At 43.2% G+C, this 144179-nt stretch overlaps 2 protein-coding genes across 2 annotated transcripts in view; one reads left to right on the top strand and one right to left on the bottom strand.

The window, feature by feature from the left end:
- ZNF518B (zinc finger protein 518B) overlaps nt 1-6524 on the top strand; it is a 37299-nt gene extending 30775 nt beyond the window's left edge. The window contains exon 2 of the mRNA XM_066573274.1: nt 1967-6524. Coding sequence (XP_066429371.1) covers nt 2246-4450 — 2205 coding nt within the window. The 5' untranslated portion in view covers nt 1967-2245 and the 3' untranslated portion in view covers nt 4451-6524. The remainder of the gene's footprint in view (nt 1-1966) is intronic.
- Nucleotides 6525-48024: 41500 nt separating this feature from the next.
- On the bottom strand, nt 48025-138348 carry CLNK (cytokine dependent hematopoietic cell linker). Its single transcript, XM_066574796.1, has 15 exons — nt 138247-138348; nt 124042-124070; nt 107436-107461; nt 90429-90528; nt 88992-89098; nt 83419-83458; nt 78652-78740; nt 76921-76972; nt 73608-73661; nt 73226-73329; nt 57473-57592; nt 54902-55009; nt 50492-50569; nt 49080-49235; nt 48025-48177 (listed from the first exon to the last, which is right to left on the bottom strand). The coding sequence occupies exons 1-15, from the start codon at nt 138255-138257 to the stop codon at nt 48025-48027; spliced, it is 1227 nt and encodes a 408-aa protein (XP_066430893.1). The 5' UTR covers nt 138258-138348.
- Between the last annotated feature and the right edge of the window lie 5831 nt (nt 138349-144179).

Below are 144179 nucleotides of genomic sequence, written 5' to 3'. Positions count from 1 at the left end.
CCAACCACCTTCTCTGTCTCTGAGTCCACTGTAAAGCCCCATATACATGGGACAACTGTTGGGCAAACGATGCCCGACACTCATCCCTGCATGTTCTCGCTCCCGTGCTGTTGCTCAGGAGTGAGTATCGTTGGTTTGTAGTGGGGTGGCTGGAGGAGATTTCTCTCCTTGCTCTCCCCGCCCCTCTCCATTCACTTAACATAGCTGCTGTTCAGTACTGAACGGCTGCTGTTTACACTGAACGATCCTCATTCAGAATTTTAAGCTGCATAGAATCCTGAAAGATGATCAGTTAGTGTAAATAGCAGCCGTTCAGTACTGAACGGCCGCTGTGTAAAGTGAATGGAGAGGGACGGGTGGAGAGCGAGGAGAGCAACCCAGCTGCGAGCCAACTATACTTGCTCCTGTGCAAAAGCACTGGAGTGAGTACTTGCGGAGACGAGTGTCGGGCATCGTTTGCCTGACAGTCGCCCCTTGTAAATGGGGCTTAACAGAACAGGGGAATGACTTAGCGTTTGAAATGAGCTTGATGGACAGGCCACTTTTATACATGTCACCAACACTGGGAGCTGGAAGAAAGTGCTCTCTTGTGGCAAAACAAAGGCAGAAGTAGAACTGCCAAAACCAACACTGACAGCAGGAAACTGGTGAAGCTTTCCTTATAGAAATATGTAAGGTAGTATAGTAAAAAATGTATTTGCGATAGAAAGGTCTCCAGCACTTTGTTCCAATATTAAAGCAGTTGTCCGGGACTTTTACGGACTATCAATGACTTATCCTTAGGATAGATCATCGGCAGGAGATCATCGGGGGTCTGCTGCTATTGTATCATACTTACTGGTACAGGGGGTCACCCAGCATTTGTAAGCATTTTGATATAAAACACAGAAATTATTTTTCAAGATGCGTTTTTTCTGTTTCCTGTTTGAGACTGAACAGAAAAATTAAAAACAAGACCCAGATGTGAGCAAAGCTTTAAGAATCTAACTATTCTTTTGATTCCTAGACTTCCTGTTATCAGGTGTGTTAATTAATAGATTCCCTAGCGCTGAAGCTGGTGTACATATTGGGAAAACCCACATTAGAATGGCTGTATAATCCTATACAAAGGTTTTCCAGACTGATATTAAATGAGTCTTTAAATCCTTGGCTTTTATTTTAACTGATTTCTCAATATACAAATTAATTGTATTTTTTTTTTTTTCCAAAAACCCTTTCTAGAAGGATAAATAAAATGTTGTTTGTATAAACCATATTTGTCTTCCAGGTTTATGGCCTATGCATAGGATATACCATTACTGTGTGATCAGTGGGGTTTGACCCTTAGAGACTCCCAACGATTAGCAAAGGCACTTGCAGAAGGCCAGGCACTTGCTGGTGTGTTGCAGTCGTTTTTTTCCAAGCTCTTCACCCCACTTGTACATTTAGCAGTGTCTTCCACTGCAGCCCGGTCTCATTCACCTTACTCCAGAAGAAAGAAGAGACAGTGAGGCATGCTGATCAGTAGGGTCCCCAAGGATTGGAATTTCCACTGATCATATATGGCACTCTGTGCATAGGTTAGCATTTGTATTCATAAGAAAGCCCCTTTTGAAGTCCATTACTGTGTTTTTGTTTTGTTTTTTCCTTTTTTTTTTATGTTAGACATTTTTGGGACTTCTGTGTTTATTATAGGAGTGATGCTTTAATTGGCTAACCAGAAAAATTATATTTGCAAGCTTTCAGAGCACTTGTCTGTTAATTTGTACGATGGAGGAGTCTTTGTACTTTTAAAAGCTTGCAAATATAATTTTTCTAGTAGGTCAACAAATCTGTCACTCCTGTAATACATTTCTCTTTATGTTACACAAATATTTAATCTCCTGTATTGTTTCTGGCTAACATTAGTAATATGACATTTTTGCTGTTTTATTTGGTGACCTATTCATCCAACTTACTTTGCATTGTTTTTATTTGTATGTTTTAGGTTTCCGAAAGACACTTGCGCAATGTAAGATGCAGTAAACCTTCGAACTATGAAATCAAAACTTTCTCACTTTCACTAACTTCATGAATTTGAAGCTTTGAAACAATCACCTAAATATCTCATCACCTAAAGAAGATCTCAGCGACAGTTGCTTGATAAGTTAATGTAGTCATCCTCAAATACAGCATCTCTCTCTGTAAAACCGTGCTGAAAAAGAATAAGTATGTAACCCAAAGGGTGTTTTTATGTGAACAAGTAAGAAACATTGGGATAAGAGCCATGATGAATAGTATGCTGCAGAAACAAATGCTAGCAAAGTTCAACTGTGAAAAATGCAGATTTTCCACAAAAGACCCAAACAAGTACAGAAACCATGTGTCTCTTCACAATGACATTAAGTATGCATGCTCACATTGTGACTTTGTGTCTTACACTAAAACAGAATTTCAAAGACACTTGGTGACACATACAGGAAAATTTCCTTATACCTGTGGGTACTGCGGATATGGGGCCATAAGAAATGATTACATTGTCAAACACATCAGAAGAATTCATGGTGATGGCAAGATTCAGTGTTCTGTGAGCACCCTTGAAAATGAGTCCAAAAAAGCATCGATTAACATAACACAAACACAACTGACAGCACCCAATATCTTACAGAACAGCGCGCTCTCCGAAGACATAATAGACCTAACAACAGAAATGGACAGTATTGGCTCGAGTAGCAATGTTTTCCCCCCCAATGGGAATAACATTGCGGGTCGTGTAGAGGTTGAAGTAATTTCACCAGTAGACCGACAGCTATATCCATGGATACCCCTAACTGTGGTTGCACCATCATCTTTTAGAGTGCCCCCCAATTGTATTGCTCAAGTTGTAGAAGTGAAACCAGTGAACAGTGCATGTCACTTGGTTTTAAATTGTTTAAATGTGGTTGAATCCACTTTGCCAAATCAACCTATTAATAGTGAACATATTTATGAGCAGAAGCCTTTAAAACCTGATATCTCATCTAAGAACATAACAGAAAACTCAGATGGACCTTCATTACGCGATTGTGCTGTATTACACGATGACTGCCAAACGAATATGTTATACCCATCAAATACTCTTTGTGGACCCGAAGATGATCTACACACTAATGTAAAGTGTCCAATTGATAATACCAATGAAATAACGAATGCTGTCAATGATGATGCCAATGAAATAACGAATGCCGTCAATGATGATGCCAATGAAATAATGAATGCTGTCAATGATGACGCCAATGAAATAACGAATGCTGTCAATGAAGACGCCAATGAAATAACGAATGCTGTCAATGAAGACGCCAATGAAATAACGAATGCTGTCAATGAAGACGCCAATGAAATAACGAATGCTGTCAATGATGACGCCAATGAAATAGCGAATGCTGTCAATGATGACGCCAATGAAATAGCGAATGCTGTCAATGATGACGCCAATGAAATAGCGAATGCTGTCAATGATGACGCCAATGAAATAACGAATGCTGTCAATGATGACGCCAATGAAATAACGAATGCTGTCAATGATGACGCCAATGAAATAACGAATGCTGTCGATGACGCCAATGAAATAACGAATGCTGTCAATGATGATTCCAATATTATGGTTGATGACCTTGAGGAGTTTTCTGGAGGACCAATAATTTCAGCTGTATTTTCTTTAAGTTCTGACTCCCAAAACACCATTGAAGGTATACAGTGGGACTGTCCATTCAGCAGTCCAAAAACAAGTCAATCAAATGATGATGTTGATGCTCCGCACTCCTCTTTGAATCCTCCTGCAAGTCAAGAAGAACCTACTGTATGTGACTCAGAATTAAACATGCAGATGGACATTGACAAATCTCAAGATGTGCTCAAAAGCAGTGTTTTGGAAAGTGAAAATAACATGGAGAAAGTTAAAGAATGCATTGATCCTGAAATCCAGTTGTCTACTACGTTAGAACCAACAGATGTCAAGAAGTCTGAAAGTCAGCCATGTGTTCCTCAGAAAAGCAGAAAAGGTGGGCGTATATCGGACCGTCTTGGTAAGCTAGAAACAAACAACTTCAGTAAGCCCCAGACTCTCTTTTTATCCTATGACAAAAGGATAGTCATGCAGCCACTTTCGTGCACAATGCAGAGTTATAATACAATGACTTCTCAGGTGGATAAAGTTACAGAACAACTGCAGTTCCCAGTTAAAATGAGAAAGGAGAGTGCCAAGGCAAAGGTTAAAAGACTTGCAGCTCCAGCTTTGAAAATCAGATACCAGCCAAACATGAGAACTCTCAGACTACATCCTTTTAAGGTGGATCAGATGGCACATACACCATGCTACAATCAACCTGTAGTTGTATTAAACCATCCAGATGTGGAGTCAATAGAAATATCTAATATTATGAAAGCAATCCGAGTGTTTGAGGGCAAAATCATAAAAATAAGTTTATCTAAGCAAATGTGCAAGTATGTATGATAAGAAAAACCTGTAAGGTGTTAAGTATTGGACAACATATGTAAAACCTTTTAAAACTTTTCTCGGTTAGATTCATTTAGAATTCAGAATGGTTTCCCACTTTACATATCATTTTTTACCTTATTAGATGTTTTTGGGGACGTTCAGTCTTTGGGGATGTTCAAAATGGGTCTAATATGTACATTTTATTGAGTTTATGGGTCTGCATTGACTGTGTTGTGAATTAGGGCTAATTCGTCAATAGGAACTCTTGATTTTGCATTTTAGTGGTAATAACACCTTCTGAGCCTTACCACTTCATGAAGGCCTGGGATAAAGTTGTGAAGATTTTTCTACGTTTATGGTATAGCAATAGGATCTTGTATTTGATTCACTAACTCCTTCTCCCCCATGGATTATAATGGTGAGTGGCCATTCATGCAGAGTCACCTCCCCTCTGTAAAAGATCACATGGGGCATTCTTTCTCAGGATCCTAGCAATATGCCTTATATTTGTGTGTCCCAAAGGGAGTTAGTTACTATGTAGCTTGGACCTTAAGAGATCTGTTGATGTTAGTGGCTGTGTGTAGGATCAATTGATGTAGGAACTTGAGTAAATGCTCCAAAAACTCAAGATTTTCTGGCCAAAAATTAATTGTTTAAATTGACTCACTTCAGGCATATAAAACACAAAGACCTTTTTGATGGTCTCATGTGTACCACTAAAAACCTACTTTATAAGTGTTCCTTGTACTGTAAATTGTGTCTGCTACATGTTGTACGATTCCGTTCTGGTAGCCGCACTTTTCCTGACTAGCCCAACCATTTTTCTAACATAAGCCAATAGATGTAGAGCACTGAATAAGAACACTGGCATTTTGGATGGTAGCAGCAATTGTCATAACCAGACCCAACCATGTGCAACAGAGGGTCTTATAAGGAGGAAATTTATGTGACAAGAAACATCTTATAAACATGCTTTTGGGAGAACATGCCTAGGTCCTCGTATGTTTATTTGACTTTGTGGGTCAATTTAAAGAAGTATGAAATAAGTTATACAGGATTAAATTACATTTTAGGAACGGTGCCATTTTTGTCTATGGGTTATGCCTGGTATTACACCTCATCCTAATTCAACGGAAAAGGGATGAGCTCCAGTAACAGAATGGCGCTCTTTATTGAAAAAATGCAGATGCTGTTTTTCTAATGCTGTACAGGTCCTTTGATTTTAGCCTGGAGTATAATTTAAAATATAAAATTTAGTAGCAGACAAACTTGCTATTCATTCACGGTGTTCTTAGGGTTTTTTAACTGCCAATTTACATAACTTTTGTCAAGCGGTAAAGATAACATATTAAACAACCAGTATTAGGAAAGTCTTATAAATTTATCTCACCGGTGTTAATTGCCTATGAAGAAATGTTGCATTGCAATGTTCCCTGCAGCTTAATGTTTGGTTAGGAAAACTAGTACTGAGAAAAAAAAAATATCCAGGCAATCAATGTCATTTAAGCTGCTTTTTCTGGTGTACCACTAACAAAATTCAAGAATATGCAAAGGGTGACTTTTCGAGATCAACGAGGGTCCCAGTAGTTAAACCTGCATGATCAGTAAGTTATCCCCTATCCTGTGGTTAAAGGGGTTGACTGAGTTAAAGACACCCCATCACTGGGTCCCCCATGCGTAAGCTAAAAAAATCAGTGGTTGATCCCCATTCATCCTTCATCACTATTTCCGGTCTCCATTGTGACATTACTTGGCATGCTAAGCCCATTTACAAACAAGCTGCAGCAGCCAATGATGGCACTTAATGCTGTTATTAGTTGCTACAGCAGGTTTATGGGATGCCACTGCTGCCTGTAAACAGACTGGAGCAGGCAACGGGGGACAAACAGGGGAGAGGTGAGTAAATGCTGAAGACCAGGTTGCTCTTCCTTTTGAAGAAGTCTCTGGTCTGGCTGCCAAGCTAATTTGCATATTTTTCTGATGGGGAATTGCCTGAAAATAAGTCTTTATACATACATCCCCCTGGGTCGGTTGAATGAGAAACACAAACCCTTTAGGGTAGAAGATGGATGGATGGTGTGTGTGTATGTGTGTGGGGGGGGGGGGGGGGAGAATGGGGTAAAGATCAGAAAGAGGTTTTTTTATTCCCTTAAATGGTGACTCTTACTCATGAGCTGTTACAAGTATTGCCCTGAATAAGACTGTATTATTTGATTGTTGTCCAAGCCTCATATGTGGTAACCCGCACACTAGTATTTCCATCAGTGTTCTCTAATATGATTGGCTTTTGCTAGCAATATATGCTTCCATATAACTGTTATGGCCTCCTTAAAAGGCAGCAGATGAATGTATTATTCCTGATGGTAAGCTTCATGAGTGAGCTGGTGGCGATATTGTTTATTTGTTGAGATTATTAATCCCAATGCCTAATTTTATTTGTTGACAAAATTTTCATTCAGGGGATTATTGAGGTTCTAGGAGCTAATGCTTTGCCCATATTACATATAGAAATGGCTAATGAGTTAATGCATTAGGATCAAAGGTCTCTATACTCAACTAATGTTTTTAGTGGTGACATTTCTCATGCCTACAACTGTCTTTTGGTTCTGTACTACACAGGTCGTGAATACAGTGGTAAGGCTTGTCAATGGCGCCATGCTTACACCCTATAGAACTATTCTGGTATACAGAGATCTTTAGTGCTCCATCTGATGCCAAATACACTGGATTTTTTCCTGCAATGAATTTGTTTTAGAGCTTCTTGGAAAAATCTCTTGCCCCACACAGAGTTGCACAGGTTATATATAATATGTAGTACTTGGTCATATGAATAAGGTCTAAACTCCATTAGGAATGATCAAGAGATTTTTCTTTTAATTTAGTCCTACGGATTGTCTATAAACACCAAATGTCGCATATTGATGCTCATTAGCACAACTTAAAGATGACTTCTGATCTCTCCAGGGATGCGTTTTTGTAAATACCTTTATTTCCAATGGAATAACCATTCTGGAACATCTTTTCCTAGACTCTGCATTGTCCGCTTCTCTTATTCCGCCTGTAAATGTATGACAATATTCATAACTCATTGTTACCATTCACCTTGTGAATATATATATTGGTTGAAGATCCTCTTTAAAGGGGTTGTCCCAAGATATAAACTTGTACAGCACTTGGCTATCTCCAGCAGTTCCTTAGAGATGAATGGAATGGCAGTGCAAATCCTTAACCACAACACCATACAGTAGGACCTGTGACCCTCCTTCTCGTTATTGTTGGGAATCTCAGTGGTCAGAACCCTGCTGATCAAACACTTATTCCTTATCCATAGTTACTATCTGGGGATAAACCCTTTAAGTATACACAGATTATGTGGAGTTCTGAGGTGAACTGATTCCATCTCCTACACCTTAGACTTGAGAAACTCTAACATGTATAGAATTTGGTCCAATTTATTTGTTTCATTGTGTTACAATATCACTAGATGATTAGTAGTATGAATAACTTATTTAAATAACTGTTTAATTAGTTTAGAAATTCTTCTAGAGACATCTTATGAACTACAGTTATAAAGATGCTGCTCAGAACCTCAGTTGATATGAAGGGGTCATCCAGTTGTTGTAGTTAATGTGCCATTTAAAAATACTAAACTTTTTGGCAAACTGGGAAAATTCCCCTATTGAGTTTTGTTTTACTTGTTCAAATTGAACGTTAAAATGGTTTTATTCATTCTTGGTTTTATTAAATTGATACTGGGATGAGCAAGTTTTCCTAATGTAGAGACAAAGACTTTGGGCCTAGTGCTTCAAAACTGGACTCTCTGCTCATAGCAACCAATGAAGGATAAACTTTCACGTCTTAAACTGCTTCAAAAGAATGAGCACTGCATTGTGATTGGTTACTGTGAACGATAAGTCCAATTTGTGTTAAGACAGCTTTGATAAATGAGGCCTATTGTATTCAACCAAATGAAATTTCCTTGAAATTCTATTGATATTTCTTTTTCATTCTGTGTTTTATTTATGATTAATGGTTTTGCACTAGTCATGTTAAATAGGTATTTTTTCATGAAAAATATTGCTTTGTAAAATAAAGTTGTTTTTTTTTAAAAAATTCTTGTTTTATTTCCAATTTTGAATTCCCTTTTTTTTCACTAAAGAGGACCTGTCATGAAATAAAGTCATCGAGGCTAGCTGCATGTTGCTGAAGATGCAGCCCCTCCGACTCTGCCATTGGTTTGCTTGGTTTTCCTCTATACTTGACATTTTTTACCTGGAAGGGCTCTTCATACGTGCGCTCTAGGTGTACTCAATGTGTCAACTGGGCGATCTCTACATTCATTCTTATCGGACTGTCAATGAAGTGTTGCTTATACTGAGCATGTGGCCAGACTTCCTACTTATTGATTGTACAGCAATGAATGCTAAAATGTTTTATACAACCACAAGAGGTTGTTTCATCCCAAAAGAGCACCTTTGAGAATGCAATAACCGTAGCGATCGGCTGATCACTGTTGGTATGGATTGCATCACCTCTGGTATACAGCTGATTAAATCTTGGCTGCTAATACTTGAGTCACATTTTCAGAGTGGCTTTCTGTTCTTGCTACAATAAAAAGATCATAGCATCACAGGAGTGGTTTTCATGAAAGTTTCACTGCTTTAGTCCAAAAAATCCAGACATATAAAGTGTAATGTTTCTACAGAGTGATCTGACATTTTCAAGCATGACTGTGCAAAAAAATGCGTATACATACCATTCCCCCGACACTCATTGGTTACAACACAGATGTGCATCATTGTTAAGCATAGATCCTGACTCCATGTATCAATATTGTATGTCACTTGGATGATATTTACAATGCATTCGGAAAGTCTTCAGACTAGAGATGAGTGAGCGTACTCGCTAAGGCAAAGTATTCGAGCGAGTAGTGTCTTATGTGAGTACCTGCCCACTCGTCTCTATAGGTTCGGGTGCCTGCAGGGAGCGGCGGGGAGAAAAGGGGGGGGGGGCGAGATCTCTCTCTCCCCCCTGCTCACTCCCGCAACTCACCGCTCTCCCCTGCTGGCACCCGAATCTTTAGAAACGAGCCGTCAGGTTCTCGCATAAGGCACTAGTCGCTCGAGTAGTTTGCCTTAGCGAGTATGCTCGCTCATCTCTACTTCAGACCCTTTCACAATTTAACATGTCATGTTGTGGCCTTGTGCCAATTAATAATAAATTCACGTTTTTCCCCATCATTCTGCACTCAATACCCCATAATGACAAAGTAAAAACAGAATGTTAGTTTTTTTTCTTTTTTTTTTTTTTTTTTTTTAATTTACAAAGATTTCTTATTTTTTACATTGACGTATATGTTCTGACCTTTTACTTAAAGCACATTTTGGCAGCGATTACAGCCTCCAATCTTCTTGGGTATGATGTCACAAAGTTTGCACACTTGTTATTTGGGGATTTTCTGCCATTCTTCTATGTAGATCCTCTCAAGCTCTGTCAGGTTGGATTAGGACTGTCTGTAGACAGCTATTTTCAGATCTCTCCAGAAAGGTTCGATTGGGTTCAAGTCAGGGCTCCGGCTGGGCACTCAACAACATTCCCAGAGTTGTTTTTAAGTCACTCCTCTGTTGCCTTTGCTGTGTGCTTAATGTCATTGCCTTGTTGGAAGGTGAAAACAGCCCAGTTTGTGATCCCTTGCACTCTGGATTAGATTTTAATTATGAATATCTCTGTACTTTACTTAATTCAGCTTTCCATCAACCGTAACTAGTTTAAATATGCACAGCATTATGCTTCCACAAGTATGCTTCACTGTAGGGATGGTATAGGGCAGGTGAACAGGGCCTGGTTTCCTCCTGACACAACTCTTAGAATTGAGGCCAAAATGTTCAATATTGGTTCGATTAGACCAGGGGAATCTTGCTTCTCACCGCCTAAGAGTCCTTTAGGTGCTTTTTGCAAAGTTTGTGTCTTTTTTACTAACTGGCTTCTTTCTGGCCACTCTGCCATAAAGCCCAGATTGATGGGGTGCTGCAGTGATGGTTGACCTTCTGAAAGTTTCTTGCATCTATACACAGGATCTTTGGAGCAAAGCCAGAGTTACCATTGGGTTCTTGGTCACCTCTTACCAAGGCCATCTCCCTCCAATTGCTTAGTTTTGTGGGTCAGCCAGCTCTAGGAAAAGCCCTGGTTGTTCCAAACTTCTTCAAATGTAAGTATGTAAATGTAAATATGGAAATATGGCTGTGCTCTTGGTAACTTTCAGTGCAGGAGAATTTTTTCAGATCTGTGTCTCTACACAATCCTGTCTCTTAACTCTGCAGACAGTTCCTTCCTCCTCAGGGAGACAGAGAGACTCATTGCCAAAGAGAGTAAAACTAATGTTAAACTGTTCTTCAACTATATAAATAGCTTAAATTGGAAAGTCTTAGCACTTTAACATAGTTGCTTTCTCCTCATCACTCTCTATTATTTTTCCCTCGTTAATTTTTAAATGTTTTTTTTTTTACCAGTGTATTCACTCAGGAAAATGAAATATCAGATGAGATGCAGTGTGATAAAGTGAATTCTCCATTAAATGTCACTAGTCTAATCCAGGAAGAAATGCAGAGCCGCCTTAAAAAGATTAAAATAGACAAATTGCTGGGTTCTAAGGGAATTAAGAAATGTCAGACTGTTTCTAATATTTACAGACTCTATAATGTTGGGGTGTGTTCTACTGGATTGGTACATAGCAAATGTGGTGCTTATATTCATAAAGGGATCAAAAAGCGAACCTGGAAACTACAGGCCGGTAAGTCTTACTTCTTCTATTGTGGGTAAAATATTTGAAGGGTTTGTAAGAGACGCTATCCTGGAGTACCTCAATGAAAATAGCTGTGTAACTTCATACCAGCATGGGTTCATGAGGCTTGTTCCTGTCAAACCAATTTGATTAGCTTCTGCGAGGAGGTAAGTTCTAGAATGGCTCAGGGAGGGCCACTAGATCTTGTATATCTTGATTTTTTTATTTTTTTTTTCCCCAAAAAAAAATGTTTGATACTGTGCCGCATAAAAGTTTGGTATATAAAGTGAGAATGTGGGTAACTGACTCAGTAATAGAATGCAGAGGGTGGTTATGAATGCTACATACTTTGATTGGGTCACTGTTACCAGTGGGGTACCACAGGGGGCAGTATTGGGCCCTATTCTTTTTAATATATTAACAGTATTGTGGAAAGATTGTGAGCCTGACTCTATACCGGGAAAAATCTTTGAACAAATTATTAAACAGAATCTATGCAAGTACTTGGATAAAAATGGAGTACTTAACCAGAGCCAGCATGGGTTTGTAGCAAACAATTCAGACGAATTTAATTTCCCTTTATGACAGAATCACTGACTGGGTTGATCAGGGAAATGTGGCGAATATAGTATACCTTGACTTTAGTAAAGCATTTGACAAAGTATTTCATGCCATACTTATTGAAAAAATGACCAAATATGGGATTGACAAGGCAACTGTTAGGTGGATTCAGAACTGGTTGACTGATTGTACTCAAAGAAAGGTCATAAATGGCTGCACGTTCAAGTGGAAGATTGTATCAAGTAGGGTACCAAAAGGCTCTGTTCTAGGCCCAGTGTTATTCAACATTTTTATAAATGATCTGGAGGAGGGAATTGATGGGGAAACTGATCAAATCTGCCAACGACACAAAGCTAGGAAGGATAGCTAACACTAAGGAAGAGCGAGAGAGAGGGGGTATTCAAAAACAAATCTAGAAAAGCTTGAACAGTGGGCAGCGACTAACAGAATGGTATTTAACAAGGAGAAATGCAAAGTCCTACATCTGGGTAAGAAAAATGAAAAAAGCACATACAGAATGGGAGGAATTGGGCTAAGCAGCACATGTGAAAGACTTTAATATAGAGTCTACATCACTGCAGGTAATTGTCCCTCTCTACTGTTCCTTAGTCAGACCTCATCTGAAATACTGTGTCCAGTTCTGGGCACCCCACTTTAAAAAAGACATAGACAAACTGGAGCAAGTTCAGAGAAGTTACCAAGATGGTGAGCGGTCTGCAAATCATGTCCTATGAGGAACGGTTAAAGGATCTGGGAATGTTTAGCTTGCAAAAAAGAAGGCTGAGAGGAGACGTAATAGCAGTCTACTGATATCTGAAGGGTTGTCACAGTGCAGCGAGACCAGCCCTATTCTCGTTTGCACAAAGAAAGATGAGAAGAAATGGGATGAAACTGAAAAGGAGGAGACACAGATTAGATATTGGAAAAAAAAAACATTGTGACAGTGTGATCAATGAGTGGAACAGGTTACCATGAGAGGTGGTGAGTTCTCCTTTGATGGAAGTGTTCAAACAAACTGGACGTATATCTGTCTGGGATGACTTGGTGAATCCTGTACTGAGCAGGGGGTTGGACCAGATGACCCTGGAGGTCACTTCCACCTCTACCATTTTATGATTGCATAGTAAAATTTAAATATGTGCAAATGATACAAAACTGTAGAGTACTTACAACAAGAGCACAGAGGAGATGGTCCACGTTTTTTTAAAAGAATGGTGGGACAACTGGAATCTACAGAAGAAAAAAGATTTCTGTGAGTATTTTTTCATTACTTTTCTTCTTAAATGTTATCTCACTGAAACATCTTTGGCAAGTTACAAGTTCAAGCAAGTGCATGTGCAATGCACACATTGTTTTATATGCATAGAATGGCAATCTTTGTGCCGCTTACTGTTAGTATGCTTTAATGACTTCACTGTACTTGTAAAACCTGTGTGCATTTTTTATGGTAACATTTATTGTGGTCACTTGAGCAGTACGATGAGGAATCATTATCGTTGGTATGATGAGGTCAAATCTTGTGAAGGACTGTCCAGGTAGGAAGCGATAATTTTGGTATGTCATTGGTGTAACTTTCCATATTTTTTTCTTTGGGTTATAGCTGTTGTGCACACTTACAGTAGGTATGAGGGTGGATCTTACATGTGTGCTACTGTCATGTCTAGAAGAGAACCAATTCTTCTCCAGGAAAGTTGTTATAAGCCACATCCAAGATTAGCCTTGAGAACTTCCATCATAAAGTTTCAGATGCTTCAACTGAAGTCTCGCATTAGGTCTTGTGTAGGTGTTTTCATAAACTGGTGAGGTAGCAAAACTTGTAGTTCACTTTACTCTTCAGATGAATATTGCAGGGAGTTTCTGATTAATATAAGAAGCTATGATTTATGGACTTGCAGCAGAGTTCCTCATGGGCAGAGCCATTGCTCCTACAGGCTGCCAGCATAACTACTCCTGAGTGATCTGGAGCACAGGTTCTTTGTCTGATGGTTTGCCTGGAATGAATGGCGGTGGAATTTTAAGAGCTTACAAAGCCTTCCAATTTATATTCTTGAAAAAGGGATGTTCTCTGATGTAGTCATTTATGCCCAGTCTTCTGCAAAAGTCCTCACAGAGTAGCTCTGGAGCTATGTAGCCCCATGTTCCTGCATGTCTGAATACTCCATCCATCTTATTGACAGCCAGGCCAAAGTCAGCAATTTTAAGATTCCCAGAGCTGTGAATCAGAATATTTGCTGGTTTTATATCACAATGTATGAACCCATTTGCCTGCAGGAACTGGAAGCCTGATATCTTGGCAGCATAGAAAATTCCGCTAGTGAAGGCAAGGCATCCATGATTTTTTTAGGTGGCTGCTCAGGTCTACTCCAGATGCATAATTCATTGCAAACAATTTGCCCAACGATCATTTTGTTTCGGGCTCAAATTTAGCGTATTCTTATGTATTTCCGTCTGCTGAATTCAAAAATCACCATAAAAATGACTGATTAGCTCTTGCTTTGGAGATACAGTGACATGTCTTTTTTCTGGGAATTTTTTTTTTTTTTTTGGGGGGGGGGGGGGGAGTTGTCACACCACTCAACTGACATAACACAATGTTCTCCATATGTTTTTAGGTTATAAACAAAAATGTTGCTATGACTGAGTTTCATATTGTTTCTGTTTTTTTCTTTTTTTTTAGAATTTATGGTTTTGGAGTGCTTTTTGAAGTGTAAAATTTGCACAAAAATGTGTAACTTTAGTGAATAATTTTAGTTACATTTGTGGTGAAATAACATTTTCATCACAGAAAAGCAATCTGACACCTCTTGTGAAGACTTCCCACCATCATTATTTTGGTATAAAGGTAGGGGACCAGGATAAGTCATAGGCTCCACATATATGTTGCAACTCTTGTTCAGTTAAACTACAAGAATGGCTGAAAAATAAAAAACGATCTATGACTTCTGCTGTGCCTATGATTTGGTGGGAGCCTACAAACCATACAGATGACTGCTATTTCTGTTTGATTCTGCCTATAAAGGCAGGATTGTCAATGAAGAAAACAGGAACCGTTCAATACCCGAATCTTCCATCTACTATTCGACCTATTCCACGTTCACATAGTTTACCAGTTCTTACTCCACCCCAACATTATAAGCTTGAAGTAGAAAACGAAGAAAGTGTGGAAAAAGAAGAACCCAACAAGCCTTCCACATCCCATGACCCTGACTTTGAGGTAAAAGATGATACACCTCACAGACTGAGTCAAGCGGAATTGAGTGATCTCATTCGAGAGCTTGACTTGTCAAAGGAGAAGGCGGAATTTCTAGGGTCAAGACTACAGCAATGGAATCTTCTGCAATGTGATGTCAGGGTCTCACAGTACAGAGAACATCAAAGGGATCTGCTTCCTTTTTTTGAGAAGAAAAGCAATCTGGTTGTTTTCTGAAACATTAACTGCTTGATCAAGCAAAGGAAAAAAGTAAAAAAAACCTCAGCGCTCTAGGATTCTGAGAAAAATCTCCAGACCCACGGGTCTAATGGTTAAAATAATTGTATTTATTAAATCACTTATGCAAAGAGTTTTGGCGCACATAGGTGCCTTTCTCAAGCATATAGTTGACATTATACATTTATATAATTTCATCTATTATGGAGACTTACAATCACAGTGCCCACTTCAGGCGCCTAGATGGTCACCATGACGTCATTATAATAGGATGGACTTTAGTTTTGTATGTGGCGTAAGTCACATGATTGGGCTGGGTGAAACGCAATGTGCGTCCCATCCCCTGTTCTCATTCATAAAAAGATATGAGAGTGTAGCATGCTTTATCATAGTAAAAATCATTAATCTCCTCCCCTTGAGCATATCTGATCCATGTCGGGACTATTCATCATTTGTTCAATATCAGAATTCTATATTGAAATTCATTACAACTATGATACAATATGTATTTAAAATGACATACATACAAGCTATTTTATACCTAATATAAAATCATGGGGTGAATCCTATTACTCTATATAGAAAAGAGGAACTTATATGTAAAATCTAAATAATACCATAAATTAATAAAAATTCAATTAATTAATAAAATAAATTAATCCAACTATAGCGACGTCATGATGACCATCTCATCGTCTAAAGCGGCCCTGTGATTGTAAGTAAGTCTCCATAATAGATATACTTAAATAAATATATAATGTGAACTATGTGCTTTAGAAAGGTGCCTAGGTGCACCGAAACGCGCTGTGTGGGTGATATAATAAATATGGTTATTTTAACCATTAGACTTGTGGGTCTGCAGATTTTTCTCATAGTCCTAGAGCGCGGAGTTTTTTTGAAAAAAACAAAAACTTTTTTCCTTTTTGTTTGGCTTACTGTAAGCCCCTGATTACCCAGAAAGCTTCCACCCTCTGAGATGCTTCTCCAGGATACCTGGATCCAAGAGCAAGAGATATACTGATATGCAAGCTTGGACACTAGGTACCGGTGGGATCTCTATCCAGGAGTCCTACCGTGTACCAGGTGAGTGAAATGGATTTGACTGATATTATAGGGTGCTACTATATCAAACTATTTTCTTTGTTAATGGCTTGATGAAATGTTTGAATTTGAACCATAATCCAACTGAATGGAAGCTATTCATAAACTCCTCCAAGCTTAGTTTGAAAGCTGTCATTGCTTCACAACGGCAACTGTCTTCCTTCTATTCCTGTTGGTCTTGCAGTTCACATGAAGGAGACTTATGCAAACATGACAGCCCTCCTCGACTCAATCAAATATGCTGAACACAAGTGGAAAATCTGTGGCAATCTAAGTCATCACTGTACTCTTAGGAATGCAACTGGGGTACACTAAATACTGTTGCTTGTTATGTGTGTGGGACAGTAGGGATAGGAAATCACATTACATTTTAGCTGACTGGCCTGCAAGAAATCTTAACTCTACCGAGAAAAGAGGAGTTGCCAAGCCTCTCGTGGACCGAAAATATGTTCTTCCACCCCTTCATATAAAGCTGGGTTTAATAAAAGATTTTGTCAAAGGTATGAACCAGGAAGGACAGGCATTTAAGTACTTAAGAGACAAATTTCCTAGATTGAGTGATGCAAAGGTTAAGGAAGGTATTTTTGTTGGGCCACAAATTTAACAACTTGGAAAGGATCCTGCGTTTGACCAGGTTTTGGAGGGTAAAGAAAAGGAAGCTTGGCAAGCCTTAAAGGGAGTTATTCATGGATTCTTGAACAACAAAAGAGATAACTACACTCAGTTGGTGACTGTACTTCTGGAAAAATACCATCAACTCGGATGCAACATATCCCTTAAAATCCATTTTCTCCACTCCCACCTAGACTTTTTCCCTACTAGTTGTGGAGCTGTCAGTGATGAACATGGAGAGAGATTCCACCAGGATATTTCTGTAATGGAACAAAGATATCAGGGCCGTTGGAATGAAGCCATGCTTGCGGATTACTGCTGGCCTGTGTGTAGGGATGCTCCAGAACTCGCTTACAAGAGGCAAGCCAAAAGAAAAGGATCTCATAAAGTCACCACATGATTCTCTTCACACCGAACCACCTGCCAGGAATTCTTCCATCCATTGAGAACTCTTAAGGCCCATTTACATTGGACGAATGTCGGGCAAACTATGCCCGACACTCGTCCCTGTATCTCCGCGCTCCCGCATATAAGCTAGCACAGCTGGCTCGCACATGGAGCAGCCAGCAAAGGGGCAGGGCAGTGCAGGAGATTTCTCTCCTCTCACTCCCCCGCCCCTCTCTATTCACATAACACAGGCGCCGTTTGCTATGGAACAACGGCTGTTTAAACTGCACCATGAGCAATGATCGTCATCACTCATCTTTTAGCAGCCCGAAAGATGAGCAATGACGATCATCGCTCATAGTGCAGTTTAAAAGCAAATTAAAAAAAAATTCAAGTCTTTCCCCATCATACTGTACTCAATATCCAATAATAATTAAAGGGGAAACAGATTACACTGGCCAACAAAAAAATCTTTTGGAATGTTTCCTTACTTTCATGAGTCAAATTTTACTAATTTTGGAGTGAGAAAAATGACAAAGATAAATTTTTATTAGCATAACAAAATAGTGAAAGAGTCTGAAGAGTTTCCGAATGCATTGTACAAGATATAGAATCATCAGTACATATCTTCTAACAGATGCATAACTCAAAACGTATTGAAAACCAGCAAAAATATGCCACTGCACCAGACTTAGAAAAAGGCCTCCATTCACACGAGTGAGTATTGGCACGTACATATGCGCGTGCAAAAACCGAGAGTCTATTAGAACCATTGGTTCCCTATAGTGTGTTCACAGGTGCGTGCAAAATTATGGTATACTGCAGGAGCACTTTAAACCATCCCAAGAAAATGTAATAAAAAGCGATAGTCATATGTACACAAAAATATTACCAATAGAAACTACAGGGCTTCCTGCCACAAAATGAGCTGTTAGAAAAAAGGTTATGGCTGTTAGAAGATGGTGGCAGAAAAGAATTTAATTAAAATTAAAAGATCTATTTTATTTTCTAAAAATAGTACAGCAAAAACTATATGGATTTTGTGTCATAGTAATCATATTTACCCCCAGATTAAAGTTAGCATGTCATCTTTTCTGCAGTGTACACTGTAGAAACAAGACTAGAGATGAGCGAGCACCCAAATGCTCGGGTCCGTGTTATTCGAGTTGAGCTTTTCGTAAAATTTGAGGGCTCTACTCGAGTAACGAACCCCATTGACTACAATGGAAGACTCAAGCATTTTTGTATGTGGGACACCGGGTGCCAAGCTTTTTTTTTTTCTTAGTTCGTGTGTTCCCTCTCTCCCTCTCTCCCCTGCCTGCCAGAGAAAAAATTTGCCAATAGCGCACTGCAGAGGGGCCAAAATAGGCACGTCACAGTGGGGAGGAGCCAAAAACTGGGGCAGGGTTGAACACGATTTGATACTCGTTCGAGTAACGAGCACCATCGAGTATGCTAATACGCAAACGAGCATCAAGCTCGACAGTTAAGGTTCGATCAACTCTAAACAAGACCCTTCTCCCACAAAGATTGTGAAATGTCATTTTTTTGGCATTTCACTCCACTTTTTTAACGTTTTTCAGTACATTATATGGTACATTAATTAGTATCATTGAAAAATACAACTCGTCCCGCAAAAAGCAAGCCTTCCAACAGCTACAGTGCTGGATAAATAAGAGTTATGATTTTTTTTTTTTTGAAAGTGGGATAGAAAAACTGAAAATGCGAAGAAAACAAAGCTGCGTCTTTGTGCTTCACACGGGCGAGCACGTAATGGGACTGTAACTCACGGCTAACTAGGATAAATAAAGACTAAAATTCATCGTGCAAAAACAAGCCCTCACACAGCTCTATTTCAGGAAGAATAAATTTTTTTTGGCTCTTGGAATGAAGCGCTGCAATAGCAAGCCTTAAAAAAAAAAAAAAAAAAAAATTTAAATTGTGTTTTTAGTGTACAAAAATAACATAATATAAAAAATCTGTATAAACTTGGCATCAATAGAATCATGCTGACCCTGAGAATGTTATCACATTATTTACTGTGCACGCTAACAACCGCAAAGTAATAAAAAAAAGTTTAATTTTTTTTGTACCTAAATTCACAACACCTTATATGTACCCAGAAATTATGCCATAAAAAAGTACAATTTTGTCCCACAAGAAACAAACCCTCATAGGCTATGTCGACTGAAAAATTAAAAAGGTTATGGCCAAAGGGATGCAATAACAAAAAATGGGAAAATGGTTAGTCGATGAGGCTTAAAATGGGGCCATCACTAAGGGATTAAAGGAAATCTGTCTTCATTTTCATACTGCCCTAACGACAGGCAGCATGAAAAGGTGACAGGCTCCCTCTTTACATCTTTTCTCTTTTTGTGTGTAGGGAGAGACCTGTCAAACAAGCTGAACAAAGTGGCAGAGGATGGGGAGAACAGGGACATGCCCCGCTCTTCTTTTAAATATGCTTTTACTGAAACATCGCAGCCTTTCAGAGTAAAACATAGTTCTTTGTTGCTGTTTCATGCTGGCAGTACTTAGGGCAACAGGAAACTGATGACAGGTTCCCTTTAAGTGCAGTGTTCTGGAAAAATGCTGTTCAGACTTAGCACAGATCGTACATTATAAAGACTTAGCAATAGTAGTAAACAGATCTCAGAGGATATCTTTGTTCCCCATAGGAAAAAAAAATATTTCTGCAATATTCTGAGACCCATAACCGTGAAGGGGCTTGTTTTTTGTGGTGCGAGCTGTACTTTTTATTGTTACCAATGTGCGGTACATAAGACTTTTTGATAGCTTTTTGTTCAATCTTTGACAAGCAGTGTAACCAAAAAACCCACAGACCAGGCATTGTGAATTTTTGTGTTTATCATCAGGAATAAATAATTGTGATATTTTAATAGTTTGGACTTTTATAAATGGGAAAATGCTAATTACTTTTAAGTTCTTTTTTCATGTGATTTTTTTTATTTTTTTTTTACATTTTTTTTTCTAATGCGAAAAGGTTTTTTATTTTTATTTTTTTATGGATAAATTCCTTTATTTATTGGTTTTAGGAAAGAAACAAGGTTTGGGGAGGGGGAATAAAGGAGGATAAAAATAGATATGGGGCAGATTTAGGGAATTATTGACCCCCTAGCGACCAGCCCGTAGTGCTTCTACGTCCTGCCTAAGTGGGCTTTAATCCCGGAGGACGTAAAAACATGCATCCGCTTGGAATTAAGACCTGCAGGGTCTGGACATGACGGCTCCATGCTGTCGGTTACCAGAGGTAGCCAACATCCTGAAGCTGTCATCCCAGGTCGCGTGATGGCTCCCCTGGTCACGCAATCACCGATATCCACCGGATACCGGCGATTTGCATTAAAGTCCATGTAAAGTTAAAGTTTCAGCTCCCCTTACAGATCGGATCCATATGGGGAGCTGAGAATAGTCACCTCCGTCCTCCACGCACCTGACACCGGCATCTGCACATGCGCATCAAACTCATTATGTCGCGTGCTTGCGCAGAAGGCCAAGAGGCTTGGGAAACTTTAAAACTCCCTGCCCCCGGCTAGTATGGAATAAGCCATATCCAATTATTGATATTCCCACTTAAGGAGAAAGTTCCAGAACAACTAATAATTTATGGTTAGAGGGATGAATTGGATCATTTATGCAATTGATATGTATTGTTTGAAATCTAGAAGACCAATTTCTCCTAATTTTTGGGGCTTAAGTAAAGTCTTGTATTTATCTTTTAATGTTCAATCAATTTTTTATTATCATAGAAAGTTAAGTAACACTCGTATAGATTCAGAATCATACAATCCATACAATGCTTAGGCAAAGATTAATAAGATAACATAGTAGGCAACATTAATATGGGATTAACACAACTTCCGTATGAGATAGTTGTTGTGTGTTATAATCTTGCAAACATGTAATAACGGTGGGGGGGTAAGGGGGGGTAGGAAGGGTAGGTGGGGGGGGTAAGGGGGGGTAGGAAGGGTAGGAGGGGGGGAAGAAAGCGGGGGGAGGGAGTCCATGATCGTGCATAAGTGGAGTCTTCCAAACTCTTGGAGTACCCAAAGGGTATGGACGTAAAGAAAAGTTCTCCTTCTGTTCCATCTGGTCCTTCTCTGTATATACATTGGTTCTTTGTGCCGGGTGTTCTGGATGGAGATATTATGGTTTTAAATTTAATAAAGTTTGGTGTGGATGGAAGCGTTTTATCCAAGGGTCCCATGTCTCCACGAATCCAGGGATTTTATTTTCTCTTATAGCGTATATTTTTTCCATGTTCATGTGTTCTGATACCAATTGTATGATATCACCTAGGGAAGGTATGTGGTGGGACCTCCAGTTTCTCACTATCAGGAGTTTGCATGTCAACAGACAATGGGTGATGATTTTCCTGGATTTTGGGGGCACCACCTCTATCCCCAAAAGTAGCAGAGGCAGATCCGGCTCTGGTGAGATGACAACTCCCGTTATTGATTTTATGAGTTGTAGGAGCTCTCTTCATACTTCGTTTATTTTTGGACAACTCCAGAACATGTGCAGAAGGGAGCCTCTTCTCCCACATTCTCTCCAGCACAAATCTGAGGATTCAGGAAAGAAATCTGCCAGTCTCACTGGGGATCTGTACCAACGGGTAGTTAGTTTGTAGTGAACTTCTATTAATGTAGCGCATAAGGATGATTTGTTTGCCCATTTGTAAGAATGGTTCCATTGTTCTATTGAATATGATCTGCCTATTTCTTTTTCCCAATTCAGGGTATGCGCTCTTTTCTTTTGGTTAGGCTGTGAGGTGGATTCTCCGCAAAATATCTCATAGATATCCTTCAGGGGAGTTTTGTGAGGCGAGGGGTTGAAGAGGAGATTTGTTAGTATTTTAGGTAAGGAGGTTCTTTGAGTTGCCAATGTAGGCCATCTGCTTTTAAGCTGAGAATATAGAAGGAAATCTCCGCCTTGTAGCCCATACTCGTTTTGGAGTTGGTGAAAGGTTTTCATTTTGTTTCCTTCAGCTAAATCCTCAATCGTTTCGATTCCTTTTAACTTCCATCTTCTGGTGTGTATAATGTTGGGTTCGAATTCTGTGCATCCCAATGGAAGGGGTATGGCTGTTCTGGGGAGGAAATCCCCCATGATCTGGAGAATGTGTTTCCATATTGCTAATGTGTTTGCTATTATCGGGTTTGTTATTGGAGTAGTTCTCCAGTTTAGGGAAGTTGCCAGTAATAGTTCTTTTAGAGTTCCTCCTCTCAGGCTGTTTTGTTCAATAGATAGCCAACTAATTCCTGTTTGGGAAGTTCCCCAAGGTCTTGTTTGTAGGATGGTGTTGGCTTCATAATAAGCAGCTATATTGGGAACTCCCAAGCCTCCCCTCCTTTTGGGGGTGTATAAGATAGTGGCTGCTACTCTTGGTCTTTTGTTGTTCCATATAAAGGACATTAGTTGCTTTTGAAGTTCCTTTAGTAGTTTGGGGCTACATCTTAGTGGGATAGTTCTAAAGATATATAAAATCTTAGGCAGTATCATCATTTTGTAAGTGACTATTCTGCCCATCCAAGTTAGTTCTGTTTTACTAAAATTGCTCAGATCTTGGTGGATAGTTTGTATAAGTTGGGTTATGTTATTATCCATTATATTTATTATGGGAGTGTTTATAGTCGTTCCCAAATATTGGACGCCTCCTGGGTCCCACTCAAATGGGAATTCTTCTTTAATTATTGTTTTTAAATTAGGATGTAGGTTAATGGGAAGAATCTTGGATTTGGTCGGATTAATTTTATAATATGACATTGTTCCGAAATTAACTAGTAGTTTGTATACCTCTCTCAGTGAGTTTAACGGAGATGAGAGCATCAATACGATGTCGTCGGCAAACAGTCCTATTTTTTGGTCTCTACCCGCCAGCGGGATCCCCTTTATCTTTCCGTTGAGTCTAATAGCTTCTGCTAGTGGTTCAATTGTTAATACAAATAGAGTGGGCGAAAGAGGGCAGCCCTGTCTAGTGCCGTTGGATATTAGGAATGTGTCAGACAGGACTCCATTCGTGAGGACTCTCGCCGACGGGGTTCTATATAGTGCTTGGATAGCTGATAATATATTTCCCTCAAGCCCAAACTTCTCCAAAGCCGAGAAGGCATACCCCCAGTGAATTCTGTCGAATGCCTTCTCCGCATCCAGAGTTAGGAGCAGAGAAGGCAAACGAGAGCCCTCCACCTCTCCAACCACGTCAATCAGCCGGCGGGTAGCATCTGATGCCTGTCTTCCCTTGACAAATCCTGCTTGGTCGGTGTGTATGAGGTAGGGTGTGACCTCTAATAATCTCAGGGAGAGGATTTTTGCATAAATTTTGGTGTCATTGTTAAGAAGAGAGAGAGGTCGAAAATTAGCAGGGGTAGTCGGGTCTTTCCCCGGTTTGGGGATAGTTACAATAGTAGCTTGTAACATCTCAGCAGGGAGATGTCCTGTGAGCATTGCTTTATTGTATATATCTGCCATGTGGGGGATTAGTAGCTCTTTGAAAATTTTAAAATACTCACATGAGAAACCGTCGGGCCCCGGTGCTTTATCTTTTTTTTGTTTTGTTTATGACTTGACCTATTTCTTGTTGTGTAATTTTGGAGTTAATTTTATTTAGTTGCTCTTCATTCAGTCTTGGTAGTTGTAGAGCCGAGAGGAATGAGTCTATAGCTTTATCTGAGGGCGGGTGGACTTCAGGGTTCTTATTTAAATTATATAGATCTTCATAGAATTTTCTGAACTGTTCTGCTATGTCTTTAGGGTGAAGTATTTTGTTTTTTGAGGCCTGGTCTATTACGAAGGGAATCTTAGACTTAACTCTTTTTAGTTTGATTTTGTTAGCCATCCATTTAGTATTCTTATTTACTTCTGTATAATATGTAGTTTTCATAAGTTTTGTGTTTTTTTCAAATTCGTCTATTAGGATGTTGCGAACTTTTAGTCTGGCCTCTCTTATAAGTTTACTATTTGAGGGGTTGTGAGCCGTCTGGGTATGGTTTTCTAGACCTTTCAGTTCTTCTATGGCTGTTTTCAGCAGGGAGTTTTTTCTTTTTTGTAAATGGACCCCTGTTGGATCATAGATCCTCTAATAACCGATTTGTGTGCATTCCACAGCGTGAAGCGGCACATATCTGGTGTGTCATTATATAGAAAGTATTCTTTTAATGCTTCTCTAATTTTTTGTTGGAATTTTGGAATTTTCATTAGAAAAGTGTTGTTTCTCCAAGTGTTGGAAACATTTACCGGGGGGCCCACTCTTAGTTTCAACGAGATCGGCGCATGGTCCGACCAGGTTGTGACTCCTATCTTGGCTTCTAGACTATTGTTTAATATATGGAAGTCTCCCAGAAACATATCGATTCTAGACGATGAGTCATGTCTAAAAGAGTAAAAGGTGAACTCCTTGGAGTTAAGATTCAACACTCTAAAAACGTCATATAGCTCATTACTTTGGATCCAAGATGACAGGCAAGTTCCTCTATTTCTGTCTGGGTGGGTGGAGTCCATTAAGCGGTCACTGATTGCGTTAAAATCTCCACATATCAACAGAGCGCCCCTCTGGACTCGCCTAATTTTCCTCGTCACCCTGTTCAAGAATCTAGTTTGCTGTGAGTTTGGAGCATATATGTTGGCCAGGGTGATGAGGAACCCCTCAATTTTACATATTAAAATTAGAAATCTACCTTCCGGGTCTTTGACTTCTTCCAGCATCTGAAAGTCCACCGAATCTTTAACGGCTATCATAACACCGGATCTTTTCTTGGATGCGTTGGCAAGGAAGCATCTGTTAAATTTAGGGTGTTCAATCTTTGGGTGATTTGAGGCTTTTAGGTGTGTTTCTTGAACACATAGGATGTCCGTTTGTGATGACATAGCTTCTCTCCATAAACAAGATCTCTTATATGGTGAGTTCAGTCCTCTAGTGTTCAAAGAAGTTATTTTCAGGTCCATCTTGTTTCCTGATTTGTTGCTTTAATTTTGGGTTGGATCTCTAGGTTAGGTTTTAAGGTTTCCAGAACATTTCCGGTCCAATGAAGTAAGTAGAAGGATTTAGGTTTTTGTGCGGAAGTTTTCCTCAGGTGTAGAGTCAGGTAGGGAGGTTGCATGGAGGAGGAGTTGGGGAGTAAAGTAACTTGGAGGGTCTGGTGAAAGTCGGTACGTGTAGCTGTTAAAAGCTTGAAGTTGAAATAAGCTTGGAGAGACCTGTCCTTCATTGGGTTTTAAAGCCCTAGGGGGGTCTAGTTTGGGGGTAAAGTTCAGCCTGTGCCCATGCTTTTTATGCTTTTGGTGCCCAGGGTAAAGACGCGATTTGGTCTTCTTGTTAGTTATTCAGCGAAGGGGTGTCTTGTTTTTGTTTGGCTTGTTGTATTGTTTACGAGACCAGTCTTTGGTTACGTAAGGTTGTTGTCTTTCTAGGGGTTCTAGAATGTTCCATTCTTTAAGGAGGCGCGAACCTTCTTCGTAGGTGAGGGCAGTGATGATTTTTCCGTCTTTATTAATGTGTAGTTTAGTGGGGAAACCCCATCTGTAAGTTATATTATTTTCCCTCAGAGCTCTTGTTATGTTTATGAATTTCTTCCTGGCCAACATTGTGGTCTGGGAAAAATCTGCGAAGATTTTGATGTTGCTGTAGGGGAGAGGAAGGTCTTTTGTATTTCTGGCTGCTCTCATCAAATTTTCTTTTGTCTGAAAAAAAATGCACTCTGGCTATAACATCTCTTGGAGCGTCTTCGGGGATGTTTTTGGGCTTTGGGAGCCTATGTATCCTATCCAGGATGCGTTCGTCTTTTTTTGAATTGGGGAGAAGAATTTTAATTAATTCTTGCACGAAATCGTTTAGTTCTTCCGTTTTCACTGTTTCAGTAATACCTCTAAGTTTTATGTTATTACGCCGACTTCGGTCTTCAAGATCGGCCATTTTGTTTTTCAAATAATTGACTTCCTCCTCTAGTTTGTAATGAGCGTCGATAAGCTCATTATGTGAGCTGGTTAATTCCCCGGTTTTATTTTCCAAGTGGTCGACTCTCTCTTCCAAGACATTGAGGTTTCTGTCTATTTTACTGTTGATGTTGGCAAGATCGCTTTTGATTGAGCTTTTTAAAGCGATGATCAGATCTTTTATAAAGCTCTGTGAAGCCATTTGGTCAGAGCATTCAATATTTAATAGTGGGTCTGTATTCTCTCCTGTCTCTGAACCTTCTTCTTCTGCATGGATTATATCTTTAGAGGGGGGATCTTTCTTTAGCCTTCTTTTTTCAGGGCTTTTGCTGGGGGAACTTATGGTTCTTTTATCTTTATTATATTTGGGGGCTGCCTGTGAGGAAGATGGCGCCTGCCCTCCCCCTTCCTCCTCTGTCTCAACGGCTGCCTGTGAGGAAGATGGCGCCTGCCCTCCCCCCTCCTCCTCTGTCTCGGCAGCTGCCTGTGCCTCCGGACTTTCTCTCGCTGCTGTGTTGAGATACACTGAAGTGTCGGCATGTGGGGAGTTTTCTGCTGTAGCAGAGCGCTGTGGAGCGGGCTGTCTAGTGATTTTGCTTACCGCTATATCCTGCGGTCCCTGCGCTCGCTTCCTCTCTTCTCCTCCGGCGCTGCTGCAGGTTGCCTCCGCCATCTTGTCCTCCTCTGTGCCGCGCGCCGGATAAAAATCTGTTAGGCGCTTCGGTCCTGTCTTCCCGGTTCTCCTCCGGGACGCCATCAGCTGGGGGTAAGTTGCGCTACCTCCTTGTAGCTTCTATTTGTATTTTTAATGCCCTGGGCAGGCTTTTGATTGCTGATTCTCGGGCTTGAGAGCGGAGCTGCTCAGAATGCGACTTGCATCGGCTCCGTCAGGCCACGCCCCCCCCGTCTTGTATTTATCTTTTGAAGTCTTTACCTTACCATATTTTTTTTAATACATTTAATGAAAAAGATCTGAGGAACTTCTACTGGCAAAGTTTGTAGCAAATAAAGTATTTTTGGAGGGATAATCTTAAGTTTATCCTACCAAGCCACATCACATGCACCTAAGTCTTTTTCTTTCCTTTCCAGCAGTGGTATAACATTTGGGTTATAGGGATCAGAGAATATGTTGGAAATTTTAGTTCCTAAGTAGGCTATATGTTTGCTAGTATTCTTTAAGAGAACTATTTTTCGTAAGTGTGGACCATACCATTGGATTAATGTTTATATTGAGACATTCTGAAAAATGTAAGTTTAAAGTTTGAGAGCTGTTCAAAGACTTCCAATTCTTGAATTAGGGCGTTCAGTGGGTTTTGGCAATGTGTAAGGATCAATAGGATGTCATCTGCAAAGGACGCTATTTTATAGTCTTTCTGACCACAAGTCCGACCATTGATGCATCTGTTTTGCCTTATGCTTTCTGAGAGAACTTCCATTGTTAACAACAAAGCAGTGGTGAAAGGGCATACCCTTCTCTAGTTTCATCTCTTATGTGAAAATAGGGAGAAAATTTATCACTCATAATTCTTGCAGGAGGATATGTATATGGTGCCATGATCTTATCTTCAAATAAATCAGGAAAATGATTTTTTCTGCACCAAGGGAAATTTGTGTGTTTAAGTGAATAATGTTTAAAATACTAAAGGCGTTGTGTATGGCTGCTCTAAAAAAACATGAAGCCAACCTGTTAAATTGGGAAGTAAGGTTTTAATTTAATTGACTAAGACTTTAGCATAGAGTTTTAATGTCATTGTTGATAAGTGAGATAGACCTATACCTACCATAAATAGTGATATTTTCCCCTCTTTGGAAATAAGGGTTATATGAACTGAAAGAGCTTCTGGTTATTTTTTATTGATATGGTTAAAATATTGCAGAAGATGTGAGGCTGGAATTGCCTTAAAGGTTTTATAATTAAGGGAGCTGAAGCCATCTGGGCCAGGCCTGTTAATCGTTTGGTACATTTTAATACTATCTTCAACTTCTTGAAGTGTAATCTGTTTGTTAAAAAATATTTTGGGGAATTCAGAAAGCTGAGGTAAATATACAGTCTAGAATTTTTGAATCTTTTTTGTGCTTTAGGCGTACATTTTTCTGGGGTGCTATTCATGTTGTACAGATCCACATAATACTAATGGAATATGCCTGCTATAGCCTCTATTTTATGATATAATTGATTGTTTTTATCTTTAAAGTAGTCATATTGACACCCAGGTATGTAATATAATGTTGTTCTTGTTGAAATTAATAGTTGAGGTCTATCAGTTTCTTAACATGTTCTGGGGTGTTGACATAAGCTAGTTCTTATTTATCTGTATTCACTCGGGAGGCCTGAGAGAGCTTCCTAAGTGTTTAGAATAGACATTAAGTTGGGCCGTTAAGGGTTGGGATAAGGTTATCAGGAGGTCATCTACAAATAACTTCTCCCCCTTTACTTTTGGGTTATTGTGAATGGCCTCTGCCAGCGGCTCAATAGCCAAGGCAAACAGGGCCGGGGACAGAGGGCATCCTTGTCTGGTTCCTAAATTGATTTGTGTAGGAGTAACTCTTGTGGAGGGTAGTTTAAGAAGCGTAGAAGGTGTATCTAACTCTAATACTAATGAGGTCACCTGCTCTTTTGTATTGCAAACATGGTCCATAATGTTTAACACTTTACGGATATTATCTGGGGCTTGTCTTAAAAGTATAAACCGCAGCTGATCTTTATGGACCAGGGTCGGGAGAAGGTGGTTCAGTTGTGTAGCTAGAATAGCCGTAAAAATCTTGTAATCCAGGTTAAGCAGTGAAATGGGTCTATGATTTTTTGGGGACAGATGGTCTTTATTTTCTTTAGGGATTACTGTGAGTTGGGAGTCCAGGAATTAATTCGGAGGAGTCTCTCCCTTCATAGAATCGTGGAATATTTTTCTCAATGGTTTGACTAGGATATCCTTACATTTTTTGTAATAAAGGGCAGTAAAACCGTCAGGTCCAAGGGCCTTACCTAGCTTAAGGTTTTTAATGGTGTTTAAGATTTCTTCCTCAGAAACATTGGCGTTCAGGGATTTTCTCTTAGCATCTGAAAGAGAGGGGAGTTTCAGAGCTCCCAGAAATGTGGTTTATGGGGGAAGCGCTTTACCCTCTTGGGCCTTATACAGTGTGTTGTAGTATTCATGGAAGGTATCATAAACCCAGTTAGGGTTGGATGCTGGTTTTCCTTGGAGAGTATTAATTTTGAAGATACATTTATAATAAGTCCCCCCCCATCCACTGAAGAGCTTGTTCCACCTTCTGTGAGAGAAGCATATTAATTTGTACTTTAATATCCTTAATTTCTTTTGTCATATCTAAGGAGGGATTTTGCTGACTTAATGTTTGTAGGAGGAAGAGCCTTCTTTCTAGGGCTAGGAGGGCTTGTCCTTTTTTCCAATTTTCTTTTGAATGCTATTTTGATCAAATGACCCTTTATGTCAGCTTTATGAGCCAGCCAGGTCCATATGGGTGTAGAGCCAGACCTGATGTTTGTTTCAAAATAGTCTTCAAGTTCTGTGATTTTGGGCAAGAAGTATTGGGTCTCTCAAAAGGGATTTATTTAGGCACCATCTGGATCTTAGGTGGGTGTTCGATGTCAATAGAATAGAGGTTAGTACCACGTTGTTTTCCAACCATGGGCAGGAGATGTGCCTAATCTGGGCCAGGACTGGTAAGAGAGTAGTCTAACCTTGAGTATGAATGGGCCATCAGGGAGTAATGTATAGCCTCTTTTGGTGCTATCCAGCAATCAGGCACTGAGAGAGATGCCAAGGAGTCTGTCCCTCTCCTTCCCCGGGCCGCGGAAAACCTATTGGGATTGAAAGCTGTTGTGTCCAGTCTCAGGGAGAATGGAAGGGTAAAGTCTCCTGCCCATATTAATTTGGCTGTTGATTGAGCGAGCTTGTGGCTCAGAAGTAGGAGAGTAGATAGGGGGTTCTCTGAAGGGGATATAAACATAAGCAAATACAACTTGTTGGTTATATAGTGTCCCTGCAATTATAGAAAACCATCCCTCATCTGTGTCTGCTTGTTTTATATGTAGGGGCAGGGAATTGTGAAAAAGTGTCAGCACGCCCTATGCAGAAGCAGCATAGAATCTGGAGTACTGTGGATGAAAGTAGCTGGGGGAGGAGGACTGTGAAAAGTGGGTTTCTTGGATCAATATTATGTCTGGGCAGTGTTTCCCATATGATAGAAGAGCCTGTTTTCTTTTCTGGTGTGAGTTAAAACCCTGTACATTATGTGAAACAATATGGACCATAAGGGCGGGATAGGAACAGCCTGCGGACACCTCTTAAGCCAGATCGCCATAATTCTGGGGAATTGTGTAGAGTTGGACTGATTTGACGACCTAGTGAAGGAAAAACAAAACGGTAACTTGCAGTTCTGACTTGGTAAAGTCCAGAACTGTAGAACAAGAAAGTGGATCCTAAGATCCACACAGGGATAACGGAGATCGTTCCCCAATAGCGGGTGTTCAACAGTCATCTAAATGTGTTACAACACAAAAAGCAGGGCTGGACCTGTACAAACTTTTATGAAATATAAGCATTTATAAGGCTTTATGCTTTTGAAGTCAGGGAGAGGGCTAAAAAAAACCAACTCCCACAGACATCCATCTTGCTCCAAAATGCATTCCGTGAGCCACCCCCATCCCAGTAAAGAGAAAAAAAAAGGGAAAAAACACTTTCCTGTGGTAGAGAAGAGTTGGTCAGAGTGCATACGGAGCAGGCAAGGAATAAGCTTAACTTGTTACACAAGCAACCTTTTAACTAAGCTCTAAATGGGCAGAAGGTCCTCTAAACCATGAGTATATCTAACACCGATCCTGCTCGACCCATGTCCTGCATGTCCATGCCTCTGCACCCTTTAGACTTTTTGCTCACGTGTCCATGTCCACTCAGGGCTGATCTGCGGTGGAGACCAGTCCAGTTGGTTATCTGAGTTGGACTGTCCAGGTCCAAGTATGTCTGGGGTGCAGTGGTAGACCTCCTGGAGCAGAAGTTGTCACCACTGGAATTCTTGCAGTCTCTGCAGCTTGATAGGCCTCCTCCAGTGTTCTGGCTAAGTGGGATATACCATGTTGTTGTAAGATGAGGGCAAAAGGGAAGCCCCATTTATATTTTATATTAGCTGTTTGTAGAGTCTGAGTCACTGGTTGAAGTGATCTGCATTTTGTGAGTGTAGTGGGAGCCATGTCCGCATAAAGTTGGACTGAGGTAGGGAATCCTGGGAGCTGTGATATCTGTTTTGCTGCTACCAGGAGCTGGTCCCGTACTTCACTGTAGTGTAATTTTATTGTGACATCTCTGGGTAGATCAGGTTTAGGAGGATGTGTCAGGGCCCGGTGGATCCTGTCCATCCATAGCAATTGTTGACCAGTGTTGGGCTAGAGTGCATCAAAAAGGGTGGTAGCTGTCACTGATTCTGAGAGCCCTCAAATCCGAATATTAGCATGCCTAGACCTATTTTCTAGGTCTTCTTGTTTGGATTTGGATTAATCTGGACTCGAGCTCCTCAATGTGTTAATCATCCTCAAGAGCTACCACTATTTCATTCGTTTTTTGTTCCAACTCCTTTGTTCGTTGTCCTAGATCTTTTATTTGTTCAGTAAAATCCTTAACTCCTGAGGCTAGTTCCTCTTTAAAGACCAACTTAATTTGGATCAGGAGAGCCGACTGTGGACCTGGAAGAGCTGGGGAATCTGCGTCAGGGTTTCCTTGCGGAATCAGGGTATTGTATAGCTGATCGGAAGTGGCCACGCTTTCTTTTCTCACTTTTAATTTCTCTCCCGTTTTCCTCTTCTGTTATCACTGAAGAATTTTCATCATTGTTTCAGAATGGTTAATCACTTGAGTGCATGTATCTTCTAGAGTTTGAACTATTGCATAAACTTGTTTGGCATCTTTCCTGAGCTCCGAGATTTCCTCTTTCACAGTTTGAGTGAATTCTATAAATAAATAAAAGAGGAAGTATGAGCTGTATTTTTATGCTCAAATAAAGCATTCTGCAGCTTATTGGTATGTGCATTTTTGAATGTCAAATTTTTAGACTGTTTATCAGAGAGAAGGGGAGCGCAAGAGAGAGAGGGAGGGCGAGCGAGAGAGATTTCTCCCTATTTACGTTTTTTTATCTAAGCAATTTATGTACAGTAGTAATATTTTAATTAATATCGGCTTTATGGGCCAGCCAGGTCCACATGGGTGTAGAGTCAAGCTATGTTATAAAATCTGTTAATTTTAATGTAAATAGTAACTGTTATGTACATATTTTTCTTATCCCCTTTAATAACAATATACACGTACATCATTCATCACTAAGGGGTGTATAAAATCACCTCAGGAAGCGAAAAATGCTCCTTACATGGCAGATACTGACTCTGTGAAACAGTTGACAGGCTACAATCAGAGTTTGCTCTGATTGGAACCATTTAACCAAGGCTGACTGTAGCATCTAAGCCATTTGCCCAAGGGTCTTCATCGCCCAATGCCTCTTCATGTTTGGTGCGGATGCGTTCCCATGGCAACTCAAGACCTGGCAAAAACTTCCAGGCATGCCATATATTCCAGCCTATTATGTCCTTCCGGTGTCGGGGCTTAAAAGGCATCAGTGCCAGGTACAATATACTGGAATGCGGAAGTATTGCAATGTATTGCAGAAACAATCAAGAGTTCACATTGTTCAAGTCCCATATTGCGGCTAAATAAACATAGAAATAAGGGCAATAACCTTTATAAAAATATAAAAGATTTATATGCAGACCCAGTGGGCCACATCATAATATTAGTGTGTGAGATTAATGCTTCTATCTATACTTTCGTAAATGTCTACTTTCCCCCCAAACACCAGGCCAGATTTTTTTAGGCACGTCCTATCAGAAGTGGCTAAAATCCAGGAAGGTAATTTAGAAATTGGAGAAGACTTTAATTTGGTGCTAGATCCCTCGCTGGATTTCTCCGCGAGCACTAGGGGCCCATCGCCTGTTGTTCCGACCCTGCATACGGAGGAACTATACGACGTTTGGAGGTGTCTACATGGATTGGAAAGAGATTATACATTTCTCTCCCTACCACATTCTTCTTACTCTAGAATTGATATGTTCCTGCTTCCGCGGAGGGGTCTAGCTGATGTTCTGCGGGCTGAGATCGGAACTATTACGTGGTCCGACCACGCTCCTATATCCTTGTCCCTTCAAGAGAAATTTATCCAATTCTCATCATTTCCGTGGAGACTGAACGAATACGTCCTCAACCACCCCAAATATGAGCAGCCCCTTAAGAGAGAGGGAGAGCGATTCTTTGAACAACAAAGGCTCTGTCCCGAACACCTTCACTGTGTGGAATGTGCATAAAGCCTTCAGGAGAGGCCTGTTTATAAAATTCAGCTCAAGAGCTAAGAGGAAAAAAAGAGGAGGAATTTAGTCACCTAATGGATCAAATTAAATCCCTAGACTTGTTAAACAAAAATGAACCATCTCCACAAAAAAACAGCAGACCTTTTTAAACTACGGGCAAAACTTCAAAACCTTTTAGCTATCAGACACATTACATTCCAGAATCTAAAAATGCAATTTTATGCACATGATAACAGAACAGGTGCACTTTCGGCAAAACAACTTAAAGGCCTTAAAGCCAAGGAGAGAATTAGATTCCTTCTAGACTCAAAAAGTAGAAAAATTATTCACCCCCAAAAGATTGCAAACGCATTCGCCACATACTATTCCTCTTTGTATAATTTAAAGGGCAACCCAAATATTGATCACCCTCAAAATGAAGAAATACAGAATTTCCTGCAGAGCATTAATCTCCGCAACCTAACTTCTGAACAAGTAGCCACACTCTCTGCACCAGTTACCTCGCATGAAGTTTTAGATACGATCAAACTATTGAAGCCTCATAAGGCGCCTGGTCGAGACGGCTTTTCAAATGGCTACTACAAAAAATTTGCCCCCTTGCTGGCCTCTCATTTGGCGTCTTTGTTCAATGGGGTAATGAAAAGCGGCTCCTTCCCATCTGAGATGTTGGAGGCCTTGATTGTTACGATTCCTAAATCGGGAAAAGAGAATATATGCCCGGGTAACTTCCGGCACATCTCCCTGTTGAACACGGATGTTAAAATTTATGTGAAACTCCTAAGCGTAAGGTTGTTTGCGGTCCTCCAGTCGCTGGTAGCAAGAGATCAAGTGGGATTCGTCCCTCAGAGCAGGCCCCAGATGGTACCCGTCAGATTCTGAACCTTGTCAGGGTGGCAGAAAGGAACGGAATATCTGCCTGCTTTTGGCATTAGACGCAGAGAAAGCATTTGATCGAATACATTGGGGATTCCTGGGGGCCACCCTGGAGAAGTTCAGTTTCTCAGGGCTTATTAAAACAACGATCATGTCCCTATACTCGGCACCTTCCGCGAAAGTCTTCTCAGGATATCTGTCCCCTTCATTCTTTATCTCTAATGGCACGAGGCAGGGGTGCCCTCTTTCGCCACTAATATTTGCTCTAGTGATGGAACCACTGGCAGAGCAGATCAGAAGCAACCAAAATATTCAAGGAATCAAAATAGCAGCACAGGAACACAAGATAGGGTTATATGCGGACGACGTTATATTGGTAATCACTAACCCGATCACCTCCTTCACTCAGGTCCAATCCACCCTAGTCCAATTTGGTGACGTTTCATACTGCAAGGTGAACAACACAAAATCCCAAATGTTAAATCTTGGTTTAGATGCTAAAACAACACAAGCTATAACAGACTCCTTCCCCTTCACTTGGTGCGAACAATCTATCCCATATTTAGGCATCAATATAGCGTACCTCAGTACCAAAAACTACTTACCACTGCTTAACCTGATTCCACGCTTTCTAAAGTAATTTTCACAAACCTTTTCATATCCTGGGCAGGCAGAATCGCAGCTGTTAAAATGATATTACCACGAATCCTGTATATCTTCAGAACAGTAGCGATCCCAATCACTGCACACTTTCTGTCTAAGCTCCAAGACATTATTAATCAATTTATTTTTTGGGGGGAGCGCACGCTAGAGTTAAATTTTTCACCCTGGCAAGACCATACAAATTAGGAGGCATGAAGGCTCCCAATATTAAACAATATTTTGCTGCAGTTATACTAGACCAAATCAAGCAGTGGTGGGTAACAGCATCATACAAAAAATGGACGGCGCCCCTGGGCGCCCCCCTGATTTCTGTCCTTGGAGTTAGGCCACCCTCTTTACCAACACACATGCTGCCAAGTCTCCAGGTTTCTGTCCAGATATGGAACCAACTAGCCTCTTTGACCTCGAAAAGGGTCTCGGCTACGGCCCTCTCTCTGAGGTTTATTTCCTCTATTCTTCCAGACTTCGAGTATGGAAGATGGGAGGCATTTGGCATTAAAAAAAAAATAGGAGACGTTTTGTGATGAGGAGGAGGCTGTACTGGACTTCCCTACATTTGAGCGAGGTATTTAACCTCCCTAGTAAACTTGGTTTTGCCCACTTGAGATTAAGATATGCTTTACAATCCTTAGACATTCATAAACCAATGTTCCCTAAGATGGCCTTCATTTTTTTTTCACTCCCTGCGGGCACTCCTGGAGGCATATCCACATTTTACGAAGACTCGTTTTCTCAGATGGCACAATCAAGGTCTGCACACATGATGCTCTGGGAACTTGATCTCAAGCAACAATTCAGCCTTGAAGAGTGGAATCGGGCTCTTGTCTGGACTAAAAAAAATATTGCATGGTATCACCCACTGGGAATCTTCTCAGAAGATATTCCTATGATGGTATTTTACCCCGGCAAGGCTATCAAGAATGAACAAGGAAGTTTCGGAGACATGTTGGAGAGAGTGCGACATGAAGGGCACTTACTTTCACATGTGGTGGTTGTGCCCGGTCATACGTTCCTTTTGGAACATAGAATTTGATTTTATTTACTCCGTGACACACCAGTTTGTGCCCGGACTTGGCACTGGCCCTCTGTTTCTTGAATACAAATAAACTGTCTCCCTTCTATTCGGCTCTCACCTCCCACATCATCCTCGCATCACGATTGACAATCGCTAGACACTGGAGATCAAAAGAATCTCCCTCTATTCTTGAAGTGAGAAATTCGGTGATTCAAACGTTTCACTTAGAGGAAGCTTTCTCACACAGATTTGTCACCAAGTTCCCACACATGTCCTTTTGGGCAACATGGCTAGAATACACTGTGGCCAACCCTCTGTGATTGAGGTCTGTAAGGGCTGGGGATGTGTGTTGGAGGAGATGCAGATGGACGGGTTGGTCCGGTACAGAAATGCCCCCTTTCACCAAACAACCTCTGCTAGAGGTGTCTGCATGGTTCCCCCTTCCCTCCATTCCCCCCCCCCCCCCGAGACTAATATTTTTGCCATAATTATTTTTTATTTTTATATTGATGTCTGACCTACAAGTAATTTGTTCAAGTCAGTTGTATATCCAGCAATGGGAATGTACCATTTCTTTGTTATATTATTCTCCGTTTTGTATGAAAAATTTTGTTAATAAAAATACAATTATAATATATATTAGTACAAAAAAACCCTTTTTTTCCATTTTTCAGATTAAAAAAACCTCTAATAAAAGAAAACTTAGTTAGTATTTCTGTGTCTGTCAGACTATTAAAATATCCCATGTTGTTAAATATTTATCTCACACAATAAATATAGTAAAAAAAAAAAAGATTAAAGTATCGTGCGCAAAATGGTACCAATAAATAACAACCGCTTATCTCACAAAAAAACAAGATCTCACTGACAGAAAAATAAAAAAGTTCTAAGTCTTAGAATCTGGCAACAGAGAACATATTTTTTTTAAGCTTTTTTTATTTTTCAAAAGTAGTAAAGCGTAGCATCTATATATATATGGTATCACTGTAACCATACTGACCTACAGAATAACATGAAAATGTAATTTTTTACCACACCTTGAATGGTCCAAAAATGAATCTCAAATAATGGTGCTATCTTTCCCTTTAATCCCACTTAAAAAATTTTAAAAGTTTTTCAATGCATTATATGGTACATATAAAACATTCGTACTGCTATGTTGATAGAAAAAGAAAAAAGTTATAGCTCTTGGAAGGTAGAGATTAAAAAATAAAATTTTCAACATATTACATTGTTTTTAGTCCCTTTAGGAGATCAGACAAGAGAAAATCCCAAATTTCTATGTGGAAAATTCTGAGGCATACGAAGGTAGAATAAGGCCCAATAAATGTCTATGGGCACATTAGGACTCTGTATAACTTGAAGGTTGTACAAAGACTTAATGTGGTAGTGTGTTTGAGGCACAATTTAGGTGGTTCAAGTGATTGTAGCATAAATACAAAAAAAATTGATTTGCAAAATTGTGTATGAATACCATATTCACTTAAAATTACGTGTACTGCACCGTATATATCACCTTGTTATTTATTACATTTTAAATCTCTGTAGATAAAACACAAATTATTTCTTACATAATTGTCTTTCGCTGTTCATTCAGTATATAGTTATTGGTAGAATGCTTGTCTAGCTTACAATTATTTTTCTCGACCTGCATAATGCATGTTTGTTTATTAGAGTTGAGCAAACGTACTCTGCCGAGCTTGATGCTCGTTCGAGTATTAGCATACTTGATGGTGCTCGCTACCCGAGCGAGTATCACGCCGTGTTCGACCCCCCCCCCGCCCCAGTTTTTGCCCCTCCCCACCGCTGACGTGTCAGATTTGACCCCTCCTCGCTGCCAGGCTGCGCACGTCAACGCTAGAAAGTGAGAGATAGAGAGAGGAGAAAAAAAAAAAAAAGCTCAGCAACCGGCGGGTCACATACAAAAATGCTCGAGTCTCCCATTAAAGTCAATGGGGTTCGTTACTTGAATAGAGCTCTTGAATTTTACGAAAAGCTCGACTTTAATAACGAGGACCCGAGCATTTTGGTGTTCGCTCATCTCTAATGTTTGTTTTAAAGGGGTCACATTCGAGTAAGGAGCTGCTAGTCACTGAAATTAAACACGCCCATCCTTCTTTTCTCCCATACACAAAATATTATTGGCTGATTCTGCCAAAATCAATGGGTGCGACCAACCTTTGCCGTATGCAGGTGGCTGGCTTAACTGTCCATGTTATACCTATGACATCTGTTTTCCAAGCTATAAATAATCCCAGTTTGTATTACCACAAGAAAAAAAAATTACTTGTTGTACTTTTTATGTCAGTAATGCTAGAATGAGACTTTTTGTACCTACAGTAGACTTTTTTTTCATGAGTTATAACAAACAGTCTTTTGTAAATCACATGTATAAGGCTGGTTTAACATGAGTAAAAATCAACTGAAATATCACTGCCAGCAGCCATACTTACCAATGTACTAATGCAAATATATACAAGGGCAGGTACAAACATCGCTTACTAGCAGAATACAGACAGGCAGACTGCTATATGGAGGAGCATTGATTAGCATGAGTGTAGTACAGCATACAATGTTGCTCTTTTGAGTCTTTACACTTTAGGGCACGGTCAGATGAGCATGTTTTACACGCTGCTACAGCAGCATGTAAAACCACGCTTCAGTAGCAACCAATAGGTTGCTATGGAAGCGCTCACACAGACCCTTTTTAGAAGTGCAGAATCTGCGTTTCTAAAAAAGAACGGACAGTGAGTGCCAACTCACCTATCAGCTACATGGTGTGCACTGTCCAAGTTGCTTACCATAGGCTCCAATGGGAGCCATGAATCAGTCTGCCCACTTAACGGACGTGTGAACAAGCTGCTCCGCGGAGCTAGGGGCCGCCCATTCATGTGTAGAATTTCCTGCATGTCAACACGTTGCTTAGTAGCATGTAAACCACACTCGTCTGACTGAGCCCTTAAGACCTCGGTCAGATAACTGTGTTTTTTAGCATGCCTATGTGCGCGAAAAAAATGCGCTGCACCCATTAGCAGAAAACGTGTGAATGGGCAAAGTTTCATATGCCCAATGCATGAGACTTTGCCTGTTTACTTGTGCAGCTGCATTTGGAGTAGCGCACCTGCTCCACAAAGGTTGCCTCAGCGCTGAATACTGTTCACAGTGTTCAATGATGAGGGGACTACCCACAGGGATGAGAGAGTCTCCTGTCACGGCTGTGGCGGAGGAGCACAATGCCATCCAATTGCTTTCCATGGGGCTGGCGTGTCTTCTCCCCGACACACTTCTGAATCAATGATTGAATGGCTATGATTGGTCCCTTCACTCAGCCAATCAGAGGCAGTGCTTCCAGGAGGTGGGGCTTTTTAAATCCCTGGCCAGAAGAAATGATTCAGAAGAGTGCCAGGGTAAAGACGCACCGGAGCCCTGACAACGCTGCTAGGTGATGTTTTTTTCGTTTTTTTTTCCAGCAGCTAGGGGTTATTTTCAGGAAAAGGCTTATATTTCAAGCTCTTCCTCAAAAATCCCTGCAGGGGTTGCCTTCATCTCATTGCCTTCAATGGGGGCGACAGCAGTGCTGGCCCCATTGAAAGCAGTGGGAAAGCATCATGCTGCTCTGCCACAGCTGTGGCAGGGGATTCTTTTGTCCCCACTGCAGTTCCCTCGTCACTGAACATTGTGACAGTGCTGTCACAGTCTTCAGTGATGAGGGGCTTCCCTTGGGGGGTACCCTCATCCCCGCAAGGACTAAGGGGTTAACAGTGTGACATTTAAAAGGTGCTTCTGCCCATAAAAACCTTTTTAAATGCCCAGCTGTAAGCAGCGGGGAAGCTATTCTGTGCACAGGACTTTCCATTAATTCCTCCTCCCATAGATGTCAATGGAAACTCTGGCAAAACGCGCACCTATGTCCTATCTTTTTTAGGTGCGGGCTGTTTCACACTGCTAATTCCATGCATATGAGCACTTCTATAAGAAACCATTAGTTCTTTTAGAAGCATGCATTATGCGCGTGCAAAACACACTTGTCTGACCGAGACCTTAGTCATGGTTGGGATTTACATCCATATCATTCTCATATTAAACTGGCCTAAAGCTGGCGGAGCCTGACCTCCGAGAGCAATGGCTGCCTGAGACCTGCGCTCCGGCTGTGAGAGGTCTTTACAGGGTCCTATCTAACGCTACTAACAGCGAACATGCGGAAAGCGGCAAGGGAGAGGAGCGCTGAACAGCTGAGCACACCGGGCGCTCAGAAGAATCAAGTCGGGATGCAGCGCTTTTTGAAGGAACGGGACTCCCGATCTCCGCGCCCGCCGGCCAAGATGGCGCCGGCCCACGAGGCTGCTTCATCAGATCAAAGTAAGGAGAGGGGAGGGGAATCCTCATCGGATGAGGAGGAAGATAGCGAAGCCATCTCTAAAGGCTTCATGAAACAGCTTCTAGCTAAAGCCCTGCAGCCCCTGATGTCAGACCTTGCTGAAATCAAAGAAGATGTTAAACACCTGGGGCGCAGGGTGGAGGACCTAGAGACTTCCGCCTCCTCCATCACATCGCACGCCCTGATTTTGGAGCAAGTCCTGAGGGAGCAGCACGAGCACCTTAATCGCGCCCTAATATCCCAGGAGGACTTAGAAAATCGAAACAGGCGCTGCAACGTCCGTATAAAGGGGCTCCCCGAGTCGGTTGCTGCGGAGTCCCTCTTTAAGGTCGGTGCGGAAATTTTTGGTCTTCTGCTAGGACCCGCGAAGGCGCAACACGTGGGCATCGAGCGTATCCATAGGGCGCTCAGACCCCCTCCTTCCGCGAATGACCCACCAAGAGACGTCATTTGTAAGTTGCTTTCTTTCCAGGACACTCTTTCCATCCTTAATGCTGCAAGGGAACATAAAGAGCTGAAATTTGGGGGTCATTCCCTGCAATTTTTTCAAGATCTTGCACCCTCCACCTTATATAAAAGAAGACTTATGCGCCCACTTCTGGAGGCTCTTAGGGCTAAAGACTTGCGCTACGCCTGGTTGTTCCCCTTCGGGTTAGGGATATCCGTGAAGGGGAGAAGGCTTACAATAAGAACCCCAGAAGACCTACACAAAGCCTGGCCCCTTCTGGAGATACCCCCTCTAGACCTGCCGTGCTGGCTGCCGCTTCCGGGGTTTCCGAAATTGCCGAAACTACCTCCCCTTGAGGCATGGCAACAAGCCTCTAACGCAAAATCACCTAGAGGGAAAAAGAAGAAGACAAAGGAGACCCCCAGCAGCGTGGACACCTGAACTTATTGAGCGACGCAGCTCAGGTCCACCCCCACACAGGTTGTGCTGACTCGACCTAACTTTACGCTTTTTGAAAAGCGTTTCCCAAAACCAGAGAAAGACTTTCGGATGTTTTGCGGTCCGTGGACTTTTCTTTAGTGGATAGGTTCGGATCAACCGGTCCCCGCGGCTATTGTTTGTTTGTATTATTGGTTCGACTTAACATGTCTTCACGTTGCTTTCTCTTTTACAGGATGGCTCCTCTCCCGACCAGCTTCAGCTGGGTTTTAGGAGCCTGTTCTTTCCCTCCGTATGTCCTCATTAGAGGATCCTGTGAGACCCCTGGCAGTTCAGGCTGTCTGTAATTGATCGGTCTTTATTTTATAAGGCCCGATCAATCCGCCTCACCCCCTACCTCACCCCTTCCCTCACCTCACCTTCCTTTGTCACGAATAGACGCTCCAGTCGCAGTGAGGTCCCCCGTGTCGTCCCCAGTAGGAGAAAACTACTTCGCTCTTCCTGCTTCGGGCCTGTGGTTTGTTTCCCCCCCCCGGCTGTCTCTGGTGAGTCTCTTCCCCCCCCCCCCCCCCTATCCCGAGTGTCTCCAGCCCTCCCGCCCCCCCCTTCCTCCTCAGTCTCCCGTGCCTAGTCAGACTACCGAGTGACTGGAGGAGAAGGAGACTTGTGTTCTTCTACGACTAACGCATTTGTTTCTCTTCACGTATTACAGAGTTCTTCGGGGATTAGTTCCACTTCACCATGAGCGACTCTCTGAAATGGTCTACGTTTAACGTGAAAGGGCTGAATTCCCCCTCCAAAAGACATCACGTGGCGCTGCTGCTGAAAAGGTACGGCACAAAAATTGCTTTTTTACAGGAAACCCACTTCAGGGGAAATAGACATTTATCCCTACCGGGCAAACTTTTCACGCAGGGATACCACAGCACGCACCCGACATCCGCTTCCAAGGGGGTCTCTATACTTTTCCATCACACTGTAGTTTTCACATGCGAAGCCCAACACTCGGATGGAGAGGGAAGGGTCCTCTTTTTAAGGGGCAAACTCCTAAACCAAAAAGTAACGATAGCTAATTTGTATACTCCAAACGCAGGGCAAGTACCTTGGCTGATTAATCAGCTAGAGATTTTAAAGCAGTTCGCGGATGGCCCAATTCTCTTGGGAGGAGATCTTAACCTGACCCTCAACCCCATTCTTGACTCCTCGACGGGGAAATCTCACATTGCCCAGGCCAAACTCAGAAGACTGTATCGCAGTCTTTCGGAGATGGGTCTGATAGATGTCTGGAGATATGTTAACCCCACGACGAAGGACTTTACCTTCTATTCCCATGTTCATTTTTCTTTCCAACGCCTCGACTATATTTTTGTGTCTTCGTCCCTGCTAAACTCCGTTACCGGCGCCAAAATCGACCCCATTCTTATCTCTGACCATGCTCCGCTCCACATCGACATTGACCTCTCTCCGCCCCCGGCTCGAGAATGGAGATGGAAGTTAAATCCCACGCTCCTTGACTTAGAAGAGGATAGACAGCACTTAAATTCACTCCTAGAGGAATTTTTCCATTTAAACAAATCACAGGATATCTCAACTCCAGTGACATGGGAAGCCCATAAGGCTTACGTAAGGGGCCTTTTGATTGCTCTGAGCTCCAGAGTTAAGAAAAGGCAGCAAAAATCGATAGATGAAAAGCTCCAACAGATAGCAAAACTGGAACAAGCCGCAAAAAGTTCACAATGTAAGGCCGAGCTGGACAGGTTGACTACCCTAAGGAAAGAGCTAAAAAGAGACTTTGACACGAGGTATAATAAGAAACACTTATACCTGCAAAGAACAGTCTATGTTCAGGGCAACAGGGGCAGCAGATGGACCTCTGCCCTTATTAAAAAAGCTCGAAAAAGAAATTTTATCAGCTCCATAAAAACTAGCTCAGGCCGTCGGGTCACATCTTCGGCAGACATAGCGGAAGAGTTTCAGGCCTTCTATTCGCAACTTTATAATATTCACCAACCCCTCACACCCGACGGACGACAGGTCGCCCTCGCACAGATACACAAGTTCTTGAGTGAGCTGAACCTCCCCAGTCTGGACGATGATGCTGTAGCGACCCTGACGAGACCAGTCTCCTCTCAGGAGATAGAGGACCTCTTGAAATCCTCCCCGTCGGGGAAAAGCCCTGGCCCAGATGGGCTACCGGCCTCTTATTACAAAGCCTTCCAATCCTGTCTGGTTCCCCAATTGACAGAACTATTCAACTCCCTTTTACGGGGAGAATCGCTTCCCAGGCAGGCGCAGGAGGCGCATATTACTTTGATTCATAAGGACAATAAAGATCCGGAGGCGTGCGGAAGTTATAGGCCTATATCCTTAATCAATTTTGATGTTAAACTATGGGCAAAACTTCTCGCAAAAAGACTAGAAAAATATATCCCATTCCTTGTTGACGCGGAGCAGACTGGTTTCGTCAGGGGCAGAGAGGGAAGAGACAATTCTATTAGACTCCTCCACGCAATTAGTTACGCCCAATCACAAAACATCCCACTGGCTCTAGTAGGCTCAGATGCCGAAAAAGCCTTTGACCGGGTTAGTTGGTTATATATGCAAACAGTTCTCTCGCACTTCAAAATCCCCCCTACCTTCATTTCTGCCATCTTTTCTCTATATGCAGCCCCTTACGCCAGAATTAAAATAAACGAGATCCTTTCGCCCCCCTTCAACATCAGTAATGGCACGCGGCAGGGATGCCCCCTCTCCCCCTCGCTATTTATCCTAGCCCTTGAGCCATTCCTGCAGAGGATCCGTTTAGATCCCAACATTCAGGGTCTAAAGGTGGGCCGAAAGACTCTGTCGTTGGCCGCTTACGCAGACGACATTGTCTTTTTAGTTACGAACCCAGAAAGGGGACTACCCCATCTCATCAGTCTCTTAGAGGAATATGGAACCCTCTCTAATTTCAAAATAAATTTTTCCAAATCAAAGGTTCTAAACGTATCGATTCCGGCTAGCCGCTGCCAAGCGCTGAAAGCCGGCTCCCCTTTTTCGTGGGCGGCAGCTGACATAGATTTTTTAGGTATACAGCTCACAAAAAAGGTAGAAGACTTGTTGTCGGCTAACTTTACTCCTCTCCTGCCCAGGATAAAAAACTTGCTGCGCTCTTACGACTTGCCTTTCCTGTCCTGGCTGGGGAGAAAAAACATTCTCCAGTCATATGTAATGCCAATAATCCTATATAAGCTGCGGCTTCTACCGATACACATCCCCATTTCCTTCTTCAAGTCCCTTCACTCAATCATCCTAAATTATGTCTGGAAGGGGAAAAGGCCGAGATTGGCCCATAGTTTACTTGAAAAAAGGAGGGTGGACGGTGGGGTTGATCTCCCTAATCCGCGTGACCTGTACTTAACTGCCCAATTAAATCTCTGGATGGAGCTGGTGCTTCCCTTAAAGGACCATTTAGTACATGAACTCGCGTTAGCTTCGTACGGCCCCACTCTCCTTCAGGATCTGTGGTTCCCTGCGTCGGTCCTACGGAGACGGAGGACTCCCAGTCCCCTTCTTAGAGGAGTTATGGAGACTTGGCATAAACTGGGAGGCGGGTTGGCCCCCTCCCCCTCTCCCCTCACCCCCTTAAATGTCCTGCATAAGACGTTAGATCTGCACCTAGATCCTTGCTCTGCGGGCAGCTGGCAGATCCTCGCAGATAAAAGAATTTCAGACATTCAGACGAGGGCTCACATGCCCCCTGCAGACATTCTAAAAGACCTATTGCCTAGTCATGGGCTTCCCTTTTTAGTTTCAGCACACATTACCGGAGTTATTAAAAAGTTTTTGTCCCAACACAAGTCGACCAGACCATTAACTAGTTTTGAGAAAACTCTGAATGATAGCAATTTTTCTAAGAGAAAACTAGCTTTCATGCGTAAGCAATTTATTTCTCCCACGGGTAATTCAAAACCCGTGTTCATCACTTCTTGGGAGAGGGAACTCAGGATCTCCCTCTCAGAGAGCGACACGAGGGTCATACTCAAGAACTCATTTGGCATTTCGCCCTGCGTTACCTCTTAGGAGTCACATTACAAATTACTATCAAGATGGTATAGGACTCCCCAATGGCTCTCAGATCATAAATTATCATCTCAAGATGCCTGCTGGAGGTGTGACTCTGCTTCGGGTTCATACCTACACATTTGGTGGGAGTGCCCGGTGCTGGTGCCCTTCTGGAGGGAGGTCGGGTGTGTGCTGAGTAAGCTCGCCCCGGGGTTGGTTCTTTCCCCTGAGGTGGTCATTCTGTGGAAGCCGTCAGCCGCCTTTCACCCGCAGAAACACAAATTGGTCGCTTTCCTGCTTGATGTCGCTAAGGCGCTCATTCCCCTTTTATGGCATCAAAAAACCCCCCCTTCTCTGGCGATGTGGAGGGACAGGGTGGATCTCCTTTCGAACCTGGAGGAATTATCCAGTTACTCCAGGGGCTCCCATGAGGGGTTCCTGGAAACTTGGAGCCCGTGGCGCTCTATCAGAGCAACACTGCTCGAGGGGGGGTCGTCCACTGAGTCGGACTAAAACGGAGTCTATTCCACCTCCTCTCCTCCTCGGTTTCGAAGTACGAGTTCCACGCCCTAGTCACTGCGATCTCTCCACACAAAAATTTCTTGTCCGGTGGTGCGCCCGCAGCCTGAAGTTGCTCTGACTCGCTGGTTCCACATCTCACTTAAAGGTAGTCTGTGCGCGAGACTGCTCCCCCTTCCCCCCCCCTCCCCCCCCTCCCCCCCGTTCCCATACCTTTCTTCCATTCCCTCTGTTTGTTCCCTATTGTTGCTGTCAAATTGTTTCTTTGTGTGTCTATAGGTTGTTTAGGTTGTGTTTTGGGAGGATTCCTGATAGGGTAGTTGCCCTGATTGGTGGATGTTTGCCTCCCGGTGGCCTAGGCCACGTTATTACTGTTGCAGAATGTCTCGAAAAATTCTCAGAGGGTTACTTGCTCTTTTATCGTATGTTCGCACTCTAAGGTAACCTGTTTCTATATTTAAGGAGACGTTGTTTACTAATGATTCATTGTTTGTCTATATTCAAAATGTCAATAAAAATTCGTTTTAAAAAAAAAAAAAAAAACTGGCCTAAAGCTTGCCTTAATTGTTAAGATTTTTGGGATTTGCAATATTTGATGCAATTTTTTAAGAATACAAAAAAAATCACTTTGTAAATACTTCTACTGTTTAAAATAATTATACCATCTTATTCATACTGTAGGTAACAATTGTCCCATCTAACAGAAAAAAAAATAGTGTGGAAAATCTGTTTTGATTTAGCAATCTTAATAATCACTAATCACCAGAAACCTATTTACACACCATAACAATCATAAAATAATACAGAAAAATTCATATCAAATAATATTGTATGAAAAATCACTATGTATTGAGACAACATTATAAAACAATTCCATCAGGTAGTAATTAAAAATAATGGTTGCTCAATTGTTGCTTAATTAAAACTACATTGTTGCTTCATGGGATTTTTGAATGGTGTCTCTTTTTACTTCAAAGAATATGAAAAAAGGCTTGAAAATTGCTTATACATATGACTTACAAGACACTTTTATGTGATGATGACTAGTGATGAGCGATCATTGGAATAATCTGGTCAGGATTGAGTTGCCCGATTTTTCAACCACAATCGGGATGACCCAATTCCCATTATAGTCAACGGGAGTAAAAATCAGCTTCACTAATTTGGCTTCCAGAAGGTCCCTAAGAGGTGGTGCCTCTTTAATGAATGGAGCTCACTGTTGCCTTTCAGTCCTAGGGTCTAAAGTCAAACCTCATCAGGGAACTTTACATGGACTTTGAAAAACTCAATAAAGATGTTGCCCTTGGTCAGATTTGAACCTAGGACTCTAGAATTGAGCTACATTTTTTGAAAAAACTCCACCACCTTCTCACCTTCTTCATAAAAAAAAAGGCTCAAGCTGATCTGATATGATTCTGCAAAAATCAACCATAATAATAACTATATAGAAAAGTCTACATACGGAAAGTCTCAAGAGTCCTAGCCTAATAAACACGTAACTCATTTTCTTAATTTTCTTCATTACATTTATCAAGGCTCATTATTCCATTCCCTTTCTACAGAGCTCCAATGAGCCACATAAATTGATAACTTTTTTTGGTACTGGTCCTGTATTTAACCATATGCATCTTCAATAAAATGAATAGTAGGGGATAACAAGACTTCTATTGGTCATAATATAAGGTAAGTGCAGAAAAGGCCCTTAATCGGGTAATGAAGCTCTTCATTCTCAAAGTATATGACAAAATAAAGTTTTGCTGTGCTATTAGAGTACAAAATATCACTGAATGTAATCTTCAAATAACCTAACCCTCTGCTTCTGAATTTTCTTAAGCTCTTCTATGTCACAAGCATTTCTGGTGCATCTTCCAAGTCCCTTTTATGTATCTATTGTTACAGAATTTACTTAATAGGACAGGAAGGGTACAGGTCCATGAAGGAAAGATATATATATATATATACTAAATATCCGAACAGAAAATTGTCAAAGTGTACTGTAAACAGGTTAAAATTGCAATGTATCAAATAGATTGTGACGCCATTCTGTCAGTCATGATTGGTGGATGGGTCAGAAAACATTGGTGTCCTTGAAAATGACTGTTAGATTTTCCATCAAGAAGAAGTAGGGGTGAATTTCTATGGAATGTAATAATATCCTCCACAGAGTTATATTTCTAAAAAACAAAAATGCACAATTAGAGATTTTATGCGAAAACAAATTACAATACAGCACGTTACTTCTTAAGCTAATCACATCAGAGTTTTCTTATTAGATATATTTTTTTAATGTTCTAGACTGCGATGATCGCCTATCCTTTTAGGATTTGTAGGATCTAATTTTAATTTGGAGTTGATATGGGTTTATTAATTAAGAAAGGCTAATATGAATTGTAGAAACAAGAACTATAATGTAATAACATAAATACTTATGTTTTTATCTTTTTTTCGTCTGCTTTTCTTTTAATAAAGGCTGGTTAGTAAATTACAAATCGTCAACTAATTATAGTTCTATTTCAGCACTAGTAATTAGAGATGAGCGAGCGTACTTGCTAAGGCAAATTACCTGAGCGAGTATTGCCATTTTCGAGTACATGCCCGCTCGCCTCAAAAGATTTGGGGAACAGCGGGGGAGAGCGGGGAGGAACGAGGGGGGGGGGGTGGGAGATCTCTCTCTCTCTCCCCACCGCTCCCCCATGCTCACTCCTGCAACTCACCGCTCACCCCCGCCAGCCCCCGAATCTTTTGCGACGAGCGGGCATGTACTCGAAAATGGCAATACTCGCTCAAGTAATTTGCCTTTAGCGAGTACGCTCGCTCATCTCTACTAGTAATCAATAAATGTAACAAAAAGATAATGTATTCAAAAAATGTTCAGAACTGTTCTATATTTTACATTATGAAGAAAAAAAGGGTGCATTGAATATCAAGTACCTACAATATAACAATCAGGAGTATAGTTATATATGGTAGGTGGGGGAGCTCTGTTACAGATTTTACAGTGTTGCCCAATTACAGTACCCTTGTGGAGGAATGGCGACAAAACCAGAATTGAGACCCTTTGAGAATTTCTGCTTACATAGGTTCCTCTGCGTCCTGTACCCAAAGCATACTGCTGAGTGTCTTCAAGATAACGTATCTTGATGTGATAAACTTTATTTTGATAATAGACAGATAAAACGTAGGGTTCATGAGATGTTCTGTGAGTGTTGTCCCGCACCAGGAACATTCCATCCTGTAATTACAAATGGGATCTTTAACGCCTACCATTATGGGAAAAATATTTTTACCACTATAATTTGATTTTAACTGTCTTCACTGTGCTTCAGTAGTAAATTCACTATATGTTCTCATTTGAATGATCCTATTATCTTAAGTGGTTGAATGTAGTATATTTAAAAGGTGTTGCCTAATGATTACAGAGTTTGAACATCATAGATTGGGTCCATGAAGTGCTACATTTGTTGGCAGCTTCATAGACAACAGGTTGAGTTTGGCCAATAAGCTATAACTTCCCAGCAACATAACATATATTTTATCAGTCCCATGATGACCTATCTATCTTATGTTATCATATATCATATCATATCATAGTAAAAAAAAAAAAGAATAGTTCTTATGTCACCATGTCAGTTTGGTAACAGAATCCAACCTTTTACACATCGCTTAGGAGAAATGAGACTTGTGGTCCTTCGGCTGCTTCCCACCCTTTAATTGTTAATGTGCTAGAAATAAAGCCATAAAGGATGGTGCTTTTTATAAAGATTCCACAAAGTAGCCAATATTTCCAAACTATTCGGTCAATGTCAAGTAATTGGTGACATTATAAGTTTTTCTCTTACTGACAGCAATAACATATGAGATGAATTAGCTGTAATATCAGAAAAAGCCCATGGAGAAGAAGTGGAGTTTCTAGGAAAAACGCACATCATTTTTTTCTAATCATAGCCAACGCTTTTGTATAACAAAAATTGATAACTAAAAGTTTTTGTATATTATCTGCAGAAATGCTGATCTGCAAGTTGCTATAACTGGGCTTTTTGGGAAAAAAATTCACATTGTGCACTTGCAAATGTGGCTTTATTCATTTTGGATGTGCACTTCTTCCCCTATGTCCTTTTAATTAGAAATGGAGCTGGATCCTTCTGGTCTGTTTACTTGGGTTATGGCCCAAGAGCAGTAGTTTGTAAGAATAAGGTCCCATTTGATTGGGTCCCTTGGTTGTGGCAGATGGGCTCTCGCAATTTGATCAATATGCGTGCTAAGAACCTGAAACTTATGTATACAGTAATAATACAATCCAATATTAATACATTTACGTTGGCATGACATTGGCATTTGTAATGTTCTATTACGCACTGTCTGTAGGTTGGCTATAGCTGCGCCCTAATGTTTGATTTGATAAAAAAAGACATGCAGTAAAAAGTCTTCATGAAAACTGATTCATTTTATATCATAATAGAAAATAGAACTAAGTTAAAACACACATACTTTGTTCTCTTGATGCAAAACCTTTTCTGCTGTACAGCGATCGTATCCATTTAGGTACCATGTAGAATTTCCTGGCAACTGGAAAAGGGAAAATATTTTTAATATGGAGACCTTTCCTTTTTCTAATTAGATTAAAAAAATATAATGTGATTATAATTTATATTTATAATGCACTTTTGCAGTATCCTAGATTATTATAACTGTTCAGGAACAAATGAAAAATGAAAAGGTGTGCTAATATGTATATGAAATGAGCACCAGCCTGAAGTTACTTAAAGGGGAATTGTCAGAAAATTACCTGTCTCCAGAGATTTCTCTTTAAGTAAACCCTTCTATTTCATATAAAATAACAATTCTGGAACACCTTTTCTTATAACTCTGCTTTATGCAGTTCCTCTGTTATTCCTACTTGAAATGTATGAATAAATTGACAACTGTGTGTTACCATTCCTCTTGTCAATAGGGTGCAGTTATATACAGTCTGGTCCTGTCCAATCAGTGCTGACTATGTAGCAACACACCCTATTGTTTAAAAATTATTTATAGTTTTTTTTAATGTTTATATGGCATGTTTTATGAGAGGGTTGTCTTGAAATTATTACAACTTTCTGTTATATCGGCAAAACATAAAATTCAATTGGAATCATTCTAAATAATGCTCCTGTTTGTAGTCTTCGCTGTTACATAGTTGTTATGGCTCCACCTGGTTTTCTTATGATTTACTCTTAGAATATCTAGTCACAGATGCAGACGACAGTCTACAAACTTTTAGAACCTTTCACAGAGTAGATGTAGCTATACTAAAAGAAATAAACTTTATTAATAGAGGTGAGCGAGCACCAAAATGCTCGAGTGCTCGTTACTCGAGTCGAACTTTCAGTGATGCTCGAGAGTTCGTTTCGAGTAACGAACCTCATTGAAGTCAATGGGCGACTCGAGCATTTTTGTATATGACTGGTGCTCCGCTAAGGTTTTCATTTGTGAAAATCTTAGCAAATCACCAAAGTCATGTAAAAACACAGAAATGGATAGGGCAGGCGAGGAGCAACATGCAGGGCTGCATTTCGGGCTCCCAGGTCTCACTATTAAGCCACAATAGTGGAAAGAGTGAGACCCCCCCCCCCCCCCGCACTGTCAGCATAAAGATCGTTCTCCTCTGCCACAGCTTTAACAGCTGTGGCAGAGAAGAATGCTCTTAGCCCATTGAATTAAATGGAGTCGGCAATACAGCCGGCTCCATTGAAAGCAATGGGTTGCCGGCGAGCGCGGGATGAATTTTCGGGAAGGGCTTAACAATATAAGCCCTTCCCTGAAAATCATCCAAAACTGTCATTCAGCTGAGAGCTGCCCCTGATTGGTCCCTGCGCTGAGCCAATCAGAGGCAGCACTCACTCACCCATTCATGAATGGGTGAGTGAGAGCTGCCTCTGATTGGTGAGGCTGTGACCAATCAGAGGCAGCTCATTCAGCAGGCGGGGATTTTAAATCCCCGGCTGCTGAATACTACGCACTGCAGTTAAGGAGAACTGCCGGCCGGTCGCGGCTGAACTCCGTCTGCCGGGACAAGGTGAGTATATATATTTTTTTTATTTTTACACAGTTTTAGATGATTTTCAGGGAAGAGCTTATATTTTTAAGCCCTTCCCGAAAATTCATCCCGCGCTCGCCGGTAACCCATTGCTTTCAATTGAGCCGGATGTATTGCCGGCTCCATTGAATTCAATGGTCAGTGCTCATTTAATCGAGACGAGAACCGCGTGGTGCTCGTCTCGAGTAACGAGCATCTCGAGCACCCTAATACTCAAACGAGCATCAAGCTCGGATGAGTATGCTTGCTCATCTCTATTTATTAACAATTTATTAAAATTATATTGAGCTCAGACATACACAGAATGTATCCCCATACAGTAAGCATAATATTGCTAAGTGTAGGGTGATAGTGAGGAACAGTTGGGGGCCGAGAATGCTTATGGTCGCCCAATAATATGCTAAGCAAAGTGCCCCTACAATTCGTGCCCCCAAAAGATTATGACAACAAGACTTTAGAACTTGCTAGAAAGATTATCATAAAGTGGGAAGAGAGAGAAACCCAGATATACCCCCAAGAGGGAAAATTTCAAATAGACAAGTTTAGCAATCACCCCGATCAATGCATAAGTATTGCGTCTTGATTAAATATAATGCCGCAATGTGACGGTATGTGGTTCAACGCGTTTTGCTGTGGTTGATACAGCTCATCAGGAAACGTAGCTTTGTTAATTGCAAATTATTTCAGAGGGTAGTGGTAAGAGAGATATCTATCAGCCTCCAATGGTAGGCAAGGAGGGAGACCTATCAGCCCTGATCCTAAATAAACTTAGATCGATAGTGAAGTCTGTCCCTTAAATTCTAGGGAGCAGTAGCATTGCCCTATATGGGTGGCTCAATTAAGATGTTACGCTGAAGGCAGAGCACAATGCACTGCTATGCGTTTAAAAGGAGCCTCTTAAATTGCTGGGCTGAAACCCTCGCTCATAGCAAAAAAAGAGCCCTGTAAATTACTAGGCTAGATACCCTCACTAATTAGCACGGAAGCGGTAACCCTAGCTTCCTATCTAAAGTCAATAATACCAAAATTAATAAAGATAAACCAAAAATAATAAAGATGAGGTCTAGCCTGTAACCCTGATGGTAGGCTAGACCTCTAGATTTTGTCCTTGTCCACTATGACACTGTCCAATTTCTCTTGACCAATTCTCATTTTGTCCAATTACTTTCCTCGTCCAGTAAGACATGTGACATTTTGCCATTGATATGTTATGCCATACTTAAGAAAAGATACAAGTGTTCTCCTCTTGATTCCGCTGAAAACTGCAGCAGCTTCCCTGCCCCTGATCCCGCACCACGTGGTGCGAAAGTAGAAGCAGGGAAGAATGTGTCGGAATCTTCTCCTTCTCGATGCCAGAGCATTTATTGGGGTGTGTGTGTGTGTGTGTGTGTGTGTGGTGTTCCACAGTGGAGTTGTCATATAATATTTGGCGAAAAACAGTTCCAGAATTTGCGGAGTTATTGTATGTTAAATTGACACGTCAGATTTCTAAAATTTCACCTCCTCATTAAGGTGCAAACAGGCCTAGTCTCTAAGGAGTTAAAACAAGTGGCTCAGAATCACGTTTGTGTTTCCAATGCCAAGTGGATAAAATCTAGGTTAGACATGGTGATATATAGGACAATTTGAGATTTGATGAATTTATGAAAGGCCAAGAAATCTTGAACTAACTGCCCTCAAACTCTTTTTACAATAGTGGTGCTGTCTTAAGTAAACAAATGGTGTCAGTTTTATAATCTTTCACTGGGGCAGAGGGAACTGAAAAAATATATAAAGCCCGTTCACAGAAAAAGTACCTTAAAATACATGAATCTGTATTGATATATACACTAAAAAACTTTGGGCTATGGACTAATAAGGCGAAAAAACAGACAAAAAATTATGTATCAGGGTGAGTTACACTTAAGTTTTTTTTTAGAGTTCAGTACTTTTACTAGAAGATTCATGTATTTTAGGGTACTTTTTGTGTGAATAGAATTTTATAATCTTCACTTATGTATTCAGCATATTCAATGATAGCACTTTTGTATCAGATGGATACCATCTAGTTCTCCTCCGCCTTGATGTTTGTCCAGACTGTATGCTATTCTAGAGAACTGAATGCACAGGACAGCAAGTTTTATAAATACAAATGCTCTTAGGATTTGCCTCATATTCTGTGAATCTTTAGAATTTGCTGTATTGTGAAGAATGTAATTTTTTTTCTTGCTTTTAGGTGTTAATTTCTGTGAAATCTTTACATTTCTTTTTGCAATGCTTTAATTCTGGACTGTTACCTGTTAAATCAATACTTTTTATTGAAGGTAAATCTTTGAATACAATTACCCTTAATTTCTGCAAATTTATACATGCATAACCATAATAAACATAAAACATCACTACCCCACCCAAACAATGCAATTAAGCATAATTATATGTAAAAAAAAAAACCAAAACATTATTTCCCGCATCCCCAACCAAAAAAAAAATATTTAGACACATGCACAAAAAACTAACTCTACTCCGCCTTCTCACCTCTCTCTCACCCTCTCTAAATCCCACCAACCTTTCTACAATACCTCAGTGCAACCCGCACTCAATAGGAATTTTCTCTGTGATCTTGATATTGTTGAGCTGATGTCTCACATTTCCGCATAGCTCTTCAGGAGAATTCCAAATTTTAGCCGATTCCGAATTTGTCTGCAACACTCCCCCCCTGTTATGGGATTTCTGTCTCCTCACAGCAACTCCATTGTGGCATATATTACACACTCTCCACGCCGCTATGTTTGATATCGGTCTCTCCTACACTGAGGCAATTATTTCTTCCTAGCCCCTCTCACCATTGTAGCCTGTAATGTCTCTTTAGTTCTCCTTTTCTCCCTGCTGCTGCTGAGAGGGTTCTTCTTCGTCACTGTAGACTGTAGTGCGACATCTGAGCGAGAATGCAGCTGCAAGATCAAGAGAACAGTCTGTGTAGTAGGAGCTTAAGTATATGTTCACATGGCAAAATTGGAACACAGATTTTCCTGTATGGATTCTGCCTCTAGAACCTGTGGCAGAAATCTGCAGCTGAGCTTTTAAAAGGGCCAATATGTGTGCAGAATTCCTGATACATATTCTACATCAAGAAGTGACATGTCACTTTTTAGTTTTTTGCACGTGGAAAAATCCGGTCCGGATTCTCTTTGAACGTAATGGGATGTGGATTTGCTGCAGTTGTGGTGCAGAATTGGCATGGATTCCACATGGATCCTACATCACATCTGCTGCAAAAGTCAGCCGTGTGAATATACCTTTAGGATGGGTTTACACGGGGTGTAAATCTCACGGAATGACTGCACGGAAATACCACGAGATTTTTGCAGCAGAAATGCAGCTTCAAAGCTTGTGCAGTTCGGCGTGGGTTTTAAAGTGGCTTCACCACCTGCAGTTCGCTGCGACCATCTCTCCCCATAGAGAGGAGAGATCCCGCAGCAGAGACGGTGATAAAATTGACATACCGCGGCTTTAAATTCCACGCGGCATGTCAGTTTCATCACTGCTTGACCGCAACGGCTTCTCTGCAGTGCGTGAACGAGATTTTTGCTAATCTCGTCTACGGGCTGCTTTATCCCAGGATAAAAATTACCGGCGGAATTTTTATGCAATTCTGCCCCATGTGAACCCAGCCTTAACCCCTTCCCGCTACAGGGCGTAAGTTTACGTCCTGGCAGTAGGGTACTTCCCGCAACAGGACGTAAACTTACGTCCTGGAGATAGCGCGGGATCATACGTGATCCCGCAGCGGGAGCCAGCTGTCAGTCACAGCTGGCGTCCCGCTGCAACACCGGGGGGGGGGGGGGGGGGGCATCGGAGATGTGCCCCCCGCTGTTAACCCCTTCCCTGCCGCGATCTAAGTAGATTGCGGCAGGGAAAGAGTTCACAGAGGGAGCGGACTCCCTCTGTGTCTCCGGCCGGCTCTCGCCATGTAATCGTGTGAGCCCGGCCTGTCGCCATGATAACAGGATGCCAGACACTGGCGTCCTGTATTGCCTATGCCTATGATCGCTGTATAAGTGATAAGGCTCTGCCATGCCTTATGACAGCGATCATCAGGGCAGTGGTCAAAGTCCCCCAGGGGGACACAAACAGTGCAAAAAAAACAAAGATTAAAAAAATGAATAAAAAAATGTAAAAAAAAAAATTTTTTATGCTTTTTCTCAGACTTAGCATAAAAAAAAATAAAACCCCACATACTTGGTATTGTCGCGTCCGTAACAACGCATACAATAAGATGCACATGCTTTTGACTGTGCACAGAAATAAACGCAAAAAAAAACTGCTAAAAAACTGAGGCAAAATGCTAATTTTTAGCATTTTGCCTCACTAAAAAATGCAATAAAAGTGATCAAAAAAGCCGTATGTACCCCAAAATGGTACCAGTAAAAACTACAGCTCGTCTCGCAAATAATAAGCCCTCATAGAGCTCCGTACATAGAAAAATAAAAAAGTTACAGGACTTTGAATGCAGCGATTTAGAAAAATAAAGATTTCCAAAAAAAGGGTTTTTATTGCAGAAAAGTGGAAATTATTTTTAAAAAAGTAAGAATTTTGGTATTGTTGTAACTGTACCAACCCGCAGAAAAAATAGAATGTCTCATTTATGCTGCATGAGTAACGCTGTAAAAAAAAATAAAAATCTATGGCAGAATTGATGCGTTTTCTCCCCCTGCTATCATAAAAAAAATAAAAGTTTTACAATATAGTTAATGTACCCAAAAATGACGCCGATAAAAACTACAGTTCGCCACGCAAAAAACAAGCTCTTATACGGCTGCGTCGACGGAAAAGTAAAAAAGTTATGGCTTTTGATAAACGGAGAAGAAAATCCGCCAAAAATTGTTGCGTCCTTAAGCCCAAAATAGGCCATGTCATTAAGGGGTTAATATTCACAGAATTCTGCATATTGGTAGCAAATACTTTCAGTAGTTAAACAGAACTAAGACAGAGGTAATTCAGCATGGTCCATCTAGTCTGCCCTTATATTTCCTCGTTATGTCTCTCTTAGGATAGATATATGCTTATCCCAGGCATGCTTACATTAATTTACTATTGATCTTTCAAACCTGTCCTAGAAATTGTTCCAAAAATCTACTACTCTTTCAGTTAAATAATATTTTTTGACATTTCTTCTAGTCTTCCCCCCAACTAATCTCCGATTCTCTCCCCTTGTTCTGGTCATCGGTTTCTTCCCTTCTGAATTGTATTTAAACTGTTAACATAAATAAACATTTCTATCTGTCCTTCTTTTCCAGACTAAGCAATTTAAACTCTTTAACTCTGTAGATTATTAGTGATATCTACTGTATATCCAAATGTATAAATTATGAATTATCTTAATATAACTGGAATCAACAATGAAGGTAACTTACCATGTCAGGAGTTTTATCATCAAGGCTTTGTAGCTGAAGCCGTTCTCCAAGACTTAGGTCCTCCCCGCTGTCCTGACATCTTTGTATACTGAGACATTGAATGTGTCTTGCTTCTGTTTTCTAATGAAATAATAAATAATGCAAATGAGACCATTTTAACTAAAGCTAACTTTTAATTTTATTTTCATACTGTGGCATTTGTATCTTTATTACAGCAGACAAAAAATAATTTTCTTCTTATCTTTCATTTGAAACCATAAATAGTTTTATAGAACTTTCAAGATGTCTGGATGGATATTGAACCATGCTATCTAGATAGCCAACTACAGCTCTATGGTATTTCTAAGTGCAGGATCTTGCATGCCAATGGACACCTCCAATACATCCCATAAATGCTCGATTGGGCTCATGTTTGGTGAATGTGCAGACCACACCATTTGTAGGAACTCTCCAAAAAGCTTCTCAAAGCAATTCTGGCTAATGGCATGGTGCATTATCCTGCTGGAATATCCAATCATTGTGGGGGCAAATAAAGGGCTGCAAATGGTCACCAAGCAATGAAATGTACCAGGCAATGGCCAATGATGATTTTAGGTGAACCAGTGGACCCAACCCATGCCATGAGAATGCACCCTACACCAGCACTCCAGTGTACCGCACACCAGCACTTTGGTAGTTCTTCTGCTCCCATGTCCAATAGAAGCTAAAGAACCTGACACTGACCTGCGAGATATGCGTGTGGGGCCTCCTGCATTGAATGGGGATGTGATTTCTACCAAAATTGCTTGTTTGTTTGTACAGACAATAATAGACAGATACCACCAATCATAGTCATTAAGCATCCGTGGGCTGCCACTGCACAGTTTACTGTGGTTGGTAATGCTTTCTATGATATATTCCGGGTGCACATGTGACACTGTGGATCAGATTAAAGAATGTTAAATGCCTGCTAAACTTTGGAAATTGAATGTCGCATCTATCTGGCACCCACACTCATGCCTCACTCAAACTCCGATAATTCTTGTTTCCTTGCCATGAGCATATCTCTAACTATAGAGATCTTTTTCTTTAAACCTAAAGCAGTCAATAGGTAAAGTTGAACTGTATTGTTATAGCTTTGCATTGAACCTATACACAATACATTTAAAATTGTACTAAGAATTCAACATTTTGTTAACATTGAATTGCTAAGATTATTCTAAGTACTTCTTGCTTTAGATAAAATTAGCAAATCTGGTTCCACCATCTCTCCTTGTCATATTCCTTGTCCTGCTAATACTCTGTACCCACTCTATAACTTGCCTAACTGAGACAATAGAAATGGATTCCTGGTTATTGAATTATGGCATCTGTTTAGTATGCCTGCCCACCATCAGTCTAATTTTCTATTATTGCTCTATGTCCACCATCAGGGCTATGAGCACTTTGTTATTTTCATCTTGAGCTGGGCAAGAGAGGGTATGGGGGGTCTTATAGCAATGGCTTAACTCAAATAGTAGCTATAGAACGCTTTACCTCTAGAGTGGGTGCTAGCACTCTTGCGAGCAGCATATCTACGCTATATGCAATTAGGCTCCTGACGACTACACCCCCTATGAGTCTCTCTGTGGGTTATTGCTCCAACTATTTGTGGGATATTAAGGCGTCACTTTCCCACATCGTTTGCGAGCATATCCAGGGGCTACTGCCCTGTCAAAAAGATCTACGACGAGCGACATAGCTCCAATTTCTTGTGTCGCTTAAGAACCCCAGAGACATATATATTTTTTCTGATTGAGCAGGGGATACAAAACCCTGGTGAATCCACCCAATAGCCCTCCATAATAGTATGCACAGCCTGACACTTATGCACCCATGTGCTTGTGTTATACAATACTGGGCTGACATAGTATACTCCCTCTATGGTATATATTAACTAGAGATGAGCGAGCACCAAAATGCTCGGGTGCTCGTTACTCGGGACGAACTTTTCGCGATGCTCGAGGGTTCGTTTCGAGTAACGAACCCCATTGAAGTCAATGGGCGACCCGAGCATTTTTGTATTTCGCCGATGCTCGCTAAGGTTTCCTTGTGTGAAAATCTGGGCAATTCAAGAAAGTGATGGGAACGACACAGCAACGGATAGGGCAGGCGAGGGGCTACATGTTGGGCTGCATCTCAAGTTCACAGGTCCCACTATTAAGCCACAATAGCGGCAAGAGTGCCCCCCCCCCCCAACAACTTTTACTTCTGAAAAGCCCTCATTAGCATGGCATACCTTTGCTAAGCACCACACTACCTCCAACAAAGCACAATCACTGCCTGCATGACACTCCACTGCCACTTCTTCTGGGTTACATGCTGCCCAACCACCCCCCCTCCCCCCACAGTCCACACCAAAGTGTCCCTGCGCAGCCTTCAGCTGCCCTCATGCTACACAGCCCTCATGTCTATTTAGAAGTGCATCTGCCAGAGGAAAAGCAGGCACACACTGCAGAGGGTTGGCACGGCTAGGCAGCAACCCTCTTTAAAAGGGGCGGGGCGATAGCCCACAATGCTGTACAGAAGCAATGAGAAATAGAATCCTGTGCCACCGCCATCAGGAGCTGCACACGTGGGCATAGCAATGGGGAACCTATGTGCCACACACTATTCATTCTGTCAAGGTGTCTCTGCATGCCCCAGTCAGACCGGGCTTTTTAATTCATAGACACAGGCAGGTACAACTCCCTATTGTGAAGTCCCTGTCGACCGACAGCATGGGTGGCTCCCTGGAACCCACCGGCGATACACAAAAATATCCCATTGCATTGCCCAACACAGCTGAGGTAGTAATGTCGTGCTTAATGCAGGTGGGCTTCGGCCCACACTGCATGCCCCAGTCAGACTGGGGTTCTTTACAAGTGGAAACAGATGCATTTATAATTCCCTGTGGACCCACAGCATGGGTGGGTGCCAGGAAGCCACCGGTGGTACATAAATATATCCCATTGCATTGCCCATCACAGCTGAGGTAATGTCATGTTTAATGCAAGTGGGCTTCGGCCCACACTGCATGCCCCAGTCAGACTGGGGCTCTTTAGAAGTGGACACATGTAGTTACAACTCCGTGTGGACCCACGGCATGGGTGGCTCCCTGGAACCCACCGGCGGTACATAAATATATCCCATTGCAGTGCCCAACACAGCTGATGTAACGTCAGCTGTAATGCAGGTGGGCAAAAAATTAATTGGATTACACTGTAGGCGAGGGCCCACAAAAATTGGTGTACCAACAGTACTAATGTACCTCAGAAAAATTGCCCATGCCCAACCAAGATGGCAGGTGAAACCTATTAATCGCTTTGGTTAATGTGGCTTAAGTGGTAACTAGGCCTGGAGGCAGCCCAGTTTAACGAAAAATTGGTTCAAGTTAAAGTTCCAACGCTTTTAAGAGCATTGAAACGTATAAAAATTGTTTAGAAAAATTATATGACTGAGCCTTGTGGCCCTAAGAAAAATTGCCCGTTCGGCGTGATTACGTGAGGTTTCAGGAGGAGGAGCAGGAGGAGGAGGAGGAGGAATATTATACACAGATTGATGAAGCAGAAATGTCCCCGTTTTGGATGGTGAGAGAGAACGATGCTTCCATCCGCGGGTGCAGCCTACGTATTGCTTAGGTATCGCTGCTGTCCGCTGGTGCAGAAGAGAAGTCTGGGGAAATCCAGGCTTTGTTCATCTTGATGAGTGTAAGCCTGTCGGCACTGTCGGTTGACAGGTGAGTACGCTTATCCGTGATGATTCCCCCAGCCACACTAAACACACTCTCTGACAAGACGCTAGCCGCAGGACAAGCAAGCACCTCCAGGGCATACAGCGCGAGTTCAGGCCACGTGTCCAGCTTCGACACCCAGTAGTTGTAGGGGGCAGAGGCGTCACGGAGGACGGTCGTGCGATCGGCTACGTACTCCCTCACCATCCTTTTACAGTGCTCCCGCCGACTCAGCCGTGACTGGGGAGCGGTGATACAGTCTTGCTGGGGAGCCATAAAGCTGGCAAAGGCCTTGGAGAATGTTCCCCTTCCTGCGCTGTACATGCTGCCTGGCCCTCGGAAATGCGCCTTCTGCCACTAGCGCTGTCGGATGGGAAGTTTACCATCAGTTTGTCCACCAGCGCCCTGTGGTATAGCATCATTCTCGAACCCCTTTCCTCTTCGGGAATGAGAGTGCAAAGGCTCTCCTTATACCGTGGGTCGAGCAGTGTGTACACCCAGTAATCCGTAGTGGCCAGAATGCGTGTAACGCGAGGGTCACGAGAAAGGCATCCTAACATGAAGTCAGCCATGTGTGCCAGGGTACCTGTACGCAACACATGGCTGTCCTCACTAGGAAGATCACTTTCAGGATCCTCCTCCTCCTCCTCCTAAGGCCATACACGCTGAAATGATGACAGGCAAGCAGCATGGGTACCGTCAGCAGTGGGCCAAGCTGTCTCTTCCCCCTCCTCCTCATCCTCCTCATGCTCCTCCTCCTCCTCCTGAACGCGCTGAGATATAGACAGGAGGGTGCTCTGACTATCCAGCGACATACTGTCTTCCCCCGGCTCTGTTTCCGAGTGCAAAGCGTCTGCCTTTATGCTTTGCAGGGAACTTCTCAAGATGCATAGCAGAGGAATGGTGACGCTAATGATTGCAGCATCGCCACTCACCACCTGGGTAGACTCCTCAAATTTTCCAAGGACCTGGCAGATGGCTGCCAACCAGGGCCACTCTTCTGTAAATAATTGAGGAGGCTGACTCACACTGCGCCGCGCAAGTTGGAGTTGGTATTCCACTATAGCTGTACGCTGCTCATAGAGTCTGGCCAACATGTGGAGCGTAGAGTTCCACTGTGTGGGCACGTCGCACAGCAGTCGGTGCACTGGCAGATTAAACCGATGTTGCAGTGTCCGCAGGGTGGCAGCGTGCGTGTGGGATTTGCGGAAATGTGCGCAGAGCTGGCGCACCTTTCCGAGCAGGTATGACAAGTGGGGGTAGCTTTTCAGAAAGCGCTGAACCACCAAATTAAAGACATGGGCCAGGCATGGCACGTGCGTGAGGCTGCCGAGCTGCAGAGCCGCCACCAGCTTACGGCCGTTGTCACACACGATCATGCCCGGTTGGAGGCTCAGCGGCGCAAGCCAGCGGTCGGTCTGCTCTGTCAGACCCTGCAGCAGTTCGTGTGCCGTGTGCCTCTTCTCTCCTAAGCTGAGAAGTTTCAGCACGGCCTGCTGACGCTTGCCCACCGATGTGCTGCCACGCCGCGTTACACCGACTGCTGGCGACGTGCAGCTGACACATCTTGATTGCGAGACAGAGGTTGCGTTGGAGGAGGAGGAGGAGGAAGGTGCTTTAGTGGAGGAAGCATACACCGCCGCAGATACCACCACCGAGCTGTGGCCCGCAATTCTGGGGGTGGGTAGGACGTGAGCTGTCCCAGGCTCTGACTCTGTCCCAGCCTCCACTAAATTCACCCAATGTGCCATCAGGGAGATATAGTGGCCCTGCCCGCCTGTGCTTGTCCACGTGTCTGTTGTTAAGTGGACCTTGGCAGTAACCGCATTGGTGAGGGCGCGTACAATGTTGCGGGAGACGTGGTCGTGCAGGCCTGGGACGGCACATCGGGAAAAGTAGTGGCGACTGGGAACCGAGTAGCGCGGGGCCGCCGCCGCCATCATGCTTTTGAAAGCCTCTGTTTCCACAAGCCTATACGGCAGCATCTCTAGGCTGATCAATTTTGCAATGTACACGTTTAACGCTTGAGCGTGCGGGTGCGCGGCGTCGTACTTGCGCTTGCGCTCAAACAGTGGCGCTAGCGACGTCTGGACGCTACGCTGAGAGACATTGCTGGATGGGGCCGAGGACAGCGGAGGTGAGAGTGTGGGTGCAGGCCGGTAGACACTCGTGCCTGTGTCCTCAGAGGGGGGTTGGATCTCAGTGGCAGGTTGGGGCACAGGGGGAGAGGCAGTGGTGCAAACCGGAGGCGGTGAACGGGCATCGTCCCACCTTGTGGGGTGCTTGGCCATCATATGCCTGCGCATGCTGTTGGTGGTGCCTCCCCAGCTGATCTTGGCGCGACAAAGGTTGCACACCACAGGCGTCTCTGTGAAAAACTGCCACACCGTAGAGCACCTTGACCTGTGCAGGGTGGCATGGCGCGAGGGGGCGCTTTGGGAAACAGTTGGTGGATTATTCGGTCTGGCCCTGCCTCTACCCCTGGCCACCACACTGGCTCGGCCTGTGCCCACACCCTGACTTGGGCCTCCGCGTCCTCGCCCGCGTCCACGTCCTATAGGCCTACCCCTACCCCTCAGCATGGTGTATTACCAGTGATTTGATTTCCCAGGCAGGAAAAGTGGCGCAAGCCAGCAGCCAAAATACAATTTTTTCCCTTCTTTTTCAAAGGACAAGCCACACTGCGTGTATTCAATGAATACTACTAAGTTTAATAACTGTGTTGCGGCCCTGCAAAAGTGTCACAGAACTTTACTGTTGCAGAGTTATTAACTGTGGCAGAGCAGGTATTTCCCAGGCAGGAAAGAAATTGGCGCAAGGCTGCACTCAACCGTAACTGGTTGCGTCTGATTTTTTTACGTTCTCCACGCAGCACACACGTACCCAGAGCCCTGACGGCTGTCAGAGGCAGGGCAAATATAATTTTTTCCCTTTTGTTTAAAAGGAAAGGCCCACTGTGCCTATTCAATGACTAATATAACTGTGTTGCGGCCCTGCAAAAGTGTCACAGAACTTTACTGTTGCAGAGTTATTAACTGTGGCAGAGCAGGTATTTCCCAGGCAGGAAAGAAATTGGCGCAAGGCTGCACTCAACCGTAACTGGTTGCGTCTGATTTTTTTACGTTCTCCACGCAGCACACACGTACCCAGAGCCCTGACGGCTGTCAGAGGCAGGGCAAATATAATTTTTTCCCTTTTGTTTAAAAGGAAAGGCCCACTGTGCCTATTCAATGACTAATATAACTGTGTTGCGGCCCTGCAAAAGTGTCACAGAACTTTACTGTTGCAGAGTTATTAACTGTGGCAGAGCAGGTATTTCCCAGGCAGGAAAGAAATTGGCGCAAGGCTGCACTCAACCGTAGCTGGTTGCGTCTGATTTTTTTACGTTCTCCACGCAGCACACACGTACCCAGAGCCCTGACGGCTGTCAGAGGCAGGGCAAATATAATTTTTTCCCTTTTGTTTAAAAGGAAAGGCCCACTGTGCCTATTCAATGACTAATATAACTGTGTTGCGGCCCTGCAAAAGTGTCACAGAACTTTACTGTTGCAGAGTTATTAACTGTGGCAGAGCAGGTATTTCCCAGGCAGGAAAGAAATTGGCGCAAGGCTGCACTCAACCGTAGCTGGTTGCGTCTGATTTTTTTACGTTCTCCACGCAGCACACACGTACCCAGAGCCCTGACGGCTGTCAGAGGCAGGGCAAATATAATTTTTTCCCTTTTGTTTAAAAGGAAAGGCCCACTGTGCCTATTCAATGACTAATATAACTGTGTTGCGGCCCTGCAAAAGTGTCACAGAACTTTACTGTTGCAGAGTTATTAACTGTGGCAGAGCAGGTATTTCCCAGGCAGGAAAGAAATTGGCGCAAGGCTGCACTCAACCGTAGCTGGTTGCGTCTGATTTTTTTACGTTCTCCACGCAGCACACACGTACACAGAGCCCTTAGGACTGACAGAGGCAGGGCAAATATACTATTTTCCCTTTTGTTTTAAAGGAAAGGCCCACTGTGCCTATTCAATGACTAATAACTGTGTTGTGGCCCTGCCTACACAATTCTGTGCCTGTAGTATCAATGCAGGGTGCAACGCTCTGCACCGCCGATTTTGAGAAAAAAAAAAAAAAAGCAACACAGCTAACAGCAGCCTGCACAGTACTCCACACAGTTAAATGTGGCCCTAGAAAGGACCGTTGAGGTTCTTGAAGGCTACACTCTCACTCCTAACACTCTCCCTGCCTAAGCACCACTTCTGTCCCTAATGCCGGGTGCAATGCTCTGCACTGCCGATTTTGAGAAGAAAAAAAAATTTCTCCACTGCTAACAGCAGCCTGCACACACGTAGATGTGGCCCTAAGAAGGACCGTTGGGGTTCTTGAAGCCTACACTCACTACAAACACTCTCCCTACAGCAACTCCAATAGAACAGCACTGTCCCTCAGCTAACTCACAAGGCATGTGTGGCGAGCCGCAGGAGGGGCCGACTTTTATACTCGGGTGACATCAGATCTCCCCAGCCACTCACAGCAGGGGGGTGGTATAGGGCTTGAACGTCACAGGGGGAAGTTGTAATGCCTTCCCTGTCTTTCAATTGGCCAGAAAAGCGCGCTAACGTCTCAGAGAGGAAACTGAAAGTAACCGGAACACCGCGTGGTACTCGTTACGCGTAACGAGCATGCCGAACACCCTAATATTCGCACGAATATCAAGCTCGGACGAGTACGTTCGCTCATCTCTAATATTAACCCTCTACCCTATATGCTCCCCTATTGTATGGTCAGTTTATCATCGTTAAGCTGCATGCTTATACCACTGACCACACGATCTGCCTCTCATGGGTAGCATTTTATGCTTCTTTTGGTGCGTTCCTGAAATACTCACTTCCTGATGATCCGTGGCATTCACGGGGAAACTTGTCGAATAATTTATTGTATAAAAGGGAATGAAACCCTAATTCACATACAAAGTAAATAGGAGAATCAATCCTATAAAGGGAACCAAACCCGAACTTACATTTAGTGTAATAACAAATAGGACCCTTGTACATCTTTATTTACTAGGTCTTACACGCTCCCGCTAATTCCAGTACCACACTATTAGGAGGTGGCTTTGTGAATTCCCCACTGTCCCCTTGACAAATATTCCTGGTACATAATAGGCCACTAACATCCATATTGAGCCTATTAATTTAGGGAGAGCTATTTACACTATTTGGCCACTGGGGGCATTAGTGCACAGCCCCACAGTAACCTTGTTTGGAGTATATGTGAGTTGGTCGCCAATATTACAATCTAATTTGGCCACCAACCCATCTAGTAGGCTACCCGTTGTTGGTTTTGTTTTTGTTCTATGTCAAGTGTGCCCTAGAGTGGTATGTTTTTTAGCATTCTATAATAAAATTATTTATTTTAGTCAGTCTTAACTGTGAAGGAATTTTCTATTATTGCTGTTAAATATATAGCGCTGACCAGAGGTGTAACTTGAAGCCTCTGGGCCCCCATGCAATACCTGTAACAGGACCCCAAACTATAATGCTTTATTCATAGTATTGGGCTCTCTATATGGAGAAGGGAGGCCTTATGGGCCCCCTACGGCTCCTGGGTCCGGGTGCAACCGCATACCCTGCATCTCCTATAATTAAACCACCGGCACTGACATATTCTTCATCATTATACAGAGATTGGCACCAATTATAACAGTCCTGGTCTCCAAATTAGGCTCACAATCTAGTTTCCCACTTCAAACAAACACTAAGGTCCATTTCATGGGAGCTCAATTAAGCTCTCAGTATATTTCTGCGAAGGTACCCATTGAAACACAGAAAGAACAGAACATACAAACTCCATGCACAAGTTGCCTTTGGACAGATTTGAAGCCAGGACTCCAATGCTGCAAGGTAACAATGCAAATCACCTGGTCACTGTGCTGGAATCCGGACCTGTTAGGTTCAGCCATTATGTTTTTGCTTAGCCATCTTGGCTAGTACAAGGTATACATTGCTTCAAATGTGCATGATACTGTTCCTGGCCTGATGTTAAATAACTCAATTATCTACCCTGTAGGAGGAGCATCCTTATCTCTATAGTTCAGAAGCTTAAAAAAAAAAATCACTTTTTTGGCATATAGCCTAAAAGCAATTATCTACAACAGCTTGTTTTTCACCAGCTAATGTGCTTCTAGACAAGCATTTATGCATCTGCCAGGAATATTCTAAAATGGATATTATTATAATATTTAGTCATATTTGCGTCAGTATCTCATATATACCATAGTGACACTTTTATTATTTTTAGCAGAAGATGGTTCCAGGGAAATAGAGAAGCTTATTATGTGATAATTGAACTAATTAAGAACATTGTAGCAACCAGAGGTCTGGTACACATTTGTTCTCACATATGAAAAATACATAAAACTCTAATATCAAAATGATTTGACGATTTGCCTTTGCTGTTCATAACCTGCTCCGTTATGTGCCATATTAATAAACTTGGTAATGCTTAAAGGGCACTTCGGGGAAATGTTTTTTCATTCTGTTGCTAGTCCCCCAAGATATATAAGTGGGCTAATATTGTCTTGTCATGTGATCTCAGGTGTGACCAGCTTAGATTCACTTAGGTTTATTTGTTCCATTTCCAGGGATGCTATTACATAGAGTGTACCACAGGGAACACAGACACTTCTATCACAGTTAGGCTAACTTCACATGGACGAGTGCAATATTGGGCCATGAATCACGGCCCACAATCACACCTTTTATAGAAAAACCCCCTTGCATCATTTAGGGAAAGTAGAGATCCTCACATTGCAACGCATGCACCTAGCACATGGTGCGTTGCTGCTGGCCCCTTTGAAAACAATGGGAGATGCGATGCAAGGGCACACCGAAAGATAGAACTTGCCACAATTTGTTTCCCGCTTCGCGGTTAGGTGCAATGCAGGAAAGAATCACTCTTGTGCATGATGCTCTTGGGATTTATATTCGTATGAGATTTGTGCGTCTCACAATGTACAAATCTCGCACGATTGCCTTACTGATGATAATCACACAGTCCCTGTCACACACTTATAATAGAGGAGATCACAGCTCATTCCCCTAACTGTATGCTTATGGTCAGTAGCTTATTTAGGTGAATACAGAATGTAGTGTTAGTGTTTTCCTTGCAGCAGAGATTATGCAGTTATCAGCCGCTCATGTGCTGATCCATCATGGGATTAATATGACAGTGAAATGAAAAACTTCAGAAATAAGATGGTGTCTCATAAACATCAGATAGGGGGCTGCACTGCATGGAAGTGGCTACAATACACAGAAGAGATATCCAGAGTGTGCCAGGCAATTAACTGAGGGAGACAAGTATGGGAGAAATGTGTTTTTGCCAGAGTGGCCCTTCAAGAAGACTCATACCCAGGACCATGATTTCCAACACTACCCACCTTTATAATAGAAAAACCTGCTTAACACCCATAAGGAATAATTTTTTTAGATATTTTTATATCAAAGAAGCAATTTAGGGTCTTGTTGTTCTTTTTATATTAAACGGAGTAAGCTACTGCCAGAAGTTTCTGGCAGTAGCTTATTCCCTTTTCTTAATTAAGAACTCTGAACCATTATGAGACTGTGCGTAAATGGGTAAGGGGGGGGGGGGGGGGTCAGAAGAAATTTAAGGTGTATAGCAACCTGAAGGCCTTACTATTTTGTTAGACAAAGGATTACAGTCTTGTTTATATATCTATGTCATTGGCCTATGAAAATTATGTTGCATCTCCAAAGAAAACTTCCATTAGTAGAGATCCAATTCCATTGTTGGAAACAAACAAACAAAAAATGCACGGGAGCACGGTCCACAATTTCAACGAAACAAAAAACTTCTTCAATTTCACATTGGTCATACATTTTTGGATTAAGTACAAAATTATTTTCCAGTTTTTGCTTCTTCACATTCCACCATAACGTTTGATTTTTTTCACTGATGTAGCTACATGGTGTTTTGGGTTTTTTGCAATGGAAGTTGCATTTTACTATACTATTATTTTAGGACACATGCTGTTATTTTTCATTTTTGGAAGAAGTGTGGAGTGGAAAAAAATTCCATTGGATTTATTTATTGTGTTGTTTTTTAATCGTTTATGGTATGGTATAACGAACATATTAAGTTTATACTATTAGTCATTACAAGTACTGATCACAAATATGTACAGTTATTTCATTTAGGACCAATTTTCAAAGCAACGTCCTCTCTTTGCTTACATCGCTTAGATAACAGTCTTGTGGGTTAAACACCTAGGATCAGTATGATTTCCAATCTTTGCTATTGCTGACAGCAGAGAAGCTCAGCCACAGCAGTCCAGCAACAGGTAATATGTGTTTAAACACTGCTGCCTTTGTTGAACATTTCTATGGTGCACAGGAAAGGGTTAATTTTAATATCATGCCTACTTCTGGGGTTCTACTTTCCTGCTCCGTTCGGGGAGCAGTAAGGGGAATGCCCTAGCCAAATGACTCTGTTTTAGGAAGGAACCGAACAGAGCTAAACGGACCTCATTAACTAAAATGGGGTCTGTTTGGTTTCCGCTCAGATGCCGGACTTGTAGCTGGAAGAACAAGCTCTGCAGGCAGTGTTTTTTCTTCCGGTATTTTGTGCGGACCTGCAATGGAACCTACGACTGGAGGTTCCAATGGAGATGTGAAACCACCCGAAATTCTATTCATTCTAAATGGGAAGTAATTATGAAATTTCAAAGTCATTCATATAACATTCTTTTCGAAGGCTGGCTGCACACAAACGAGGCAGATTTGGCATGCGGGAGCCCACAGCGGAATCTGACCCTGTGCCTGGCTGGCATTCACACGTACCAGTATTTTCTGTACTGCAGATGGTCCGGATGGCTTACAATTGAACATGCGCAGTACAATTTTTATTTTTTATTCACATTTTTTACCCGTGCCATTGCTGGGCGATGATGTGGAATCTGTGACCTTTACGCAATGGGGCTGCGGGTCGGACAGCTTCCATTCACTTCAATGGAAGCCATGCGACACGCGGCCCTTACGCACATAAATAGAGCATGCTGCGATTTTTTTCTTCCACTCGTGGAAATCGCAGTTCGATTCGCAGTTCGTTTCCAGGAAGAAGTGATTTTGCGGCGGAACCGCGGTGCGGACACTAACCTCGGATTCTGCAATGCAAATCCGTCTGTGTATAGGCGGCCAAACAGTACAGGGTCCCCATTTTATTGCTTCTGATGGATTGAAAGACGTAATAAACAATGCAAGAATAGAATGCTTTGCCATGTGCAAATATCTTGCATACAACCTCAATTACAATACTAATAATGATACATTGTAGCGTATAACAATTACTAGAATTGCTAGAGCTCTGGATTATGTATCTGTAATGAAGTAATGCATATGGTGGAGGGAGGAAAATTACTGTTTAATGACATTTACCTGTTCAGCAGCTGGGACTTTGGAAAAGATCCCTGTATGTGGCCATGGTGGGATCTCCTTGATTACTCTAGGCATTGTGGATCTCTCTGCTGTACAATTTGCTTCTCTTTGCTACCAAGAAAAAAATGTATGGGTTTGTGTGTATGTATAGATCTATATACACTTGCAAGTAAAAGTAAATGAATTCTTTTGAACTATCCAATTTCTGCATTGATTACTAATAAAATGTAATTTATATCCGGGAATGGCTAATTTAGAGTCCTGACTCTGCCAAGATACTGTGCACACAAGGCATCCTAGAAATATTAATGAACTGAAACATATTTACATGGAGGAGTGGTCCACAATTCCTCTTCAACCTTGTGCAAATCTTATTTGCAGCTACAGCAAATATTTTGTAGAGGTGATTTACTGCTGAAGCAAGAGCTACAGGTTATTGATTTAAAGGATTCCTTTACCTTCTCTGCACTGTGAATGCTTATTCAATGTGCTTAATAAAGAAGATGGATGGTACAAGTGTTTGTATAGTATTAGTTTAGCTGGATTGCTTATACTATAGGCAACTAAACTAATATACATATTATATAGTGTGTGTGTATGTATGTATGTATGTATGTATGTATGTATATGTGTATATATAATATATATATAATTTGATTATCATTCCTTGTATTATGCTTCTGCCTGTGCTGTTACCATTACATGGACTTTGTACACTGATTTTTTTTCTGATGTACACTTCACCAATGAATACACATACCATCACTTATTAACAGAAGAGATTAAGAAGGGATGACTTGCACAGCAGATGGCCAGTCTAACACTGTCTTAGGGCTCGGTCAGACAAGCGTTTTTTTTAAGCACATGAATAGCTGTGCTTAAAAAGCGGCTTTACTAGAACCAATGTATTCCAATGACAGCGTTCACATTTATGTTTTTAGAAGCACTAAAAAATTGCACCTGCAAAAATTAGGACATGCAAGTGCTAATGCACCCGTTCATGCGATTTTTCTATATGTGATGTGGGGTTTTTTTTTGTTTTTTTTTTAGCGCGCTAGTCATGCTCTAAAAAAAAAAAAGCGCTTGTCTGACTAAAGCCTTAACTACTGCTGATGCCACTACCCCATTTGGTGTACTGCACATGCACTGGGAAAAACCATACAATACAGTGCTGTATTATCCGTGCCATGCACTGACAAAAAGTAGGCTCAGTCCGCATCTGAGTTTAGTTTCCATTTGTAATGGATCTGCCCCATAAACCTATTCAAAAACAGATGCCAAGCTGAAACAAATGAAAACTAGGTAACTAAGGACCCATACAAAACGGAAGATAATAGTCTTGATTTATAGCGGGCCGGCATCAATTTGCATCGATTCTAGCAGATCTGGTTTTTTAGGTGTAAATATTTTTTTTTTTTATAATTTCCTTCTGAGTATATGCAGAAGAGAAAATGGATCCATTGAACCGAAAAATAACGGATACGAATGGAAGGCTTCCTGTATGCATCTATTCTCCACTGACAACGATTTAAAAAAAAGGCAACTTTCCATCATGTTTCTTTTTTGGGATGAATAAAAAAGGGCAGAAGATTATGCTGTTGTTTCTATGAAAAGAAACCAGAAACCTGGTGCAATAGACAAACTACGAGGAGAGAACCTATTGAAATCAATGGGAAATTGGGCTGAAACATTATTTTCCATGTTTATTTATCTGCAATATTCATACAGAGTAAGGCAAAAAAACAAAACATGAGGGAGAAGTTTTTTTTTCTTACTTTAGGGAAAAAAAATTCTACCCAACTCCAAATCTGGCACTCAAAATAATCCCCTTGATCAACAACACTTGTAAAATAAGAATTGCAAGAATAATATACAATGCTTACAGGTGCCGTTTAGTTACAGGACAACATTCTCCCTATACCATCAACTGTGCTAAAATAACAAAAGGAGCAGTACTTACCCCTCCTCTGCTGCCACAATATAGAACTACGGCCCTGCGGTGGTCCCATTGTTTGTTCTGGCAGATGTCAGTGGAAGTCACCTGACCGCTGCAGTCAATCAAAGACTGCAGCATCACTCCCTAATCTCCTGGCATCAGGGCTCACATTCTGGGCACCATGATGCCAGGAGTTCAGAACAGTGATGCTGCAGCCCCTGATTGGCTGCATCAGTCATGTGACTTTAACTGATATTATCTACCACAACAAACACCGGGACTACAGCGGGGCTACAGCACTGGATCATTGTGGTAGAAGAGGGGTAAGTACTCCTTTTGTTATTTTAGCACAGTTGGTGATATAGGGAGAATGTTGTCCAGTAATCTGACAGACCCTTAAAGTAACACTGTTACACAATGCTTAAATGAATACCAACATAAAGTGCTCAACTAATGCCAATATACAGTGATCAAATAGCAGCACTGTAAAAAAAAAGCTATCTAGTATCAGTATCAGCTATCTAGTATCAGTGTTAAACAATGTCTAACTATGTTATCCTTTCAGCTGGAGTACGTGATGCAGCTGGTGTGACATCATAAGAGGAAACCCCCTGGGGCAGATAGATGGTTAATATATCTTACCTGTGCCCTCAGTTTGGTGGGCATGGTATTTGACTGAATAGACAGATTTAGTTCACTTTTAATCCCACCACGTTTGTGTATTTCACGGGTAGTTGGCATACTTCCTGGAAACACAAGTAAAGTTATTGGTTCATATTACAGACATAGTGGGCAGTCATAAACAGTACGATAATAGACATACCAACAGCTGCAAATGTTCTTAGAAAATACATCATTCTTATATACGATTTTTACCCTTCTCTTTCACTTTAATGGGGAAATCCAGGAATAATATTCAGGTTTTAAGCTAAAAGTGCCATATTATGTAAACTTTGTCAAAATAGGTAACATTTTAAACTTTATAAAAAAATCTTGAACAGACAAATGCCTCGCATTACATTACCTTTTACTTGACAAACATGTTTTTGTGGTTTTAAATTTCTGTATACAGGCGGACCTAAATAATAATAATAAAAAAGCTTTCAATATAGTAACTTAAACATTGTTAATAGAGATGAGCGAACCTACTCGGCCACGCCACTTTTTCGCCCGAGCGCCACGATTTTCGAGTACTTCCGTACTCGGGCGAAAAGATTCGGGGAGCGCTGTGGGTGAGTGGAGGGTTGCAGCGGGGAGTGGGGGGAGAGGGAGAGAGGGCTCCCCCCTGTTCCCCGCAGCTACTCCCCGCTCCGCCACGCCTCCCCCCGCCCCCCGGCGCCCCCCCGAATCTTTTCACCCGAGTACGGAAGTACTCAAATCACGGTGCTCGATCGAGTAATTACTTGAAACGAGTATATTCGCTCATCTATAATTGTTAATTTCACTTATATCTTCTTTTCTCTCTAAAAAAAAAAAACCTACCAAAACCATTTACTATATTTTATTACATAGTTGTTGCTTCTTTTAAACTTTACATTTGGGTTTGCATATCCATAAAGAGAACCAGTGATTGCCTAAACTGACAGGCCTCTTGTTTGTAGAGAAAGACTAATCAGTCTAGGCAATTCGGGAGGTGAGAAGCTGGCGAGGCTTCTGTGACTCCATAGCATTTCAGAATAAAGCATCCATGCTGAGTTTGTGCTGCCTGTGATTTGGACAGCATGAGCCTAGTGGCTGGTTCTCTTTAAATTTATTACCTGTAAGCTTGATTGGCCAATACTTCACACAAGTTTCAGCTACTCCAAATTCCAACATTATGTACTCTTATACTATATTGTGTTTGAAATGAAGAGGCACAATTAATATGCAAAGAACCTGGTGCAATCTCATGGGGAATGAAAATAATTCAGCATGAAGCCATCAACCATAAGTATCTGATCCCACACAGATATAAGGTACAGAGTGATGTTAAAAAAGGATCCAGTTGGTGAGATGGTATAAGACACACCCTGGATCTGTCACCAGATGCGCTTGTGCGTGGGCCATGGACTATGTAATTGTGACAGACCACCTTAATGAAATGTGTATTCTAGGTACTGTCACATCTATCCAAAACTGCTGATGAATCTAGGGTTAGCAAGATACCACAGCATTCTGGACAGGGGAATATAAGGGGAAATAATGGTAGCAGAACTGGACAGAATACAGGGGTACCAACTTGATCGGAACACCCTAGACCTCCCCAACAGGATACACCATGAAGTGGAGCACTCGCCTTGAAAAGGGCAACCCCACTACTTGCATTTGGCAAGGGCTGAAGTTAGAGAGGAATCTGGGAACCATACCGGTTACTACGGAAAGACAGAGTGCTGAACACTATCAACTGACAGATATGCTGAAAGTACAAAAGTGATCAGAGACAGGAATGCAGAGAACACAAGACTGACAACAGACAGGTATGATGAGCGTCCTGACAGGATCAAAATACTAGAAGTATAAGCGGCATCCTCAGCAAGAAGAAGAAATTGTGGCAGTCCAGTCAAATAGTCTGCTACTTTATTATGGTTTATAATCAACTTAGCCAGCCCATCAGCTAAACAACTCTAATAAGGTTACTGGTTAGCTGGATAGACTGTTAATCACCAGCCAGTCCTTCAGTCCACCAGCAGCAGGGAGATGTTTAACCCATGATGACCAGTACTAACTAAAACATGTGTTCGCCGGGAGGTGCACCACATGATCCGGAGCCGATATGGTGACATCACCCTGGATCCAATCCCAAGACACAGAAGAAGACGGAGCCAGTGGCACCATGACAGCTACATTTAGAACTGAGAATGTTAGAAGAAAGCCTAATGTTCTGCGGCAGTGAGATCCACAGAGTATATGCACCATTCGGGAAATCCTGCAGGCAGAAGTGAAAGGATATACATACAGTGCAGTAATACCATCCTTTCCCATTAACAAATTTACAAGACTGTTTAAAGAAGTTGTCCAGCTGTAAAGTATTGATTGCCTATCCTCAGGATAGATCATTTAGTAGTAGCTCATGGAGGTCCATTGACAGAGTCCCCCCAACCAGCTGTTCTACAGGCCAGAGTTCTCCTGCACTATGTTGATTTCTGCAGGAAGCAGACAGCTCCATCTCCACTGTAGTGGCCAAGTTTGGTATTGCAGGCATTGAAATGAACAGGAAATTTGCTGCAATACCAAGCCTGAGGATAGGCCATCAACAGTTTACAACTGACAAATACAGTATGCAAATGTATCTTTTAATTACTTTTCTAGGTTAAGCATTCGTTTAAGATAACAACATGACAATGTTTCCTCAGCATATGGGAGATTCTGAAGTGGTAATCAGTTTCAACTATCCATCTAGGAACTGTGGATTTAAAAGGGTGTTTCTTCAGTGTGATAAGTTGGAGTCCATATCAAAAAATTTAACTCTATCACTAGTATAATTATAATCTTATTGTGTCTAATGAATGAACTATATAAAATAATCCCAAACGATCACACTGCATCCCTATAAAAGGAAAAGAAAAAGATATTGGGCCAGATTTACGAAAGTGTCTAAGAGAAAAACTTTTATTGTCCATAGCAGTCAATCAGAGCTCAACATTTATTTAGCATTCTGCTCTGGTAAAATGAAAGCTAAGATGTGATTGGCTGCTATGGGCAACCAAGACCGTTTTTCTTTTAGATCGTTTCATAGATCTGTCAAATTGTCCCTTTAAAATCAATTTATTCAAGGTAAACATATTTGTGTTCTATTATTTCACAGTATATGGTTATGCAAATAGAACTTTTTGAGTTGTGTCAATTGTATGTAGTGTTTCATTTTTTTCATTGTACTAGACTTGGTATTTTTCATGAGTGTAAGTATTTCAATTTCTATATCTTTTTTTAGAAGTTGACCTTTCAGGTCTTTTGGAAAAATGTATATAGTTGGCCTTTTTTAATATTCTGTTTGCCCATCTAAACAAGCAATGTTGTTGTCTATAATGCACTCCTCTTATAATACGGACCTCCACCACTTTATCATCTCCCTTTTTTTTTCTGTATTACCTATTCCATTTCAATGTATCATGGACAGGATTCTCCTTATACTTGTATCAAGTCTATTCTTTACATTATTTAAATTAGTCTTTAACCGTTTTTCTTATCTCCTTAGATTTCCTTATTGCACAATACTGTACATAAGTACGTCACCAGATTAAAATACAAAAAGTTCACAACTAAAAGTGCATTAAATGTGGCAAAGCAAATAAGAAAAAAAGAATGTAAAACAAAGTAAAATGTAGTTTCATGATAGACTAAATCTCTTAATATTATACCTTTAGTAGGCTGTGACTTAATATCCCATGTTTTACTGCTGGTCTGGATAGACTAAAAATATAAAAAAAAGTTTTAACATTCTGCTGGGATCTCTTTTTTCAAGGCGACTGTTTCCTGCAAAACTCTATGTTTATCTATAAAGGAAAATATAAGAAATCAAGGAAAAGGTTCATAACACATTAGGCTCTATTCAGATTTCCATCAGCTCATTCTGTCTGAGTTCTGTCTTAAATCCCGAAAAAAATAGGGTACCACTCTGAACTAATATTTCTGGTAGAATGATGGAACTTGGACAGAAACCACTATAGTCAATGGTTTCCATAAGGTACTGCTGGGTTCCATCATTTAGATAGACAGAGCCTTAGTCCACCAGTCCTGAAGTCAACCTCCTGACATCTAAAAGATATCGAACATTTTAAAGATGGTCCAAAATTGACAACTTTTTTATCTGCTAGTAAATAAAAAAAACAAAAAATTTGAATGTCTGGTTTAGAAAATCTAATTGAATACTCTACTAGGGAAATCTCAGTTAATAGAATCCCTATTCAAGACCTTCATCTATAAACCATAGTGGGAAAAATGGTTATTAAAGGGGTTGTTTAGTTGTAAGTTACTGATTGACTATTCTCAGGATAGGTCATCAATAGTAGACTAATAGGGGTTGGCTGTTGGGAGCCTTGCCCAGTTCAATGGACTGGTGTTCGAGCACTGAACTGATTTCTGCAGGAAGCAGACAGCTCTGTTCCACTGCAGTGGCAAGACTTGGTATTATTCTATTAATTTCAATGGGAACTTGGCCTACAATACCAAGCCTGGCCACTGTAGTGGGAACAGAACTCTATGCTTCCTGCAGAAATCAACTCAGTGCATGAGTACAGTGGCTCAATGAACAGCTGATTGGTGGGGGTCCGGGGCGGCAAACCAACTCTGATCTACTATTGATGTCCTATCCTAAAACTGGACAACTCCTTTAAAAGCATTTGTAGCTGTGGAAGACCCAGCACTTTCATACATTACATGAACAGCTCCTTGATTTTTACTGAGGACTATGTTATACTTCATTTTCCCTGTGGTGGAGCTGCAGCTGAATTTTTGTAGAATTGATGCTGGCTTGCTTGACAGTTTACAGCTAATTAGTGGAGGTCCCAGCAATGGGACACACTGTGATGAACTTGTCATGGAATGCACATCTAGCAAGAAGACATTGTTTGCACATAGGTCTGTAAAAATGACCATATACATTAAATAACTAACGCTTGTGGTAATAGATATGAGAACAAAACATGGATGTTCCTCCTATGAAGCCACAAATGATGTGAGATAGCTTCCTACCCTGAGCTAAGTTGTGAGAATTCATGCTTCAACTAGCAGATACATTGCAGGTAAGAAAAAAACTGGTGGTATTATACATAGGGCAGGGGTTGTGTTAGATTGGTTAATGCGAGTTTTTGTAAATTTACATTTTCATTTAAACTAGGCTTTAAGATCTTGTAAAATAATTATGTCAAACAAACTTCTATATTATAAGCCAAAAGGTTCCCTGATCCTGAGCGAATTTTCATAATTGAAATATGCAATTCCAGACAGTTTCCTCTACAACAGCATAAAAGCTTTCTCTTCCAAGCCATAAAAATGACCACTAAAACCTTTTGCACCTAGAAAATGATAATCTTGATACTAGGCCCCTGTAATGTACAATTCATTTTCCCTTTATGGAATTGCTTACTTACATTCTGTTCACATTTATTGGAGTTAATGCTTGTAGATTGTTGCAGTAGAGCCGCATCTTTCAAATTTCTTGTGCTTGCCATTCTTTGCTCTGGAAGAACATACACAATGTAAAAGTCTACAAAGATGTGAACCTTAAAACCTTCATTATACGTGCAACAATAGATAAGTTTGCAGTATAATACAATATTATATAACACTTTTTTATTATTCTAAACAATAATCCTTTGTGTTACACCAAAACTTATATATAGAGAGCCCAGTACTATTAACCCCTTGAGTGGCACGCCTGGAAATTTTCCGGGACGAGCTCCACTGCCCATTGTGACATAGCCCGGAAGATTTCCGGGCTATGTTTCACTATGGGAGCTGCAGAGCACAATGCCACAAGCTGTGGCATTGTGCTCTGCCTGCACAGACCCACACAGAACAGTGCAGGACTTTGAAAAACAGAAGCAGGAAAATATTGCCGATCTGCCGGCAATCTTCCGCTTCTAAATTCAAAGTCCTGCACTGCTTTGTTTACAGGTTGTTGCCATAGAGACCATCAGCTTGTCAGAAGCCAGCCGATGGTCTCTGTGGCAGGGAGAGCTGGTGCTTGGCTGTCAGAGGACAGCCTGGCACCAGCTCTTACAGCAGAGATCAGAGAAAACCTCTGATCTCTGCTGTGTTAACCCTTTAAATGCTGCAGTCTATGTGACTGCAGCATGTAAAGGGCTGTCACCATCGGACCCCCGGAATGTGATCAGGGACTCCTGATGGGTCTCTGTGGAAGTCCCCTAAAGGGACAAAAATAAAAAAAACACTTGTCTCACTTTACTTTGTAAAAAATTTAAAATAAAATTACACATGTTTACAATTGTGTTTACTCCACAATTCTAAGTGGAGTAAAATGAAAAAAAAAAAATGACAGTCCACCATCTTTCAGTGCGTTTTATTTCTACAACGCACAAACTGCAACCAAAAATGACCTTGGAACTTTATTCTATGGGTCAGTATGATTACTACGATACCAAATTTGTATAGTTTTTTTTTTGCTGTACTACTTGTATTTTTTTTCAGACATTTAATGTTTTAAAATTATTTTCTGCTGCATCTTCTTCGCGCAATACTTTTTTATTTTTCCGTCGATGTAGTTGAGCAAGGGCTCATTTTTTGCGAGATCTACTGTAGTTTACGTTAGTGCTAATTCAGAACACATATGACTTTTTGATCACTTTTTATTGCATTTTTCTGGGAGACAGGGTGACTGAAAAAGTGCATTTGTGGCGTTCTTTATTTTTTTTTCGGACGACGCTCACCATGCGGGGTAAATAATGCACTACTTTGATAGATCAGACTTTTGCGGACACGGCGATACCAAATATGTATTTTTCTTTTATGATTTAGATTTTTTTTATTATAGGTATGGCAAAAGGAGGGTGATTTAAACTTTTATTAATTTTTTTTTTTTTCAAAGTGTGAAAAAGTAGTGAAATTTGGTATTGGCATAATCGCATTGGCCTGTAGAATTACTTTAATACATTATTTATATTGCTCAGAATGCAGTGAAAAATAAAAATAAAAAACATGCCAGAATTAGAGATTTTGTTAATTTTGCCACTAGAAAAATGGAATAAAAAGAGATCAAAATTTTACATGTTCCAAAAAATTAGATAAATGAAGACTGGAGTCCTTCGTGCAAAAAACAAGGCCTTCTAGAGCACCAGCAATGGAGAAATACAATTAATACGGCTCTTGGATAATGGCGACACAAAAGCAAACCTTTAAGAAAAAAAAATGTTTTAAATGTACAAAAATAGCAAAACATAAAAAACTGTATAAACTTGGTATCGCCAGAATGGTGCTGACTCAGAGAATAATGATATCACACTATTTATTCTGCACGCTGACTGCCGTAAAAATGAAATCCAAAAAACAAATGGCAGAATTTCTTTTTTTTCCCCCAATCTCCCTACAAATTTTTTACAAAAGTTATGCAATACATTATATATACCCAAAAATGATGCCATCAAAAAGTACAACTTGTCCTGCAAAAAACAAGCCCTCATATGCCTGTGTTAATGGAAAAATGAAAACGTTATGGCTCTTGGAACGCGACTGCAAAATTAGTTGAAATGAAATGATTAGACCCTTTAAAAAACCTGCCCTGGTGGGTCTGACAGGGGGGGTAAGAAACTCGCCACTCAAGGGGTTAATAAAGCATTATAGTTGAAGTACCTGTTACAGATTTTGCATTGGTGCTTAGGAGCTTTACATTACGCCTCTGCACAGACTCATTCAGATTCAGAATGTATGGGGAATGAACGACTGCACATATGGTTGTTCAACCCTCATACAATTTCATCATTATTGTCAATGATGATGTTTTTCAGCTCACAAAAGATACAATCAACCAATAAGTGAGCGTTTGCTTTTCCATGAGCTGATCATGTGCAGCTTCACACATCCCAATGATCGGGCAACCTTATGTTCCTAAGCACATTTTTGCCTGATAACGGACCGTCTAATAGACCTTACAGAGGTTGTACTAAGACTGAATTTAATTATCTATCTATTCACATGATCGGTGATAAAAGTCTGATTGGTGGGGGTCTCTCCAGTTAGACTCCCACGAATCCTGCTAATATGTCCCCCTCACTGTGGGCTCACTGCCCCTCTTGTCCCCGGCCAAGTGGAGAGGAGATTGAATGGAGGCAGATGCATGGTACTGCTATATTCCTCTTCTATTGGACTTCCCGAAATAGCCGTGTACAAGAGCATGGCTATTTCCCTCAGTCCCTCTGAAATGAATGGAGGTACTCCTGTACCCTAACATAATACTATGTGCCTTGTTGATTGTTTATATTGTTAACATTAATGTTCCTTAAGAAGTAGTGGTGGGGCAGAAAAGGGAGCATTCTCGCAAGATGCATAGAGGAAGCATATATAGCCAGAAGTAGGTCTACAGCCAGTGAGTAGTAGTTGGAGAACAAGTGAGAGAGCAGCCTGTAAAATGGAAGGAAAATTAGCAGATTATCTGCAGTGTTGATCAACCGCTGGGACTACCTGCCTGAATTCTACAAGAACCAAAGAGGCATTGGACCCCCTAAGAGGGAGAAGACTCTCACTGAGAGTTTGCAAGGAAGCATCGCTGTGGAGAACGCTGCTGGCTCTGACTCTTGCTGCCCATATATTGTGGATAGACTCTGTTGAGAGACAACTTGTGCCCTGTATTGTTTGAGCATTTAAAAAAGCTTGCAGCAAATCGTGGAGTCAATCTCTATAATGCGGTTGTGTCCGATAATAAGCCTTTTATACGTCCCTTTATAGGAATGCTTGCAACCCGGCCTTTTCTCAAGACTATCCGCTCCTGTATTTTCTGGGCCCATGTAGCTCCATGGCCCAAACTGCCTCATGTGCGACATCCCTTCTGCCTGTCTGAAGATGCTGCACAGACAGAATGTCCACTTCTGGACTACGATTTTAGTTGCTGCTTGCTATAAATAAGGAATACAAATTTTCAATTGTCCTTTCTAAACTGACCCCAGCCAAGAGGTGATGGGTATTGTATAATACTAAGCAAATTGACTGCCTACTTAGAGCAGTTCTCTTTAGGGTAGGCCATCAAAATGTGATTGGTGGGTGTCCAAACTTTGGGACCTGAGAAAAAGGGTATTACACAAAATAAGACGGTGAAGCCTTTTGTATACATGGAATGAAGGGACTGGAATACCCAGAGAGGCTATCCAAATTGGGATTATTTACTCTAGAAAAAAGACGGCTAAGGGGTGATCAAATAACTATGTATAAGTACATGAGGGGACAATACAAGGATCTGTCCCAAGATCTGTTTATACCCAGGACCGCGACGGTAACAAGAGGGCATCCGCTACGTCTAGAGGAAAACAGGTTTCATCACCAACATAGAAAGGGGTTCTTTACTGTAAGAGCAGTGAGACTGTGGAACTCTCTGCCTGAGGATGTGGTGATGGCAAAATCCATAGAGGAGTTTAAAAGGGGACTTGATGTCTTTCTGGAGAGGAAGGATATTACAGGATATAAATCTTAGGTTAATTGTTAATCTGGGTATACAGGCAGGTAGGAACTATTAGGGGTTGATCCAGGGATTAGTCTGATTGCCATTAGGGAGTCGGGAAGGAATTTTTTCCCCAAAAGGGCTAATTGGCTTCTGCTCTTGGGGTTTTTTGCCTTCCTCTGGATCAACAACACAGGAGGATAAACAGGCTGGACTGGATGGACATTGTCTTCATTCGGCCTTACAAACTGTTACTATGTTACTATGTATGTGGTAGAGACCACTCAGCATATAAAATGCAGGATATTAAAACATAAAACCACAATGTGGTTAGATTACTTTTCACCATCTGTCCCTTACCATTCCCAGAACTCTAAGCATATGGGAAGATTTAACAAAATGGGTACAAGAGAAAAGTACAGCAGTTGACCGTAGTGTGCAGTCTAGTATATAGGCCAACAGTTTTAACACAGATTACATTAGAAAGTTTCAGAACTTTTCATTTCCTCATCACTTTCAAGATCCCTGCTTGTTGTCAGTGAATGGGAGCCTTTTTTTTTTTTTTTAAATAATGAAAACCCCTTTCTTATCTTGTCCATCTGACACAGGGACATAATAGGTGCATATAACTCACAAAAATGGCAAGGAATAAAAAAATAATTTCATTATGTGATGAAAATAGTTTTATATGTTAAGAATGGGAAATAACTGGTATATACTATAGACAAAAGACTATAGAATGAATTAATACCTCTGACTGATTTTGACTCCTTAAAATGAGATCGTTGCACCTGTAAATGAAAATTGAAAGACAATGTAAAAGTGTAAATGTAAAAGTTCGAACATTATCCAGATATAATGATTTGCATGAAGTTTTAATTGAATTCAGTAGCGGCTTTTTAACTTTTCGTCTGAACTATAATTCGTGAATGGATCTTTTCTGCAGTGTGTATTGAGAGTCTGAGAAGTTTGGAACCTACTTCATGTCTCATGAGAGGATCGGGCTGCTGTGTTCCCTATGATTTACACTGAAGTGCTTTATTTTTTTTTTTTTACAAGCTCTCCTGGAAATCTATAACAATAATCATAATAATCTTTATTTGTATAGCGCCAACTTATTCCGCAGCACTTTCAGGCATGGATAAACGCAAAACAATACAACAAATACAATGTGAGGTACATTGGGTTAGACACAAATGGGTTGAGGGTGGTACAGGAGGTGCAGGGGGTGGGGAACACAGGCAATAGCAAATTTTATGTACAGATCATTTATTAGAAGGCAAACAGGATGGGGTACCATAGGGAGGGGCGAGGGACTAGGTCAGGAGATTTGGTATGCTTCCCTGAAGAGGTGCGTTTTTAGGGCACGTCTTAAGTTTCGTGCGTCGGGAATTGTCCGGATGCCTTGGGGTAGAGCATTCCAGAGGATGGGTGCTGCTCTGGTGAAGTCCTGTAGGCGAGCATGAGAGGTTCGTATTACAGGGGCGTTTAGTCTGAGTGTGTTAGCCGATCGGAGTGAGCGCGCTGGGTGGTGTACTGACAGTATAGAGGCGATGTATGGTGGCGCAGCGCCATGCAGAGCTTTGTGAGTGAGGTAGAGGAGTTTAAATTTAGTCCTGCAGTGGATGGGCAGCCAATGCAGCGACTGGCATAATACAGAGGCGTCTGAATAACGACTGGATAGAAAAATGAGTCTAGCTGCTGCATTTAGTATGGATTGGAGCGGAGCGAGTCTAGTGTGGGGGAGGCCAATGAGTAGCGAGTTGCAGTAGTCAAGCCGGGAGTGGATGAGCGCAACCACGAGCGTCTTTAGCGTGTCCGTGGTTAGGAACGGACGTATTTTAGCAATATTTCTGAGGTGCATGTGGCATGTTTGGGCCAGAGATTGTATATGGGGGGCAAAGGAGAGGTCAGAGTCCAGTGTGACCCCAAGGCATCGGGCATGCCGTCGGGGGGTTATGATGGTGCCAGACACTGGAATGGAGATGTTGAGGGGAGGTCGGTTAGAAGGCGGAAAGACAAGGAGGTCAGCTTTAGAGAGGTTTAGTTTGAGAAAAAGGGAGGACATAGTGTTAGAGACAGCGGACAGGCAGTCGGTGATATTTTGGAGGAATGGTCCAGAGATCTCACGAGAGGAGGTGTATAGTTGGGTGTCGTCAGCATAGAGATGGTATTGGAGGCCGAATTTGTGGATGGTTTGTCCAATTGGGGCAGTATAGATAGAGAAAAGAAGGGGACCAAGGACCGAGCCCTGGGGTACCCCGACAGCGAGAGGAAGTGGAGCAGAGATAGAACCAGCAAAGGAAACACTGAAAGAGCGGTCAGAGAGGTAGGAGGAGAACCAGGAGAGAGCAGTATCCTTTAGACCAATAGAGTGGAGCATAGTGAGAAGGAGATTATGGTCGACAGTGTCAAATGCAGCAGACAGGTCAAGGAGGATTAGTAGAGAGTAATCACCTCTCGACTTTGCAGTCATCAGGTCATTTGTTACTTTTGTAAGGGCAGTTTCGGTCGAGTGTAGAGAGCGGAAGCCAGACTGGAGGGGGTCGAGGAGTGAGTTGTCAGAGAGAAAGCGAGTAAGCCGGGAGTAGACCAGGCGTTCCAGTAATTTGGAGATAAAGGGGAGGTTTGAGACGGGTCGGTAGTTAGCAGCATTAGTCGGGTCCAGGGTTGGTTTTTTAAGCAGAGGGGATATAATGGAGTGTTTGAATGAGGAGGGAAAAGTGCCAGAGGTTAGGGAGAGGTTGCAGATTGTGGTAAGGTGAGTAATGAGAGCTGGGGAAAGGGAGCGGAGGAGGTGAGAGGGGAGAGGGTCGCTGGCGCAGGTGGTAGGGCGGGCAGCGGAAAGGAGCCTGGAGACTTCTTCCTCTGTCGTTGGTTCTAGAGTAGATAGTGAGTAGGTGCTGGGTGCAGTGCTGATGAAGCTGGGATCAGGGCTAACCATGAAGCTTTCAGAGATTTTTTTTCGAATGTGGTCGATTTTTTCTTTGAAATAGGCAGCTAGTTCTCCAGCAGTTAGGTCTGTCGCAGGGGCCTGTTCCTTGGGGCTGAGGAGGGAGTGAAAGGTCTCAAAGAGTTGTTTGGGGTTGTGGGATAGTGAGGAGACAAGGGAGGTGAAATAAACTTGTTTGGCATGGTGAAGGGCTAGGTTATACATTTTAAGCATGAATTTGAAGTGGAGGAAGTCTGCTGGCAGCTTTGACTTTCTCCGCAGCCGCTCGGCGCACCTAGAGCACCGCCGGATGAAGCGCGTTTGGGACATGAGCCAGGGTTGCCGTGGTCTGCGTTTGACAGCTCGTGTCACGGGCGGTGCCACTTCATCCAGGGCATGGCTGAGGGTGGTGTGGTAGTATTCGGCTGTCAGGTTAGGGCAGGGGAGGCGAGAGATGGGCGATAGGGAGGACTGAATAGTTTCGGCAAACTGTTTAGTGCGGACAGACTGGAGGTTCCTAGAGGTGCGATAGATAGGAGGGTCAGGAGAGATGCTGGGGTGCCTGATGGAGAAAGAGAGAAGGTTGTGATCCGAGAGTGGAAGTGGGGAGTTAGTAAAGTGAGAAGCAGAGCAGAGACGGAGGAAAACTAAATCGAGAGTGTTACCATCTCTATGAGTGAGGGAGTCAGAGATTAGTGATAAGCCAAGGGAGGAGGTAAGTGTTAAAAGCCGGGAGGCAGATGAGGAGCTAGAGTCGTTAGTAGGAATGTTGAAATCACCAAGGATGAGGGTTGGGATTTCACAGGATAGGAAGTGGGGGAGCCAGGCAGCAAAGTGGTCTAGGAACAGGCGGGTGGGACCTGGGGGGCGGTAAATAACTGCGACACGCAGAGGCAGTGGGCGGAAGAGTCGCAGGGTATGGACTTCGAAGGAGTGAAAGGTAAGCGAGGGAGCTGAGGGAATGACCTGGAAGGTACAGTTTGGGGAGAGGATGATGCCTACTCCTCCACCGCGTCTGTCATCCGATCTGGGGGTGTGGGAGAACTGCAGGCCATCATAGGACAATGCAGCGGGGGAGGTAGAATTGGACTGCTGTATCCAGGTTTCCGTGAGGGCGAGCAAGTTCAAGTGTTTACTGGTGAAAAGGTCATGGATAGTTGGGAGTTTGTTACATGCAGATTGGGAGTTCCATAGGGCGCATTTGAATGGGGCAGGGGGGGGGGCATTTTGGTAGAGAACAGTACGGGGTGGGCCTGGTTTGGGGGAGATGTCCCCTGCAGCTAGGAGTAGCAGAGTAGCAAGGGTGAGCACATGGCTAGGGGATTTGTGTGGGTGTCTGAGGTGTTTCTTTGCAGTATTAGGGGGTTGAAGGCGTCTTAGGAAGTTGAACAGTGCATGGGAGCCATACATAGGCGAGGAGAGGAGGGAGGGGCTGATGTGGATGGAGTCTGTTGGGGCTGGGCGTTGGAAGAAAGTGTGAAGGCTTGAAAAAAGGATAGTGAAGGAGATTAGTGCAAAGAGGAGAGTATTTTCCACCAGGCTTTGGACAGTTGTGCATGTTACCTGTCTCCTGCACTGTCGAACTGCGCTGTATAACTGCATCATTCAACAGCATCAAACACTTGTTGCTGGACACTTAGTGCTGGACACATCAGGTGAGGCAAACAGGATGGGGTACCATAGGGAGGGGCGGGGGACTAGTTCAGGAGATATGGTATGCTTCCCTGAAGAGGTGCGATTTTAAGGCACGTCTGAAATTTCGTGCATTGTGAATTGTCCAGATGCCTTGGGGTAGAGCATTCCAGAGGATGGGTGCTGCTCTGGTGAAATCCTGTAGGCAAGCATGTGAGGTTCGTATTACAGGGGTGTTTAGTCTGAGTGTGTTAGCCGATCGGAGTGAGCGCGCTGGGTGGTATACTGACAATAGGGAGATGATGTATGGTGGCGCAGTGCCATGCAGAGCTTTGTGAGTGAGGTAGAGGAGTTTAAATTTTGTTCTGCAGTGGATGGGCAGCCAATGCAGCGACTGGCATAATGCAGAGGCGTCTGATTAACGACTGGATAGAAAAATGAGTCTAGCTGCTGCATTTAGTATGGATTGGAGTGGAGCGAGTCTAGTGCGGGGGAGGCCGATGAGTAGCGAGTTGCAGTAGTCAAGCCGGGAGTGGATGAGCGCAACCACGAGTGTCTTTAGCGTGTCCGTGGTTAGGAACGGACGTATTTTAGCAATATTTCTGAGGTGCATGTGGCATGTTTGGGCCACAGATTGGATATGGGGGGTAAATGAGAGGTCAGAGTCCAGTGTGACCCCAAGGCATCGGGCATGCCGTCTGGGGGTGATGATGGTGCCAGACACTGGAATGGAGATGTTGAGGGGAGGTCGGTTAGAAGGTGGAAAGACAAGGAGGTCAGTTTTAGAGAGGTTTAGTTTGAGAAAAAGGGAGGACATAGTGTTAGAGACAGCAGACGGACTGTCGGTGATATTTTGGAGGAATGGTCCAGAGATCTCACGAGAAAAGGTGTATAGTTGGGTGTTGTCAGCATAGAGATGGTATTGGAGGCCAAATTTGTGGATGGTTTGTCAAATTGGGGCAGTGTAGATAGAGAAGAGAAGGGGACCAAGGACCGAGCCCTGGGGTACCCCAACAGTGAGAGGAAGTGGGGCAGAGATAGAACCAGCAAAGGAAACACTGAAAGAGCGGTCAGAGAGGTAGGAAGAGAACCAGGAGAGAGCAGTGACCTTTAGACCAATAGAGTGGAGCATAGTGAGAAGGAGGTTATGGTCGACAGTGTCAAATGCAGCAGACAGATCAAGGAGGATTAGTAGGGAGTAATCACCTCTCGACTTTGCAGTCATCAGGTCATTTGTTACTTTTGTAAGGGCAGTTTCGGTCGAGTGTAGAGAGCGGAAACCAGACTGGAGGGGGTCGAGGAGTGAGTTGTCAGAGAGAAAGCGAGTAAGGCGGGAGTAGACCAGGCGTTCCAGTAATTTGGAGATGAAGGGGAGGTTTGAGACGGGTCAGTAGTTGGCAGCATCAGTTGGGTCCAGGGTTGGTTTTTTAAGCAGAGGGGATATGATGGAGTGTTTCTCCATCTAATGATGGAGTGATGGAGTGAAATCTAATCAATTTAAAGGGAATCTGTCACATTAAACATGTTGTCTGAACAGCGGTCATAAGGTTAAAGAGTTATGGAGGAGTTGAGCAGATTAATATATAGTTTTGTGGGAAAAGATTCAGTATAATTTATACACACTGCACCTACATGCTATTGGTTGGCAAGAATTCTGGAGGTTAGGCTTCCACCAATCAAACATTATAAGGATATGCTATCAATGTTTAAGCATTGGGAAACTCATTTAATACATTAAAAAATATTGCTTCACTTGTTACCATTGGTCTTGCTTCCACTTTAGTTCTGGGTACATGATGGGCAGTAGGACTTGGCTGTAGATTGTTAAAAGTCTGGTTTTTCGTTTCTGTCTTGAAATACCTTCTATCTGTAACACAAACAATAATCACCATTTCCTAAAAGTCATACCTGGTTTTATCCATCCACTAGGTCCCCTATGTGTACTTGAGATTATAAAATAAAAGATGGCTAAATCAGGCCAATTCGGCCTTTCCTGGGGTCACAGCTAGCTCTGCCAAGCAATACGTCAATCAAGTCAGTATGACTATGATTACAACATAACCAAATAGCTTTTATATAACAGAGTTTAATATACCAGAGTTCTGTCATTACTGGCTTAACTAAGCACAGTATCCTCTGAGTGCAGATAGAAGACTATAAGCAAGTGACAGCAATGTATCAGAAAGGGAAATTACATTACTTTTTCTTATGTTGATGTAGCTAACGCAACAAATGATAATTTAAATCAGTGAAGGCAAACTGGGCCTGTAATGATGGTGTTACCTGTCTCTGGATGGTGGACAACGAATAAAAGTTTGAGCTGCTCATGCTTTTCGGACAATCAGATGATCCTCTCTACTGGTGGTCCGTTGAGGGCGTCCTGAGCCCTGTTGCCTTGTGTATGCACCCTCAAACATCCACTGGCCCCAACACCTCCTAACAGTCAAGTTAGAATGGCCCAGGTGGCTGGTAATTTGTTGATATGACCAATTTAGCTTCTCGCATTTCAATAATGCGCCCCCTCTCAAACTCAATTGAGGGAAATCTCCTGGATGGCATCATAGAGGAGTCTAGTGGTCAACAAGCTCTACACAAGTGGAAAATTAGGTCACTTCACACAAGTAGCCTCTGAGAGCCTTCTTATAGGCCAAGGGGGGAACCACTTTTAGGGCCTCAGGTGGTAAGACTGTTCATCTAATCATGCCACAACTCTAATCATTTGCATATCTTATGTTGCATATTTGCTGAGATGTAACTGCATGCCGAGTCTAGCAGCAAAGCAACAACTACTTCTAGCCTAATTTTTTTGAAAAAGGGTGTATGTGTAAAAAATGCCAGCAGCAAATACAACTGTATAAAATGTACAGTATATAGCTGTACCAACCTACCCCTTGACTTGGCCCAGGTTGAATGAACCTCTGATTGCATCAAGGTTTGAGACCTCTACAATATGTTGGACTGACATTTTTGATATTTTCACAGGTTTTCTATACATCACCATCTGGTTTGTTTTTGTAAAGTTTTGGGCATTTATTAGGTAGTATAAAAAAATCAATACAAAAGTGATATTTGTCTTATTTTATATATAAAAAAAAAACCCTTTCATGCTGTATCCTAAGGACCAAAGTAGGATATATAAGTATCATAAAACTCTAGAGAGAAAATATTCACTATAGACTACATATTCAGATACTCACCAGCATATTCTGATGTGGCTTTGGATTTCGAAAGATACTGCATACTAAAGTGTAATTCTTTATCACTATCAATAAACTCGTAATCTTCTGAGTCTTCTTCCTAAATAGAGAACGAACCATGAGTGGACTTTTCTAGGACTATGACATGTATGAAAAAAGGCAAATCACATAAAGTAAAGAAGAAAAAATATCACAATAGTCAATGCAAAGGTGCCTTTGCATGGGACAACTGTCACTTCTGTGGTTTCATACACGAACGACAGTGTGTAAGAGAATGTAGGAAGAACAGGTTGGGCATCTCTTCAGGCCCCCTGCTTCATTGACTGCAAACAGGCAGGTTGAATGATTCCTGTTTACACTGAGCAAGTAGCCGTTCAGTAGTCGTTAGATTTCAGCTCACTGAAACGGAACAACTAGCAACTACTGAGTGACTTCTCGTTCAGTGTATCGTTAGGGACCATGTGTACACGGGCCAACAGTCACCCATAATCACTCGCTTGAGTGATTATTCGGACGACTATTGGACATTGTTGAGGTACCTTAAAGGGGTTGTCCCGCAGAAGCAAGTGCAGTTATGCACTTCTGTATGGCCATATTAATGCACTTTGTAATATACATCGTGCATTAAATATTGGCCATACAGAAGTTATACACTTACCCACTCCGGTGCTGGCGTCCCCGTCTCCATGGCGACGACGGAAGCCTTCTTCTCTGGTCGCCGCAACAGTCGCGCTTGCGCAGAGAAAAATTATCTCCTGGAGGCTCTGGGCTCACAAGCTGCGTCCTGGCTCCTCCCCCTTCTCAGCATCATCACGTAGCTCCGCCTCATCACGTGGTGCCGATCAGCCAATGAGGTGGCTGTAATCCGCAGTGGAGCTCAGACTGGAGAAGAACATCCACGGTGCACAATGGGAGAAGACCCGCAGTGCACCATGGGAGAAGACCAGCGGTGCACCTTGGGAAATGACGGCGGCCATCTTGGAAGAAGATTTTTATATCTTCATAAAACAGCTTCATGGTGAGTAGCAACGCTCCAAAAAAACGATTTACATGGGTAGTTTTGTAATGCTTGCTTAACATGGGGGACTGGGGTGTGAAAAATTTTTTGTTTTGGCCGCGGGACAACCCCTTTAAGACCGGTTTCATATGGCCGTGAAACCTGCACAACTTTTGTGTGTTGAGAGACTTACAAGTCTTGTGTGAGTATGAACTCCATACAATGAGGGGTGTGGGAAAAAATCACGGCACGTCCTACCTTGGAACGCATTGCCCGTTGCTATCAATGAGACAGTTACACATTGCTCGGTGTCCAATGTGCATGCAAGTGCGTTGTGTGGTTTGCCCTTGAAAGTAATGGGAAACACTTGCCGATCCTATACCGCGCCTGAAAGCCGCACCGAAGAAGTGATGGAGGCGTTTTTGCCAGAAAAGCACCTTGCATTGGCATGAAAACGCACCTTGACAAGTGAGATATCTTGCTCGCTTGTGTGTAGATAACCTTAAAGCAGTTAATAGTGGGAAGAAATGACTGAGATGTGATTGAAAGCTCTGTGCCCAAGTCCTGTTACGGTATAGTTCTGTGTTGGAAGAGCATTATAGAGAGTCTGCAGCAAATTCTACTAAATGAAATCTGCATTACTGCGGCCCGAATGTGCTGCCCAGTATTTTCACGTGAGTATCAGTTGCTCAATCTGCTATTTATATTACTGGTCATCTATTTATTCATCATCGAAAGCAGTGTTTCTCAACTCCAGTCCTCAAGTCCTCTAATGGATCATGTTTTGCCTTAACGGTATATTTACATGTGATTTTCCTGGGCAATTTCTGCCTGATTACGAAATAAAAAGAACCCATTCATTTAAATGGGTTACTGCCCACAAGCGATTTTTCTCTCAGAAAGATAGTCCAAGTTAGAAAAATCACTTCATGTCCTATATTTGTGTGATGGGAGTGTTAAAAAAAAAACAACTCATCGCACTTGTATGTCATGTGGCTTGCACGCGACTTTTATGCAAATATGATGCGTTTACTGTTGGTGAACATGAAAAAAAGAACCTGGAAGTGTAGAGCAGAGAAAAGTGCATGTGAAAAATTACATGTACGAGGGGCTGCTGATAAGTCTTTGGCTTTGTATTTTTTTTCGTTTCTATGGTAACGAATGTTACATCACATGAAAGCCTTATGTGTCTAATATATGTTTTCAAAAGTTTGTGTTTGTAGCTTATGGCAACAGTGATCTAGGCACGCGGGAAAACAACATGGCGGAGTCTAAGGCGATATTCACAGCAAATAAGAGCAGAGGAGTGATAAAATTCTTGTTTCTGCAAGGAGAGTCCGCGAAGGATATTCATGGTGATATGTTGCAGACATTGGGGGATCAATGCCCTTCATATTCTACAGTTAAGAACTGGGTTGCCAGATTTATAACGGGCCACTTCAGCACCAATGATGAGGAACGTCCTGGACGACAGAGAGAGGTTGTTGTTCTGGAGATCGTCCATGCTGTACACAACCTCATACTGGAGAATTGGTGAATTTTAGCTAAAGGAATAGCAGACATCATGCGGATTTCTCGTGAACGTATTTGTGTCATTATCCATGAACATTGTAACATGAAGAAGCTATCTGCAAAGTGGGTCCCCAAATGTTTGACAACAGATCAGAAATACATGCGAGTGAAAACTTCCCGGTCCATTTGTCAGCATTTCTGGCCTGATAAGAACTTCCTGGATCGACTGGTCACTATGGATGAGACCTGGATTTATTTGTATGACCCTGAAACTAAGGAGCAGTCAAAAGAGTGGAAGCACAGTGGTTCTTCTCACCCAAAGAAGTTCAGGGTGCAAAAATCAGCCACTAAGGTGATGGCGTCTGTGTTGTGGGATAAGGAGGGTGGCTGCTAGTGGACTACCTTCAAAATGGTTCCACCCTTAATGCAAGGTATAACATTGAACATTTGGACTAATTGAAGGCAGCTCTGAAGTCCAAAAGGCGCGGCAAGTTGTCCAAAGGAATCTTGTTCCTGCAAGACAACGCCTCCGCTCACACTGCACAAGCGACCACGGCAAAACTGGTGGAGCTAGGCTTCCAGCTGGTTGACCACCCACCTTATTCACCAGATCTCGCTCCCTCCGACTATCATCTGTTTCCAAACCTGAAGAAACACCTCATCGGCACCAGATTTCATACCATTTCTGATGCCATGGCTGCTACGGATGACTGGTTTGAGGCACAGCTGAAATCCTTCTTTTTACAAGTCTTACAGAACTTGGAATACCGATGTAAGATGTGTGTTGTCATCAGTGGAGAGCATGTGGAATAAATGTAACGTTTCATCTTCCTATCTCACTTTTTTCTGGGTAAAGCCGAAGACTTATCAGCAGCCCCTCGTATATAGCAAGAAAATAACACAAGAAATGATCAGTTTTTCATTGACCAAATTTGCATGCACCCCTGTAAATACAGTCTTAGGCCTTGTTCAGATGAGAGCTCTTTTAGCGTTGATAGCAGCAAGAAAATCTTGCTGCTATCATCGCTAAAAGATTGCATAAACAGGCAGCTGCTCACTGGAGTAACTGCACTTGAAAAAGTGCAGCTGCTCCAGGAGAAGAGAGAGAAGTCCCGCAGGGCTTTGGGATTTCCCCATAGCAGGGAGAGAGAGAGCAGGCTACCTGGAATTAACCCATAACCCCACTTTGTCCCTGCTATGGGTTAATCCCCCATAGCTCCGCTTCTCTTTGCTATGGGGGACTAACACAGAGCCCTGCTCTCTCTACCTGCTCTGGAGATCCCCAAGGAATATCCCTATAGCGCAGAGAGAGTGGTGAGGCTAGAGAGATGCCCCAAAGCAAAGATAGAGGGGGTGGAACTAGAGGGCGGATCACTTTAGCCATGTTCCCTCCTCCCATGCTCTAAGATGAAGCCCTGTAACCCCACCCCCTCTCTCCCCGCTATAGGAAAATCCCTTGGAAAGAGAGGTGGAGGGAGTCTCCTACTGCCCCCCATTGCTGGGAAATTGTCTAGCAGGGGGGCAGGAGGAATACCCCACTGCTTACAACAGGGCATTTTAAATGTCCCATTGAAAATTCCTGATAGTCCTTGCAGTGATTAAGGGAACCCTCTGGAAGTCCCCTCATCCCCGCAGGGACTAATAGGAGTTTACATTTTAAATGTCCTGCTGTAAGCAGCTGGGAATCTATTCTCTGCACTAAAATCCTGCTCCCATAGGAGTCAATGGAAACTCCTGCACAGTGCGCACCAAAGATAGGGCAGCGCAGACCTGTGATGCAGGTATTGTAGCAACGCATGTCCTATCTTTGTTAGATGGGCTAATTTTGAGTGTCTGACAATCGTCCATGTGAATGCTTCTATAGGAATCTATTGGTTCCTATAGAAGTGTGTATTTAACGCCTGCTAAGCAGCGCTAAAAACATGTTCGTCTGAACGTGGTCTTAGGGTCTATTCGTATGCAATTTTATACTGTGAAAAATGTACCATGTGTATGTGTGTGTTGCATGCGTTGTTAATGCGTGTGCTCATTTTTTATATCTATATGGCCTTCATATTCACTGCTTTTTACTAGTGCAAAAGAAAAGCAAGAAGGCCTGATTGATGTCACATTTCTTATTGCACTGTCTATTGACAAAATGCTTAAAAGACACAGTGAATACACATGCAGCTGCGTATTAGCTGCACTTTTACACAATCATTAAACCATTGACTTTAATGGTTGATTTCAGTCCCTACAAACAGACAAAAATAGGACATGCAAAGTTTTTTAATGTGTGTAAAATATGCATGTCTGAATACACTGATGTTTTACGCTGTCCATATTACGTCCATGTGTGGCATGTGCTGGATCTAGAACTTCCGGCCATTTTGTTGTTCAGCAATGTAAAATGGATGTAAACATGATTGCCAAACTGATACACAGGGACCTTGCCTGTGAGGACTTACAGTCTACAAGGGACAGTGGGTTAAAGGGGTTGTCCTACTTCTAAGGATAGGTCGTCAATAGCAGATTGGTGGAGGTCTGCCACCTGGACCACCAGTGATCAGGTGTTCTCCTGGGCTAGTGTCTTAGTGTACAGAACTGGTTTACTGCTGGAAGCAGACAACTCTACATCATGCCGTGGCACGAGTTGGTATTGCAGGCTGATTCCCAGTCCACCTGGACTGTGGACTTGAACTATGCTGGAAGGGAGCACACTCTTGATAAAAGAAAAGTGTTGTGGCATGCACATCTAATGCACTAGGCATATGACTAATAAGGGCGATTCTGGAAACAAAAGTGACTTAAAAAACACAGAAATTCTTGAAGGTGCTGGGATATTATACACAAGAGGCTGATGAACCTGGCAAATAACACCTAAGCAGGGCCTGCTGTTGTAGGGAATAGCCTCCATTAGGCCCGCAGCAGCATGGAAAGTCCGAGTAAGAGCCATAAGCCATCTTGGGAGCGACATGGCCTCTTGGCTTCAGAAAGAGACTGTATAATCTCTGCAACTGTGCTGCTGCTCATCTCTTCAAGTACAAGTTACCCAAAGAGTGAGAGAGAAACTACTAAGCTATTGTACCTCTGCTAGAGACTGTAACCATTACACTTACCTACCACTTAAAGTCACAGTAGCCACCAAGAGGACTGTACCCAAAGAAAGAAAAAGTAGTATACAGTAGAACCTCAACTAACGTCATTAATCCGTCCGGAAGCAATGGACTTTAGTAGAAATCAATGTTAGTTGAGGACATTATATAGAAATTAATGTAAATCCAATTAATTGGTTCTAGACATTCCAAAAAACACACCAAACCCCATTTAATAGAGAATAGCTCTGGTCTTTAATACCAAAAACAATAACAATACTGAATGAATATAAAACACAACTGTAAAGAATAAATTAACATTTAATACCTTTTTGGACATTTACATACACTGCTTTGACATAGGACTGCAGGGACATCATTAGAGTAGTACGTATCACTGTGTTATCTGTGGTTTGACATAGGACTGCAGTATTTATTTGCAAACGTTTCTTTACTGTACTGTACTCATCTGTACAGTACTTACATTTTGCAGTACAGTGGGGATTCAGGAGGCAGGCAACGTTCAGCCGGCACTTTGGGGATTCAGCTGCTGTACTGTGTCATGAGGCAGGCAGACACAGCAACGTTCAGCCGGCACTTTGCACTGTGGAGACTGGGAGGAGTAGGCGCGCTGATGCAGGAGAAGCAGGAAGTGACCGGCATCAGCTGCGCGCCGTCTCACTGAGCGGCGCCCGGGGTCATGGAGCGGTCGGCACCCTTATCTGAGGAATGCAACTTTATTTGTGGGACCGCCACTGCCCTGACACATCGACTTTAGTTGAAAACAGCTTTACTTAAGAGCAATACTACTCAAGGGTTTACTAATATATTTTGCACTAAAAAGTGCTTGTGGCATTCCAGTGGAGCCTAGTACCCCTTTCATAACTAGCTAGTGAAACAGAAGTTGTACATGTATAATCTCTTATTGTTTTCTCTGTTCCTCCCTTCAGCTCTTCTGTCCTCTTTCTACACAGTACAGAACAATTATTTCTTATCTATGGTGCCAGACAAGGGGGAGCTGCAGATGCTGCTTCCTAATACCAGTAGGATGTAGTGATATATGGCATGAATTAATATACGCAGGTCCAGACAAGTCAGTACCAGAGTAGCAAATTGCCCTGAATTTACAGAGCAGATGACTAAAGAGATCTTTGTAGGTATATGTGCTTATAAATTATTCAGGGCTCATTTAGCACATGATGAGTTAATGGTGAGTCTGCAAGGAAAAAGCTCTTCGTTTTCAAGTGTCTAGATAAGGTTGTTATCTTCTCTTCTGCACTATGAATTCTCCTGTGAGTCAAGTCTTTACTTGCACAGATATTCTACACGATTCAGTAATGTTAATATCACACAGCAGAGACTTTGCTTGCAGCAACCGAGTGGATTATAATCTAATCTTGGCCCAGAATCTGCATACGCACCTACATTTTGTTGCAAGTTAATTAGTTTCAAAATTTCTGTAAACCAAAATGTATAAATGTATCGATGTAAAATCTCTGAGCAGCTACTGTATAACCTTACATAGGAAATGAATGTCTAGCCACAACTTCACCCGGCAAAGAGGTAAGCCCTTGAGACCCATCCAATTGTGGCCTTGAGAACCTGAATTAATTTGTGTCATAACCTTTTTATATTTATGTTGGTCTAAATTATTACATTGTATTATAATGGCAGGGGTCATCAAGAAGATAATGAAATATGCATTTAGTATAAATTGACCATTTGGTTCATTTTATTTAAAGCGTTCCTGTGCTTTTCAAAAAACATTTGATATGTCATAGAGACATGTGTAAGGGGGTGACTGGACTGATCCTCATTTTATGTATGATTTATTGCTTATTTTGCTTGTAATGTTTAAAATGTTTTTTCCCTCGGGACAGAAAGGTGAATTGGTGATGAGATGCTGCGCACATGAAGGGCAGGCAAAGGTGTTGCCATGCAACAGCCCCAGTGATAAATATTTTAGGGCCTTTTATATTTCCGCATCCATCTGGATTGGTCTGTTGTACCGTCTGCACACCACCAGGGTACCAAGTCTTGGCATTGACGTAAGGCAGCTCTTATATAAACGCCAGAAGCACACATACAATGTACACTGAACACCAAAAGTTGGACTGCGTACTGAATTCACGGCAGACATAACATATCCCTACTCTGAAGGAGACAACCACAACGTGAAACTTGCCTGCAAGCAAGGCAATCATCCTGATAAGGACGGCCCCACGTTAGAACCTAAGGACCTACCTATTTCTGGATGGCAAACAATCCACAGCAGGACAAGACACAGCTCACACCAGCTCTCAGAACAGGACTGTTCACATCTGGTGTCTGGAAACCTACACAGACACTGAACATGCTGCTGTTCACATCAAGACACTAGGGATTGTATGCAACACAGAAAAGGGCTGTTCATACACTTTGTCTGGCACCTGCACAGACCCAATGAACACAACACTGTTCACAGATATGTCCAACCACCTGCACAGACATGCACCACATATCATGCATAAACACACACCCTAGGGTGACAGAGAAACCCAACACAAAAATCCCACTCAGAGCTCACATGCATACAGAAAAAGCATAGCTAGCGCAAGTGTCCTCACACCAAGGGGAAAAAGTCAGACACCATACTGACATACAAGGAACAGTGTCACACATTATCCACCTGACACACACAAAAGACATCAGACGTCTGGAGGCTGCACCTGTGAAAGGGAAGGGGCGAGGGGGTCTGCATATGATACAGGCAGGGACTACAGGTGTCCAGACCATCTTCAGGGAAGGTGAGAGACACACTTCAAACTAGACATGCATAAAACCAAGCTCAGAGTGGGATTAACACAGAATGCGTAAACAAGATAAAATGACCAGCAATCTCTGGCAAGAGAAGCTGGTATTTATGTGCAGCAGATCGGGGAGATTGGCTGGCGAATACCACACCCAGCTCCATTATCTCTCACCTGTGATGGTGTGCTCATGAAAACCTATAGAACCACAGGTCCTAGCCACACAACCTAACACCCGTGTAAACAAGTGAATAACTGCTACTTTATTTTGAATGGAGGTGGGCTGGAATGATCTCTCAGCTTCCATTCACTGAGCGATGCTCGCTGCAGTGTAAAAGCACAGGAACGCTTATTGCTGCGGGTATATGCACCCAGGAGGTCGTCTCATGTAAAAGGGCCCTTAGTTAAATTCTGTCTCAGTGACAGACTTCCAGTGTGTTAGAATGGAAAAATGGGTTCTGCCCATGGAACATGCTCAGGAAAAGAAACAAGTCTATGTCAGTGATGAGATGAGCTTATTATTGAAAAATCTTTTTGCACACTCCTTCGAAATGAATGTCTGGATACTTAAACTGTTGTAGCACTTCTTTCCAGTTTACCACATGCACCAGAGAGAAAGAAGGCCAGATTTGTTCAAATTAATACCGTTTTTTTGTTAATCCACACCAGAACAAGGGGTGTGTCCATCCTCTCGATGGAATGCAGCAGGACAGGGAAACCCTGTGATTTTCTTTATTCTTAGAGGTTCCCTATAAACATGAATGCCATACCGGCCATTTTTACTGCCGCTTAGGGACCGGTGAGTTCTCTAGTTCATCTGGAAAACCAACTGGCCCCACAGTACCGAGATCTGGCCCTGTGTCAATATCATCGACACCCATATCACACATGGCAAAAGTTTTGATCACTGGGAGTCCGGCTACTGAGACCCCAAGGATTGCTATGAGCCACTGCCCAGAAATTCAATTTTCTGTGCAATTTTAGTGGTAAAATACAGGATTTTCTGAAAGTTGGAAGAAAAAAACAAAAATGAAAAAAGTCACATTTTTAAGGTGTTAAAATCCTGAAATCTTGCAGTTTTCACACTGATCACTAATCCTAAAATATTCTGACACATTCTGTTCTGTAAAACACCTACAGCATATAGATAGCACAGGATATATTGTTCACAATAGGTGATGGTGACAGCTTACCTCCTCTCCTTCCCTGCACAATGAGCTCTGCATATGTCATAAAGCATTCCCACAACAATTATTCTGTACAGGTTCCTGTGGCCCAATGACTGGTACAAAGCATAAAGAATCATGGAATTGTAGAATGGTAGAGTTGGAAGGGACCTTCAGGGTCATCGTGTCCAACCCCCTGCTCAATGCAGGATTCACTAAATCATCCCAGACAGATATTTGTCCAGCCTTTGTTTAAACACGTCCATTAAAGGACAACTCCCCACCTCCCGTGGTAACCTGTTCCACTCATTCATCACCCTCAAGGCTGGAAAGTTTTTTTCTAATATCTAATCTGTGTCTTCTCCCCTTCAGTTTCATCCCATTGCTTCTAGTCTTTTCTTGTGCAGATGAGAATAGGGCTGATCCCTTTGTACTGTGACAGCCCTTCAGATATTTGTAGACAGCTATTAAGTCTCCTCTCAGCCTTCTTTTTTTGCAAGCTAAGCATTCCCAGATCCTTTAACCGTTCCTCATAGGACATGATTTGCAGACCGCTCACCATCTTGGTAACGCTTCTCTGAACTTGCTCCAATTTGTCTATTTGTTTTTTAAAGTGGGGTGCCCAGAACTGGACACTGTATTCCAGATGAGGTCTTACTAATGCAGAGTAGAGGGGGATAATTACCTCACGTGATCTAGACTCTATGCTTCTTTTAATAGATCTCAGAATTGTGTTTAATCTATTAGTATACCCAAGTCTTTTTCACATGTGATGCTGCTTAGCCCAATTCCTCCCATTTTGTTAGTCGCCGGCCATTGTTCAAGCATTTCTAGATCTTTTTGAATACTTTCTCTCTTTCCTAGTGCTAGCTTTGTGTCATTGGCAAATTTGATCACTTTCTCATCAATTCCCTCCTCCAGATCATTTATAAAACAACACTCGGCCTAGGACAGAGCCTTGTGACCTCCCCCTTGACACATTCTTCCACTTGGATGTGCAGCCATTTATGACCACTCTTCCAGTTCAATCACTTAGCCAGTTGTGAATCCACCTAACAGTTGCCTTGTCAATCCCATATTTGGTAATTTTTTCAATAAGTATGGTATGAGATACTTTGTCAAATGCTTTACTAAAGTCAAGATAAATTGTCCGGGTAAATTTCAAGAGATCTGGGGCTCTTGGCTAAGCACAAATTCAACTTTGACCCTAGAATAACTACTCTTCCCCCTTTTCCCCTTTTTTAATTTTTTTAAATCTCCTCTAAACTCTGATTCTGAATAATACAACCAGCATAAGTTGTTTTATGCTATAAGATGTTTATTACAGTTACAATTTTGTAGCACTGTAGTAAGAAGAAAATGGAAATTGAAAATTTATATCAATGCCGAATTGCTATACGGGATAAAACTGTTTAATCAATATGCTGTGAACCGTGATGATTCTTTTTCTTGTACTGTATACAACTTCTGATATATAAATAAAATGAAGTAAAAAAAAAAGTCAAGATATACTATACCCGCCGCATTTTCATGATCAACCCAGTCGGTGATTCTGTCATAGAAGGAAAGATTCATTTGGCATGACCTCTTTGTTACAAACCCATGCTGGCTCTGGTTAATTATATCTCTGGATGCTGTAAAAAGCAGAGCGAGCAAGATGGCCACTCCCCGTGTACAGAAAATAGATTTATAAATATCTACAGTCAGAAAATATAAATATTGGCGAATCAGGTCACCACGAACCACAATATCAGCCTTGAAGATCTTTAGCTTCTGACATACCACTGCAGATCACTATGGATAATTTGTGGTTACATGTCATTGCAGTCAGATGCTGATGTCATTTAAAGTTGCAGGGTGACACCCCCTGGTGTTCTTTAATTCCTTCTCAGAACCTCCACTTAATGTGTTTAGTACCAGCGAAAAGAAGCCAATTCTAGTGTTGATTCTTATTAGTGGGTCTACACAATAGCAGGAACTGTTCCAATATCGCTCCACATTAGGATTAAAGGGGTTGTCCCGCGGCAGCAAGTGGGTCTATACACTTCTGTATGGCCATATTAATGCACTTTGTAATATACATTGTGCATTAATTATGAGCCATACAGAAGTTATCAAAAGTTTTATACTTACCTGCTCCGTTGCTGGCGTCCTCGTCTCCATGGTGCCGACTAATTTTCGGCCTCTAATGGCCAAATTAGCTGCGCTTGCGCAGTCCGGGTCTTCTGCTGTCTTCAATGGGGCCGCTCGTGCAGAATGCCGGCTCCGTGTAGCTCCGCCCCGTCACGTGCCGATTCCAGCCAATCAGGAGGCTGGAATCGGCAATGGACCGCACAGAAGCCCTGCGGTCCACAGAGAGACAGGATCCCGGCGGCCATCTTCAGCAGGTGAGTATGAAGACGCCGGACCGCCGGGATTCGGGTAAGTACTACCCGGTGTGTTTTTTTAACCCCTGCATCGGGGTTGTCTCACGCCGAACGGGGGGGGGGGGGGGGGGGGGTTTAAAAAACAAAACCGTTTCGGCTAGGGACAACCCCTTTAAGACAGCGGGACTCATCTACTGACCACGTGAGGCCACCCGTACTGGACACATTGGAGGGATGTTCTGAGAGGGGAGCAGAAGAGAACTGGGGTGGCTCCATAACACGTATGTAACAACCCTGTCTAGATCCAGGAGCTTTTTTTGATTGATTCCAACTGTTATAACTTCTGTAATCCAATAGAGAAATGTGATATTTAATTGTGGAAGCTGTAGTTCCTCAAAACGCCTCTCTTTGTGGACTCACTTTATGAGCATACATTGCAGATTTCTTAGTTAAAGGCAAATTCCCAACAAGATGATGGTACAGAATTAACCCATAAACACTTAAGGGCATACATGTACCCTCCAGCGATGGGGTTATGGAGCTGAAGCCATTCCATTTACAGCGTGTGCTGAGGATCTTTGATAGCTAATGCCTGCCCACAAAAGCCGCCACTGAAAGATCTGTGATTGCAGCTGTAAACCTCTTAGATGCCATTTAAATGGCACAATAGGGGGAGTAAGCTCCCGCTCTCCCTAATGGCTCCCCTGCAATGAGATCAGAGGGAGTCGTTTGCGTGTCATGACAGCCTGGGGCCTTGTAAAGGTCCCCAGGGCTGCTATGTATTTCTGCTTATTAAGATGTGTCTGTGGCACGTCTTAATAAAATGCCCACGGAAAAAGCATATGCTGCAATAATGAAGTGATACAGTATTTTGTAGAAGTGATCAGATGATTGCCAGTTCAAGTTCCCTATGGGAACTAAAAAGTAAAAATAAGTTTAATTAAGTTTTTTTTAATTACAAAAATAAAAATTTTAAACCTCTATTTTCCCATTTGTAACATGAAATCTTTAAAAAAACATGTGGTATCACTGGGTCCATAAAAGTCTGATCTATTAAAATAATGTATAATTTATTCCACACGATCAACACCAAGAGAAAAAAAAATACGCAATGCTAAAATTTGCGCATTTTTTTGCTCACCCTGTCTTCAAGAAAAAATGTGATAAATAGTACTCAAAAAGTTATATGCAACCCAAAAAGTTTGACCCCAAAAAACAAGCCATCACACAAACTATCAACGGAAAAAAAAGACTATGCTAGTCAAAAGACGGCAACAAAAAGCAATTAAAATGTTTTTTTAAGTAATACAAAAAACTATATAAATGTGGTATCGCTATAATCATACTGATCCGCAGTCAAAAGTTCATGTCATTTTTGCCACATGGTGTACACTGTAAAAACAAGATTCCCCCCTTCAAATTTAGTATTTTTTCCATTTCATGCCACTTAGCAATGTTTTTACATTTTTCAGTACATTATATGGTGCATTAACTGGCACAATTGAAAAATTCAACTCATCCTGCAAGTCCTGAGATGGCCTTGTTGATGGAAAAAATAAAGATGTTATGATTTTTCGAAAACAAAGAGGAAAAAACAAAAATTTAAAACAAATACAAAATATGGCTGCAAGCTTAGGCTGGGTTCCCACATGGTTTGACCGCAGCAAAAAAAACCCGCGAGATTTCCTCTGGGAAAGTGCTGCTTCATTGTGGCCGGCACTCCCATAGATAAGAGGGCAGCCGCAACGGAAAAAAAATTGGCATGCTGCGGCCGGGGAATCCGCGCCGCAGTGGCAGCTTCTGACGGCTTTGCCGCAGCAGATTGGCCGTCCCGTGTGAACGAGGTTTTCGACAAATTTTGTCTATATGGCTGGCTAATCCCAGGATTAGCGGCCACAGGCGGATTTGCCGCAGCAGAATTTGGGACGGAATTTCCGCAGCAAATCCGCCCTGTGTAAACCCAGCCTTAGGGCGCCCACCCACTGGCGATTTTTTTTCCCTGCGAAATTCGCAGCATTTTTTTCTCTGCAGGGGTCTATGGGACTTGTAATGTTAAATTCGCGATCGCGCCAAATCGCGATTTCGCGGTAAATTGCGATTTTGCGCGATCGCGATTTTAACATTACAAGTCCCATAGACCCCTGCAGAGAAAAAAATGCTGCGAATTTCGCAGGGAAAAAAAATCGCCAGTGGGTGGGCGCCCTTAAGGGGTTAAGTTAATATTTATTACGTTTCCTTATTTTTTTCTGTCTTATTACAAACTTAGTTATTAACAAACACAGAAAGCTCAGGATGCTTTGGTCTTTAATGAGCAGACATGTTTTATTAATTTTCTTCATGATATGGTAGTTTCATTTTTGTTGAGCTATTGTAATCATGTAATCAGTGGTGAGCGAACTTTTAAAAAGTTTAATTCAGCCAGTTCGTTGAATTTTTGGTTTGCTCTGTATTAGTTTGAACTGAACAAGAAATTAACCAAAACAACTTAAACTGGTGTATAACGCTGTCTAGGAGTACAAAAGCTCTGCCTTAGGCCTCAGTCAGACAGGACCTATTAGAATCCTGTCTGTTTTTTAGAGGCGCAATTTTTGTTGCCCATAGCAACCAATCACATCACAGCTTTCATTTCTTATACTGCTGAGGTAAAATAAAGCTGCACTGTGATTGGTTGCTAGGGGCAACTCAGATTTTATTTTGGACAGCTTTCACAAGAGTGCGATGTTGGACTACCCACGGGTGTATCACCTAGTAATAAATAAATAAATAAATAATGGAGGTGGGTATAGTTTGCCTGTAGTTTTTCTTTTTACACATATATAAGTTTTTTTCTTACAAAATACATCCCAAATAGAGATGAGCGAGCATACTCGGTAAGGCGATATACTCGAGAGAGCATCGCCTTTTTCGAGTACCTGCTGGCTCGTCCCTGAAGATTTGGGGGGGGGCGTGGGGGTAAGCGGGGGGTTGCAGAGGGGATCGGGAGGGAGAGACAGAGGGATCTCTCTCACACTCCTCCCCGCTCCCCTTTGCTGCCCCGCGCCGCCCCCGACCCCCGCGCCCCCCCCCGAATCTTTAGGGACGAGCCAGCAGGTACTCGAAAAAGGCGATGCTCTCTCAAGTATATCGCCTTACCGAGTATGCTCGCTCATCTCTAATCCCAAACATATCATAAAAGACCTCTGGGGGGGGGGGGGGCATTCTGACTTTTTTTTACATAGGATTTTCACTTTTAGGGTCTATTCACAGATGGTGAAAAGATCTGCACATCTTACATGCAGCTTTTGATGCACATTTGCAGCAGATTTACAAAGAGCGGTTCTACAGCAAACCTACATAAAAATTCACATATAAGACAAGAAGACTTTGCAGGTATCTCCAGGTGAAATATGTTACATAAATAATGAAAATGAGCCATGTAACTTTGTAAACAGAATAGAGATGAGCGAGCGTACTCAGCCACGCCCCTTTTTTGCTCGAGCGCCGCGATTTTCGAGTACTTCCGTACTCGGGCGAAAAGATTCAGGGGGCGCCGTGGGTGAGTGGGGGGGGGGGGGGGAGGGAGAGAGGGCTCCCCCCTGTTCCCCGCCGCTACCCCTCGCTCCGCCACACCTCCCCCCGCCCCCCCCCGAATCTTTTCACCCGAGTACGGAAGTACTCGAAAATCGCGGTGCTCAATCGAGTAATTACTCAAAACGAGTATATTCGCTCATCTATATATATAAAGACGAAAGCCCTCACTGACTCACTCACTGACTCACTCACTGACTGACTTGTCAAAAGTTCTCCAACTTCCCGATGTCGTAGAAACATGAATTTTGGCACGAGCATAGATTATCTCCAAAATAGGAAAAGTAATTGGGTCCCAACTCGATTATTCAATTGTAGCGCAAAAGAATTGGCGTCCAAATTTTACGTACATAATCTAAATCTCACACTTCCCAATGTCATAGTAACTCAAAATCTGGAACGAGCATTGATTATGTCATAAATAGGAAAAGCTAATGGGTCCCAACTCCATTATTCAATTCTATGCGCAAAAGAATTAGCGTCCAAATTTTACGTACGGAATGTAATTTTCTCTCTTTCCGGTGTCATAGAAACGTGAAATTTGGCACGAGCTTTGATTATGTCATAAATAGGAAAGGCTAATGGGTCCCAACTCGATTATTCAATACTATGTGCAAAAGAATTAGCGTCCAAATTTTACGTACGGAATCTAATTTTCTCACTTTCCTGTGTCATAGAAACGTGCAATTTGGCACGAGCATTGATTATGTCATAAATAGGAAAAGCTAATGGGTCCCAACTCAATTATTCAATTGTAGCGCAAAAGAATTGGCGTCGAAATTTTACGTGCGGAATGTAATTTTTTCACTTTCCGGTGTCATAGAAACGGGAAATTTGGCATGAGCATTGATTATGTCATAAATAGGAAAAGTTTAATGGGTTCCAACTCGATTATTCAATTCTAAGCGCCAAAGAATTAGTGTCCAAATTTTACGTGTGGAAAGTAATTTTTTCACTTTCCGGTGTCATAGAAACTCAAAATCTGGCACAAGCATTGATTATGTCATAAATAGGAAAAGCTAATGGGTCCCAACTCCATTATTCAATTCTATGCGCAAAAGAATTAGCGTCCAAATTTTACGTACATAATCTAAATCTCTCACTTCCCGGTGTCATAGAAACGGGAAATTTGGCACAAGCATTGATTATGTCATAAATATGAAAAGTTAAGGAGTCCCAACTCGATTATTCCATTCTAAGCGCAAAAGAATTAGTGTCCAAATTTTATGTACGTAATCTAATTCTCTCACTTCCTGATGTCATTTTATATAAAGAAACGTCGCATGGTTGCCTGCACGTGGTGTTTCTGGGTAATGCAGAGAACTATGCAAAATGGTGAACATATGTTTTTCCTTAGTATCTCTAAAGTAACCACGACTTCATAAGATTTTCCATGTGAACACCAGATAAACACCAGTACCAAATTAACTCGGGCGAAGCCGGGTATATCAGCTAGTCTCCAATACAGAACAAATGATTGTAGTGATTCGTAAAGCTAGGATCTGAATTTGAGGTAAACATACATTTTATACTTACATAATCATCAATTTCGCCTTCTTTTGCTGTGGGGTAAACAAAGAGAAGACATATTGTTAGTGTATCATAGCAGCGAGTAAATGTATTAACGTGCCGATCATGTTCTGGTGGACACAATAATAACAATGGATGCCAACTAGAGATGAGCGAACGTGTTCTTCCGAGCTTGATATTCGTGCGAATATTAGGGTGTTCGGGATGTTCGTTATTCGTAACGAACACCATGCGGTGTTCTGGTTACTTTCACTTCCTTCCCTGAGACGTTAGAGCGCTTTTCTGGCCAATTGAAAGACAGGGAAGGCATTACAACTTCCCCCTGTGACATTCAAGCCCTATACCACCCCCCTGCTGTGAGTGGCTGGGAAGATCAGGTGTCACCCGAACATAAAAGTCGGCCCCTCCCGCGGTTCGCCTCAGATGCCGTGTGAGTTAGATGAGGGACAGTGCTGTTTGTACCGGAGCTGCTGTAGGGAAAGAATTGGTAGTTAGTGTAGGCTTCAAGACCCCCCAAAGGTCCTTATTAGGGCCACTGATAGCTGTGTGTTGGCTGCTGTTAGCAGTGGCAATTTTTTTTCTTCTCAAAATCGGCTCTGCAGAGCGTTGCACCTGGCATTAGGGACAGAAGTGCTGCATAGGCAGGGAGAGTGTTAGGAGTGAGTGTAGCCTTCAAGAACCTCAACGGTCCTTTCTAGGGCCATATTTAACCGTGTGCAGTACTGTCCAGGCTGCTGTTAGCTGTGCTGCATTTTTTTTTGCTTCTCAAAATCGCCTCTGCAGAGCATTGCACCCTCCATTGATACTGCAGGGAAAGAATTGTATAGGCAGGGCCACAACACAGTTATTATTCATTGAATATACGCAGTGCTGCCTTTTGCTTGTAAAACAAGTGAAAATAATTCTATTTGTCCTGCCTCTGTCCGTCCTAATGCCGGTGGACACGTGTCGGCTGCGTGTGCAACCTGTAAAAATCAGACGCACCCAGCTACGTTTTACTTCTGGCTTCGCCATTTGCTTTCCTTAATTGGGAAAAAAAATACCTGCTCTGCCACAGTTAATAACTCTGCTACCCTCACGTTCTGTGACACATTAGCAGGAAAACAGCACAGTTATTAAACTTCTCATGTTCATAGAATATACGCAGTGCTGCCTTTTGGTGCAAAAAAACGGAAAATAATTCTATTTGTCCTGCCTCTGTCCGTCCTAAGGGCGGTAGACACGTGTCGGCTGCGTGTGCAACCTGTAAAAATCAGACGCACCCAGCTACGTTTTACTCCTGGCTTCGCCATTTGCTTTCCTTAATTGGGAAAAAAAATACCTGCTCTGCCACAGTTAATAACTCTGCTACCCTCAAGTTCTGTGACACATTAGCAGGAAAACAGCACAGTTATTAAACTTCTCATGTTCATAGAATATACGCAGTGCTGCCTTTTGGTGCAAAAAAACGGAAAATAATTCTATTTGTCCTGCCTCTGTCCATCCTAAGGGCGGTGGACACGTGTCGGCTGCGTGTGCAACCTGTAAAAATCAGACGCACCCAGCTACGTTTTACTCCTGGCTTCGCCATTTGCTTTCCTTAATTGGAAAAAAAAATACCTGCTCTGCCACAGTTAATAACTCTGCTACCCTCACGTTCTGTGACACATTAGCAGGAAAACAGCACAGTTATTAAACTTAGATTATACATTCACTAGAGGCAGTGGGGCCTTTCGTTTTCAAAAAAGGGAAAAAATTATATTTGGCCTGCAGTCTTGCGCCAATTTATTAGCTGCCTGTGAAATCAAATCACTGGTAATACAGCATGCTGAGGGGTAGGGGTAGGCCTAGAGGACGTGGCCGCGGCCGAGGACGCGGAGGGCCAAGTCAGGGTGTGGGCACAGGCCGAGCTCCTGATCCAGGTGTGTCGCAGCCGACTGCTGCGCGATTAGGAGAGAGGCACGTTTCTGGTGTCCCCACATTCATCGCCCAATTAATGGGTCCACGCGGGAGACGATTATTAGAAAATGAGCAGTGTGAGCAGGTCCTGTCCTGGATGGCAGAAAGTGCTTCGAGCAACCTATCGTCTACCCGCAGTTCTGCGCCGTCCACTGCTGCAAATCCGAATCCTCTGTCTGCTGCTCCTCCTTCCTCCCAGCCTCCTCACTCCACTACAATGACACCTGCTCAGGAGCAGGAACACTCCCGGGAACTGTTCTCGGGCCCCTGCTTAGATTGGGCAGCAGCAGTTCCTCTCCCACCAGAGGAGTTTATCGTCACTGATGCCCAACCATTCGAAAGTTCCCGGGGTCCGGGGGAAGAGGCTGGGGACTTCCGCCAACTGTCTCAACAACTTTCTGTGGGTGAGGAGGACGATGACGATCAGACACAGTTGTCTTGCAGTGAGGTAGTAGTAAGGGCAGTAAGTCTGAGGGAGCAGCGCACAGAGGATTCGGAGGAAGAGCAGCAGGACGATGAGGTGACTGACCCCACCTGGTGTGCAACGCTTACTCAGGAGGACAGGTCTTCAGAGGGGGAGTCAAGGGCATCAGCAGGGCAGGTTGCAAGAGGCAGTGCGGTGGCCAGGGGTAGAGGCAGGGCCAGACCGAATAATCCACCAAGTGTTTCCCAAAGCGCCCCCTCGCGCCATGCCACCCTGCAGAGGCTGAGGTGCTCTAAGGTCTGGCAGTTTTTCACAGAGACGCCTGACGACCGACGAACAGTGGTGTGCAACCTTTGTCGCGCAAAGCTCAGCCGGGGAGCCAACACCAACAGCCTCACCACCACCACCATGCGCAGACATATGATGGCCAAGCACCCCGCAAGGTGGGACGAAGGCCGTTCAGCGCCTCCGGTTTGCACCCCTGCCTCTCCCCCTGTGCCCCAACCTGCCACTGAGATGCAACCCCCCTCTCAGGACACAGGCACTACCGTCTCCTGGCCTGCACCCACACCCTCACCTCCGCTGTCCTCGGCCCCATCCAGCAGTGTAGTTCAGCGCACCGTCCAGCCGTCGCTTGCGCAACTGTTGGAGCGCAAGCGCAAGTACGCCGCCACGCACCCGCACGCTCAAACGTTAACCGTCCGCATAGCAAAATTCATCAGCCTTGAGATGCTGCCGTATAGGGTTGTGGAAACGGAGTCCTTCAAAAGTATCATGGAGGCGGCGGCCCCGCGCTACTCAGTTCCCAGTCGCCACTACTTTTCCCGATGTGCCGTCCCAGCCCTGCACGACCACGTCTCCCGCAACATTGTACGCGCCCTCACCAACGCGGTTACTGCCACGGTCCACTTAACTACGGACACGTGGACAAGCACAGGCGGGCAGGGCCACTACATCTCCCTGACGGCACATTGGGTGAATTTAGTGGAGGCTGGGACAGAGTCAGAGCCTGCTACCGCTCATGTCCTACCCACCCCCAGAATTGCGGGCCCCAGCTCGGTGGTGGTATCTGCGGAGGTGTATGCTTCCTCCACTAAAGCACCCTCCTCCTCCTCTGTCTCGCAATCAAGATGTGTTAGCAGCAGCATGTCGCCAGCAGTCGGTGTCGCGCGGTGTGGCAGCACAGCGGTGGGCAAGCGTCAGCAGGCCGTGCTGAAACTACTCAGCTTAGGCGATAAGAGGCACACGGCCCACGAACTGCTGCAGGGTCTGACACAGCAGACCGACCGCTGGCTTTCGCCGCTGAGCCTCCAACCGGGCATGGTCGTGTGTGACAACGGCCGTAACCTGGTGGCGGCTCTGCAGCTCGGCAGCCTCACGCACGTGCCATGCCTGGCCCACGTCTTTAATTTGGTGGTTCAGCGCTTTCTGAAAAGCTACCCACGCTTGTCAGACCTGCTCGTAAAGGCGCGCCGGCTCTGCGCACATTTTCGCAAGTCCCACACGGACGCTGCCACCCTGCGCACCCTGCAACATCACTTTAAGCTGCCAGTGCACCGACTGCTGTGCGACGTGCCCACACGGTGGAACTCTATGCTCCACATGTTGGCCAGGCTCTATGAACAACGTAGAGCTATAGTCGAATACCAACTCCAACATGGGCGGCGCAGTGGGAGTCAGCCTCCTCAATTCCTTTCAGAAGAGTGGGCCTGGTTGGCAGACATCTGCCATGTCCTTGGTAATTTTGAGGAGTCTACCCAGGTGGTGAGCGGCGATGCTACAATCATTAGCGTCACCATTCCTCTGCTATGCATCTTGAGAAATTCCCTGCAAACCATAAAGGCAGCTGCTTTGCGTTCGGAAACGGGGGCGGGGGAAGACAGTATGCCGCTGGATAGTCAGGGCACCCTCCTGTCTATTTCTCAGCGCGTACAGGAGGAGGAGGAGGAGGAGCATGAGGAGGATGAGGAGGAGGGGGAAGAGACAGCTTGGGCCGCTGCTGACGGTACACCGGCTGATTGCCTGTCATCCTTTCAGCGTGTATGGCCTGAGGAGGAGGAGGAGGAGGAGGAGGATCCTGAAAGTGATCTTCCTAGTGAAGACAGCCATGTGTTGCGTACAGGTACCCTGGCACACATGGCTGACTTCATGTTAGGATGCCTTTCTCGTGACCCTCGCGTTGCACGCATTCTGGCCACGACGGATTACTGGGTGTACACACTGCTCGATCCACGGTATAAGGAGAACCTGCCCACTCTGATTCCCGAAGAGGAAAGGGGTTCGAGAGTGTTGCTATACCACAGGACCCTTGCGGACAAGCTGATGGTAAAATTCCCAGCCGACAGCGCTAGTGGCAGAAGGCGCAGTACCGAGGGCAAGGTAGCAGGGGATGTGCGTAGATCGAGCAGCATGTACATCCCAGGCAGTGCAACAGTCTTTAACCCCTTAATGACATGGCCTATTTTGGCGTTGAGGACCAAGCGATTTTTTGGTATTTTTCCATCTCCATTTTTCAAAAGCCATAACTTTTTTATTTTTCCGTGGACGCGGCCGTGTAAGGGCTTGTTTTTTGCGTGGCGATCTGTAGTTTTTATCGGTGCCACTTTTGGGTATATAGACAATATCGTAAATTTTTTTTTTTTTTTTTTTTAATGATAACAGGGAGAGAAAACGCATCAATTCTGCCATAGATTTTTTTTTTTTTTTTTTTACAGCGTTAATCATGCAGCATAAATGACACACAAAAATTTTTCTGCGGGTCGGTACGGTAACAACGATACCAAAATTGTTATATTTTTTTTAGGTTTTTACACTTTTTTGCAATAAAACCCCCTTTTTTTGGAAATCTTTTTTTTTTCTCTATAGCTGCATTCAAAGTCCTGTAACTTTTTTATTTTTCTATGTACGGAGCTCTTTAAGGGCTTATTTTTTGCAAGACGAGCTGTAGTTTTTATTGGTACCATTTTGGGAAATGTACGGCTTTTATTGCATTTTTTGTGAGGCAAAATGCTAAAAATTAGCATTTTGCCTCTGTTTTTTAGCGTTTTTTTTTACGCTTTTTGTCGTACAAAATAAAAAGCGTGTTCAACTTTTTGTACACATCGTTACGGACGCGTCAATACCCAATATGTGGGGTTTTAGTTTTTTTTCCCTTTTTTTATGCTAATATTAGAAAAAGCATAAAAAAGGGGTATTTTACATTTTTTTTTTACATTTTTCTTTTTTTTACACTTTTCTTTTCTTTTTTTTTATACTATTTGAGTCCCTCTGAGGGACTTACATCACTGTGCCTATGATCGCTGTCATAAGGCATGGCAGAGCTACTGCTCTGCCATGCCTTATCGCTTGTACAGCGATTATAGGCACAGGCAATACAGGACGCCAGTGTCTGGCGTCCTGTTGCCATGGTGACAGGCCGGGCTCTCGTGATAACATCGCGAGTTCCGGCCAGAGACACACAGGGATCGCGATCCCTCTGTGAACTCTTTCCCTGCCGCGATCTACTTAGATCGCGGCAGGGAAGGGGTTAACAGCGGCGGGCGCATCTCCGATGTCCCCCCGCTGTTGGAGCGGGACGCCGGCTGTGACTGACAGCCGGTTCCCGCTGCGGGATAGCGCGGGATCACATGTGATCCCGTGCTATCTCCAGGACGTACCAGGTACGTCATGTTGCGGGAAGTACCAGGCTGCCATGACGTACCAGGTACGTCCAGGAGCGGGAAGGAGTTAAGGGCCTGGCCAGCTTTATGGCTCCCCACCAAGACTGTGTCACCGCTCCCCAGTCACGGCTGAGTCGGCGGGAGCACTGTAAAAGGATGGTGAGGGAGTACGTAGCGGATCGCACGACCATCCTTGGTGACGCCTCTGCCCCCTACAACTACTGGGTGTCGAAGCTGGACACGTGGCCTGAACTAGCGCTGTATGCCCTGGAGGTGCTTGCTTGTCCTGCGGCTAGCGTCTTGTCGGAGAGGGTGTTTAGTGCGGCTGGGGGAATCATCACAGATAAGCGTAGCCGCTTGTCAACCGACAGTGCCGACAGGCTAACACTCATCAAGATGAACAAAGGCTGGATTTCCCCAGACTTCTGTTCTCCACCAGCGGACAGCAGCGATATGTAAGCAATACGTAGGCTGCACCCGCGGATGGAAGCTACGTTCTCTCTCACCATCCAAAACGGGGACATTTCTGCTTCATCAATCTGTGTCTAATATTCCTCCTCCTCCTGAAACCTCACGTAATCACGCTGAACGGGCAATTTTTCTTAGGGCCACAAGGCTCACTCAAATAATTTTTCTGAACAATTTTTATAAGTTTCAATGCGCTTAAAAGCGTTGGAACTTTAACTTGAACCAATTTTTCGTTACACTGGGCTGCCTCCAGGCCTAGTTACCACTTAAGCCACATTAACCAAAGCGATTAATGGGTTTCACCTGCCCTCTTGGCTGGCCATGGCCAATTTTTGGGATGTACATTAGTACTGTTGATACAGCAATTTTTGTGGGCCCTCGCCTACAGTGTAATCAAATTAATTTTTAGCCCACCTGCATTACAGCTGACGTTACCTCAGCTGTGTTGGGCAATGCAATGGGATATTTTTATGTACCGCCGGTGGGTTCCAGGGAGCCACCCATGCTGTAGGTGCACACAGAGTTTTTAATACATCTGTACACTTCTAAAGAACCCCAGTCTGACTGGGGCATGCAGTGTGGGCCGAAGCCCACCTGTATTACGCACGACATTACTACCTCAGCTGTGTTGGGCAATGCAATGGGATATTTCTATGTACCGCCGGTGGCTTCCTGGCACCCACCCAGGCAGTGGGTCCACAGGGAGTTTAACCTACATGTGTCCACTTGTAAAGAACCCCAGTCTGACTGGGGCATGCAGTGTGGGCCAAAGCCCACCTGCATTAAGCACGAAATTACTACCTCAGCTGTGTTGGGCAATGCAATGGGATATTTTTATGTACCGCCGGTGGGTTCCAGGGAGCCACCCATGCTGTAGGTGCACACGGAGTGTAACCTACATGTGTCCACTTGTAAAGAACCCCGGTCAGACTGGGGCATGCAGTGTGGGCCGAAGCCCACCTGTATTACGCACGACATTACTACCTCAGCTGTGTTGGGCAATGCAATGGGATATTTCTATGTACCGCCGGTGGCTTCCTGGCACCCACCCATGCTGTGGGTCGACAGGGACTTCACAATAGGGAGTTGTACCTGCCTGTGTCTATGAATTAAAAAGCCCGGTCTAACTGGGGCATGCAGACACCTTGACAGAATGAATAGTGTGTGGCACATAGGTTCCCCATTGCTATGCCTATGTGTGCAGCTCCTGATGGCGGTGGCACAGGATTCTATTTCTCATTGCTTCTGTACAGCATTGTGGGCTATCGCCCCGCCCCTTTTAAAGAGGGTCGCTGCCTAGCCATGCCAACCCTCTGCAGTGTGTGCCTGCGGTTCCTCCTCATGGCAGACGCACTTCTAAATAGACATGAGTGTGGCGTGGCATGAGGGCAGCTGAAGGCTGCGCAGGGACACTTTGGTGTGCGCTGTGGGGGGGAGGGGGGGGCGGTTGGTCAGCATGTAACCCAGGAGAAGTGGCAGCGGAGTGTCATCCAGGCAGTGATTGTGCTTTGTTGGAGGTAGTGTGGTGCTTAGCAAAGGTATGCCATGCTAATGAGGGCTTTTCAGAAGTAAAAGTTGTTGGGAGGGGGGGGCCCCACTCTTGCCGGTATTGTGGCTTAATAGTGGGACCTGTGAACTTGAGATGCAGCCCAACATGTAGCCCCTCGCCTGCCCTATCCGTTTCTGTGTCATTCCCATCACTTTCTTGAATTGCCCAGATTTTCACACATGAAAACCTTAGCGAGCATCGGCGAAATACAAAAATGCTCTGGTCGCCCATTGACTTCAATGGGGTTCGTTGTTCGAAACGAACCCTCGAGCATCGCGGGAAGTTCGTTCCGAATAACGAACACCCGAACATTTTGGTGTTCGCTCATCTCTAATGCCAACCATAAATCATCATGTGTGTGGTGCCAGAACAACCAGCTGACAGAGCAATAATTAATCACCCTCTTTGCCGGGGGATTTAGACACAAGACTGGGGCAGCAAACTGATTATTTACTGAGGGACCTCCTAGAATGTTAGGCCTCTGGCACACTACAGTATTTGGGGCTGTGTGTTGTCCCTGGTAATCCACGGACAGTCTATGACCCATTATAGGCCTATGAGACTAGGTACATTAATGCTTTTCACACAGACCAATGGTTCATGTGAAGACACCTTTGGTATGTCTTATTGCTGGCCGTTGTATGGACAAGAGATAGGACATGCCGGTTCATGTGTGTACTGGAGACCTTAGAGTGAAGACTTGCTGCAAACGGGTTCTTCTAGACTTGGTCTGTCCATGTAATATATTTTAATAGCCTCTGTTTAATACATGTTCCCTCAATGTCTACCAACTGAGACAGCCGCTTGATCTCCTCAGCATGCCATTTATTGTTTCCTCATCCTTTATCATCTTTATTGGAGGAGTAACAAAACATAAATGCGTTAGGCCTCTCCTATTTTTCTGCTTTATGACGACAATTTGCATATAGAAAAGTAACAGTAGGGAGCGACAAAACCAAACAAACTAATACACATGTAAGGGTGAATGCCCTAGGGCAGAAATTCGGCACCGGGATTTCCCACAGAATTTCCGCCCATGCACACTGCCATAGGATTGCATTAGTTTATGCAATCCTTAGCAGACGGCCGCAATTTGATCACGTGAAAACTTGCGTGGTTAACAAAATGCGGCAGGTCCTATTTCTGTGCACAAAAAACGTCACCACTGACGTGCCGGCTCGGCACATAGCAGTGCGGGGGGGGGAGACTCCGCAGGAGGTGAGCGGCGGGTCTCTGCTGTGGGGACAGGTAGCATCCGGCTGTGAGAATTCTCGCAGCGAGATCCGACCCGGCCGTCTGCTTGAGCCCTTAGGGGAAGATCTAAAAAGCTGTAGAGAATATGTACAATAAACAGTTAAATAGAAAGTCTAAGTCTGATTTCACATCTGCTCCAGAGAGGGGGGGGGGGGCAAATGCAGTGCCCCATGCAGTGCTTTTTCCTCTAGTATTTTGTGCCAGATCTCCAGTTCTAGATCCGAGGTTCCAGCATTGATGTGCGACCACCCTTGTAAATACCATAACTTCTGGTAGTGAGTGTTCATTTTTCTTTGTTCTATGCAGTTATTCCAGCTGTCTCCAGGTGGCAGCAAAGTACTACATATTCTTCAGGTTCGGAGTCAATGAATGAACAGAATAAGTGGCGATAGGAGAGATTCTTGTATCCTGACCTTAAAATAGGTTGAGGGTTTTATATCAGAAGATTGGTGTTTGGTGCAGAATATACATGTTCTATGTTTAAGTCCGGTAATTGTTATCAGGTGTGGATGCTGTACATGTTGATGGATGTGTATTCAATGTACTCCATAAAAGACATGAACAGTACAGTGTTTGTGTGCTATTAGTTTAGTTAGATTGTGTTTGTCTAGAAGTGTGACTTATGCTCCTTTTACACGGGCAGACAGTCTGCTAAACGACTGCAGGAGCGCTGGCGTCACTGCTAAGGTCATTAGCGCTCGTGCAAAGCGTTTACACTGACAGACTTTATCTCTGGATTGCGGACTTCTCATTGGCCTCTCGCTCAGCGCTTCATGTAAAGCGCTGAGCGTGGGTGTTTACATGGAATGACAAGCCCACAATCCAGAGATGTTTTTTTGTTTTTTTTTAAAGGTACAGAAAGGAACAAGGGTAGGGGGGTGTGAGGGATTAGCGTTTAGGATCGGTAGCAACCTGGGCATAAGCAGTCAGAGACAGTGACACTTGCGATAAAGTCTTTAGTCCAGGCTTTGCCTGGGTTTATTTCCAAGCAAACAAAGAAAAAAATACAGGCCTTAACATCAGGCAAACATAAAGTAAATCCTGCTCGTCCGAGCACTCACTAAACATGTAGCGTCCCTGTCTACCCACTGGTAACACAAATGGCTCCTGCACACAGCCAGCCAGGACTCTCAGACCTGCAAAGGTCTCAGCTCTCCCTCTGGCCCTGTAGGCCCAGGCTTTATATGGCCTGGTACCAGCCCCACCTGGTACGTGGGATTGACCATCCCACCCTTCGCTTTGGTCACTCCAGGAAAAGCCGGCCCGGATTATGTGGCTTGGAGCCACTTACATACTACAACGTGTTAGTGGCTTAATGCTACTAACACTATACTGCCGGCTTCCTCCACCGAGCCCAGGCTGCTCGGTGGCACGTATCTGCCCAAGCGCTCCCCAGGGCAGCATAGGAGAGCATCCTAGGTGACACATACCTGCCCTCCAGCACCTTGCCGGTCACCATCTCACAGGGGGTTACTAGTACAACAGCACAAAAGGGTTTCCAAATCTTCCATGTAGTAGGTAATATTTGCAATATTAATAAAACAGATTACAAAGGGTGGTCGTGGATTGATCAGGGAGAGGCTGGAAGGGAACAACAGGGGATTTGTGGCTCTGCTTCATGACCCAATATCAAAGTTATGAAATAAGTGCATTGGGTTTAAAAGCTATACTGACTGGTAGGTAAGTGTAAATGTGTGATCAAAACCATTTATTCCAGTAGGAGAGCCATTCAGACCATGTTTTAAGGTATTGCTCTATTTTTCCATCTTGGAGGAATCTGTTTTTTTCGAAACTACTTAATGTGCAAATCTTGTTGAGCCATTCTTGAATCCTGGGGGGCGTTGTGTCTAGGGACTAAGATTTTAGCTGCGTCTAAAACGAATGGGAGCAGTGTGTGTCTTAAGATTTGATTTGTACTGCTTTGTATTAAGAATATCAGTTTGCAAAAGAGATAACGAATCTGCAATGACATCATAATCCCTTGTATGTAGCCGTGGTAAACCTAACGTCTCTTGGAGGTCTTGCAATAAGATGAACAAGTTATCTTGAAAGAGTCTTGAAGATGATGTATTGGGATATTTAGAATGCTATCATTAAAGAGCGGTGTAGCCGCTTATATAAGGTATAAGTCACCTTTTCTTGTTTATTTTATGCCATATTTTAAGGGAGGGTTGATAATCTCTTTTAACAAGGGTTTATTATATGGGGTTGACCAGGGTAATAATGGATTTTAGTACCTAGGGGTTGACGTTAAAGTTCTGCCCAGAGTTTGTTATTGGAGAGATGAGTGAGCTCAGGGGCGTAACTATAGAGGATGCAGGGGATGCGATTGCACCCGGGCCCAGGAGCCTTGGGGGGCCCATAAGGCCTCTCTTCTCCATATAGGAAGTCCAGCACTATGAATAAAGCATTATAGTTGGGGGCCCCGTTACAGGTTTTGCATTGGGGCCCAGGAGCTTCAAGTTACGCCTCTGATTCAGGCCAAGTGTACTGCATTGTAGTGTGCTTCAATGTCGGGTAGGCCAATGCCCCCAGAATTTCTATGTTTAATCAGAGTTATGTACTTTTCTCTGTGGTCTTTATTTCAGCAGGTAAATTTAGCTATTGGGCGTTTCAGCTTCGTAAAGAAGGGTTAAGGTATTTCTAAAGGGAGTACCTGTAGCAAGTAGACCAGTGATGGTTTTTAAGCCGACTGAACGTCAGCGATAAGAACCTGTGAATGATAAGGTTTCTGTGTATTTACACTGCATGATTATCGCTCAGATTTGTTTGCTTGAATGAATTTTGAGCGATAATTGTCCCATTTAAATGGCCCATTCGATAACAATCAGACTGCATTTTACTAGTAATAAAAGCAGAAATCCAGGGTATTCCAATCGGTTCACTTACACAATTGCTTTAATGCCAGTCTCACATCTGCGTCAGGCCCTCCGGCTGGAGGTACCGTCACAGATGTGGCTGAAAAACACAGAAGTGAAAGCGCTGCATGCAGCGCTTTCTCTTTCATCCAAAAGCTGGGCAGCTGGGAAAACAGCAGGCAGACCCTATTATAGTCAATGGGGTCTGCCCAGCGCTATTCAGTTCCATCCGCAGGGATTCCCCTTTTCTGTTCCCGAAACGGAGCAGTAAAGCAGAAATTCCCAGGGCAGATGTGAAACCACGCTAATTCAACTACAGGTTACAATGATCAAGTAAGTTCTTATTTTCACCAAGTTTAGAGTGCAGCAGATTTTCCTACATGTTCAAGTTGGAAACCTAACCATTTCTTAGGAACATGGACCCTTGACTGTCTACATTGGTGTTTCTTGTGCATATTTCTACTTTGGCAGTTGAATTATCCAAAATATTTAATAATTGTGAATCGAACCACAGAATGTCATTTTTTTGTCATTCAAAATGTCTGCCCCCATATAATGACTTGAGATCCATCCCACTATACCAGACAGTGATTGTCTGCTGTCCCTAACACCATGGAGTCTTTCTATTTAAAACTGAATCTCTCAAAAATGGAACTTTTCGTGTTTTTACCATTACTAACCAACGTAAACCTGATATTTCCATCTCAGTCTGTGGTACTATCATATCTCCTTCATAGCACACCTGCTGTCTTGGGGTCACATTTGACACCAATCATTCGTTCACTCCCTATGTTCAATCACTTACCTGCTTATGTCATCTGCACCTGAAAAACAGCTTCTGAATCTGCCCTTTTCTAATTGTTCTGACTTAAAAAACTCTTATTGTTGCCCTTATCCACTCTCAACTTGATTACTGCAACTCGCTACTAATTGGTCTTCCCCTTCCTAAACTCTTCCCTCTCCAATCTATTCTGAATGCAGCAGCCAGGCTTATCTCTTTGTCCACCGATGCCTCCACGATGTACCAATCACTGCACTGGTGGCCCGTCAAATATAGACTACATCTTATACTCATCACTCATCCATAAAGCTCTCCATAGTGCTACACCACCTTATATCTCCTCCCTCATCTCTGTCTACTTGCACTCTCTGCTTCGCTAGAAACTCAAACCAAGTTCCTCTTTAATCTGAACCTCCCCCTTCCATCTCCAAGATTTTTCCCTAGTTGAACCAGTTCTCTGGAATGTGCTGCCCCAAACAATCAGGTTAATTTCCAATGCTCCAATGCTTAAGTGACCTCTAAATTCACACCTTTTTAGGGAGGCCTACCATATAACCTAATCTATCTCTTCTTCATGTACCACGCTTCTATAGTCTCCCTGAAAACATGACCCCCTTCTTCCAACAGTATCCCCTACACCACATATGCCCTACAGTTATGTCCACACGGGGCTGCTTTACAGCAGAAAGTCCGCAGCTGGCATCACACTGCAAATCAGCCCTGGAATGTCTACCTCCAATCCCGTACCATTTGGTGTGGGTTTTAAAGTGAGATTCATCAGGAATTCTCGTGCAAAATTCACCCCCTCATTGAGAGAGGGTTATTTCCGCAGCTTGTGGATGCGATTTTCAAAATTTTGTCCACTTTGCTGCTCCTGTAAATGCAGCGGAATTTCCATGCGGAGGGTCCACACAGAAATTCCATGGCAATTTCCCTCCATGTGAACCTCCCTAAGGAACCTTTCACACAAGACAGAATAATGCCATAGGAAGCAGCCAAATCTGCAGCTGCGGAATTTGACACCAAAATCTGCGGGTCTAACTGTGGATTTTGATGCAGAATTGCAGGCAGGTTTTAAGTCATTTTCAATTTTGCATCAAAATCTGCAGGTAATCGGTGGATTTTGGTGCAGAATTCACCACGGCTTGCAGTGTACCTATTCCATCCCATGTGAAAGGTGACTAATGCACTTCATATTTGTACATACACAGATACTACACAGCATTACGTATACGACCCTGTTTATAGAAAAGATGGCAGGACCATTGTACAGAACAAGTACCTGTACCTCTTCTGTCGCCCCTATTTCCTCATACACTGTGAGCAGAAGCCTAACCCCTTTATTCACATTGTCTGTTAGTTTACTACTGAACGTTATGTCTTACTCTATATAAATTTGGGTGAATTTTGAAGGAAGGCGTTTGGTAAGTAGGGGGAGGAGATATAATATGATAATAGTGCAGCATAAAGATCATGACCTTCCCTTGCAAGGTGGCCTGCAAATTTTATAATGCACCCATATAAGTAGTTTGTTGGTGCAAAGCGCAAAGTACACAGAACAAACACTTTATCTGATTCTACATCTTACACCCTTGTCTTGGCAATTTGAAAGAAGCTTATTCTATGCCAAAAAGGTGGATTAAAGTGACACTTTGGAAACCAAGATGGCCACACCCACTTGTCTGGCTACCTGATATACACTGTGTATTAGTATGCATCATTAGATACTACACCTGCTGTGATTGACCAGTGTTGCGTACATGGGCACCACTGACCAGTCAGATCAGCATGTAATGTCTTACACTAGCAATGAATACTAATACACAGTGTACACCAGGTAGTCAGAGAAGCGGTTTGGCCATCTTTGTTTGTCGAGGCCCAGAGGGTCATTTTGAGGGCTCATTCAGACGAGCGCTGCTTTCACGCATGAGAGGTGCACACAGAAAGCGTTTCTTTAGGAACCAATGGATTCCTATAGAAGTCTTCACATGAACGATTGTTAGACGCGCTAAATTAGCACATTTAGCAAAGATAGGACATGTGTGGCTACAATGCTTGCATCTAAGGTCTGAGCACGTATTAAATGTCCTGCTGTAAGCAGCGGAGTATTCCCCAGCAGTGGGGGGCAGTAGGGGACTCTCTCCACCTCTCTCCCCAAGGGATATCCCTATAGCGGGGAGAGAGAGGGGTGCAGGGTAACAGGGCTTTCCCTGAGAGCATGGGTGGAGGGGTGGGGCTAGAGGTATCCACCTTTATAGCCATGCCCCTCTAGTTTCGCCCCTACTATTTTTGCTATGGCAATCCCTGTGAGAAGGTCTGTAGACCCACCCCTTCTCTCTAGCCCCATCCACTCTCTCTGCACTATGGGGATATCCCTTGGGGATCCCCAGAGCAGGGAGAGACAAAGTGGGGCAATAGCACAATAATTTAATCGTTTGTACTTTTACGGATGTGGCTATGCAAATTTACTTAGAATGTACATTTTGTTACGGGCTAAATCAGAAACATTTCTTTTAATATTTTTTAAATTTTCCATATTTTCAAAAATCTTATTAAATGTTTTTTTCACTTTTCAGTTTTAGTCCCATTAGGAGAATTGAGCCTGTGATCACTTGTATCATATACGGAAATACTTCTGTATTGCAGTATATAGCACTTTTGATAGCACTTTTAACTGTTGCCTATCAGTCAGGACTTAATAGACATCTTTACATGGCAAGCTGTGAGTCTCCATTAAAGGGGTTGTCTCGCGCCGAAACGGGGTTTTTTTTTTTCAACCCCCCCCCCCCCCCCCCCGGTTCGGCGCGAGACAACCCCGATGCAGGGACTTAAAAAAAAAAACGCACAGCGCTTACCTGAATCCCCGCGCTCCGGTGACTTCTTACTTACCGGTTGAAGATGACCGCCGGGATCTTTTCCCTCGGTGGACCGCAGGGCTTCTGTGCGGTCCATTGCCGATTCCAGCCTCCTGATTGGCTGGAATCGGCATGTGACGGGGCGGAGCTACACGGAGCCGGCATCCTGCACAAGCGGCCCCATTGAGAAGAGAAGAAGACCCGGACTGCGCAAGCGCGGCTAATTTGGCCATTAGACGCCGAAAATTAGTCGGCTCCATGGAAACGAGGATGCTAGCAACGGAGCAGGTAAGTAAAAAAACTTCTTATAACTTCTGTATGGCTCATAATTAATGCACAATGTACATTACAAAGTGCATTAATATGGCCATACAGAAGTGTATAGACCCACTTGCTGCCGCGGGACAACCCCTTTAAGCTCTCAACTGCCCTAGCATGTATTAGAACCTTGCAATTGCACCACATGGAACTAATGGAATGATGGATGGAGTCTTTCCCCCAGCTAATTGTTTAGTTGCAGCTAGTGGCATTGCCAGTGGCTGTCACTGTCAGCATTCTCCATGCACCCCCTGTGATTGCAGGACATATATTCATGTTATGTAATCGTGAAGGGGCTAATAACATTTTGCTTTGCTCTTACAGTAGTTTATATATCTTATTTTGAGTATTTATTGAAGCCCTTTATTAATAGTTTATATCAAACTGCATCGTCACAAGTATTGAATGATTAAGCAGAATCTCTACAATGACCTGCTTGTGTAACGTTTCCCTTACCAGGAAATCACTTTACATAATGTAAGGTAATAGCTCAGCAGGCATTTCTTACCTGTCTCACGTTGTGGCTGCCAATGGTCACTGTGCAGGGAAAGAAGAACAAATCCAAATTAAGGAATATTTTCACTTAGGCAATAAAGAGGATTAATAAAGATTTCAGCTACTTTCAAATGCAAATTTTTTTTTTCACAGATCAATGGGACCCAACCAGTGGCTCTTAAGCCACATACGACCTTTAGGCACCCTGCATGTTGTTCTCCTGTTGGTGGCAGCTCCACATATTGACACCATGGAAATGATAACATTACTGAAACATGGTATGTATGTTTCATCCAGTCTTAGGTCTTATTTACATGAGAGTATATCGGCCGCATTTTCACGTTGGGCCGGTATAGGCTACCCTCTGATGTATTGGATTCCAATACATCAGTTCAGATGTCCAATTTTTCCGTCCGCTTTCACACCGGCCAAAAAAGACAGTTCTGGACCTATCTTTTCGGCTGGAATACGCCAGTCCCATAGACTCCAATGGGAGCCTATGAAAGCTGCTGGGAAAGGGAAGCGGGTGGGATTTAGCAGCATTTCTCCTAAACTCCCTGCCCCTTCCCTCCCCTTCTCTGCCCCTTGCTGGCTGTTGGCAAAGGGAGGGGCGGGGCAGGAGATTAGCACACTAGCTTCCGCCCCATCCCACCCCCTCACATTGCTGACTGCCGGCAAGGGGCGGAGAGGGAGATGGAAGGGGGGGGGGTTTAGCAGAGCTAAATTCTCTCTCCCCGTCCAACGGTATTTATGGTGCCAGAGTATACTCACCACATTCGGACCGCCTGAACAGGCGCATAAACGGGAGATGCAGCCGTGACTTGGTCACGGTTGCCTCTTGTTCCTGCTATTTTCTGCCACGCTGTGGTCATAACGAGGCCAACCAAAAATCGCAACGCCCGTGTGAAGGAGCCCTTAACAAAATGTAGTCTGAGTTCTTATCTAAATGAGAATCATAGACACACACAATCTAACTAATAACACACACACAGCTGTATCACTCATATCTTTTATTGAGCACGACATTGCAGGGAGAAATCATAAGTGGACTTTTGAATTTAATAACCTATAAATACGCATCAAGCAGCAATTGCCCCCACCAAATGTTTTTAATAACTTCAAATAAAATTTCCAGAACGCTGAGGAGGATTTTTGAACCATTCTTCCTTATCTTTCAGTTCATCAATATTTCTGGGATGCCCAATGTGCATACCCTCTTCAGGTCATGCCACAGCATCTTGACAGGGTTATTGTCAAGGCTCTGTCTTGGCCATTCCAGAACATGAATCTTCTTTCTGAACCATTTAGTTGATTTACTTGTGTGCTTTGAGTCTTTGTCTTTTTGCATCACTTTACGTTTCTAGGTTTATTGCAACTTGGGCTTTGGGGTTGCCTGATTTGCTTGCTTCTCTGAATGCCAAAATGTAATAATAGCCCAATTATACATCAATTGAATGAGTGCTTCTAATTATCATCTAAAATGATACCTTTTAATCTATTCTGTAACACTGCACTGTCCTCAATTGTATTGTAATCCATCGGTGAACATAAATATAGCTTTATATATATGGCCATAGCAGGGATCATCCTTAACATTTCAAAGTGCTACTTAGATAAGAAATGACAAGGTCATCTCCACTGAGACTGTAGTGGGGTATTGAGTTACCCAGTTCCTATCCAGATAACATCAATGTACTCAAATTCTGTCAGAATCTGACTTTATGCACATTAGAGTATCAAAACCGGCGAAACGATCAAAGCAGAAAAATACAATTACATCCGAGAAGGAAACAAAGTAGGAAAATTCTATTAGCTTTGCTGATGAAATGCACAATGAGTCACGATTAAAGGGGTACTACAGTTTCAGTAAATAAAAGTTAATCTTTGTATAATGATATGTTCTGCAATACATTTATTACATTACACGTTTTATATCGATTCCTCATGGCCTTCAAGATCTCTGCTTGCTGTTATATAATTGGGACCTTCTATGTATACTTTCAGGGGATTCTAATTTGTCCTGGTAAGATGATGGACACACAGGTGCTCAGTTCGTTACAAGATACAGCTCTGATAACTGTATGTAATTATTAGGTGTGTGGAGTCGGAGTCGTAGAGTTGGAGTCACAGTCAGAATCTATTGATTATATATACACTCTTTTTCAAAGAAAATCAAGCACCTAGAAGGAGTTATCCTTTTGCTGCAAAACTTATCTGAAACATAATTTCAGACAGATATGCAAGTGATTAGGGTTGTGGCGTGATTAGATGAACGGTCTTGTCATCTGAGGCTCTAAACTGGTTCCCCCTTGACCTATTAAAAAAGGCTCTCAGAGGCTCCTTGTGTGCAGTGGACCTCTTTTTCCGCTTGTGTAGAGCTTGTTGACCACTAGACACCTCTATGAGGCAATCAAAGAGATTTTGCCCAGTTAACAGTTTGAGAGGGGGCAAATTATTGGAATGCAAGAAGCTAGATTGGTTTATCAATGAATTTCCCACCATGTTAGCCATTCTGACCAGGCTGTTAGGAGGTCTTGAGACCAGTGGATGCATGAGGGCACGTACACAATGTGAATGCGCTCAGGATGGCCTTGACACATCACCAGTAGAGAGCATCCGCTGATCGTCTGACAAGCATGAGCAGCTCCAAATGTTTTGTTGTCCGCCTCTAGAGACAAGTGACACCATCGTTATGAGCCCCTGTGTCTTTCAGAACCATTTCTAGGTGTTTGGCTGATGGATATTTTGTCCCACGGAGCCCATTATGTGCACTGCTTTTGACACCCACCAGCAATGAATCCAGGTTTAGTTTGGCCACTGATCATGGCCGTGTTTGGGTCTTGAGACCCAGGGGTGAGCGCCTCAATCCTGCCAATGGTGTGAAGCGACACACTGCCTCCACTGTTGATGTGATGGACGCAGGGGGGCCATTCCATACAACAGTCAGTCACCCTCAGTAGTGGTACGAGGGACAATGACAGCTCAGCGATGTGTTCAGGACATCCAAATATAGAAAAGAAAGGCAGCGTCTACACTGCTAGATGAAGTAAAACTTGACTTTATTTCCCCAGGTCCACGGTGGCAACGTTTGGATCTCTGTGGTGAAACTTAAGAAAAATCTCAAGAGAGATTAAAACGTTGCCACCATGGACCTGGGGGAATAAAGTCAAGTTTTACTTCATCTAGCAGTGTAGACGCTGCCTTTCTTTTCTATATTTGGACTATGTGGCGGATCTAGGTCCGATCCTGATCTGGGCTGGCATCCTATGTTTGTATCTGGTCCACCAGTGCACTGGTATACATGTGAGTGCTGCAGACTAATATATCTTTATATCATATTCAGGACATCCTGCAGCCACATGTGTTCCTCTCATGGCGGCTTCCAAGAGGCATTTTCCAGCAGGATGATGCTTGGCCGCACACACAAGGGGGTCACAGGAATGTCCCCACAACATTGTCACACATCAGTGGTCTGCCTGGTCACCAGATTTATTACCACTAAACCATTTATGGAACCATCTGGGAAGCCAACTTCAACAGTTTACGTGTTTGCACGATCTGAAGTTTCAGTTACAACTATATATTTTGCAATAAATAATCCTTTTGCACTGATATTATAATCTCTTACTTACATCAGCGTTACAATTGCACATTGAAAGATTTACTTGATTCCAACAACTAATTCTAGTTGCTTGATTTTTTTGGACAATGAGTGTATTATAAATATGGTATAATTATTTCAATGCTGAATTTGTTGCATATCTCTTTCACAAGAACTTCTGTTAAAAACCTTTCACAACGGGAGCCTGACCGCTGAACATGATGGCCGCTTGAGCAGAGAGCTCCGTTCGGCACGGCACCCTTCCCGGACCCGACAGCGGCTATTTTGAGCGGACATGCGGAAGAGCAGCAGAGAAAAGACCGGAGACCTGCAGGGAACCCCTCGTCCTCAAAAAAACCAGACGGAGATGCAGCGCTTCTTCAAAGAACGCGGCGCCCGCTCTCCCCACCCGCTCTCCAAGATGGCGCCGGCCCACGATGCTGCAGCTTCTAACAGTAAGGAGACAGAAGGGGATGATTTCTCCGACGGGGAGGGAAGAGAAGAAATCACTAAAAGCTTCATGAGGGAGCTGATTAATAGCGCCCTGCACCCTGTTATATCCGATCTGGCCGAGATAAAGGACGATCTCAAGCACATGGGGCGCAGAGTGGAGGACTTAGAAACCTCTACAGCTTCTGTCATTAATCATTCGATTGCCCTTTCCAAAGCCTTAGAAGAACAGCGTGACCATCTCAACCGTGCATTACTAATGCAGGAAGATCTGGAGAACCGTAACAGGCGCTCCAATATCCGCATTAAAGGCCTCCCCGAGTCCTGGGCTACGGATATCCTCCCCAAAGTTGCTGGTGAGATTTTTCAACTTCTATTGGGAGCGGAGAGAGCCAACTCGGTCCAGATTGAACGTATTCACAGGGCCCTCAGACCCCCCCCCTCCTCGCCCACAGATATTCCCAGGGACATCATCTGCAAAGTTTTGTCCTTCCAAGACGCCTTTGACATCCTGAAGGCTGCTAGATCCCGGAAGGATTTAAGATACGGAGATGCTTCTCTTCAGATCTTCCAGGATCTGGCCCCATCCACCTTGACAAAGCGTCGCCTCCTTCGCCCGCTGCTGGAAGCCCTTAGAGCCAAGAACATAAGATACGCCTGGCTCTTCCCTTTCGGCCTGGGTATCACCCACAAGGGCCGCAGACTTTCCATCAGATCCCCAGAGGATCTCAGGGACTCTTGGGCCTTCCTGGAGCTAGACCCAATGGATATCCCGTCCTGGCTCCCTCTCCCGGATTTTCCCCAGCTTCCTAGGCTGACGCCTCCTGAGTCCTGGCAGCAGGCAAGTTCTACCAAATCGCCCAGAAGCAAGAAAAAAAAGAACAAAGACACCCCGAATTTGGACACTTGATTCCTGTCGCTAGTCCGACCCCGGTTTAAATTCTCTCGCGGATAAGACAAGCTGCGGAAGCTTTCGCAGCTAATGGTGTTCACCCGCGAGGACTTTCCCTTCTCCCTCCGGCTTCAACCGCTTTCTGGTTATTGATCTGCCTGTTCTACTTCCCTGCTCTCTGTTAAACGTTATTTAACCTGCTCTGCACTTATGGTTTGCAATTGCATTATTTGACTGTCCTTTAAATGTTAGGGTTCCTTTGGGTGCCTACCTGTCCAGGCTGTGTGTCCAGTTCTGCCCTCTGCTTTTTGGCAGCTCTGGTGACCCGCCTCCACCCAAAGGCAACCCAGCCTTTCTCAGGTTTGCCTTTAACAGTACCTGTTGATTAAGGATTTCTTTTGCTTTGTTCAAAAAGTACATTTGTCTTCCCCTTCCCAACTCTGTCCCACCTTCCTAGTGTTTTTCCCTCCCCACCCTCCTTTTCTCTAAATCTCAAACCACTTGGTTTCCGTGGCTTATCGGGGCTCTTCTAAACTAAGTGACCAACTGACAAAAATTTCTTTCAGCTTCGCTAGTTGGACAGTGTTGACACGTTTACCTGAGCTCCATGCCCGACCCGCTTCGGCTCACCATGTTCAACGTCCGAGGTCTGAATTCGCCCTCCAAGAGACACCACCTTGGTCTCCTTCTAAAAAGGTATGGCTCTGGGGTGGTTTTTTTACAGGAGACCCACTTTAAGGGGAGTAAATGCCTTTCCCTACCTGGGAAGCAATTCCCAGTGAGGTTCCATAGCTCTCACCCAACGTCATCCTCTAAGGGTGTTTCCATCTTTTTCCATAAATCCGTCACCTTCTCCTGTGAGGCTCAGTACTCCGATGAAGAGGGCAGGGTCCTTTTTTTGAGGGGCACCTTAAACAATACTAAACTGACCATTGCCAACCTTTATGCCCCTAATAAGGATCAAGTACCGTGGCTGACTAAGCAGCTAGAGACTCTCGGACATTTCGCTACTAGCCCTATCCTCCTCGGGGGAGATTTTAACGTCACTCTTTGCCCCCTAATGGACTCGTCGGTTGGCAGATCACAGGTATCTCAGGTCAGGCTGAGGAGATTGGCTCGCAGTCTTGCGGATCTGGGGGTCATGGACGCATGGCGATACCGATCCCCCTCCACTAAGGATTACACTTATTACTCCGCGGTCCACTCTTCGTTCCAACGCCTGGACTATATCTTCGTGTCCTTCTCCCTATTAGCCGCAGTCCAAAAAGCTAGTATCGACCCCATAACCATTTCTGACCACGCACCAGTGCATGTTGAACTTGGTCCCTCTCTATCTACCCCCCGGGAGTGGAGGTGGAGTCTAAACCCCTCTTTGCTGGACCTAGAGAGGGATAGAGAACAAATCAATGCTCAATTAGTAGAATACTTCCAACTAAATAAAACACCAGATCTCTCGGTCCCGATAGTGTGGGAGGCCCACAAGGCCTTCTCCAGAGGCTTACTAATCGCTCTTGGCTCACGAGCCAAGAAAAAACAACAGAGGGAGATTGATGAAAAACTCCAACAAATTTCTAAACTGGAACAATCTGCCAAGTCCTCCCTTAAGAAAAGTAACCTGGACGAACTCATTGCCCTGAGAAAAGACCTCAAACTAGCCCTAGATTCTAAGTTTAACAAGAAACATCTCCACTTTAAACACACAATCTATGCACAGGGCAACAAGGGTAGTAAATTTATGTCCTCCATGATTAAGAAGGCCCGCTCTAGAAACTCTATTAATTCTATTATCACCTCCTCGGGATCCAAAGTCACCTCGACACCTGAGATTGCAAAAGCATTCCAGGCCTTTTATTCCCAGCTTTACAATCTTGAGTGCTCTAATACCCCTGAGGCACCAGCTTCCTCTAGAGACAGGATTAATGCCTTTCTTAATAAGCTGAAGCTCCCAAAAATTGGGGAGGCAGAGGCAGAAGAACTATTAATCCCTATCACTGTGCGTGAGACAGAGGATTTGCTTTCCTCCTGCCCTCCTGGGAAGAGTCCTGGCCCCGACGGCTTCCCTCTTACCTACTACAAAGCATTTAAACAAACTCTCATTCCCCGGCTCACAGAGTTTTTTAATTCCCTTCTTCAGGGCAACCCCCTACCGAAGCAGGCTCAGGAGGCCCACATTACCCTGGTTTTGAAGGAGGGCAAGGACCCGGAGGGGTGTGGTAGTTACAGGCCAATTTCATTGATCAATCAGGACATTAAACTCTGGGCAAAGCTTTTAGCCAAAAGACTAGAGCCTCACCTCCCAATCCTTATAAATGTAGAACAAACCGGCTTCATAAAAGGGAGGGAGGGTAAAGACAATTGTTTAAAACTTTTACACGCTTCAAGGTTTGCCCAGACCCATAGTATCCCCCTGGCTTTAGTTAGTACGGATGCGGAAAAAGCATTTGATAGGGTGGATTGGGGGTACATGGAATTGGTCCTTTGCACTACGGCATCCCTCCGGGGTTCGTCGCAGCAATATTTTCTCTCTACGCTATGCCCTATGCCAGATTGAAAATTAATGATTCCCTGTCTCCTCCCTTTAACATCAAAAACGGCACCCGACAGGGTTGCCCCCTCTCTCCCTCCCTCTTTATCCTAACATTAGAACCCTTCCTTCAAAAAATTAGAGAAGATCCGGAGATCCAGGGACTGAAAATCAATAGAGCAGAGATGTCGCTGGCTGCCTTTGCCGACGACATCGTGTTCCTGATCACCAACCCGATTTCGGGCCTTCCCTCCCTGGTCAGGCGCCTAGAGGAATTCGGCTCCTTATCAAATTTCAAAACAAATTTTTCGAAGTCCATTGTCCTTAACATTTCTATTCCCTTACCCCAAAGCAGAGTCATTAGAACCTCAACTCCCTTTGCTTGGTCTGAAACCCGGATTGACTTTTTAGGTGTAAAAATTACCAAAAGGACTGGGGACCTGTTCTCTGCCAACTTTGATCCACTCCTGACAAAAGTTAAAAACCTGCTGGGTGCCTACGACCAGCCCTTGATCTCCTGGCTGGGCAGGAAAAATGTTTTAAAATCCTATGTGTTGCCAGTGATCCTTTACCAGATCCGCCTTCTCCCAATTCATCTCCCCAATGGATTTTTTAAGGCCATCCGTACAATCTTTTCAGACTACGTCTGGAAAAGAAAAAGACCCAGATTAGCAAACTGCCTCCTGGTTAAGAGGATTGACGAGGGCGGTATTGGTTTGCCATGCGTCCGGGACTTCTACTTAGCCTCTCAGCTCCAATACTGGATGGAGTTAGCTCTCCCTAGTGGAGATGGCATAATTTTTTCTCTAGCTGAGAGGACCTACGGCCCGACTCTCAGAGAGGACCTGTGGTATCCGGACAGGGGAGGCTTGAGGAGGGCAAGGGGGGACCCCTTACTCAGAGGTCCATTCGAGGCCTGGAACAGCATGAGAGAGGGCTTGGCTCCTTCTCCATCCCCCTGTGCCCCTATGAGCTCGCTTTATAGAATTATGGATCTCCCACTTGACCCGTGTTCTGCCGACGTCTGGAGTCTTTTCAAAGATAGGAAAATCTGTGATATCCAGGTTTTGGCACATAGGCCTCCTAGCGAAATTGTCCGGGAGCTGCTCCCTTGCTGGACTCCCCACCCATTACAGTCCCTTCACATAACCAAAGTACTTGGGGATTTCATCTCAAAATTCAAGTCTACTAGACCAAGATCTGATTTTGAATCAGCCTTGCTGGGAGTTAGGGGGTCTAACAGGAAAATAGCTTTTCTACGTAAGCACTTTATCTCACCCCCCTCATCTTCAAAACCGGCTTTCCTGACCTCTTGGGAGAGAGAGCTCCACATCTCCCTTTCCCAGAGTGACACTAAATTGATTTTGCGGACGGCCTTTGGCCTCTCCCTTTGTGTCACCTCCCAGGAGAGCCACTATAAGCTCCTGGCGAGGTGGTACAGGACCCCGCAATGGATGTTTGACCACGCACTGGCCCCGCATGGAAGGTGCTGGAGATGTGACGGAGATACCGGCTCCTACCTACACCTGTGGTGGAGCTGTCCGCTGGTTTCCCCTTTTTGGAATGACGTTGAGGTAATCTTGAAGATGCTATCCCCATCTTTGAAACTTTCCCCGGAATTGGTTCTCCTGTGGAAGCCCTCCTCTGCCTTCCACCCACTTAAACACCAACTTCTGGCCTTCCTCATTGATGCAGCCAAGGCGCTTATCCCACTACATTGGCGCCAACAAACCTCTCCCTCGCTGTTGCAGTGGAGGGACAGGGTTGACCTTATTGCTAGCTTGGAGGAACTGGTCAGTTGGTCAAATGGAACCCACCATAAATACCATAAAATTTGGTCCCCCTGGCGAGTACTGAGAGACAAATTCTAGTCCTTCAGACTGGGGTGCCCTGGTTCGGTTGGGTGTGGTGGGCCGGGCGGGGGCGTGGGGGTCGGCTCTTACTCTGATCCCCGTGAGCCACTGCGAACAAGCAGGGTCTCCTAGACTTCGTGCAAAACTACCAACAACCGCGGTGACCACCTCGTTCCCTACCCAAGTCCTTCATCCCTACCCCCGCTCCCTCCATCCCATCTCCCCCTCCCCCCTCTGCCCTGTCTTTGTTGGCGGTCCGTCACCCTGTTACGGACCAGCGGTTATGCTCCCCAGGGGGGGCCTTGGCTGGCCTTCACCCGGATGGGGCAGCTTGGCCCTCATTAACACCCCCCCCCGGGGTGAGCATTTCGGTTCATAATGTTTCATATGTTTGTAATAAGCCTGACAACCTGCAATCTTTTGACTTCACCTGTCTGTCTTTATAAATACTTGAAAATTCCAATAAAAATGGATTTAAAAAAAAAAAAAAAAAAAAACCTTTCACAACTTACTAAGTATATTGCATATGTAGTGGCCCAGAGTTATTGGGGCCCCTCCATAATGTTTTATGTCTGTCTCATGTTAGTATCTTGTTTGTGGAATGCATCAGGGTTGTGTGTGTTGCATAGCTGCAGGATTGCAAGGGTTAATGTCTGGTATGTGATGTCTTGTCATGCGATTATGTTTGATATATAAATGTGTTTGCATGGATGCGAGAGGGAGACACACAGTCTAAGGCCTCATGTCCACTGGATAAATCTATTTACCAAATCCGCACGTGTGATCCGCGCCCATAGGGATGCATTTGACCCCTGCAGGTAAGTAAATGCCTGCAGATGTCAATTTTCCCTGCCGTGTGGATCGCACATGTGAGAAAACACCCGCAGCATGCTCCATTTTAGTGCGAGTCTCCTGCGCGGACGACTCCCGCAGGCTTCCATTGAAGCCTATGGAAGCTGTCCGGATTCGCGGTACACCCGCAGCTGAATTTCTGCTCTCTGGCACGGGAGCGCAGGAGTTCAAAAAATAAACAGAGCGCACGGTACGCTGCCGGCGTGCACAACACACTCGCCCGGCAGAAGCAAAGAAGATCTGGCCGCGACGGACGGGAACCCGCAGCGTCTGGACAGGTGAGTTAATTCAATTTTCCGGCCTCATGTCCGCGGGAAAGGAAGGACCCGCTGCGGGATTCTGCATGGAGAATTCACGCTGGGCCGAATTTCCTAGTGGACATGAGGCCTAAAAGTCTGAGAGCAGAAGTCTGACAGAAAGAGAGAGATCACTCTGTGTGTGGAGCATGGAGGAGGCCCGGCGACTTTTCTATGCTCAGCCAGGGCCTGGCCTGTCCAGGAAGCCTCGATACAGCTGTTGAGTGCTGAGAGCGAGACAAGCCGTGTCAAAGCAAGGAAGGCACAACTTATGTGAGTGTGAACCAGTCGAGAATAAGAGCGAGAGAAAGAGTCACCGGGAGAGGGATGACACAGATAACTGGGACTGTGGATCATCCCCTGGTTATTTCCCCTGTGATCTCCCCCAGCAGTAACTTGGTCTGGTCCCAAGCTACCCCCAGGGGAAGAGATACTAGAGACCTGTTACAAGGTCTTTCTCTACCCCACTATCTCCTCGGCTGTGGCCCCGCTCCTCGAACGCTGCACGTATTTATAATTTAGGAAAGTTTTGTGTATTGAAATTCTATTTCAATCAATATATTTCATGCTCTATATAAATATCTTTATTATTTTATCATAATGGTGATGATAAACCAGAGGGTCTCATTTTAATACAGTAACTTTTTTACTTAAAAATCATGAGTCATATATGAAAGAGTTGGAGTCGGGGAAAATGGAAGAGTCTGGGTTTTGGCTTAGAGACTACACACAGCCCTGGTAATTATAAATTAAGAAAGTGGTCTAGAAATAGCAAGCTGATGGGTTCTGCTTTAACAAAGGAATGTGTTCAACTTTTTGGTGCTTGGACATTGCAGTGGGTTGAAAACATCTGTAGTACAGGCATTATAAATTCCTCATATTCTAAGGCCTCATGTCCACGGGGAAAATCAAATCTGCTCCGGATTTGTAACGCGGATTTGGGCCGCGGATGCAGTGCGGATGAGCTTAAAATAGTATTTTATTGCATGCGGATGACACGCGGATGCGTTTTTTTTCACGCGTGTATGCACGCGGATGGCATTTTTGCATCTGCGCGTGAAAAAAAATGCAAGGCCACTGAAAAAGAAGCCAAACTTGTAATCCGCATGCAGATTTCACGCACCCAAATAAATGGCATTTAACACCCGCAGCGGATTTCCCGCACCCCATAGAGATCAATGGGGCCATCCGGAGCGTGATCCGCACCTAAATGGAGCATGTCCATTTTTTTTCATGCTCCATGATTTTTCTAATTCACATTTATTGACCATCCGCGGGTATTTAGCTACCCGCGGGTGGTCAATGCATTCCTATGGGGCGCGGATCCGCGCGCGGGTGATCCGCTGCGGATTTTAATTATTATTTTCCCCGTGGACATGAGGCCTTAGAAAATGTGTCTATGAGCAGCAGTTTTCATGATTTCATCTACTGAATCTATACACCATTCTAGACGACCGAATTAGAATCTGTTGTGACCGTCTACCATGGTGACTGAAGGCTTTTCCTGCAAAGTGACCACAGACGACCTTTAACACCTAAAGAGGAAATGCCATAAAGCGGCTTAATCATAATGAAAATACTTTTTTTTTCAGAAGTCATGTGTTATAAAATAAAATTCAGTACTAAAATTGTATTTAGAAACTGAGGGCCGGGTGCAGCTGAAAGTGTCTTGCAATTTCGTAGTGTAATATTGCTAAGTATAGCTGTGATTGTTGCACTGTGCAATGGCAAAACAGTATATCACACGTGATATTGTGGCTAATATAAGCTTATAGTGGCTTGTAATAGAGTATGTATGTGATATTTTATAGTCACATTATGTCAGTTTTCAAAAAATGCTGAATTTTTTTGGCTTGAGAAATTGTGGGGACATGAAACTGCATGTATGCAAGCTATTTCCTGCAACCCAGTAGACTAATGTAAGTCATGATGACACGTCATATTACACTGTTATCAAACAGTACAATAATTTCCATGTGTAATCTAGAGTCTGAAAATCTGCAACACTTTGCAGTACAACATATGTGGATGGGTTTTGAAACCCCACAAACAGTAGCAGAAAGGATCCGTCTTGGATTCAGGACATTTAATAATGCGAGCATGCTCGTTCTCTTGCACAAATTTGCAGATTTTAGCCTTTGCAATGCAAATAGTCTGCGACAAGATCCGAACCAGAAAAACACAGTTATGTATGACTGAGGTGAACTATTGATCGGGCAACCAAAAACATTATTTATATTGTCCTATCATCTCAACAGAAAAAGTAGCACCGCAGTCCTCATCACATAATGCTTGTGCATGTGTAAATTTAACATATAGCAATTCACATAAAAAGTTATTAAATCATAAACTGTGTTTACGATTGCTAAAGATGCCATAATGGCCAATAGAGAATGCCGAATTCTCGGTGATGAACCAAAGAATAAAGTCAAGGCAGCATCAGATGAATGAAAAAGTCATATCTTATTCCTCCATAGTAAAATAGCCAGCGATGTTTGGACCTACTACGCACTTGTCTGTATTCTGCTTATGTAGAAAGCAGCAAGATAGCAGTATACCCACATCATAACATATAGTAGCAGTACAAAGCAATAGTGTTGTGAGGGCTGACAGCAGTGCCTTGGAACATCAAAGGAGAGGAGACAGAGCCAGGAGGAGGATGATTCATGTAATTCTACAAGACACTGCCGCACAGAGCAAGAAGATCATCTGTCTGGGTGGACCTAACGGGAGGGATTTCCCCAGCCTACATCCACTTGGTGTTACCCAACAAGCTAGTGCACGGTTCACACATAGCTAAGGCTGCCCATGTGTAGTGGCCCGGAGGGTACTACAGGATAGTCAAATAGTCAGAAAGTCCTTGATACCTAACTATGTGCTCCTGCGGAGACACAGAAAGTGTCTTGTAGGAGAAAGACCCTGTCTTTGCACTAAATCACGGGCTAAAACCAGTCTGCCCGGCTAGGGCTCGCTTTGGATTGGCTGTTTGCTAATAAATCCTGATTGGTAGGAGGGGGAAGAGTTGAGACAAGCATGGGAAAGTGAGAAGGGGGGCGAGGCAGGAAGTGAGTCAGGGAAGAGGAGAAATGTGCGGGAAAGACGACAGGAAGTGAAGGAGAAGTCGGAGAGGAATTGGTGGTATGGAGATGATCAGGTGATGGGGGTAGTCAGCAGACCTGCAGATTTTTCTGCAACTTGCTGTCACGCAACCATTTTAGCCATGTGATTCTGCTGTTAAAAGAACCCTGACATTGCACACATGCTGTAGGCAGTTTGCAGTGGCATGCAACTTACGTTAAAGTTTATGTTGGCAAAGACTCATGCCATTTGCAACCAAAAATCTAGCAGATTTGTATTTTTTGTGACTGTTGTCTTGCACTCCGACCATTAGATGTGATGTCTCAATGCCACATTGTGTTTGTCAAAGCTGTGTGTAGCAGTAGCCTTAGTCTTTTTAGTAGACCTCAAACAGAAGATAACTATGGGTCTATTTCAGGCTTTGCTTGCAATACATTGATAACATGTATGGATTGCTGTAATCACCTCCAGTAGGTGGGATAACATAAATACAGTACCAGAAACAAGGGGATTTGAAATCCCTTGCAACCCTATTAATGGATCACTCCCACTAATAAAGAAAACACTGTCTAAAATAACATTATATTAGGCAGTATATAACTATATAAGATTACACCAGAGTATACCCATAAGAGTGGTGCTATATTGCTGCAGATAAAACACAATACATACCTCTTGTGCATGCTGAGATCAAGGCTAGCTGGTTCATGTGGTACGTGTTACCATCGAAGATATGTAGTTCTGTTTCAACCACTATGGTTAGCTGTACTGTACGTAATTACCGTCCAACAGATAGCCAGTGTATGATGTTCAATTTTGCACAGTGGTGAGTATGTTTTACTCTACGTGACCAATGCAGACTGAGCTCTTCCCACCTATTTCCTCTTAGCACAGTACTTACCAACCACAACGACAGAAATGTACTTAACTGGTCACTTGTACAAGATACTGCAGAATTACAAGAGCAGATTATACCTGGTGTTCTTTGCCTGAGAAAGAAGTTTAGAGAATAAATAGTGCAGGCGGATGTGTAAGGGTAAATCCACCACATTTTACAGTAATATAGAACATAAATATGGAAATACAGTGCGAAATGCATGCCTTAAGTTATATAAATCATATTTTAATAAGACATATAGAGACCAATTTTAATTGGAGGTAATATGACACAGATACTGCCGGGCAGAAGTGAACATCTGCTGAGCTACAGGGTTCCATTGGTCAGGGGTTTGAGCCACTCAGATGCTGTTACCAGCTGGCTCCCAAAACCACACAGAGCAGGGCAAGAAGTGACGTAAACACAAATTTGGCAGGAAAAGCTCTCAGCCAATCAGGCATCAAAAGGGCAGCTCAGTGCACATTGATTAAAATCCCATGCATTTTGTATGGTGTTTCCATATTTTTGTGCACCCCCTATACGTGGATGAGATTTTCAAGAAATGCCATACAAAAACTGCATTAAAAGATTGTGGCATAATCTTCCCTCCTCCGCTAACCTCTCCTCTTTGTTTTCGCAAGAGGAGAGGAGAAGGGAGGTAGTGCTGCTGCAGCCACACATACGTCCACGTGCAGCAGCGCCGAGAAGAAGAGCAGCGGCACTCTGAAGTCACTCTGCACTCAGTGATACTCTTAGTAACAGTGTCCCCTAAAATCAGCCTCAGTAGTAATAGTACTACTACTGAGGCCACTGTGGGGGTCACTATTACTACTGGGGCTACTATGGAGGTCATTGTTACTACTGAGGCCACTGGAGTGGACACTATTACCATTGAGGCTACTATGGGGGGTCACTATTACTATGAAGCCATTGAGCCATTGTGGGGGGTCACTATTACTACTGGGGCCATGAAGGGGACACCATTACTATTGGGGCCACTGTAGGGGTTGCTATTACTACAGAGCCACTCTGGGGGGGGGGGGGTTACTATTACTATTGAAGGCATTGTGGGGGTCACTATTACTACTGGGGCTACTATAGAGGTCACTGTTACTACTTAGGCCACTGGAGGGGACACTATTACTATTGAGGCTACTATGGGGTCACTATTAGTATGAAGCCATTGTGGGGGTCACTATTACAACTGGGGCCAATATAGGGGACACCATTACTATTGAGGCCACTGTAGGGATCACTATTACTACAGAGCCACTCTGGGGGGGGGGGGGTCATTATTGCTACTGAGGTCACCGTGGGGGTTACTATTATTACTGAGGCTACTGTGGGTTCACTATTACTACTGGAGCCAATGCAAGGTACACTATTACTACTGAGGCCACTCTGCATGTGGCAGCATACCTCAGGCTGACCTAGAGTAAGTTTACATGTGGCTAAAATGCTGCAGAATGTCCATTGGAAAATTTCCGCTGTGAATTCCGCAGCATTTTCGCATCCAAAAATAGTTAAAATCTGAATCATTGGTGCAGATGTTGACTGCACATCAGCCGCGTACCCGCTACTAATTTCGTACTAATACAAAATAATATTTAAAAAATTGAATACTTTTGCACCACAGATCTGATGCAGAGGCCACAAAGGATTGCCATAGGTTCACTGTAGTTTGTGCTGCCTCCAGTTCTGGCTAGTTATGTTGATCATTGCTGAACCAGGGGTTGGCATAACATTTAGGAGGTTGGGAAACCTTGTGCTATTTGGTATCCTGGGAAACAGATATACTTTAGCTGAGAAGTGGCTGAGTATGATTGTAAGCAGCATGAAAAAAGAGAACAGAGAAATGTGTGTTTATCCGGGATTTGTTTGTTATATGCAAATGATTTTTAATTTGTTCTCTACTGTTACGGACTGTTTGAAATTCTCCATTTTAATGTGTACATCAGTGAGCAGATGGGCAGCGGATTTGGAGCTTTATAGCAGAGATATAGAACTTGGTTTCACACCAGCAACAAAACTGTGTGATGTTCTCGCGATGCGACAGCGCTACAAATCGCATGTATGTGAAGCCCATGCTTTCCAATGGGTTCTTTCACATGAGCGATGTTTTGTAGCATGCTACATTGCGAGAATACAAAATTGCGGCATGCTGTATACAGCCGCGATTTACGATGTTTTGTACATTGCATATTGATTATCATTTCCTTTAAGGTAATTTTATGGCAGCTTGGTGCCTTCTAAGTGATCAGACTCATTGTCAAATAACTATCTGATTTATTACCTGTCCCCTGCCTCAGTGGAGCAGAGGATGATCGTAAATTAGATGTAACCTTTGCTCTGAACACTAAAAGGAAAAAACGGAGGGGAGGTCACTACAGTAAATATCACAGTTCTAAAAGTGAAGAGTTTTGTAGACCGTGTTTCCCTATGGAGCCTTCCTCTCCGTTGCATCGCATGGAAACGCGGTTTTCGTGCGATGCGATGCAACTTTTACCGTAGGAAGTCCTACTGAATTTAAAAAAAAAATCACCTAAGAGGCGCTGTCCCTCTGCACGTCTGCTCTGCAGCTCCGGCAGACCTGCTTGTAGTTTTCAGCCAACGCTTCCTGGTCCTCTAGGAAGCACTGGCTGTAATTGATTCTCGATCACCGTGGCTCAACCAATCACAGCTAGTGTTTCCTGGAGGCGGGGATTTTGAACCTGTGACCAGGAAGTGCTGGCTAAAAAACTACAAGCAAGTCTGCCGGAACTGCAGTGGAGATGTGCGATTTAGCCTGGACTGCGCCTCTTAGGTGATGTATTGTTTTTTTGTTTTATTTTTATGCAGATATGCCTATATTTCAAGCACCACTCCCTCCGAAAATCCCAGCAAAAGAGCACTACAAAGTCACGTGACTTTGTAGCGATACAAAACCCTGATATCGCCGCGAGCAAATGCAGCGATATCGCACAGAACACAGATGTGATAACGCTGCGATTTTCTAGTGGCGATATCGCTGTCACCCGTGTTATAGCCCTATAAATGTTTATTGGATGCCACCAGAATAAGGGTTTTATTAATGTTAGAAGATGTATTGTAAAGACTTGATCGGCTGGTGGGTTATTGGCTTTTCCAAACTTTTCTTCACCCCTTAAAAAATGCAGTTTAGTTTTGCACTTAAGGATGCAGTGATTATTTGGGACTATTTTCATCTCAGTATTTTAAAGCCATAACCTATTTATTTGGCTGTCAACAGCCGTAAGAGGGCTTGTTTCTTGTGGGACGAATGGTATTTTTCAAAAGAATCAATTTGGGGTAAAGGGGATATAAAATTTCTACGTGTGATTGTTTTCAGTAAGAGAAACCAAGTAATTTTGTAGATATGATACCTTTTAGTCGCTAACAAAAATACATGATGTTAATGCGAGCTTTCGGACCTCACAGGGTCCTTCATCAAGGCATAATGACATGGATCTGAAGAGGAATGCATATATATACACACATACTTATGATAAGGCATAGACATGGTGGGATTAATTTGCACTTAAAAGAATACTACAACAGAAATACAAAAATAGATGTGAAGGTTTTATGGTCCCTAAATTAGTGTTAAGAGATCATAAGGTCAGCAGTGTTATCTGTGTTATAGATGTCTCATACTTCCCAACATGCAAATAAGGGAGATGGATCAATTCCTCTGCAGCACAACCTATTGGAAGGCAGCATTCCTTCAAGTCAATGTCAGACTCTTTATACAAGCCTTGTAACAATGACCAAGAATTGAAAGCAAAGCCAGTCTCCATGCACAGACAGCTGCTTCGGGTAGCTTGCCCCTCATCAGAGTGCAGCAGGATTCTGGCTTTGCTAGAGAGAGGCCTGTGACGTGGGTCAGAAACGCTATCCTTTATCCTTAGGGAGAGCACCTAGACGGTGAGTGAGTGAGGAGACTTAAAAGGCCATTCATGCTTCTCTAGGTAATATGCAAATTAGGGAGATGGAATAATACCTCCACAGTTCCACCCATTTGAAGGCAGCATTCCTTCAAGTCAATGTTAGACTCGATATACAAGCCTTGTAATATTGACTGGGAATTGAAAGCAAAGCCAGTCTCCATTTACTGACAGCTGTTTCGGGATACTTGCCCCTCAGTGTGCAACAGGATTCTGGCTTTGCTGGAGAGGTCTGGGACGTGGGTTATACTTCCCATTCACGCATGAATCCTTTTGAAGAATTTAACCCTCTGTTGAAAATGACAAAAGTTGTTATAAATTGGTATTCCCAAATTCTTTTGTGGTTTTGTGACATGAAGTTGCCATTCAATATAATAACATTCATGTCTTCCAAGTTGTGTCTGTAACTAGAAAAGTGCTCTGCCACAGGGAATTCTGTCTTTCTCTGTTTAATTGTGTATCCAAGGTGTAACATATACCATGGAACACAGTGAAGATGCCAAAAAGTGGAATAAAGTTGGCACAACAGTGACATTACCAAGGACTGGATGTCTCTCAAAAATTGATGAAAGGCCAGAAGAAAATTGGTCTGGAAGGCTGTCAAGAGGTCGACAGCAACATTAAATGATCTGCAGGAATTTCTGGCAAGTACTGGTTGTGTAGCGCATGTGACAACCACCTCCCGTATTCTTCATATGTCTGGGCTGTCCTTAAGTCTGTGGTAGAACATGTTATGGTCTGATGAAATCGAGGCTCACCTTTTTGGCCATATTTCCAAAAGGTATGTTTAGTGCTAAGCCAACACTGCGCTTCACCAAAAAAATCACCATACCGCAGATGTTGAAGGCAGCATTATGCTTTGGGGCTGTTTTTCTGCTGCTAGAACTGGGGCTTCAGTCAAGGTGGAGTGAATAATGAGCAGTTCCAAATATCAGTCTGTTTTGCCACAAAACCTTCAGGCCTCGGCTAAAAAGCTGAATATGAAGAGGACTTCACCTTTCAGCAAGACAATGACTAAAGGTATACCTCCAAACCAGCAAAACATAAAAACAATGGTGGAGCAACCCAGCAAAAAAGGTAGAAAAGGGAATTGAGGGCTGTGTCCTCTTTTTTTGACAATAATAGATTGAAGTCTTTGAATGAAGGGGAGAGATTTGCTACATATGGCAGGTTCGGCCAACCCCAAGTGACGTCCTAACCAACTGGGTAGACGTATAGACAACAAATACCAGAAAGGTTACAAAATAGGGTCTAAGGTGCAACCTTCACACATAAATAATTACATGAGGTATATTTTGACAAATCCAGCAAACTCTTCCTTAGAAGTTGCTGGGGACACTCTAAAGTTGCTGACTGGTGCCTTTAGAGAAGATTTGGACAGGCATGTCTGTTTTGCTGCTTAGTGTACTCCCATTCATGGTCTAGCTGTTCAGCTGATCTCCTTCTCCGGTACCCAGTTCCAGCACAGCCTGACTCCTCCAGGCACTCACACAGCTCAACTCCTGAAGGCTCTCTCATCTTCAGCAGCCCTGGGCATAACATCATCATGGCAACAATTTAACCCCCTTTCAGTTGCAGCTGATGTTTCCTTGGATGATCCGCAGACCTTGCTCTGACACTTGTGTTCAACAGCTGGGTAGCACCACTCCAGGAATCTGTGCTGCATGCTCTCTCTCACTCTCTGGTACAGGAAAACCCAGCTGTCTAGTAGCACTAGGGGCAGCTCACTCCTCATAAGGCTCTCTGTTGTCTATAAAAACTGTGAAGTCCCACACAGGATCTGCCCT

This window comes from Eleutherodactylus coqui, chromosome 7 (assembly GCF_035609145.1).
Source record: "Eleutherodactylus coqui strain aEleCoq1 chromosome 7, aEleCoq1.hap1, whole genome shotgun sequence".
In the NCBI taxonomy this organism is placed as follows: Eukaryota; Metazoa; Chordata; class Amphibia; order Anura; family Eleutherodactylidae; genus Eleutherodactylus; species Eleutherodactylus coqui.
Note: the sequence above shows the minus strand (reverse complement) of the source record. Positions and strands in the feature narration are given on the sequence as shown.

Excerpts from the sequence above, each read along its gene's own strand:
- CLNK (XM_066574796.1), bottom strand. Across the intron at positions 90,529-107,435 it reads AAGGCGAAATTGATGATTAT|GAAGAAGACTCAGAAGATTA; the intron begins GTAAGTATAAAA and ends TTCTCTATTTAG. Across the intron at positions 48,178-49,079 it reads CAGGACGCAGAGGAACCTAT|AAATATAACTCTGTGGAGGA; the intron begins GTAAGCAGAAAT and ends TTTGTTTTTTAG.